This window comes from Chanodichthys erythropterus, chromosome 16, assembly GCF_024489055.1.
Source record: "Chanodichthys erythropterus isolate Z2021 chromosome 16, ASM2448905v1, whole genome shotgun sequence".
Classification (NCBI taxonomy): Eukaryota; Metazoa; Chordata; class Actinopteri; order Cypriniformes; family Xenocyprididae; genus Chanodichthys; species Chanodichthys erythropterus.
In genome coordinates, this window is record NC_090236.1 from 23,855,613 (window position 1) to 23,999,791 (window position 144,179).

The window sequence follows — 144,179 nt, forward strand, 5'->3', positions numbered from 1 at the left end:
CCTTTAAAATCTGTATCTGAATATGGCAAAATTTATATTTTAAAACCTTTATTTGAATATGGCAATATGATACCTCATTCTACAATATTTCTATGATTAAATCGCTGATAGAGACTCCTCCCCCATCAGCCAATCACTGTGTGCATAGTTAGTAAGCATGATGATGACCTCATTCATAGCAACGAGGTCAACCCCGCCCTTTCTCTTAGCTTAAGACTTCTCTCTATTCCTTAGTAAAAGTTGGTCTCAGCAGCTTTTTGAATAGGTTTTAAGAGAAAACTCTTAACTAAGAATGTTTAATGCCATTTAGGAGAACTCTTAGTGATAAGATAAAATGTTATGTTAAATCAGCCCCTGACCTGTGATAATTAATAATTTGAAATCAGAATTGTGAAACTGAAAGTATACCCCTCACCACACACATAAACTTTTGATGAGAAAACACTGCAGGGTGTTACATCATGTACCTTCACTCAAGGAATGTTTGTGTTCAGACTGGCAGTGTTGATTATTTTCTTTAATTAATGATCTTACATTAAATTAAACAATGCATTTTGTGATTCTATAAGATTCAAGATGCTGATTACTCTATATATTTTACAAAAAAAAATAATAGTTATTGAGGGAGAAAACAATTAAGATTGAATTATGTTTGAATTAATTTTTAAAATATAATTAAGCTATCAATATGGAATTATAGGAACTTGTAAAAAAACAATCAACTTCTTGCATTTTAGATAAATAGTCTTTTCGCTAGATTGTAGGCATGCTTTGCCTGTGCACCAGAAAATACTGAACTCATCTGTAGTTCCACTGTCACTCTAATCAGGCTAAAGTGGATTTCTATCCACCTTCTGTCAGCTTTTGTTCTTAACAGAGCTGCTTTAGATGATAAATGAGCAAATAAAAGGATGCTAGTTGGCTCTTTTTTTAGTGTTTTAGTGCAGTTCTTAATGCAAGAAAAGCTCAGTGCACAATAAAAATGTAGAGGTTGTTTTTCCTTAACTAGGAAATGCATTTGAATGTGGCCTGAGGTATATTGCTCTGAGTGTTTTGGATGGTTATATCATGGTCATGGGGTTGAACATGAGTAGTGAATAGTCTATTGACATACTTTTATTTCCTGCTCAGCTCTCAGTGGATCTTCACACAGCAGACAGCTGTTTTCTTGCATCTGGAAAATATGAAAGAGTGTATTCAATCTAAGCCACCAGTGACTTGCAACACAGTGGGGGGCAGAGTTCAGCCAAACATGTTAAAAGCAGAGTAGTAGAGGTGGACATGTTTGTTTTTAATTAACCTTGATAAGAATGAGAGGATTACAGATAAAACTGTTATTTTTACACAGCAAAAGTACCGATTGGCCACTATGTGGCAGTAGACATTTGCCAACCTATGCATGATTACAGAAAACCTACTGTGAGCTTGAACAGAATGTTTAAACCACCTGCATTTCTTCACCAAATTCAAAGTCTGTCTGTATTTCCTCATACATTAACTTTCATCAGAGCAGGACATTTTCTACGCATGCTTGTCTCATCTGATGCTGCTCTCCAGCAGTTTCGGCTTGCAGCCAGAGGGGAAGGGGTTCATGTTGGCTTTGACTGGTCTATAATCCATCAGTGTGATCCTGGGAGTGTTCTTAGCAACCCGGGAGCCACTACAGAGCAGATGTATAGAGCTGGCTGACTGCTGCCCATTGAGAGAGGTGATGCTGAACAGGACTCTGTTCTGTTTTCTGGCTTGGGGAATAAGCCTCATGCTGTTAGTTTGGTTGCATGACTCTATGGACGATTTAGTCCAGTGATGTGGGACACAATGGGGGACTGTGTCAATATTGAGGAATGGAATTAGCTTTTCGTGCAGGACACTGGGATGGAAAGGAAATAGACTGCATTGCTGGAACTCTAAACCATTGATGCTAACATAAAACAATAATTTGTCTCAAAGTATGGAGTTATTTATCTGGTCAGCTGCTTCAAATAATTTGCAATGACGAGTGAAATTTAGTCTCTTTAGATGTTGAAGGTGAACCAGGTTGTCAGTTTGTGAATAAATATAGAATCATTGCATGAGTGAATCTCATGGAAACTGTCACAACATATTTCACCCCAAAATCAGAAGGAAAAAATGAGAAATTATATTTTACATAAAGAAAAATTAAGGACATTTTAAGGAGCATTATTATTATTTGCATTTTGACATTAAAGGATTAGTTCAATTTAAAATGAAAATTACCCCAAGATTTACTCACCCCTCGAGCCATCCTAGGTGTATATGACTTTCTTCTTTCTGATCAGATGCAATCTGAGTTATATTAATTACTAAAAATATCCTGACACGCTTATATCCAAGCTTCTCCTGAATGGAGGCAGCAAGTTTGAAGCTCAAGAAAGTGCATCCATCCATCATAAACATACTCTACACGGCTCCGGGGGGGTTAATAAAGTCCTTCTGAAGTGAAGCGATGTATTTATGTAAGAAAAATGTCCATATTTAACAAGTTATAAAGTAAAATATCTAGCTTCCGCCAGACTGCACAGGACGTAGCGTAAGCTGTGGGAGTTGTTAAACTTTCTTCGTAAGTTGAATACGGAAGGTGGTCTGGTGGAAGCTAGATATTCTAATTTATAACTTGTTAAATATGGACAGTTTTCTTACATAAATGCATCGCTTCACTTCAGAAGTCCTTTATTAACCCCCCGGAGCCATGCGGAGTACGTTTATGATGGATGGATGCACTTTCTTGAGCTTCAAACTTGTTGCCCCTGTTCACTGTGATTATAAAGCTTGGACATGTCAGGATATTTATTAATATAACTCCGATTGTGTTCATCAGAAAGAATAAAGTCATATACACCTATGGCTTGAGGGTGAGTAAATCTTAGGGTAATTTTCATTTTAAAGTGAACTAATCCTTTAACATGACAATTAGAGATGTCCTGCCTAAATTCTCATTCTCATTATTGTAATGTGTAAAACTTAATTTGTCATTCTTTTAATTGTAATGTTTTGTAATTCCGTATTATTTAACTCTAAAATTGAAAAGTACAAATGTAATTATATGGGTACATCAGGGTATTTATTGTACTGAATTTAATTCATGCCAATTTATAAAAAAAATTGTACAGGGTGATTTTATGCACTTTTTTTTGGGTGAGATTCAACCTTACAGCTACTTTCACATTAACATGTTTGTTTTCTAATTTCTCCTGTACAGATTCTGATTTTGTGGATCCTGACTGTCTTAAACCCGTTTCTTCTGTCCAGTACCTCAGCCTTCTGGGCAGCTGACCTCTCTACCAGCTGTCAAAGTCCCTATCTTTCATCCTGAAGAAATCTGACATGTTTGCTCATTTTCCTGTCAACTCAGCAACACTGTCAGCCTGGAACAACAACAGGTCTGTTGATCTGTTTGTTGGAGAAGTAACATTTGTCTGAAACCTGTCGTATCAGTGTTTTTCTCTCTCCATAGTTTTTCTGCAATCACTGCAATTTTTTATTGCAAGTTTATTGCTGGAGTTTTCAAACCCAGAATCAATGACAGTAAATACTAGTGCAATAACTATAGTAACACTTTATTAATGTCCAAGGGACACATTTTAAACTTGTCTTAATAGAGTAAACTTTCACAAGTTCACTTACGGAATTTTAAGTACATTGTGGGAAGATATTCTTAGGTTGTTTTTGCATATCGAAACAGTCTGACAAGCTATCTGAAAAGCTCTATTCTGGAGTTTGGAAGAGAAAAAGACAATTTCTTTAAAGGATTGGGACAGCTGGAGACATAGCAATGGAATCAACTTTGCATTTTCATTTGTCCAATTAGAGTTCAAAACAGAGACGGATAATTGTGTATCAGTGAATAAATGAGGTAAAGTAGCCCTTTGAAAGAACGCCTCTGATCTGGCTGGTGTGACCAGAATTGATGAGTGCCACCAAAAAAGGGTCCATTCATACATATAGTAGGCCTCTTCACAAAGAAGGCAGGTGGCACTTTTACTTGTCGTCTTTGTCCATTTTGGAATGTAATTCTGCCAGTTCAGTCCCTTTTTTTTTTTACTTGGTAAATACTTCAACTCTAAACCTAAACCGCAAAAGTCCAGCTGGGGTTGTTATTGAACAGAATTCCCATAAAAACAACCCCTGGAATGACTATTAATCTATATATGTCTCCACATCTATCTTTGAGCAGACAGTTATCTGCTTAAATATAGATGTCTGCACATCTATACTGGGGTGGGATATCTGTTAACATTGAACTTAACTTTGGGCTATAACTCTCTTGATTGATGGTGATGGATGTAAATATGAATAAACCAAAATTTAAAATACATAGGCGTAATTTGCTGGTAGGACATGTCCCCTCCACTTTTTGCCAAAGTTGCCAGATTTTTTTAATGGTTTAAAAAAAAAAGTTTGAGAACCCCTGCCATAAGTGCACATTTAAAGTGAATTTATGTATTTATTCACTGACGTGAAGAATCTCTGGACTAACAATATATATTGTAATATAGTAGATTTTAAGGAAGAAACTATGACATTAAACATGACTTCTCTGTCGATAAATTAAAGGGATAGTTCACCCTAAATGAAAATTTGATGTTTATCTGCTTACCCCCAGGGCATCCAAGATGTAGGTGACTTTGTTTCTTCAGTAGAACACAAATGATGATTTGAACAACCGTTGCTGTCTGTCAGTTGTATAATGCATGGCAATGGTAACAAAATCTATGAGAGTTAAAAAAAACATGCACAGACAAATCCAAATTAAACCCTGCGGCTCATGACGACACAATGATGTCCTAAGACATGAAATGATCCGTTTGTGCAAGAAACCAAACAGTATTTATATCATTTTCTTACCTCTAATACACCACTATGTCCAACTGAACTATCCCTTTAAACTCAATATACTATGGAAATGGAGCAAATTATTGTACATATCTGATAAATCATTGTATTATAAACCTCCCCCCCGCCACACACTTTTTGAAGCAAAGTTACGCCAAAAGTGCTACCAAAGAAATGGTATGGTCTATATGTGCCTGCAATCCTTGCTCTGAACTAAAGCCAATTTCAAAGAAGCCCTTTCTGCTAAAATCTTAGCAGCTATTAGTAAAGTATTATATTTCAGTGCCTCAACCTGTTTCCCATTAGATCAGCATCAACCATAACAACATCTGGTGCAGGGATGGTGTCAGTAATGAAGGCAATGATAATCCTCAATAAAATCACTTTAGTTGGGCATTAAAAATGTAAGTGTTGAACAGAAGCTTTTCAGATAGCTTACTTGTTTTCATATTATTTGATATACTTAAATTGGGGAAATTTAATTGTTAAATCTGTGTCGCTGTTTAGTATTTCTTGTAAAGATGTAATTATATTACTTCTCAGGATAAGCTGTGTCAAAATCCAAGAATTAGATAACAGATAATAGCATGTAAGACTTGAGCCACTGACAATATCCTAACAATATGAATGAATATATTGCAAAACGAATGTGTCGCATGATTTTGTAGGCTATATAAACTACGTAAAGTGCAGATTTTGTTGGAATGGAGTATTAAGAAAGTTATTTTGTCACCTTTTAGTGCCATTATTTTCTTTTCAAGACAGGGCAGCTGACAATTATCATAGTTCTGTGCAATATTTATATTGATGTGCTTGCCTTTGTCCCGAAGTATTAATAAAAACCTATGTACAGTATGAATCCATGTGCTTTTAAATGGTGTCTTTTTGTATTTGTGGTGTACTAATGGTTGATTTCAAACTCAGATGTTGGCTCTTTTCCAAGCAGATGATCTGAGGTGTCAGCACTGTATGTATTGAGTAGCTCAGACATTGCTTAATAGACAGAACAATAGCAAAGCAAACAACAGTAACTGAACAGAGGCCTGTATCAGGCCTGGCGCCGTCTGTGATTTAAGACAAAATCACATCAACAAATCTGGGATTGAATGTGGGTGTAAGAACGACTCTTTGCAGAGCCATTGATTTAAACTCTTTCTCTAAATGCATTACTATAATGTCATATAATGCAATAAAGAGCTTCCATGTTTTTTATGGCCAGGATTTTCAACCTGTGAGGATACTGCAGGTGGACTGTAACTATGTACAATTAAAAACAAAAACAATTCATGACATCTCTCACTATTTGAAAGAACACTAACTTTGATAATCTAAAACTGATTATATAATGTAATAATATTTAATGTTTTTTTTTTATATAAGTTACATGTCTATCTCTTCTCTGGATGAAGGTCCTTGGGAATGTGAAATCAAAATACTGGTTTTTGGTATTGTGGCAAACTTCTTATTGTGGCGAACCTATTATTGTAAAATCATGCTTAAAATACCAATTGACCTCATATAATTCGCAATGTCTGTATCTGTACTTAAAGGATTAGTTCACTTTCAAATAAAAATTTCCTGATAATTTACTCACCCCCATGTCATCCAAGATGTTCATGTCTTTCTTTCTTCAGTCGAAAAGAAATTAAGGTTTTTGAGGAAAACATTCCAGGATTTTTTCTCCATATAGTGGACTTCAATGGAGCCCAAACGGTTGAAGGTAAAAATTACAGTTTACTGTGATCCCAGACAAGAAATAAGGATCTTATCTAGAGAAACCATCGTTCATTTTCTAAAAAAAATAAATAAAAAGATTTATACATTTTAACCATAAATGCTCATCTTGAACTAGCTCTCTTCTTCTCTATTAGAATTCCGGCAGTGTAGACACTGCTAGGTGTATTACTGCCCTCCACAGGTTAGGGTAGAAGAACTAAATTGTCATATACAATATGCTAGTGCAAGTATATAACAATTCAAACTTTAACCTGTAGACGGCAGTAATACACTGTCTACACTGCCTGAATTCAAATAGAGAATAAGAGAGCTAGTTCAAGATGAGCATTTATGGTTAAAATGTATCATTTAAAAAAAAATAAAGAAAATGAGCGATGGTTTCTCTAGATAAGACCCTTATTCCTCATCTGGGATCGTGTAGAACGTTTTGAAGCTGCAATGAAACTGTAATTTTGACCTTCAACCGTTTGGGCTCCATTGAAGTCCACTATATGAAGAAAAAACCTGTAATGTTTTCATCAAAAACCTTAATTTCTTTTCGACTGAAGAAAGAAAGAAAGACATGAACATCTTGGATGACATGGGGGTGAGTAAATTATCAGGAAATTTTCATTTGAAAGTGAAGTAGTCCTTTAAGTTGTTTACAGTGCGAGTGATAGTTTGATTTAAATGTGTTTTAGCTCGTTGATTCGCGCTGTTTGCGTAAACGAAGTGTTTGATTGGTCCACTGGGCGTTGACGTAAGAATTCCCTCTGCAATTCACGCTCGAATGCTCGCACTGTACACAGATTCGTTCTGGTTTGTCTGGTCGTGTCGCCGGTTTACGGTGTACTGGAGATGGAGGAGGTCTTGGATCTGAAACTCTGCCTCCTCTCCCCCTGACTGTCATCGACAAACAACGTGGGACGCTGGAATTTGTTATACCACACCACAGAGACTTTTGCACTGCTTTTTATACACCGTCGCGTCACAAGTACATCTCGTGTATCGCGGAGCTGGAAAATATGTGTAAACTACTGACAGCGATAAAATAAACATTGCACTATCACCCGCGGTTAAGTACTCACAAATGTCATGCACTGTTCAAGAGCCTTTGCCTTCTATGACATTCAGAGGACTTCATAACAACCAGCATGAAGCAGATAGGTACCGTTAGAACGTTGTGCCTGTTTTAAAGAACTTTTAAACTTGTAAACATGGAAGAGACTGACGCTGGGAACGGTACTGGGACGCAGGGCTGTGAGCCGGAGCGTTCTGGAGACGGGGGACTGGATGAGGTGCAGATGCATCTCGCCTGCCTACCGGAGCGATACATGAGGGCTAAGTTTTCCCTCTCCGCCTACATGTTTTGTTGGACAGTAGTGAAGTTGTGTCAGGTAAGGAAGGCATGTTGCATTTGAAACCACAGTCTGAAGTAATAAACAATATTTATATGCTTTACAGTAAAGTCTGGCCCAAAACAGTAATAATGTTCTGCATAGTCTTAGGGATTGTTTAGGTATAAATCAAAAATATTTTGTTTTCTTTGGGTAGTTGACACATAATACTGATACATCTAAACTGACATGAATTAACACACCAAAAATTATTTTCTTACTCAGTATTTTAGTCATATTTTACAGTAGAAATATCTAAATATTCTTAAATCAAAATACTTGAGAAACAAAATGACAAAATTAAGTGACTGTATGCTTAAAACAAGAAGAAAAGCTTTGAAGTAAGGTTAATTTTCTTACACATTGGCAGATTTTTTTTTCTATTAAGTATACTATAAACTATATACTTAATTTTGATATTTTTTTCATAAAACATGAATATATCAACTAATTTTGATCCTCAGTTAAATATATCATGCTTTTAGATAGCTTTTAGATAGAATGTTTAGATATCTGTACTGAAAAACAAGACAAAAATACTAAGAAGAAAATATCTAGATAATTTTTGCCTTATAGGAGAGAAAGTGTATATCTCAGGTGCTGTATCACCATTTTGTTTTACTTTTTTTTTTTTGGCAGTTCACTTAAATAGCTGTACAGAATGACAAATTAATTTTAAGTAGAAATGTCAAATAATAAGTGGTCATAAAAACTGTAGGTATAATTATTATGTTTTATTATATTTATTTATAATTATTATATATGATTATTATACATTTTTGAATGTACTGTACTTGACAGTATTGTAACAGTATCTAAAGCACTATTAATAACAATAATAGTACCCCCCCCCCCCCCAAGACAATATTCAATGTTTAATTTTGTGCTGCTTTATTTTTGTTTTTCATTTTTATTTTTTTTAGCAATTTGATTGTTAATTTAACTAAATACTCATCTTAGAGTTCCCCTGGTTGAGAACCACTGATGTAGATTATATTGTGGTCTTGTTCTTAACAGATGGTGAAATCTGCCTCACAGTAGATTCACTCCCAGTCAGAAAGTTTAAATTGCTTTGAGTGGAGTCAGACCCTCCACCTGCTTCAACCCAGGGGGTCTGTTAAGCTCATCAGTATTTAACTCTCCAGCCCATCACCTCAATCACACCCCTTTTATACCCCAGTCGTAATATGGTATGAGGCAGTTGAAGGTGTGACATCATCATCTATCAGGCCATTGTATGTCCATTGAAAAGTTGTTGGGGGTCTGTGAAAACTAAGGATAATCTCCCAAAAATTGTTAAGGTTGAATGTAATTGTAATGATTACTATGCCCTTGATTAAATCATAGCTGATCTGATCTCCTTGAGTCTAACAAGTTAATTCAAAACACAATTTCCACTTAATTAACACTTGCTTTTTCAGTTTGATTAGACCTATTATTTTGTATTGGCTCCATATTTGCCTGGAAAAATGCAGCCAAGTCCTTGAACCTGTTCCAACAGTGGAGTGTTTCTCAGGGCACTGAAACGTCTGTAATGGCTGGCTGACTGCTTCCATGCGCTATCCCCTCTACCAGCCTTTGAACTGCTGTCATTTGAACCTTTCCATGAATGTAAAAGCTGTAAACCGCAAGAACTGCTCAAGGTTTATGACCTATTAGGGGTTTATCTGGGGTTTAGCATCTTTTATTCTAAGCAAGGCGTAGCTAAAGAACCTCTGCATGCCCAAACATCAGCAACAAAATGGTTTGCTAGAATTGTTTGAATAAAAGACTGCAATTTGTATTATTAGTATTTTTTAGTTTCAATAAGCCGCAGTGAGCCTATGTATTTGGTTTACAATCTGACAACTTAATCTGGTTTAATGAAAGATTATATAAATACTGTACCTATAGTCTTTACCTTTTTAGCATTCTTGCAACGAAACAGAGCCGGCTGCCTTAGGTCAGAGGTCACAGCACAACCTTGAACTGGTTTTAATTGTTTTGAATGGTGAAAGAATGAACACCAACTTTAAAGTCCAGCAGGATTTTTTTTTTAGTGGTGGAGAACCATATGGAGGGCTGGTAGATCAAACAAAGGCATGTATTTATTAAGACATTTATGACTGAACAGAAGTTGCACAAGAAACAGTAGCTTTTAACAAGCACCATGGGTTATCTTTTTCTGTTTAATGTTTATTTGGTAACATTACTTTTAACTATAGTAGGCTTTAAAACTAATTTCATTGTAAAAGACCTGTTTTACCTCAAAAGAAGTCATAATACTATAGGTATGGGCTGTGCATTCATAAAATCTGGTTTACCTCACCCTAATTAAACAGTAAAATATCTTATGATTGTTCCAGTTATGCCGTACCAGTTCCTTGTGGTTTATGTTCATGTCAACAATTTGCTGTAAGGCTAATGCATGCCTTGCTTATGTTATTTTCAGAATTGTTGGTACTTTAATTCAAAACACACCTTGAAACCGTCTTGTATATGTTTCCTTTTTGTTTGTCTCCAGAGATTAAGCCCGTCTGCAGTTCTTCCCCAGGTAAGTTCAGTCTTACTTTTGAGTCAGAGTTCGATGAACCGTATTTTACTCTTCAAATTTAATGCCTATAGAGAAAAAACACCTAATTCATATGGACTAAATCATCACCATAATTCTTACTCATTTAATTTAGATGACAGATTTTAATGTTGCTGCAGTGAAATAGTTTGAGCTCATTGTCTAATATATGCCCAATACTGTTAGATCTGCCATTTTCCATTTAATATGAGGATTCATTCATTTGAATTTAATCCCAATAAGTGTCATTCAGCCAAAGGGTTTGATGTAATCATCACTGAGGAGCAAACATGCACCATCAGGACATATTGTACTTTTTCTTCATATATGCTGCCAACAGCTTATCTGCCTTTACCCCGTAGAGGCTGTGTCTTAACTTGTCGGATGTTGCTAAGGAGTTTTGCAATGCATTGAGTTGAAGTGTCTGCAGATGGTTGCTGCACTCTTCTTCTGACACAGAAGATTTGCAGTGTGTCATGTTGTTTTGATCAGGTATGAACAGGCCAGAAAATTACGTTGGTTTTATTCATTGCGGTCTCTTAGATAATGGAATTATTAGTCCTGATAATTTACCACTCCTTCCTACACCAGCTGATTCCTGTCACACAATTTGTTCGCTTCCATTCTTGTTTTATTGAAATGTTGCCTAATATTGTTGCATAAAAGTTTTCATTCAATAGGAATTAATAGGTAGTTCATATAGTCATTATGAATGCTTGTTCCCAGGTGCTTGTTATGTCTGTTTCATTCATACTGGAAGCTGGAGGGCTCCTTCATGCAGAAAGTACAAATATGTCAAAAGAAGTAATAAAACTTATGATGTTCCAAGAAATTCCTTTTTCAAGACATATAACAGCTTAAAAAAATCACAAGAGGTAATACTGGTGTATTTTATGTTGTAGAATAAAACTTGAAAGTATCTTGAGCTTGTGTTAACCATAGACCTTATTTCTGTCATTTAACCAAAAACGCATTAAGAAAAACCCCATTGATTCGGGATGATGGAACTGGAAGTTCTAAAATGCTAACTTGTTTCAGAGATTTGGCCTACAAAAATGCGTCATCCGTGCTGCGCTCTATTAAAAGAATAAAGAAACACTTTGACTTGTTAAATATGAAGACAATAAACACACGACTACAACAATTTTATCTGTGTTCTTAAAGCCATCTCTTGTATTTTAATAAGTATATTAATGCAGTGTTCATCGATATAGCATTAATTACATTATAGTATACTACAAAATAATATATTGATTCTGCCTCATTCTGTTATAAGAAGCCAGATACCAATTTTCAGATACCAAATGGAAGTTATTTCAAACACTTAACTGATATTATGAAGTGAGTTTGGAGTAAAAACATGCAATGTTTGGCATGTTTTGCTTTTCAAATGCACATCATAAGTGACTCAAACTCACAGCACTTGCAGAGATTAAAGGTGCCATTGAATGTTTTTTTACAAGATGTAATATAAGTCTAAGGTGTCCCCTGAATGTGTCTGTGAAGTTTCAGCTCAAAATACCCCATAGATTTTTTTAAATTAATTTTTTTAACTGCCTATTTTGGGGCATAATTAGAAATGCGCTGATTCAGGTTGCGGTCCCTTTAAATCACGCGCTCTCCGCCCCCCAGAGTTTGTGCTTGCCTTAAACAGTGCCAAAGACTATAGAATAACAGACAGTGCATAAACAAAGCTAATATAACCCTCAAAATGGATCTTTACAATGTGTCGTCATGCATGCGGCATGCATGCGTCGGATTATGTGAGTATTGTATACTGTTATATTGTTTACATTTGATTTTGAATGAATTTGAGGCTGTGCTCCGTGGCTAACGGCTAATGCTACACTGCTGGAGAGATTTATAAAGAATGAAGATGCGTTTATGCATTATACAGACTGCAAGTGTTTATTAATGAAAATAGCAATGGCTCTTGTCTCCGTGAATACAGTAAGAAACAATGGTTTAGCATGTTGATGTTGATGGCAACATGCTAACGAAACATTTAGAAAGGCAGTTTACAAATATCACTAAAAATATCATGTTATCATGGATCATGTCAGTTATTATCGCTCCATCTGCCATTTTTCGCTATTGTCCTTGCTTGCTTACCTAGTCTGATGATTCAGCTGTGCACATCCAGACGTTAATACTGGCTGCCCTTGTCTAATGCCTCAATCATGGGCTGGCATATGCAAATATTGGGGGCGTACACCCCGACTGTTACGCAACAGTCAGTGTTATGTTGAGATTCGCCTGTTCTTCGGAGGTCTTTTAAACAAATGAGATTTATATAAGAAGGAGGAAACAATGGAGTTTGAGACTCACTGTTTGTCATTTCCATGTACTGAACTCTTGTTATTTGACTATGCCAAGATAAATTAAATTTTTAATTCTAGGGCACCTTTAAGCAGCATTTACTGAAACGATTGAGTTTATTTTATTTAATTAAAAATCACAGCCTTTTTTATTTCATAATCGCACTAAGCCAAATAGTAATTTCAGTTTTATTTAGATTGTTCGTGCAGCCCTAGTAGGAAACCTTGATAAGAGTGGCATTTGTCCTAACATTTGATATTTTGTAGTGACCTCAGCAATGACAATCTTAACCCTGTAAAGCATGACATATGAAATAATAATAGTCTGAAAAATCTTTTATATTTTTTTTTTATTTGAACAGTTTATTGAACCTTTAGACAAAGTCTAAAAATAAGAATAAAAATGTTTTTTTTTTTTTTTTTGAGTATCATATTTGATACATTAGGTTTTTGTGGCTCACATATTATGATATAGGTGAATATGGAGCTCATACTTGAGGGGTAAAATTTTTTAACATGTTGATTTAGAGGCCTTAGAAATTTGTGCATCAAATATGATAAAGCTTTATAGGCTTAAAGTGTTAGTTCACCCAAAAATGAAATTTCTGTCATTAAGTTTCACCTTCATGTCGTTCCAAACCCACAAGACCTTTGTTCATCTTCGAAACACAGATTAAGATATTTTTGATGAAATCCGAGAGGGTTTTTTCTTTTAATCTCCCATAGAAAGCAACAAAATTACCACATTCAATGTCCAGAGAAGTAGTAAAGACATTGTTAAAATAGTCAATGTGACTACAGTGGTTCAACTTTAATGAAGCGATGAGAATACTTTTTGAGTACAAAATGATGTTATTGAACAATTTTTCCTCTTCCCTGTCAGTTTTCTATGCAGTTGACGTAGTGAATGCATTGCAGCGCTTCCAGGTTCTACGTCAGAATGCCGACTCTATATTGGCCAGCTCCTGCGTCAGCATCACACGCAATACTGAGCCAGCATTCGTACGTAAACATGGAAGCTCTGCACTACGAGGAAGAATTGTTGAACAACATCATTATTTTTGTTTTGTTTTTGTGCACAAAAAGTATTCTCGTCGCTTCATAACATTAAGGTTGAACCACTGTAGTCACATCGACTATTTTAACAATTTCTTTACTACTTCTCTGGACCTTGATACTACTTCTTTAGACCTTGAATTTGTTAATTTATTTGCTTTATATGGGGAAAAAAACTCTTAATTTGTGTTCTGAAGATGAACAAAGGGATTGCAGGTTTGGAACAACATGAGGGTGAGTACTTAATGACAGAAATTTCATTTTTGGGAGAACTAAAGTATGTTGAGATAAGCATATAGCATACAGTTGTGAATTTGACCCATTTATCCTGGCATCTTTGTTGTTCTTCTGGTTGGTTGAGTAGTGAAGGATTCGTCACACTTCTTGGTTTCGTGTTTTTGATGTGCAGGCTGTTAGATTTGTGCCTTACACATTGATTTGATTTTTGTGTCATTTGACCATAAAACCTTTCATTGTGAGCTCAGTTGTGGCTCTTTTGAGTGCCATGGCATCAACCGTCCTTCATTGGCTAGTGTTATGCAGAGCTCTTGATATGGTTGACAGCTGCACCTTTACTCCATTCTCCACTACTGAACCTTGTATATTCCACAAAATGATCTTGGCCTCGCTGTGCTTCTGTCACAGATCTTATTCAGGCTGAGAGTTTGAAGCACAATCTTTCAGTCACTGTCTGAATGATTTATGTAGCTTTCTGTTCTTGATAGTTGAGCCAGTTGTGCCTTTTGCAACATTCAGACATGCTTTGGCTGTACCTTATTTTAGCTGTAGCTAATTATCTTTCAATAAAGCAGTTAAGTTAAGAGCTTCTACAAGATCACTGATACACTATTGTTCAAATATTTGAGGTCGATAAGATACAATATTTTTTAAAGAAGTCTTTTACGCCCACCAAGGCTTTGTTTATTGGATCAAATATACAGTAAAAACAGTAATATTGTGAAACATTATTACAATTTATTTTATTAATTGATGAATAGAATGTTTAAAAGACCAGCCTTTACATGAAATAGAAAATCAAAATAATAAAATTTGTAATTCAGTAAAATATGAGAATTAGTCTCTAATCATACAGTTTTATATAATTACATAATTATGTATATGTAAAATGATAGATAAAATAAAATAATGAATCATGTTATCTTAAATAAAACTTTTAAATGAAGGTAAAAACAGTTGCTTTTAATGAAAGGGTTTTTGCAGAAGTTGAAATATTGGCAGAATTTCGTGCTTTTCCAGCTCAGCTCCAATCTCTGTCTTCATGTCTCAGCTTGTACCTATTTTACAGTAATAAACTCAGCTGTGTCACTTAAATCATCTCCTAGGCATTTAGCCTTTGAGTATTATGTGTGTCTTTCACAATACAGGGCGACATTTAATTTAAAATAGGTCTGAGTGTTTAAAATGTAGACAATGTAGAGATTTTGGGATTTAACTTTGTACAAATGCATAGTTGTATATAGATCTAATGGTTCCATCTGCACAGTTTACACTTAGTTTAGACTTATGAAAATCAGGGTTATATATAGTGTATGTTTTACAAAAAGTATTTACATGCTTTAAACGGCATACCATTATATTCAGCAAGCCTGGAGATATATTCTTGGATTTCTGGTCACATGCTCCTCTGAAGTATGCTTTGAAGGGCTGTGCCCTACAGGCAGTGCAAGCTAGAAGCATGAGTTATAATGCCACAAACATGCAAATAATGCTACATCAGTCATAAACTCCCACATTAGCTCTAATAATAGTCCATAATCACCTAAAGTTGCTGTGGACCGGAGGAGTAACCTGTCACATCTCTCCTGACCCAGTGCTGAACCTCAGAGCTGGCTTTAGACCGCTGCATTGGCTGCGGCAAACTCTCATGTGGCAAGCGGATGATAGCCACGGACTGCCAGAGTAAACTTCACCATGGGTAAAGTTTTCTGGATACACGCTCCATAATTACTCTCCTTAGACTTCTTTAGACAATGGGTTAAACACTACTGTACTCACTAAAAATGTCTGGGAACCACAGAGATGTGAAAAGAGGAGCGAAAGAGAGTTGGCAGTAGTTGTATTGTTTCTATGCTTTGGATCGTTCATCTGTGGATTAGCTGGAATGACAGTGTGTTTTGTCCGTGCATTTGAAGTTCAGCATAGTGTCGCATTTTTACGTGGTCCGATAATCAGTCAGGCATCGGAAAGAGCTCCTCATTATCATGTACCACCCCACTTGCATTGTGACCTCTTTCAGCTTCTGACTGACAACTTCCCTCTGTGCTTGCACCCCCTCAACCCGCCCAACACTGAATAACTGATTTTGATCACTCGCAGTAATAAAAGTCACATGCCTGCCTGGAACAATGGCCTTTCATTTGGTGGTTGCATTCATTATGACCATAATATGTTAGTATTTAACACAAGATTCATGCTTCATGCTAGGTGAGACAGACAGAGAGAGAGAGAGAGAGAGAGAGAGAGAGTTATTCAGGGGTATTCGTTATGGCCTAAACAAAGAGATCTGGAAGTGCTTGCTTTTCTTTTCATTCCCCCTTCTTTTAGAATAAAGCGACTTCTCACGCACACTCTTCTTCTTTGGAGGTAGTTGCCGCAGGCGAAGGGCTGCAGGAGGTGTGCCAGATTTGTACTGGCAAGCTGTTGTATTTATTTCCTTTCACCTTTAAGAACTAAAACCTGCAGCATATAGACTTCATTTATGAATGCTGACCTGTGGATAATGATTTTGTTGAGTACCAATCAGATGAATGTAATTGGCCTTTTCAAAGGGAAATGATGCTTTCTTCCTCTCATAATTGGTCAGTGATTTTCAACCAAATGGATTACTTGGAAAGATTTCTAATTTGTTAAACCTAGAAAACAGAAATTACAACAAAATGAATGGATTAAAAATTAAACTATAGTAATAATAATAACAACAAAAAGTAATAACAAAAGACTGCCAGTGTGCATTAGTGGTGGGAATTTTTCAGTGATTGGAGTGAACGTTACACTGTTAATGAATCATTCACTCAACCAGTTCATTAAAAAATGATTAATTCAAGAAACAAATCACGCAAACGTATTTACGCGTGAGTCATTAAATTATTATCTTAAAGGTGGTGTGTATATTTTTTCAGCTACACTGTTTGGAAGTTAGTCGGCCGATACCAACAACAAATGTCTAACCAATCAGCATTAGGGGGTGTGTGACGGTCGAGGAGAGAGAACAAGCAAGAGGGAGATTTGAAAATAATAATAATAAAAAAATGCAGAACGAGAGATGGGACACAATACAAAAGAGCTCAAAAGAATATCACTGGAATGAAGGTTTATGACTGGGCAAGCGCTTTTGGACACGCGTTTAGGTAGGTAGGCGAGAGGTAAGTGGGAAGGCCTGAAAACAGACATGGAGGCTGCTTTGATTCCTTCTCATGTAATTAACACTTGGTTTTGGTTGTCTGGAGCTGCTGTGCTGTTTGCGGCTACTTGTTTGTATTTACTCTTGTGAACAGTACGTTCATTTTTTGTGCTTCCTTGTCGTTCGTTCACCATCTGCACTTTATTTTTCGTGAAGCATTTTGTTGCACGTCAGCTGTGATAAACAGATATCCACACGCTTTGTGTATGTAACAGTGTTTAGCATCATTGGTAGTGGATTCGCCTTGCATGCCAGCAGCGATCAGGCTGGGGAGCAGGGTGGATAGGATGGGAGTGTGAGTTTTGGAGGCGGAGCAATGAAGAGAGGGGTGGGTTTGTTTGGGTTGATTTCAAATATCAACAGTGTTCAACAACAAATTTGAGAAATCGCATACAGGGCCTTTAACCAATTCATTCAAAAACACTGATTCTTTCAGGAAAGTCACTGCTGTGTTCATGCTTCGTGTTGTTAAAAGTACAGACCGCGATACCAAATCGGTACTGAAATTTTAAAAATGTGACACTTTGAGCACTGTTGAGCAGATTTGTAAACACCTCTGATTGGCCATTGTAGCCAATCACAGACATATCTGATGACCGCGTGAACACAAAGGCCAATCAGAGGTGTTTACGAATCCACTCAACGGTGCTCACATTTTTGAAATTTCAGTACCGACTTGGTATCATGGTCGGTACTTTTGGCAGCACTATTCATGCAGACTTTAAAGGGACAAGTGAAGGGAATCTTGACCTGTCTGATGTTTGTTTAAAAGTGAATCATTTTAATAGTGGCTAGTAATATTTAGTAATGTTATTGCCAAAGCTCTGGTGTCACTGAAACATTAATGGGCTATGGAGTTACTTAATAAGACAAAAAACACTGCTTTTTTTGTGAAACACTGCTCTAAATAATTGAGGTGAATCATTCCCTTTCACTTGATAGAAAGCTTTTTATTTTCCTTCCTCTATTGTCCACCTGGCCTTGATGTTTTATCTCTTGAAAACATAGCACTTTTTTGTGTAAACCTCACGAGGATACATTGCCATGCAAACACCCAGTAGTCTAAATAAAAAGAGCACACAGACTTTACCTGTCAGACCGCACAGAGAAATGATTAGCATCCTCCAGGCGAAAAGTAGAAGGGAACCCGCTCCCCTGCGATTGGTCTCTCTCCCTCTCTTTATTCAGAAAACCTGAATTTCTTAGCGCCATCAGGCTGTCCTGACTGGCCCTTTTCTCTTATTCCGTTTTTTCCTCCCTCTTTTGCTCTGTGTTTTGGGATGGGCTTCCTCCTTCCTCCTCCTTTGTTTTCGTGTCACTGTTTGAGCCACAGGCTGTGGAGTGAGTGCACTGGAAGTCTCAGTGCTTGAGGAGCAGTCAGGGCGATGAATGGACTCTGGGAGCCAGTCTGGCTGAACTCGGATCAGCTTTCTGAGAAGAGTGGCTGTTAGGATGCCAAACAGAGGCATGGCACAGGTATGTCTGAGAACTACTTGATGTAAATCTTCTTGTGTTCAGTTTAACAATCCATTTTCTTTCTGGACATGCGGTGACTATTGCAATGTTTCTCTGGTTTCTGTACTTCAAAAGTCTCATTGATGTATACTTTGGAGTGCAGACACCTGTAAAGAGGTCAAACACATTGTTCTTTGTTCAGCCATGTTATTTTACACCATGCTGTAATGTAGCCGCCAATGTGTTTTGTTTTACACTGAGAGGATTTAGCCATTTTCTTTATATTTTATGATTTAATCCATTATTGATAGAACAACTACTGCAGTTGTGCTCTCCGGTTTTCTATAGTTAAGACAATAAATTGTTATTGTATATATAAGTAGGCTATATCACATTTGGATGGATTACTTAATAAAACACCATTGTTTAGATGTGAAGCCTGTAAAAATCTCATGGATTCCATTGATTCGTCACACAGTTCTGGCGTTGTGAACTCTTGTTGTATACAGTATCTGAATTGTGTGCATTTTGGCTTTGAGATCACATTTATATCATATAGCTCTTCTGTGAAACAGTCTAATGTGGTTCTGTATTTACAGGTTGTAGGCTACTGTTCTCAGTTTTTAAAGGTTTACTCTGTTTGATCCCACATTGAGAATTATGTGTTTGTTCCAGTGAACTATTAGAAATGTTAGTTTTGCAAATGGTTCCACAGTACTGCGTAATCAAATAAATGGTTGAATCTCATGAAAACATGCCCATTTTATTCCAAAATCTGAAGAAAAAAAAAAGGAATTAAAAATAGTTTATATACTTTATGTAATTATTTTAATATTAAAAAATATATTATAATAAAGTAAAAAAATGGGACTATTAAGATTTTTTGCATTTTGACATTATTTCCCCCTATGTCTAGACTTTCTTGTGTCTAGAGTTTTTTTTGTCATTGGTGATTCCCATTAGATTTTCAATACTATTTTTTTTAACTTAAATTGGCATGAATTAAATGCATTTCAACAAATACTATCATGATAAATTAATACTTTACATAAAACTTATCATGGAATATTAAAGTTCTCTACATATGATAATTAACAAACTATAAATAACAACAATAGATCAATCAGAACTCAATATTGTAATGAGCTGTGCACAGTCAAGCAAGCTTTTGTCATTTTTCGCTCAGTTCAAAATAGCCAAGAGGCCTGTTCAAAGGTGTCTTTTGAAATTCTTTAAAAAAAGAAAAGAACAGAAAGTATGATATTTATTTTATTAGTGTTTAAGGACATACTACCTTCTGACATAACTTTGGAAAGAATAACGAATATACCTAAAATGTGTTGATTCAGTAACGGTGCATTCACACGGGGCGTCTGCGTTAATGCTTCGCATTTACTTTGAATGGGAACGTCATGCGTCGCCGCATGAATTGTGGGTTAAGCCAAAGTCCCTTTAAGACAAGTCATTTCACTCAGCGGCCATCTTTGAAATGCATCTTAGGCATGCAAGTGCAACTCCTATCTCTTTGAATGGGGAACATCAAATTCTCCAAAGCTGTTTGCCAAGCTTTTGATTGGTGATTTCAAATATGAAATTTAATGAAATTAATCTGATAACAACTGTCTCATAAATTATTTTTCCAAACGCTCGAATCATGACAAAAAACTGTATTTTTTTAGGCTGGATCATGCTTTTGCGCATGTGCAGACTTAAAGGGATAGTTCACCCAAAAATGAAAATTTGATGTATAGCTGCTTACCCCCAGGGCATCCAAGATGTAGGTGACTTTGTTTCTTCAGTAGAACATAAATGATGATTTTTAACTCCAACCGTTGATGTCTGTCAGTCTTATAATTCGAGTCAATGGTCACACAGTCTATAAACATGCACAGACAAATCCAAATTAAACCCTGCGGCACATTGATGTACTAAGACACGAAACGATAAGTTTGTGCGAGAAACCGAACAGAATTTATATAATTTTTTACCTCTAAAACACCACTATGTCTAACTGCGATCAGCAATCGCTTGGTGATGTCTGATAACGGCAGTGATGTCTCGCGCTTATACTTCAATGAGTGCTATACATCACTGTTGCTGTCAGAGCGCGATCAGACATCACCAAGCGATTGCTGAACGCAGTTGGACATAGTGGTGTTTTAGAGGTAAAAAATTATATAAATAGTGTTCGGTTTCTAGCACAAACCGATCGTTTCGTGTCTTAGGACATCAATGTGCCGCAGGGTTTAATTTGTAATCGTCTGTGCATGTTTATTGACTCTTATAAACTGTGTGACCATTGACTCGCATTATAAGACTGACAGGCATTAACGGTTGGAGTTAAAAATCATAATTTATGTTCTACTGAAGAAACAAAGTCACCTACATCTTGGATGCCCTGGGGGTAAGCAGCTAAACATCAAATTTTCATTTTTGGGTGAACTATCCCTTTAAATGCGCGTCTCTTGTGCCTCATTTCAGAGGCTCACATCTGACTGTTTCTATAAAAACCGGTGCTTCTGACGGCCGCTACAGTGACGCAAGGACTTTACCAGTCGGCGATTGGCTCTTATTTAGAAGGCGGGACTTATTCTTTCATATTGCGAGTTGCACTTTCTCCCATTCAAAACGATACGTTACGCGTCTTGTGTTATTCTATAGTCTTTGGTTAAGCGTTGCTCGTGGCAGAAGTTGAAAATTTCTCAACTTTTCTTGTTGGTGTCAGCCGATCAGATCGAGTCATGCAAATGTCCTAGTCAGACGCAGGCTAACTGCATTCATGATGCAACAGCGGAAAGTAATGTGATTGGCTGTTGTCACTATGACGGTCGCGTCAGCACCAAGCTTCAGACACGCCCATCAAGCATTGACGCAGACACCCTCGTGAATGCGGCATAAGGGATTGTTGTCAAAGTTAAATTGAATTATTGTAAGTGAATGCAAACACAGAGGAGATAATTCACACATGCATATGTTAGCTAAATTTATGTTTATTTATGTATTTATTTAAGCAAAAGCTATGAGCTATGTTCCTATGCCACTGTTTAAATCTGCACAGAAACCATTCAAGCCATGGCTAACAAAGAATGCAATACCTCTACATAAGCACACAAGCTGCTGGAGTTCTGATTCTTCTTCTTCTATCCAGTAATTTATAATAAATGCGTGCTGTATGTGTGACTGTGAGGGACTGAGAGACGATTCTGAGGGGGGTGTGTTCCATTCAGAAATGATCACCTATTCTTTTCATCTTTACTCTGTACCGTCCACTGTAAGAGCGGTAAGAGTCTGGTGTTCAGTCATACAATACTACAGTCATATAAATTATTTCGTGAATAATTCTTATGTAGATTTTTAATCCTATAAATAAAAATGTTTTTTAAATTAAATTTTGAAATCATTGAGTAAGGTTGTCTGCAGGACCCATCCCAACCACCCCATTCCCCTTTAATTTTTTTTTATTTATTTATTTTTTTTTTTTTACAATTCGACATCTGGTCATAATGCTAAATAGGTAATTAAGTAAACTTCTGAAACAGGCTATTTTATCTTAAAATATATATTATAGGCTACTTTATTTTAATGTTTTTTTTTTATATATATATATATATATATATTCTATTAGTATTAGTATATATATATATATTAGTATATATTAGTATATAGTCTATTAGTATATATTCTCTTAGTTTTAGAATAATCTGTTGTGCCCGTCACAGTCTATTTTAAACTCCTGCTGAGTTCAGAGTTAAAGGGCAGTCAAACAAAGCAGCAGAGGTCACCATCCATCCATAAACTAACAGTCTTTTATATAGCACTGATTTAGTATCACAGCAGGTACAACTACAAGTGTTGAATGACATTAGTTTGATAGTAAAACTGAATACTAATGGCTGGCACTTTGTTAGAATTATAAACAAAGAAAGACAGGAGAGAGCTGAACAGCTTTTAGCCATACATTTGTATAATGTCTTGTACAGAACTAGTTTCAACATTCATGTTTTCTCGTATCCTTTGGGATGTAGCTGGATAGTGAGATATGAACAGCTCTGGAAAATATCTGTTGTGCTCATGCCGATGGAATTGTTGCTGTGTCAGGTACAGTAGCATTCTGCAGCTGCTGGTGTCCCTCATGAAACAGCTGTTGTTTTTATCATTGATATCATTTTTCCCCGTTTTGCACATAGCCAATAATAAAAGTGCGTTAAGATTGTGGTTCAGAAAAACAAACAAGGCGTGGTGTTGTTTCACTGTTGTGTGGGGCTCATGAATGTGTTTCATCTGTCCCAGAGGAAAAGAAATGTGGAACGTTCCGGTCTCGCCCTGTATAGCCTGCCAGCCCTCCGTCCCCCGGCTAGTCCTGACTCCTTCAGAGCCAGAGAAACGTCCCAGAGTGGGCCTGATTTACAGTAACAGTCAGGTTTTGCATAAGTTTGCTCACAAAAGCCTCTGTCCTTTTAGTTGCCAACTGTCAACGTTCTTTTCCCAGGAGAAAACAGCTTCTGTGGACACTGGTGCTGAATACTAAATAGTGTCCACAATGCTGCCTGAATATTCTCCCTTTCTCAAAATTGCAGGGTGGATGCTTTCCCGTCCAGGATCTGAGGCTGAAGTATTTTCGCTTCTCTGGTACACGCTGGTTCATTTTCATTTTTTTTTTTTTTTTTACATACTGTATACACATAGATTTATTAGAGTAACTGGAATATGACATTGTCAGAAGCTAGTAGCTCATTTGTGGGTGCAGAAAGCCGAACAGGATGATTGGTTGCCTCAAGCTCCTTTCAGATCTGGACCACAAGCCTGGGGCAGCAGCCAAGCTTTCTTTTGAGCCTTCACCCTGGTGTTGGTGTCCTGGTCGGACAGTTGTAATGATGTTTGACCTCTTTCTCAGGGCAAAGTTAGTCTTTCATTGCTCAGCCTTTCATTAGCCTTTCAGTGTTCAAAATAATTGGATATTAGTTTGCATTTGTACATTTGTATATTTGTACAACATCTGTCACTTGGTAGACAGCTAGACAAATTAGACATGTACTCATCATGAAAAACATGAACAAAACTACGCTTAAAGAAATTGTGTAGGATTCTCTTTTTTGAAAAATTTTCACTCATGAATTGCTAGTAAATTTCACAAATAATTACAAAGAAAGGCAAGTAACACGTTAAATGAAAAAAAATTAACACAGTTAATTTTTTTTACAGTGTATATATTGTAACCAAAAAGCAAACAAACAGTACAGTCCAGTTAAATAATGTATTAGTTTTTATTAGATTATTATGGTTATGACTGCAATAATGTATTCGTAATGTGTAAAATTTTTGACTAGCATGTACAGTACGCTAGGTCATATTCCCTTGTACAATCTTCATTGTGTTTGCAAATTATAATATTATATTTATGTTGTGTATATGAGCAATATCACATGAGTAGCTGTGCGATTTTGCTCTATATCAGCACTGCTGTGATTCAGCCAGTCAGTCTCAGCCGTGCTGATATTGAGCGATATTGCACGGCTACGAGTGTGATATTGCGTTCAAGCAACAGTTTGACAGCATAAGTGTGTAAATAAATAAGAAACGACAACGGAGTGTCTTTAAAAACCCTAATTTGTGTGGAACTACTTCCTTCCACCGCAGATTCAAATCTCAAGTTGACAGTTTAACAGTTGAGCCCAAACCTCCGTTACTACTTCTAAAACGCCACTTTAGAACTAGTAATGAAGGAATGCTGTGTTGCTTCATTGAAGCTTATTGTATTATGTAGAGTATTATGAGAGAGAGAGATCGACTAACCGAGTGCATTACCTGCATCTAGCTGATTTTCTTCAGGTCAATCTTGTATTCATAATCACAAAATCAGTTTGAATGTTCACTAAGGAAAGTGATTTCTTTGTATTTGTCCTTTTAACAGTTAAGGGGATTGCTCATGACAGAGCTAGTCAATGCATTTGTAAGTTGCATCTTATAAGGTGTTGTTTAAAGTAAAAACAAGGTCCTTGTTTACAACTTTTTTTCAGTCCGTTTCAATATAAAAGTCTTTGCTACTGACTCACTCATAAAGACATTCTTTGCTGCCATCTAATGGTGCAATAATGTAACTTTCACTGAAGTCGAAATCACAATCAATGATGGACCCTTTCTCAATACCAGATATGTTATTTATATAAAATATTATTTATTGATAAAATAATATTTAAATAAACAATATTAACCATTATAAAAGTATAAGAAGTTTGTAAGTTTGCTAGGAAATAAACACAAGCAAACAGTCAAAAGTACAAAAGCAGCGCTAGTTATAGTACAAAAATTCAGTTAAGTGCACTATATGAAGTTGTGAAACTTCTGCCCTTAGCCAAAACAATTAGCTCTTGAACAAGTAATAGATTAAGAAGACCAAAGATTTGATATACCCAAAATGAATTAAATCTCACGTTTAAACACTGTCTAAGAGCCAGTGGCAAATTCCCAAAGGGCTGGCTGAGATAAGTGTGATAAGCCTGTGGCAGGTACATGAGCGCTGAACGACTGCTGACTGTCTAGACCACACATCTCCGAAAATGTCTAAACAAATTGTCAAATAGGCACTATGTTTATATATAAGTTGGATATTTGAGGCCTATATAACTACATTCTTGCCTAAAAAAACTCATTTTTCAACTTCCTCAGGTGAGACTGATAGAATATTGCATGGCTAGAAGAGGCCCTCAGCCAATCAGATTCGAGAACCAGAACAAACTGATAAATAAATAAACAAATAAATAAATGTATTTTAATTAGGCAGTTTTTCAGTTTCCGGTATTTTTGTCAACAGTGTTTTAATTAGAATTTTAATTTTCTTCATTTTTTTTTTTTTTTTATTGACTGCTGAGATCATTAAATTGTCAAAATGTCCTATTCAGCCTTTGTGATGTTAATAATTGTGCATATTGTTAGGCCTATAAATACATTTCAATATTTGATTTCAAAGACATTTTTGTTGCTTTTGTATGATGAACAGTTCTGAAATTGAGTTGAGTTCATACTTGATGTGCAATGAAAGTCCTGAAGCAAAACCGGCTGAGAACCACTGCACTACACCCTAATGGCCTTAGAAAGTAAATAGTGGTGCTAGTGTGGTTTAATGTCAAGAATTCAAGTAATTTCCTGGGTTTTCCTTCTGTAGTATATCGGCCCCCTGTCTGGTGTTATGCAAGCTTTTCATAGGTCCCCTGACCCTGTGTTCTTATTGGCAGTCCTGCAACTCTATGTAAGTGTGAGAGCAGCACTTTTTCTTGTGTTTCAGACCTCATGTCTTTTGTCCAATAGTCCAGTGGTTTGAGATCTTGCCTTCACTCTTTCTTTCTCCTCTTATTCTCTCCCTGTGGTCTGACCATAGACTTGCACAGTAGTACACTCTGTACCTAACTGACAGATATCATAGTCCAAACACAAAATGTGTCCAGCTCCTTGGAGAAATTTCAGCCAAAAATGAAGCAGGGAATTGGTTGTCAGACATTGCTGGAAGCTACTTTTGAGGGTTTCCAGAAATCCCATTTCTTATTCTTGTCTTGTTTCTTTGTCATATCCTGTAACTGTTAAGCCTGAAATGTTCTCTGCGCAAATATGTTAAAGGTATATTTCACCTGCAAAAAGCATATTTCCAAATTTTCATATAATATAGTAATTTTTTTAGGGAGGACTCGTAAGATCATGGTATGCTTTGTATTCTGCCTTCCTCTCCAAGGCCTTGTCCCAAATGGCACCTTAAAGGTGCTCTAAGCGATCCTGGGTGGAGTAACTTCCTGTTGACGTTCAAAGTGTTGTCAAACAAAACAGAGGCTAGCTAGACCTTCCCTCCTCCTCCTCCTCCCCCCCCCTTCGTGCTTCCTGAAACAGTCATGAACACGCATTTAAAATCATTCTTGTCGGTTATTGGCTGGAGCATGTTTATTGTTTATTGGTCCAGACTGCACCAGTTTGTTTTGGTTGCCGTTTTTGGAGCTTGTGGCGACTACAGAGACTGCGTTTTTTTACAGTGTGTTCAGGGGACAGGCAGCTAGCGGATAGTGAGGAGATGTTTGCTGTATGTGACAAAAAAGGTTTTGGCCTAAAAACGCATGACATCCCTTGGAGCACCTTTAAACACTCAAGGTTTTCCCATGAGTCTGCTCTTTTGTGACTTAATTTGGCTTTGGCTGTTGGGTAGAAGCCCGCTTCAGTGTGGTCTCAGCAAAAGTTTGCATTGTGAACACCCCTTTAAAACCTAAAATGACAAATGGGACAAATGGGCGTTGTCTCAAGAAATATCTGCATGCACGAAACCACTGAAACCGACTCAAAACGATGTAGTATACATGCTAGACCAGTATGTGAGATACCCTAAAAATGGAGATGAAGACTTGGAGCATGCGCATAAACCTTGTGCGCTGTTGTTACGTCTGCGATTGTATTTTGGTTGTTGTTTTTTGGTTGGTGTCCTTTCTCTTTTCTCTACTATCATAACTCTTAGGTTCGCAATTGGTTGACGGGTATGTCAATCATCATCACATCCTTCAATGAGTCGACACCTTTCTCCTAAACAACCAATCTGAACTCTCCTGTCTGGTATAAAGTTCCGGAAGTGACGAGAGGAGAGGCGCGCGTGACTTCTCTCGTTGTGACTTGCTGTCTGTTATTAACGATTCCGATTTATCAGTTTGTTTGTTTTTCCTTTTGTATGCAATCTTGGAAAACTTATGGCGTTCACTTTGGTAATGAGTTGATTTCATTCCAAAGATTTTTCCCGGACTCGGAGAGGAGAGGTAGCTAGCATGTCACGTGACTTACACAATGCAACACGTTAGCTTGAGTTTGTTTATACACACCAGGTAGGAGCGGACGTTACCCTTTGTACTTATGTTTGCTAGTTAGTGTAGTTTAGTTGACGATTGGTATTATTTTGATGCTTTATTTTCTTTCTTAGATTAGTATGTTAAATGGGGTAAGTTAGCATACGTTTGGTTTTGTTTATTTCTTTGATTTTTAGCGCCGCTCTTTTCCCCTCCCTCCTGTGTTCCGTGTTTGGTTTATTATTTGTGTATATATATATATATATATATTTTCCTTTTGTAAATATTTGTTTCTGAGTTCACTGTATTGTATATACCATCGGGTGTTTTTCTCAATGAGATACTAAAGAAAAAGTTCTATTTCTAATCCGTCCCTGTCTGATTCATCTCACCACACAAGTTTTTCAGTAGCGTAACTGAACCCGTTTATTTATTTATTTATTTTTTCTCATTATTTAATTTCAACATTAACATGTTACACTTTTTATATACTTGTACTTGGTACAAATAGAGGGTCGTAACAGCTGTATGCAAACTTTAGTAAAGCTTAGTAATAAAGCTTTACTTTAGTAAAGCTCAGTAGCTTCTCCAGCACAAACACAAGCATGTAGTCTGCCATTGTTGTTGTTGTTGCTGTTATGTGACATAGCGGTGTCTGACTAGGGTCGAGATGTGGGGTGATGACATCATCTTTCACAAAATATATGGATTGGCTGTACACACGAAAATGCAAGGGTGTCTTTCTGGATTTATCCACTTTGGGACCCGTTTCAGGCTCCCAAAACGCGCAGATCCATCTGGACAAAACGCCAATACGATACAAAATTTTTAGGTATATGGCTAAGCCGTACATATTCGTACATATACACTTAGAGCCCGACCTCTGTGTGGACGGGCTCTAAGTGTACTAGAAGCTCAATGACCAATTATTTTTACACCTTATAATTACACACTATACACACTACACTTTTAATCACTACATATTTATGTAATGATTATTTGCACAACGTCATTATTTGTTTGGTTTTACAGTAACTGACGCGCAAGTTTTTCTAGAAAGCCTGAAGGCCATTTTCTGAAAACAATGTGTCTGTCAGACTCGTTTATTCCAAAAGAATAACATCTTTCTAACACATCATCTTTCCAAAGCTGTTTCTAACACTCCAACAATGGTGACGCCAGAAACGCGCCAAGATTCCAAGAAGTCACGCCCTTCTACCAACTCACCGCACCTTTACCTTCCTGTGACGCAACAGACTACCTCACATGCTGACTGACAATAAAGATGTAAAAACATGCACAAACAAGTTTTTATCAACTTTAAATTCCCTCTCCAGCTCACCAGAAACTTCATTTGTCTAGAGGAAGTGCACTTGTTATTCAGAGCTGTTGGTGCAGGTGTTGTTGGCTTGTGGGTTCGTGAAACAGATACCCCATTTTCTCCCTTCTCTTTGTTTCTTTCACAGCAAAGCAGATTTATTTAAACGGAGCAGTGGGATAATGCCAGCAATGCAAACTGATCTTGAGTCAGAGCTTCTCCTCTGCATGGGAACACACTGATAAAGGATCTGGTTTCACTCTCTCCTCCTTTGTTCTGTTTGAGGTCGCTCAGTTCTAGTTGAACTCGGAGTGTGTGTTTTGGATTGTTTTTGTTTTGTCACGTACTGGATAGTATTGGATGTTTTTCTTTAATGCATATAGCTGTTGTCTAGAGTTGTCAAGTTGTAGTTTTAGATTCAGCTTTTCTAAATCTATTTAACACGTTAAAAGGATACAGTAGTTCACTCAAAAATGAAACCCATATGACTTTCTTTTCCAAAGAACACAAAATTGGATAAACGCAATGTCCAAGCTGCTTTTTTGATGCAATTAAAGTGAATTGTGATGGCTGTCAAGCTAGATTTTCAGTGAATGCTGACTTAAATTTCAGTTTGTTTCTCACACAAGGCTGATATATGACTTCATATGACTTGGAGTATATTGCCATATCCATATGATTAGTATGGACTACTTTTATGATGCTTTTATGGAGCTTTTATTTTCTTATTTTGGTCCCCATCCACTCATTATATGGAAAAGAACAGCGTGAACATTCTTCAAAACTTCTCAATTTGTGTTGCAATGAAGAACAAACATCATATGGATTTAGGTGAGCAAAGGATGGCAGAATTTTTCCAGGCAAATAGAGCAGTGAAAGATCAAACTCAGATGTCTGGCCTCTGCCTAGAAGTGAACATATATGGGAGTTTCACAGGACTCAGCAGTTCTCCAGAGAGGCTAGATTCCACTTCCTGCACCTGCTAGTTGGTTCATCTGTGTGATCGTGTCCTTTCAACACCATTCTGCTATTGTGGTTCAATGTGGTTATGACTAGTAGGATTCATATGATCGACAGGTGTGTTTTGGATGAGCCATCTGCATCCTTTTAAGGGTGTAAATATTTGCCCTGACAATGAATTAAGTTGCAACAAGCGCCTAAAAAATACATTTTCCATTATACATTAATATTAGCATAAAACCTTAAAGTTGAGTACAGCCATAAAGTTGATGTCCATGTTATTTTTCTCAGGTGTTTGGCTGAAAAGAAAGTTTTCAGAACTGAATGTGGTCGAAGTCCCTGTCAAGGAAAGTCAGTTCACTCTGCAGCCATATTTGTAACTCCTCCGGTGGTATTTCGGCCATTCAACACCAACTCTGATCTACTTGAACAGAAAATAGTAGGGAAAAACTTTGTGAAATTTGAGTAGCATATTTCAAATTAGCAATAAGGTCTGACATGGATAGACCCATAAATGTGGTTTATTATCCCTAAATAGAGTAAAAAGCCTGTATTTTAGCTTGGTAAAGCCAATGCACATGTGCAGTCAGAAGCACTAGTCTCAGGACAATGAGTGTTTCTGTGGAAACTGCATTATCTGACGGCAGCTGCAGTGATGCAAGAAGTATGTTTGAGTTCAGCTGTGACTGGATTTAACTATTCTGTGAGGTTTTCCACTTGCAGTTGGGGAGAGTTTGAAAATGAAGACGTGAGGACTGGCTCCTGCTTTCTGTAGTGATGCTTGCATGGTGTTTGTGCACTTTATCGCAGATAAAGCGAATTAGGGTATGTTTACATGACAACGATGATATAAACATGGAAAAGATTTTCCTTTGAGGCGACAATGCTGTCAAAACGATCCCTGTTCACAAGGATTTGCGTAAACGACTAAAATGCTGTATTATGCTGCCAGGCCATTAGTTGGTGATATCACGTTGTAAAGAAAATACACACCTATAGATTGACCATGTAATGACATTAGGTGGTGTCAGTTTTTACAAATTTGCATTTTTGTAGTTTACATGGAGACGATAACGGTATTGTATTCAAAAACATGCACTTTGAAACCTGTTTTTAATAGTTTGCATTGTTGTGTAAACGAATACCCACTATGAATAAAAAGTTTTCAGTTTTTTGTTGACAATGGTGTCAAGTAAAATCCCCCTTACATGCAATATTTGTCAAATATGTACACAGGCATCAGATGTTTTCATGTAGCAACAGTAACACATTTCTTTGAGTATTTTATGTACTATTTAAAGGGATAGTTCACCCAAAAATGAAAATTGTCATTAAATACTCACCCTCATGTTGTTCTAAACCTCTTAGACTTTCGTTCATCTTCAGAACACAAATGATGATCTTTTTGATGAAATCTGAGAGCCTTCTGTTCCTCCATTGACAACTACGCAACTACCACTTTGATGCGTAAAAAAAGTTCATAAAAAGATCGTAAAACTAATCCATATGAATTGAGTGGTTTAATCCAAAATTTTTAAAGAGACTTGATCGCTTTATGTGACGAACAGATTGAATTTAGGCTTTTATTCATAATCATTGATCAGCGAACATAAACAGAAGCTCAACCGAACTTGCTTGACGCGCGGGAACAAACCTCTTACTGAAGCTCAAACGTGCTGCGTAACACACGAGAATGAACCTCATTGGTTCTTGCACGTCAAGCTTGAGCTTCCGTTTACCACAACTGATGTGTGCGTTGATGAATGTTTATATGTGATTAAAAGGCTAAATTCACATAAAGTGATCAAGTCTTTTCAGAAAAATTTGGACTAAACCATTCGATTCATATGGATTTGCTTTACAATGTCTTTATGAACTTTTTGAAGCAGTCAAAGCTTTATGTCAGATGACGATCAGTCTGCTACATGAAGTCGAACACACCTAATGACTTTTATTTATTTAGATGGCATTAATTATTCAGACATATTGCGCATTGCAATTTCTTCCATTCATAGGAATATGAGTGAACCATCTTGGGATACAGTCTTTCGTGTGGCGTGTTTGGATAATTATAATCAATTGTTAAATTATGTAATGGGTGCAATGGATATTTATTGTAACATTGATGCATTGTACATCCCTAAGCATATAGTGATGAGGTATTGTATGTAGCGTGCAGTCCATGTTTATGGTGCTCAGTTCTCTTAGGAGGAGGGGATTGAAAACACTTGTGCCTCTAAATCACTGCTTGTTTGCTATGTTTCCACACTCTCAGAGCCATGTGTCATTATGGTCTTACAAACTGTCACGTCATTATGCAACTGGTGGAATACAACAAAATACAAGAATAACGTACAGTGTGGAAGACTCAAGTAAAAATGTTGGGCTATGTTTAGGCTCTGTGCAAACGACCAGCACTGCGTTGTATAAACATGGATAAACACAGACCAGTCTTATGCTCAGGTCTTGTTGCATACAGGTTGTTACATGAGTGTACATCTTGCTGTAAAGTGTTTCATGGTGCATTATAAAAATGAAAATTCTGTCCTTAATTACTCACCCTCATGTCATTCCAACCCCATAAGTCTTTCATTCATCTTTGGAACACAAATAAAGATCTTTTTGATAAAATCTAAGAGCTTTCTGTTTCTCCATGGACAGCAACTAAAACAATGATGCTCTAACGTGCTGCGTAACACACAAGAATGAACCTCATGGTTCTCGCATGCATCACGCAAACATGCTTGAGCTTCCGTTTACCACAACTGATGTGTGAGCTGATGAATGTTTATATGGGAAAGAAGCCTAAATTCAATCTGTTCACCATGTAAAGGGATCATGATTCTTCAAAAAATTTGGACTAAACCGCTCAATACGGATTCGTTTTAAGATCTCTTTATGAACTTTTTGAAGCGTCAAAGTTTCAAAGAGGCATAGGAAGATCTCAGATTTCATCAAAATGATCTTCATTTGTGTTGTGGGTTTGGATTGCTGACTGTTGTTTTGGGAAAGCTCTAGGATGATCTGTGTCCTTTTTGAGTCTTTGTTTCATTTGATTCTTTTCATGGTTTTGCTTTTTTTTCTTTCAAAGTGGCTTATAAATATTTTTACTATTATATGACACTTACTTCAAGTTAATTTAAAGATAAAGACATGATAAATGAACTTGCACATTTAATTAGCTAATATCAAATTATATATTTATATATTGACCAATATGTTTAAAAATAAATCAGTAATATCAACCAACAACCAATTTGGTACTGATATATTGTGCATCTCCGTATAACTTGTTAGATATATCTTGTATATCAGGATCTCAAATCCTTTGCTCAACTCAACATTTTCTCTTTTTAATCCAGAAATGTGTGGATCACTAGCTAAGAAGTAAGTGTAATGCTGTTTTCAGGCCAGACAGATCTGCTTGTGTAATATATCCCTGACTCTGATGATTGCGTATTCAGTGTTGATCTTCCAAGGTGTCCTGCATTTTATGGTGAATGATAAATCTTCAGAATCCATGCCATTTTCCTCACTGTTTAAAAAATGCAGTGATTTCACAAGCTCTCTGATTGACAGGTCCTGGAGACCGCTGGCCTTCTCTTGTCCAAACAGTTGGTAGTAATAAGCAAAAGCAGTTAAATCTCTTGAGTTTGCACTCTAAAGGTGGGAATTGAAGTTCTTCTGAGAAGAACACTCCATACAAGGCCTTTGATTTGACCCTCACAGTCTCAATGAGCTGCTGTTGCCAGGAGAGCACTGTGTAATATGCACCAACAACTTAATTGTGTGTGTGCTTAAGTTGCCATGGGCAGCGTGTTGCATTGTTCCTGCTCCGTTCTCACGCTCCATGTCCTGGGAGGTTCTGTTGTCATGGGTTGGGTTATAGTCTGGCCTCTGGGAATAACTTCCCTCACCTCAGGAACATGGACTCTGCAAATTTAGACATCAAGAACTATTCCTAAGATCTTCCCTCACCTAGATGGTTTCCTTGGATTAATCACATCTGAGGTCACCCCACATGTGTCATTACATATTACACAGCTCCCTGGGATATTTTTTTTCTGATTGGCTGATTTATGACTGTATTATTGACCTAATTCCTAGATGTACTAGTTTCATATCTCTCATCTCTGCATCTGCTGAACTCTTCTCATTGTGTAACTGTTCCATTCCATGCTGATCCGGGCCAGCTGGTATGGTTACAGTTTTCACTGTGCGGCTGATAACGGACGCTCTTTTGAACGTAATACAAAAGCGTCAGTTGTTGCCTTGGTAATGCAACAGATATATGTTATAAGATGTAAATAACGGCCGCGTTATGGAGGATGATCAGATATTTCTTTGAATTTTATTATCAATTTATGTTTATGTTACTTAAATAGAGTGCTTAGCCAGCTACAGAGAAAATGGTAGCCAGGCAACTGACAAGTGACCAATCCTGAGTGGCAACGTCACTTCACGGATTCTACCAGCACGATTCAGCACAGTTAGACAACCGTGCCGAGAATTCCGGGCCATAACAGTTTGTGATCGTGCCGTGCTGTACCAGGCTCAAGTAGAAACACAACTGAAACCATTCCTTATCATTCTAAGAACTGTTCGGCCTGACATTGGAAAAGCAGCTTTAGGTTCCCTAATTGAACTAAGGCCTAATCCTGGCTTAGTTTAAGCCCTGTCTGTGAAACCGGGCCTTCATTTCTTAAACAACCATGTAGGAAGACATATCATGGCCATATTCCAGGATGAAAATGTCAAGATTCATCATGCTCAAATTGTGAAAGAATGGCTCAGAGAGCATGAAGAATAATTTTCACACATGAAATTCATTGAAAGTCTTTGGGATGTGCTGGAGAAGACTTTAAAGAGTGCTCACCTATTACATTGTCAATACAAGATCTTGACCTAAAATTGATGCACCTCTTAATGGGAAAACATCTAAACCATCAAGAGGTGCATCATTTTTTTTGGTCAAGATCTTGTCAAGATCTTTCCTATGTTGGGTTGGTCAGGATGCTCAAAAATCAGCCTGCAGATGTCTTACTGAAAGTCGTCTCTCTGTACATGGAGCTGAGATAGGAGAAAGTATTTTATCAAAAAAATGATACAATTCTACTTGAAAACATTGGCTGCTGATAAAAGAAATGACATCACAGCACAGACAAAACTTTTTGTTTTGCTTGAAGTCAACTGATTAAATAACTGAATGTCCCTTCAGACAGGTACTCCTGAACAGATTGTTTTGATTTTTTTAAGGAACCACCTTTCTTACAACAAACAAAAAAACAAACAATTGAGAACACGTGATCCTAGCAGACGAGTTGTCACTCCGTGTGATTGACCCACCCAAGGTTTGAAGGTCATGTTAAACAAGCGTCAAGTCAAGGTTTTGTGACCCATGCTACATGGTCTTTTAAAATGTGATGTGTTTCCTTCTTATATGACTACTGTGATGTACTGTGAAACTAAGACTATAAAAAATTGCAGAACTTACTGGTTCTAAAACATGAACCTCTAAGGATAAGCTATTATGGCACTTTCTACAGCAGGCTACAACATCGAGCCTGAAACTCTCTCTTTTTATTTTCAGTAAATGATTAGTAAAAGGAGGTGCTCAAATATTACAGATAGAATGTTTAAATATAAGTTTAAAACCCCGACCCTGTGATATTGTTATTTTATAGTAATAAACAATAAATAAACACAAATTAAATAAACAGTTGGACTGTGTGAGTGCTGCTTTATTATTATTTATCCCCAAATTTGGGATAGCAATAAACATTGAATCAACAAACATTTTTCTATATTTATTTTATTTACAATAATAGTTTATTGAATATATCTAATAGTATTTAAGTAGAAAACATTTGTGCCTCTGGTGCTTTAAAAAAGGTTAATGGGGCATGAGGAAATTGTGGGGGCCGAAAAATGCTTTGCAAGAATTCAGTATTAACCTACTAATTTCCTGCAGGAACTAAATGCAGTGCCTGAATTGCTTATAAAAGTTGACTTTTCACATACAGCTTCCGTTTGGGAACACGCGCACGGGCCGTTGTGTACATTTCAGTGCGGGTGTGTTTTCTTGAGTGCTTTTGTATGTATAGCTGTGCTGAGTTGTCAGAATCGTGGTGGGAGGCTGCTGTGAGCGATCTGGTGGGTAGCTGAGTGCTCTCCGACTGCTTTTGTAATTATAATGCGTTTTGTGTCGATTCCCGGCATACTGTCTTCCCACCTCTTTGTCTCTGTGAAAGCCTCTTGACAGAGTTCATGTCCATTATGAGAATATCATAAGCCTCTCCTCAGCCCTCACAAAGCATTGTGACAGAGTCCTGTCATCTTGCTCATACTGTGGAAATCTTTATCTGCTAAAGTGCAAGAAATCGAAAAACGGACACTCTCCTTTGTGACTGTCATTCAGTCAGTTTGTTCACAATGGCCTCATTCAAGAAAAGCCTTCGACTAAACAGTGTCAAACTAAATTAGAGAGAGAGAAGTGTGAGGGAGAGAGATAGAGGGGTACCGGTCACTAGAGCTACTGGTCCGTCGCCAACTGCCCCGACCGTCTACCTCCCAGAGAGAGTTGACACACTGAATAGCCCCGAGGGAGGCTGCCATCACCCAGGAAACAGTGGAGACTACAGGCAGAGACACAGAGGACGGGCTTGAGGAGTTCGGCTGAATTGTCTGCTGTTGTGGGCAGCAGGCGGTGATTTGTGGTCACAGCAGACTGTGAATGAAGCCAAAAAGGTGTAGACAAAACAGAGAATAGAAGACGTTCTTTGTTAGGCTACAATATAAAATAATAGGACAAAAAACATTTGATCAACAGACAATAATTTGGATTTTGGAAGTCTGGTTATAATTCTAATAGTTGCCAGTCTTTTTTAGGTCAGTCTTTGTATCTGCCACTCTTTAAAAACAAAAAATGGTGTAGAAACAATACTGAACAATTGCTAGTGAATTTCACAAATAATTACAAAGAAACAGCAAGTAACACATTTAATTAAACATGACATTTTGAAGTAGAAAGACTGAAATGGTATTTTCTTGTAAAATATTTTAAAATAATTTTGAAAAATCACACTTTACATTAAGGTCTCATTTGTTAACATTAGTTAATGTATTACTTATCAACTAACATTGAACAATTATATATTTAAGTACTGAGTAATAATAGTTAACTACATATTACTTATTATAGGGTTTGGGTGAGGGTTTGGTTTAGGGTTAATTGCATTAGTTAATAAAAATATAACTTCATTTTTTGTTCATGTTAGTTAATGGTGCATTAACTATTGTTAACAAATACAACTTTTGATTTTAATAATGTGTTAGTAATTGTTAATTGTAACATTAACTAAGATTAATAAATGCTGTAGAAGTTTTTAGTTCATGTTAGCTAATTTAGTTAACTAATGTTAGTAAATGAAACCTTATTGTAAAGTGTTACCAAATCATTTGTTACAGTGCAGGTGTATCGACTGACATGCTCATATTTTCCAAGATTTCAGATAATAACAAATTTCCCCATTAGATTCTGATAGTTGAATCTGATAAATCCTCATCATATTAGTATTAAATCCCATTCCCAAGTATCTAACATAGCATCTAGGGATGGGCCTTTACTGCCCCCTGGTTGCATTTCCACATGTATACAGCAGAGGGCACTCTGTGTCAAGAACTCCTACACTTTTTCAAAGCTTAAGTGAAATATGAATCTTGATACTGAAATGGCACCATTATACTATTGTCTTTCCAACATACTTTTACACTGACATGATTTTACATGCCATTTTGGATGCATTACTATAGCAGAAATATGCTACCTTGGAATCACTGTCCTTTACTGTATTACCCAAAATGTGTCTTTCCTCATCCTCTTGATTTACTTCGGTTTTTAGTTTTATTTTGGCCGATCACTATTCTGGACTTGCACTGCATTGCAATCATTTCCCAAAATTGAATTTGTGTGGAAATATTACAAAGTGGTAAACAGGATGTTAACACAGGCCAGAGACGGAACACTCTGAAGACGGACGTGAAGAATAGAAAACGCAGAAGCACCAGCAATGCAAAAACTATACCAGGCACAACAATGTTTGTGATACTCGAAATATAGGAAGAAAAATATAAACTTTGAACTGGGGTTTATATGAGTGTGTCTCTGAAGGGAAATGACTTTCTGCAGAAAAGTTTTGAGAGTGTTGGAAGTATCGTAATCAGCCAGTTTGCTTGTAAACAAATCAAAATCGGCCAAATCAGTGCATCACTAATTTCATTGTAATTGTAACTGTAACTGTATTAGTGATCAAGTAAATGAAATTCTTTGTGAGCATAAAAGACTTACTGAGCCCAAACTTTTGAATGGTGTATGTTTTATCTTGGTGAAAAGTTCAGATCAGGTTCAATGCAATGAAAGCTGTTTTTTTTTTTTTTTCCAGTTGCAGTTGTATTCAGTATTCAGAAAAAATGAAAACTGTTTTTGGTGCAAGAAGACAACATTAAAGGAATAGTTAACCCAAAAATGAAAATTATCCCATAATTTACTCACCCTCAAGCCATCCTATTTGTATGTGACGATATCTTCATTCAGACGAACACAATCGGAGATATATTTACAAAGATCCTGGCTCTACCAAGCTTTATAATGGTAGTGAACAGGGGGCCTGTTTTGACCCCTCCCCACGAAGAAAAATTGCATTCCATCCACCATAAATATAATCTTTGCGGCTCCAGGGGGTTAATAAAGGCTTTCTGAAGCAAAGCGATGATTTTTGTAAGAAAATATACATATTTAAATTTTATAAACTAAAATAACTAGCTTCTGCCAGAAGACCGCAAGTGAACTTGCACCAAATTAGTAACCCCTCGAAGCGATGTATTTTAAGCTTAGACACCTCTCATGTTTATACAAATAGGGCTGTGCAACAAACTCAAGCTCCTCTTCTCTTATATCGAAATCCTCCGACATTTCTCTTTAAAATTTCTCATTTTAGACTTCTAATTTGTGACCGGTGTTTTGTTTTGCTCTGTCCTCTGAGCTTCCTGAAGCTAGTTATTATAGTTAATAAAGTTTTAAATATAGATATTTACAATATAAATATAGATATTTACTTACAAAAACCCATAGCTTCGCTTCAGAAGGCCTTTATTAACCCCCTGGAGCCACATGGATTATATTTATGATGGATGGATGCATTTTTTTGGGACTTTAAACAGGCCCCTTTCACTACCATTCCAGTACCACAAGCTTGGTAGAGCCAGGATCTTTTTAAATATATCTCCGATTGTGTTCGTCTGAAAGAAGATAGTCATATACACCTAGGATAGCTTGAGGGTGAGTAAATCATGGGATAATTTTCATTTTTGGGTGAACTATCCCTTTAAGTGGCCTTTCAGGGAAAACAATCAAAGGCTACAAAGTTTATTATATACCCATCAAAAGTGTTTTTTTTTTTTTTTTTCCTATTCCAGCTTAATATGCAACTATAAGTAAGCTATTCGTAGGTTGATTTGTTTGATCTTTCACAAACTAGTTCAAAAAAAAAAAAAAAGTCCTGCCCCAAATGATCCTATCTGCTTGGTCAACTGATGGAAGACAGGTTAGTGTTTACAAAACAACCATTATTTTTGCAGTTCATTTTGGTGACACTAGCGGCACAGAAATTACACACTTCAGCTTTAAGTATACCTCTGCTATTGGACAAATAAACACCGCTGCCCTTTTTCCTCATCTCATAGATCTGTTGCTCAGCTGTGACACTTTCCACTGCAGACCCTGCCCTCTGGGTTAAACCGTCCCCCAGTATGTTTTCCACCACTATCATAAACACATGATAACACCAGGCCTTTGGAGAGCGTGTGCCCACTTGACCTCACTGCAGCAACGGCCAAGTGATGTTTAGTTCCACCTCACACTCATAGTGTTTATATAAATCAAGACACCACAGGTAGCGTTGCTGGGCGGGAGGTGTAAGATTAAAACATTAGCACAGACACTGGGTGTTTCACAGACATTCACCCAACAATATAAAAAATAAAATAAAATGACCTCATTCTTTTCCACCCAAAACACCCTTTTTAATCCACCCGCAGCCCAACTTGCACGCTGTTATTGTTACTGTCACACACTCAGACCGGCAACAGACAGTGTAATTAAATCTTTTAAGTAGGAGCAGAAGTGAAATGGTTAAATGATTCTCTGGCTAACATGGTTGTTTTTACATAGCTGAGTTGAACGGAGGAGTGCTCATTGTTAGGAAACTTAAACCACTGGCATAGTATGACAGGTTCATTCTGTCTCTCTTAGTGTGTCTCTTGCTCTCTCTCTCTCTCTCTCTCTCTCTCCCTCTGGCTGTGCCATGAGTCTTAGAGCGCTCCTAAATAGCAACAAGTAAGCATGCGGGCGCAACGGGCTGGAGAAACTCAACAGGACATGAGGATTGAGAGAGAGAGAGGGTTAGAGGGGGAGTGAAAGACGATTGAAGCCGTCCCCTCCTCAACACACTCACAATGTTGAGTGTTATATACTTCCTACGAAGTTTTTTTAAGGTAAGGGTGCTTCAGCTTGTTTTCATAGCATTTTGTTGGTTACGGATTGTTAGAACAGATTAGGATCACACTGTCATCATGGTTAGTTATGGCTTTTCAGTTCATTTTCGTATGAAGCTGCTCTTAATAAGTTATCTTGTAACTGCGCTTCTTGGAAAGAGGACAGTGTTGAGTTCAATGGAACATTTTTGAAATATTTGCTCTGGTGAAAGAAATGTTGATGTTTTAGGAGAACATGTTGTCGCAGAAAATATTAGCATGTCAGGATCTGATACATTGGCTTTTTTCAGTCTAATGAGATTAAGTTTGATCACTTTTGATTGGAGATTCATTTTAGTTTTATAGTGTTTTTTGTGTTAAATGTCTGACAGACTTCCTATAATAGGAGTTTGGTTGTATCCTTGGGTTTGTTCCTTGAGATCGCATATGTTTTTGATTAATTGAAGGACGCCTAGATCACCGCCTGGACTTTCTCCCATTGAGTCATTGAAGCTTCACCAACGACTGTATTAGTGTGCGTGAGTGGACTCGCGCAGTTGGGAAGCAGTATTGGCAGCGTCTTCAGCGTTGTCATGGATTTGGGGAGGTGCTGTTTAAAAATGGTTTTCAGTGGCACAAGGCAAGTAGTTTTTCAGCTTGATCGTAGCCTAACTTTAACAGAGGGCCTATTTACACCTGGTCACTTCATGCTTTTACTGATTGGATAGCTGTCCGATTTGTTAAAACTGTACCATTTACACTTGGCCGCATAAATGTGTCTCCGCAAAATGAATATAAATTAGATTTTTAATGCCTGCGATATATGCAAATTCATCATGCTATAATCAAACTTTCGGCTTACCCAATTGCTGCGGGCCATATCTGTGGTGATGTGTGTTGCCATCATATTTGTCTACTGGGAGCTAGTATAACACACTCTCACACGTTTATGTTTTTACCATTTTAAGAGTAGTAAAATTTACATGCAGTATGTAGTTGCAACAACCATGCATTTACACTGGTCCAGTTTCTTTTGGAATTTGTCTCAACCCACCTCCTGAAGTGGTTTGAGTGGTTGGATTTAAAAAAAAAGAAAAAAAAAAAGAAAGCATTTCGGGGGACATTTACACCTGGTCTTTTTTACGATTGGATAGGGCTGAGTATCGCCAAGAATCTGGCGATATGAAACGTATCACAATACAGAGGTTACGATACGATATATTGCAATATATTGCGACACTGTAAGAAAGGCAATATATTGCGATATGTCTAATCACCGTATGTATAAGATCTGAGCAAAAACTTGGATTATTGTATTTTGTGCTGGGTTTGCTAATGCTAACGCTAGCGATATACCCTTGCGCTTCTCCGCGTCACAGTTTACGTTCCGAGATAACACTGCCATCTAGCAGTTAGCTTTAAGCCGAACACAAAGCCGCTGTCATGAATCTACAAACAAATAAATATCAATACAGTGTTTTTGAGAATCAATACAGTATTTCCAAACATAATATCGTGATAGTCATGTGTATCAATATCAACAATATTTTCTTACACCCCTACGATTGGATAGCTATCCGAACAGAGAAAATGCATGAAGTGACCAGGTGTAAATAGGCCCAGAAAGAGAGAGACAAGTTCCCAGCCAGCTGAATTTACAGTTACTGTCACTGCAGAGGTGGAAACCCTTTGACATGGTGCCATTGGCCGCCAATGAGTCAGTGTGGGACATTTTTGTCACTGTCAGTATTCCTGTTTCTAAATGCACAGTAATGCATACAAAACTCTTAAAAAATGTACCAAGACTGCAAAAAATGTAATTAGCATTTTTCCATACAGTGGCCCCAAAAAGTATTTTTAAACTTACACTAAAATTGCAGTACATGTACAGTATGAATATCATTGCATTATTTTACAGATTTTAAAGCACACTTTTCAAGCAAAATGTTTCACCAATGTTTGTTAGGGTTTAAAGGATAAAACATTGACATTTAGAAAATAAACTCTCTTAAAAGCATTTTACATTCCCACCAGATTAATTAATTTCATTCTTTTCTCTCTGGATGAAACTGACAATATTGGAATAAAATAGCAGTCTCCTTACTTTCATATTTGATGTATCCCAAATGCACATAACTACAAAATATTGTCACAATTTTGGGATAAATTGACCAAAATACAGTGTGATTTAAAATGACTATATTGGCAATATACTGTTTACAAAGAATCTTTACCTGTTTCTTCAAACATCACATCTCATATTTTAGCTCAAGCACTTCAGTGACACTGTTTACTCCATGGTAAGCAAGTAAATCAACTTAAGAAAAAAAGTTGTAGAAATTATTCAATAACTGTGGAACAGTCAAAAAATATTAAAACAATTTTGAAATAAATGGTTTATTATTATTTGCTTATTATTTACATTGTTATTATTATTATTTATTATTTTTGTGATTTAAAGGGATAGTTCACACAAAAATGAAAATTCTTTCATCATTTACTCACCCTTATGTGGTTTAAAACCTGTATGACTTTCTTACAGTCTTAGTTATATTTGAAAAATGTCTGTTTTTTTCCACTCATACAATGGAAGTCAGTGGTTTGTGTTTCGCAGCAGAAAGCCATACAGTCATACAGGTTTGGAACAACATGAATGTGAGTAAATGATGACAGATGTTTAATTTTTAGGCAAACTAGCTCTTTAAGTGCCCAAATATGTCCCCTACTTCTTTAATTGGTATAAAAGCAAACTAAGCTGTTTTTATGGAATGCTGAAATGTGCTTTTTAAATCTAGCCACCTGACAGGACACTACAGTTGTGTTGTAATGAAGCAGCTCTGCAGTAGCAGCTCAGTTTAAGCGCAGTGCCGTCTTACTCAGCTCTTTCAGCAGCTTCATCTGTGAAGTAAGAACCTCTCATTGTGGGCCATTGTTGAATTGCAATATGTTATGCACAGCATGTGTCAGATTATGATTGTGAATAAATGCATCCTCACAGCCCGAGTCTCTCTGAAAGAGATTCTTTTGAATTCATATTTTGGCTTTCTGGCGTGGGAAATGTAGGCAGGTTAGGCATGAGCTTGGTCAGCATAACTGCGTACTGATCGTTTCAGCCATAATTTTGTTGACATAAGCAGTCAACAACTTAATCAATCAGCTGTCAAACTTCATGCTATGAACGAACAGCACTGACTGTTAGCCTTTTATATCTCTACACCTCCAGCTGAAATTAGAGCCATGAAACAGCACTTTCCCAAACAATACCGTTCTCAAGCAAAGTCATTGTGACAGAGGATCCGTCACAATCTGCTCTCCCGCCAGGAATATTAGAGCTCGGATTGCACATGAATGGGAGTTGTTTTTCCCATCTGTGTTTTCCTGAGGCAGTTCGATTATCCGGTTTCTCTTTAGATGACAGTGTTTTGGCATGTCAGAGCTAGACGTTGTGAGTAAAAGTATGGGTGTGGATACATGCGTTAGCATGCATTTTGTCGTTTGGGACTGATAGGTGTGTGTGTGTGTGTGTGTGTGTGTGTGTGTGTGTGTGTGTGTGTGTGTGTGTGTGTGTTGATGCTCGAGGCCCCCAATCCCTCTGACATACAGGTTTTAGAATGACGATTACATACCACACTCAGTTACTCAATACATCGGCTTGTGTTACACTTGGCCTGACAGGGAAATAGACAGGAAAATTAGTTGAAGAAGAAAACAAGTGAGCAGTGAGAGATTTATGCGCTTCATTAAGCAAAACATTTAGTGAAATTTGAGTCTTGTGGCATGTGACACATGAGGAAACTACGAAGAAGTTTGTGCGAAATGTCTGCAAATCCAAACAAACAACATACCAAATGCTATTAAGTGTTTTTCATTAGCTCTCTCAGCCTTTATGTAGCATTTCCAAACAATTTAATTTAAAGTAGCAGAAATACAGCACGGAAGTGTATAGTGAACATGCAAGTGAGGGTCTAAAGCCGGGGACACACCTAACGATTAGCTGAAACATTCTAAGACTGAACTGAACACACATACCGATTGTTTTCTTCGACGGGAGCCGATTTATATACTCACACATGGAATTTGAACACCGACTGTAATCGCAGACAATGCAACTCATCAGTCATAAGTATCAGTTTACATTCATTAACTCACTAAGTGTGCGTGGCTTAAGCTAAACATTATATTCATAGAATGTTATGTAAAGTTCTTTTGCTCTTAAAAGGTCTTGCAATGAAGCATTTGCAGTGCCTTCCTGTAGTCTTACTCAGGGGAAAAAAGAGTATAATAGATGTCGGCAGATTTTCTATTTCCCCAGACAAGGCCAGACCATTCAGACACAGAGAATGAGAGAGATAACAGGACAGGAATGTAAACTACAACTCAAAGAGTTACACAAACTACCTAGTGTAAAGTAGAGGGTGTTGTAAGCCCCTCCATTCGGACCCCAGCCTATGTTTTTCTTCATAGATGGTCCTCATAGATTATGACTTTTGGCCATAAGATATATTTAAACATTACCTCTGTGGATCTTTGGGTTGACAACATTAGTAATTGAATGCGAGTTTAAACAAGTGCTGTGTGCAGTTCAGTGGGTCTTAAGATGATCTGATATTCACAACCTATTAGTTCACAAACCACATTAGGTTTTGTTTTGTGTTTTTTTTTTTTGTTTTTTTTTTTGTTTTGCATATAGCATCTACAAGTGAGGTTTTTTTGTTTTGTTTTGTTTTGTTTTGCATATAGCATCTACAAGTGAGTTGATGATCTGAAGTGGGTTTTTTGTTTTGTTTTGCATATAGCATCTACAAGTGAGTTTTTTTGTTTTGTTTTGTTTTGTTTTGTTTTGTTTTGCATATAGCATCTACAAGTGAGTTGATGATCTGAAGTGGGTTTTTTGTTTTGTTTTGCATATAGCATCTACAAGTGAGTTTTTTTGTTTTGTTTTGTTTTGCATATAGCACCTACAAGCGGGTTTTTTTTGTTTTGTTTTGTTTATAATGTCTACAAGTGAGTTTTTTTTGTTTTGTTTTGCATATAACATCTGCAAGTGAGTTTTTTGTTTTGTTTTGTTTTGTATATAGCATCTACAAGTGAGTTTTTTTTTGTTTTTGTTTTGTATATAACATCAACAAGTGAGTTTTTTTGTTTTGTTTTGTTTTGTTTTGCATATAGCATCTACAAGTGAGTTGATGATCTGAAGTGGGTTTTTTGTTTTGTTTTGCATATAGCATCTACAAGTGAGTTTTTTTTTGTTTTGTTTTGTTTTGTTTTGCATATAGCATCTACAAGTGAGTTGATGATCTGAAGTGGGTTTTTTGTTTTGTTTTGCATATAGCATCTACAAGTGAGTTTTTTTTTTGTTTTGTTTTGTTTTGCATATAGCACCTACAAGCGGGTTTTTTTTGTTTTGTTTTGTTTATAATGTTTACAAGTGAGTTTTTTTGTTTTGTTTTGCATATAACATCTGCAAGTGAGTTTTTTGTTTTGTTTTGTTTTGTATATAGCATCTACAAGTGAGTTTTTTTGTTTTTGTTTTGTATATAACATCTACAAGTGAGTTTTTTTTTTGTTTTGTTTTGCATATAGTATCTACAAGTGAGTTTTTTTTTAGTTTTTTTGTTTTTCATCTACAAGTGGTTCAATAAGTAAGTGTTGTGTGCATAATTTCCCCTGCCCTGTAAACCTATTCTGGGGAAAACAGCTCCCTTGTGTTTTGGCGATTGTGTCTGTTTAGGTTATGCAACCACTGATAAAGAATATATCATTCTGTTTGGTAAACAAGCTGCTGTATTATAATGGACAAGAAGGATCAGGAAGCTGTGGCATGAGTTTATAGGGTAAAGGTCTTTTCCCAGTGCATTTTGGGATTTTTCTTCTGTGTCTCTTTGAGAGTTATCAGAGCACAGCTTTAAGTTCTGTCTTTCTCAGCAGGGGTGCGTTGCATAAGCTGCTCATCACCTCCTCATTAGGGACAAGAAACCACTTGTTATTTGGTCCACTGATTCAACACGCCATGCCCTTTATCTGAGATCCCGAATTTGCATGAATGGGGGTGAATTCAACCTCTTGTGCCTCAGTGCATCTTGAGGTATTTTAGATTATATGATAATCAGATTTGGAAAGCAATAAAAAGACTGTGAGATTATGCTCCACTATCAGATTCCTTTGAGAAAAGTCTGACTTAAGCTGAATCAGGGGTTAGAAAAGCACATGTTAAAGATCACATGATTCAGTTCATGAATTTGATTGCCATAAAAAAATATAGTAATCAAAATGCATTCTTACAAGTCAAGTAATTCTACCATATTTTATAGTGTGAAAATGAAAGCAGTGCTGAAAATGCCTGATCCCATCTAGGAAAGGGAATGAGTGCAGAACATTCCTTATGTCTCTGTTTCTTTGTTGTCACTGGAATCTCTGAATTAGATTTATCTTAACAGAAGCATTGACCTTCCCTGTCTGTTAAACAGCATGCACATCTTCTGAAAATTTACAAGAGAACCATGTTTAGTATGCAAGTGTGATATGAGACATGACACTGATCTGATTTATGTAGCCAGTGTGTTGCATGCTGCCTTTGGAGATCTTCATATAATAGATCATGCACTTCACACTTAACAATGATTGCACTAAAATGCTAGTGTAGTTGAAAATCCTTGAATGAATATCTGATCGAGACTTCTAGTACAAAAAACAAAAAACAAAACCTAAAATGCCGGTCATGTTTATTATACTTTGCCAATAAAAGGAGCATCATACCTGCAGATCTAGTTTAATTGTTCTTTACCTAAAATGTTACACTACTAATTCATACATTTAACTTAAAATGCTCATGTAACCTCGATGTAAACATTTTAAACTTAGCTAGATATAACAAGCTAATTCAGAAAATGCTAACTTGCTAATTTGCTAATTTGCCCTTCCTGAATGAGTACAGCAATATAAAGCATTTAACATACTTGCTCTCAAACCAAGCCGCATGCACCACTTGTCACCATTATGGTAACTCTCCAAAAACCAACATTAACAGAAACTCTTCTGAATTAGCATGATAAAACATTAATCACTACTAAATATCCCACTTAAAGGAACACACCACTATTTTTGAAAATAGGCTCATTTTCCAACTCCCCTAGAAGTTAAACAGTTGAGTTTTACCTTTTTGAATCCATTCAGCCATTCTCTGGGTCTGGCGGTAGCATTGTTATAGCTGCAGCTTAGCATAGATCGTTGAATCTGATTAGACCGTTAGCATCTCGCTCAAAAAAGACTAAAGATTTTAGATATTTTTCCTATTTAAAACTTGACTCTTCTGTAGTTAAGACCGACGGAAAATGAAAAGTTGTGATTTTCTTGGCCGATATGACTAGGAACTATACTCTCATTCCATACTCTCCTCAAGGAACTTTGCTGCCATACCATGGGTGCAGCAGGCGCAATGATATTACTGATGATGATATTACATTTATCTTGCCCAAAAAAACTTGCCTTAAAAAGATAAAGTGCTAAATACTCATAAAAGTTAATTTGACAGAACTAGTTTGTTTACATTTTAAGTTTGTCCTACTCAAACCAATTAATTATTTTGAGCGTTGGGGTTTGCAGTGCAAGATAAAAGGACCTTTGATGTAGATATAATAGCTCAATCAAGAGTATTCCTTGTAAAGTGAGCACATGCCCTCAAACTTATCAGAAATATAATCTTCAGATGGAGCCGATAGAAATGATGAGTGTTGGAACAAGTCAAAATAAGGGATGTCAGTTTAATGCACTCATTTAGTGTGGTAAATAAATAAATAAATATAATTTATTAAAAAAAAAAAAAATCATGTCCTCAGATGTGTTTATGCATTCCATAATAATTGATTTTCCTACTATCAGGGAAATGTAGGAAAATACATTTATAGTAAATACATATAGTTGATACATATAGTTAAATGCACTTAATATGATTATTTAATTGCAGGTCTAAGATTTTAACCAATGCAAATACAGTCTCAAAGCTGTTGTTTACAGTAGTTATTTTACCTTATGAAGGATATTATATAAAATAACACAACCGTGGTGATTTTGGAGAGAGAGGTGTTAAAGCTGTTTGTCTGATCTGATTGTCTTGTCTGAAGTCAGCTGATTTAGTTGGCACAGAAGGGGTCTCAGTTGTGTGTGCACCTGCTCTAAATCACCACGACCACTTACCATGCACAGCAGTGCACATGAATGCTTCACTATACTCAGGATGCTAAAGCTCTTTAGTACATCCACTGGGTTTTAATTGGGTGCAACAAATTTTACTCTTTTACAATTACCTCAAATACACAGATGCTTCACTCAGCAGAGGTCAAATTCCTTTTGATGAGAGAGCTGGGTAGAAGGTGTGGTCTTAGATGACCTCGTCATTTGCATATAAATTCCCGTTAATAAAATCTAATTTCTGTGCTTCTCCAATCCTCTATTTAGAAATAAGTGATATAGCAATGTTTCACTGTGCAAGAACCTTTCTCAGTCTTACAGAAGAGTCCCCTGTGAGTGTGTGTATCTCCTGTAAGTGGCTCCCTTGCATGTGTGCAGAGGTGTTTGTGTGTGTGATTCCCTCTCTGTGGTTGGCCTCTCCGATGGGATGAGCTCATGCTCATGTGGGGAGAGCAGCAGGATCCTATGATTGCAGCACTGCAGTTGCCTGAGCGATCTGATGCACCCCTGTACCTCCTCCTGAACCTCAAACACCTCCTCCTGAATCCTCATAAATCGAAACAAAAGACGTCTATAATACCTGCTGGAGAAAGATGGTCTTGCTATTTCAATGACTTGGCTGTTGGTTTTGTATTCTAATGTACGATGCATACATAAATAGATGCATTAAAAACAATGATGTAATAAAGATTCAGTAAAAATCTGTAATTTGGTTGTGATGTGAAAGGTAAGTTAATTTAACTTTTTTAAGAGCCCTTCAAAAAAAAAAAAAAAAAGAAAGAAAAGAAAAATCATAACTTTGGGGTTTTTTGGGGGGGGGGGGATGTATCCTTTTATTAATTAATAAATACTGCAACTTCTATAAATTAAAGAATAAGAAAATATCAAACCACAAACATAAAAAAAAAAATAAAATAATGATAATAATAAGAAATGTTTCTTGAGCAGCAAATCTGTATATTAGAATGATTTCTGAAGGATCATGTGACACTGAAGACTGGAGTAATGATCCTGAAAATTCACCTTTGCCATCACAGGAATAAACTACATTTTAAAATATATAAAATAGAAATTGGTTATTTTAAACTGTAATAATATTTCACAATATTACTGTATATTACTGGTATTTTGGATAAAATAAGTGCAGCCTTGGTAAGCAGACTCCAGCCTTACAGACCCCAAACTTTAGAATGGTAGTTGTTTCCAAAAATTGCTTTGTTGAAATGCACCTCAGATTTTCTCCCCCTGAATCTAAAGTTTTCATTGCAATAAAATGAAATAGTACAATAGTATATGTAGTGTGCTACATTGTAACATTGTCAAATGACCTCCTCAAAACCCTCATGTGCAGAAGCATGCCGTTTGTTGATGTTACATTTGTATTTCTTAAGGGTTAGAGGAAGCAGACGCTCAGTCTGGACTGTGCAGCGATTCTGCACCCTTGAGGAATGATGTAAGCAAGAGCACGCTGAGCTCACATTAGTGTGCATTCTCTCTTTTATGATGCAGTCCCAGTGTAAATGACTTTATGACACTCCATTGTGGGATTTAAGATCAGAACAACCTGATCTGCTACACAAGTAATGATATAGATATTATTATCTGGAAAAGTAGACTTCATTATTAGGTCAGCAGCAAAATGATAAGATTGTGATTGCATTTTAAAATTACTTTTACTTTCTATTTATTATTAAATTATAAACTCTTTTTATAGCACTGTTTACACTATTGTTTGCTGAAGAAGATAATCTGTACTTATAATAGAAATGACAGCAGATGGTGGTATGGTTTTGCATGCCAGTCTTTTTGGTCTGATTGGTGGAATAAATTTAGACCTGGCTTACCCAACAGATCCTGAAATTCTCTAGAATGTCCACTTAAAGATGCACTCAAGGTGCTCACTTAAATAGTGAAATCTTTTATATAACCTACACTTTTTCAGTCTGCACACACTTGTTGCTCTATTATTATGTTTGTTAATACATACAGAAAATATTTTTTCAGACATTGTCACATTTCTACATATGTCAATAATAAACGTTCAAACTTTCATTTGTAACATATTTTGAGGCCATGCTGTACACTACTTTAAAGAAATTAATATTTTATTTGATCAACAATGACAGTAAAGACTTTTACATAGTTACAAAATATTTCAAGTAAATCTTGTTCTTTTGAACCTTCTATTTAAAAAAGAATCCTGAAAAAAATCATCATGGTTTCCACATAAATGTTAATCGGCACAACTGTTTTCAGCATTGATAATAATAATAAATGTTTCTTGCGCACCAAATCAGTATATTAGAATGATTTCTGAAGGACCATGTGACACTAAAGACTGGTGCAATGATGCTGAAAATTCAGCTTTCCATCACAATAACATGTTATATTTTAGAATATATTCAAATAGAAAACTGTAAAATTGTAATAATATTTCAGATTTTTTTTTTTTTTTTTTTAACAAATAAATGCAGCCTTGGTGAGAATAAGAGAATTTTCTTATTCAATTCTTAAAAAATTCACCAACCTTTAAAGTATTAGTTCAACCAAAAATTAAATTTCTGTCATTAAATACTCACCCTCATGTCGTTCCACACCTGTAAGACCTTCTTGTTCGGAACACAAATTAAAATATTTTTGATGAAATCTGAGAGGTATTTTTTTTTTCTACTTTTACGCAAAATAGGATGATGTGAGCATTATGGAGCGCTAATGAGTTCCAGGAAATTCCTATTATGGACAAAGACATCCAGCAATCGCTGTAGCTGAATAAAATGCAGATGGAGACATTTTGACTGATTAAACATGAAGAGAATTAATACACCATTGGGACAATATTATGTTTTTTCTATGTTCTTCAAGCCATCTCAAGTATTTTCATAAGGATAATGTATATTTACAATGCAGTGCCAATTGACAGAGCCTTTATCACTGTATATAATACTATAAAATAATATAATAATAATAAAAGTGCAACAAACATCTTTAGGAAAAAGTAAAACTAAAATATGAACCAAGCTGACGGACTATGAATATTTCTATGTTGTTGGTCAAGTGGCTTTAAGGGTCAGTAGCAGTCCTGTGTGCAGGATCACATGTGCTTTTTCTGGCTCTGTCTTTCTATTTTTACATCATACACACACTGTATATACTGTATATTCACACTTGAACGCAAAACCAATCCCCCCGATTCTCCTGCCCAGCCCATGGTGTTAAGATGTTAAGCCATTTAGGGAACTCAACTGTAATCAATTTAGCAAAACAAAACAAGGTCTGGTTACTGAATGGGTCAGGTGACATTGTGTTGTTGGCTGAGGTCATTCCACCTGCCAATAGGGACAGGTTTTTACTCCTGAATTATGCTGTACCACTATGTGCTCTGTCTTTTTTTTTTTTTTTTTTTGCTAGGAAACAAGTGTCATGTTTCAAATGTACTCATATGACACATATGTTTAGTTAATAGGATATTGAACGTCAGGGAGTTATGTTTACAACCCTACAACAGGTTATGAAAAAAATCATGCATGAAGGAAGGAAAGAAAAAAGAAACATTTACATTTATTTGCATAAATATATTTTCATTATTTATTTTCTTTTTCATTATTTTCATTGTATTTTCATTTTCATTATTTGCATATGTATAAGTTAAACAGTGCATGGGTTTTTATATATTCCTGTACTTTTGAGTATTTCCAAAAATAGTATTCAAGATTTGTTCACCTTGAAAAAGGCTGTGCAGAGGTATTTGGCACTCTCCTCTTTGATACCTGCTGTTCTTAAAGCCATTCTTCTTAGTGTCCTCCCTCATTTAACATGAAGGGTTTGGAGTAGCTTGACCTGTTTGGATTAGCTGGAGGTGTGCTTTACCTGATGACCTCTCGATTCTTAAGTACAAGCAGCGTATGATAGGGCCTTTCATCTCTTCTCCCTCCCTCTCAGAACCTGATGTTTGTAGGTTATTTACAACATCAGAACCATTAGCTGGCCTAAAACAGCCTGGTGTCTTCTTCTGCAATCTTTTGAGCTCACTAGATTGGAGTCATGGTTAATGAAAGACAAATGAGTGGGTTATGAGGCCGATAAGAAGGGATTGTTGTGTGCTGCAAACAGCTGGTTGGCCGGTGGTCCTCTTAGGGGATTGTTTGTATGGTTGCTCTAAGCTGGATAACGGCACAAACGTCTGCCCTGGTGGAAGGCCCCGCCCCTTTCCACAACCTACTGACTATGAGTAGAGCTCAAGGGGTCAGTTTTTTTCCTGGTAAGAATGGTCCAGTTAGCCCCTAGTGATAAATATTTGTAACTACGCCATCTGGTTACAAATGAATCTTTCTGCATTGGCTGATATATGGTTTGAATTATAGTATATGCAGTCTGTTGTTTTACTGTCATCTACTTTTGATTAGCTGCTTTTTTTTTTAGCCAGTTGTCACATTTTTGTTTGCTGTTGTTTGTGCTAATATGATGTTAATGACTCATACAATCTGTTATGCTCTTGTGTGATGATATATCTGCGTCTGTTCATCATCATGCACAATTTTATTTATAGGAAATGATTCCTTGAACAAATGAGCTAATGGATCAGATGCTTCATATAAGCAGATGCTCTCTAAAGGGCTTTGATTTAGCTACATGAAGCAGGGCATGGTTGAGTGACACATTAGTTCCAGGTGTGAGGGGAAAGAATTTAATATGTAATTGATTGAGTATCATACCTGTGGTTAACTTTACAAACATATGCTCCTCTTTAAAATTAAATTGATTGCAGATCTGTAAAAAAAAATGACTCAACAAATTGTTTAAATCTTATTTTGAATTGCCTTGCTGATGTAACTTATAAACTGTTTACTTCAATTAAGTGAGACAAAGTCCCCTTTGTTAAGAATAGCAAATTAATGCACATATTCTCTTTTTCCTCCTAGGCCCCAGCTTTAGAAGACTCTGGGAGTGAAGCAGGCTGTCTGGAAGATGGGGAGTCTCAGCAGGATGACCGTGGAGAGCAACATGACCATCAGGAATGGTGTGAGCCAGTTCCTGAAGCAAAAGAGGAATATTTTGACACTCACTCATGGCACAGTGACACTTTCTCTGACCCTAATCATGAAACTAAAGACTGCTGCAGGACGTCACTCAGCTATGAGACTGGCTCTTGCTCTGTGGGTCATCTGGACTCACACTCTGCATTTGTCAAACCCTCACCTTCAGTTAGCGAGAAAAATCCCTCTTTAGCAAAAAGGCATCCTGCTGTCTTTGACAGTCTCAGTAGGACAGTGGATAGAGAGCAATTGCAAACACATACTAGAAATACGGAGATGATGCACATGGAAGTTGATGGCACTGGGATGTCTGATGCTAAGGATGGTCCGGAATGTGGGGAGGTTATCAGCATTTTTCCAGCAGGACCTGGACTTGATGATTCTTCAAGGAATGGCCTATCCTATCCTACACCCCTACTGGAATTAGAGGACACTTTAGGATCACAAACACTCACTGAGCCAAGAAGTAAAGACTCATTGTTCACCCTAAAAAACAGTAAAAGAGCCAAGTCTCAGTTTGGTGACACCTTTGATGGAAAATCAAAATTGGAACAAATCAATAAAAATATCATAGACACTCAATTAGGAGACAATGAGCCACACATACAGTTCACAAGCGAGAAAGAGTTGAAGCAAAATGAAATTGACACTAGTAACACTGAAATACAGATAATTGCATCCATTGTAAAAAGTGCAGACGCTGAACATAATAAATCAAACACTCAACATGATGAGCTGAAAGTTGATGACAATAAGATCAGTTTATCTGTCTCACCGCATCTTTCTATATATGAGCCTGTATCAGTTGAGAAGCTTATTGAACAGAAAGTTGAGGAGTCAGCAGAACACATCCAATCACATAATTCAGTAGAACACAGCAAATCACAGGACTCAACAGAAAACATCCAATCACAAGCTTCTATAAAATACAGCCAATCACAGAATTCAGTAGAACACTGTCAATCACTGGATTCTATGGAATGCAACAAATCACAGAATTCAGTAAAACACAGGGAATCACTGGACTCAATAGAACAAAGTCCATCACAGGATTCTGTAGAATGCAGCCAATCCCAGGTCTCAGTAGAACACAGCCAAACACAGACTTCCACAAAATGCAACCTGTCACAAAAATTAGTAGAACACAGCCAATCACAGGATTCTGTGGAATGCAACCAAACACACAATTCAGTAGAACACAGGCAATCACTGGACTCAATAGAACACAGTCATTCACAGGATTCTGTAGAATGCAGCCAATCACAGGTCTCAGTAGAACACAGCCAATCACAAGATTCTGTGGAATGCAACCAATCACAGAATTCAGTAGAGCACAGGCAATCACTGGACTCAATAGAACACAGTCATTCGCAGGATTCTGTAGAATGCAGCCAATCACAGGTCTCAGTAGAACACAGCCAATCACAGAATTCAGTAGAACACAGGGAATCACTGGACTCAATAGAACAAAGTCATTCACAGGATTCTCTAGATTGCAGTCCATCACAGGATTCTGTAGAATGCAGCCAATCCCAGATCTCAGTAGAACACGGCCAATCACAGACTTCCCTAAAATGCAACCTATCACAAAAATTAGTAGAACACAGCCAATCACAGGATTCTGTGGAATGCAACCAATCACAGAATTCAGCAGAACACAGTAATTCACAGAATTCTCTAGAATACAGTCCATCCCAGGATTCTGTAGAATGCAGCCAATCACAGGTCTCAGTAGAACACAGCCAATCACAGCCTTCCATAAAATGCAACCAATCACAGCAATCAATAGAACACAGCCAATCACAGGATTCTGTGGAATGCAACCAATCACTGAATTCAGTAGAACACAGGCATTCACTGGACTCAATAGAACACAGTCATTCACAGAATTCTCTAGAATGCAGTCCATCACAAGATTCAGTAGAATGCAGCCAATCCCAGGTCTCAGTAGAACACAGCCAATCACAGTCTTCCAAAAAATGCAACCTACCACAGAAATCATTAGAACACAGCCAATCACAGGCCTCAGTAGAAGACATGCCATCACAAGATTTTGTCAAACACAGCCAATCCAAGGCCCCAGTGGAACACAGCCAATCACAGGCCCCAGTAGAACACAGCCAATCACATGCCTCAGTAGAACACAGCCAATCACAGGCTTCAGTAGAAGACATGCCATCACAAGTTTTTGTCAAACACAGCCAATCCAAGGCCACAGTAGAACACAGCCAATCACATGCCTCAGTAGAACACAGCCAATCACAGACTTCCATGAAATGCAATCTACCACAGAATTCAGTACAACACAGCCAATCACAGGACCCAGTAGATCATAGTCAGTCACAGATCTTAGTAGAACACACCCATTCACAGGATTCCATAGAATGCAGCCAATCACAGAATTCAGCAGAACATAGCCAATCACTGGATTCTCTAGAATGCAAACAATCACAGGAATTGTTAGAACACAGCAAATCACAGGACTTATTACAAAGCTTCCAGTCACAGGATTCAATAGAACACAGCCAATCACAGGACTCAGTGGAACACAGTCAGTCACACACTTCATCAGAACACAGCCAATCAAATAATTCAGTAGAACACAGTCAGTCAATTACTTTATCAAAATACAGGCAATCACAGAATTCAGTAGAATACAATCAGTCACACACTTCATCAAAACACAAGCAATCACAGGACTATGTAGAACACAGCCAACCACAGGATTCAGTAGATCACAGTCAGTCACACACTTCATCAGAACACAGGCAATCACAGAATTCGGTAGAATGCAGCCAACCACAGGATTCCGTACAATCACAGAACTCCTTAGTGCATAGCCAATCAAATACTCCACTGGAACACAGCCAATCACAGTCTTCAGTGGAAGACAGACTATCACAGGTTGATTTCATTGAGGCAAATTCCATGAACACCAAGTGGACTGTGACTGAGTCGGACTCTGGTTTTATTTCAGACACAGTGGCTTATGAAAAGGGACAATTAAAACAGGACTGCATGGACATTTGCACGGATTATGAAGTCAATCAGTCCTTGAAAACAACTGGAAAGCATTCATCAAAGGACACTGACAAAGAACTTGATTTGAACTTTGAAAAGAATGACGGTCTAAATTTCAAAAAGCAGTACTTCAGTGACACACCTGTTGTTTCTGTATATGAGTGTTTTGCAGCCGAGAGAGCTTTCTCAAATGTGCCTAATGCAACTTCTGCTGGAGTGTCAGATTCACTGCATCAGCGTCTGATCAATGACCGGACATCAGAACAGTCAGATATGCAGGGCAGAACTCATTATGGTCACCAAAATTGGCCAGTATTACAAATGCACAGTGAAAAAGAGGATTACTCACTTAGTAGATATCACATGGACAGTTTTTGTTTGCAGGACAGTGGGCAAACATATTTGGAGGAACTTAAGCCTGAGGCAGATGTTTACAAAACCCATCAGTGCCCTAATAGTAGAATTAATTTTAACAAACTGGGTGAATTCCCTGAATCACAAGTTTGTGTTAACTCTAAAAGTTTTGATAATAAAGATGGTGACGTTTTAGAAGGAACACAGAAGGCTAGCAACATGCATCACACTATTAAAGGGTTCCGGAAAGAATGTACAGTAGTTCCCTCGATAGAACAGTCAGTAATTTACTCTGACCATTTGGGATGCGTAGAATATACTAGGCCCAAGTCATTGAGTGTTGCGTGTCCTGACGTGAAGACAGCTAAAGCCGATGGTTGTCAGGTAGATAGTCCTGTCGAATCTTTGGCTAGTCTTTTTGAGATTTCCTATGACAAATCTTCAGCCAGCCCTACAGATGTTTGCTTTGATCTCAGTGATGACCTTCAAATGAACTGTAAACAATTAGCACATTGTGTTATAGAATATAAAGAGACCTCCAAACAATTTCACCAACCTAACACCTTGTCTGACAAGCAAACAAGGCAAAACGAGTCTGTTAAGACAACTGAGTCGGATGTTGATATTTTGTCTAGTGCATGTTCTGATCCTTTCACAAATGCACAGTCTCCTTTTGATTATTCCCAGCTGAACAGCAGAAACCATGAATACAGCTCAGACACAAATAATAACATTAAAGCCATTACTTTAGAACATTGCGCCTCAGGTGTACAAATGTCTTTGCCTAGTGCTTTGCAAAAATACAGTAGGTTTACTAACAATGCTGGATGTTTAGTCTCAAAGGGGGGTGAAAGCAAAGATAGTGAATCTTTTAGTGCCCCTGCTGGTCAGGCTACCTCCTTCAAAGCACCTGACATGAAGATTGCAATGGATCGCAAAGATAATGTTCAGAAACCTTCAGACATGGATGCATGTAGCAGCCACAAAGAGGTTACTCAAAAGCAGCTCTGTGATTGCCATAATGGGAAGAAGTGCCAGCTTCACTCATCTTCAGTGGAGGGAGAGCATACTGCGGGAGGATTTGAGTTCAAGGACACAGACGGCATCTGCCAGAGCAGTACTGCAGTGTTGCAAACCTTGAGTCCTGAAAACACAGATGACCATTACAGCATACATGGAGAGATTAATTCAGACTCTATAAATTGTGAATTTCCCCATATTGTCCATTTGCTTGCACACAAACACCCAGAGCTCTCTCAAGAGGAAAGCATATTACCACTGAGTGGCTCTCTCAAGGTCGATGATACTTATGCATTAGAAAACAGGGAGAGAAGACTTGAAACATTCACAACAATCTCTCCTAAAATCAATGATTCCTTATGTGAAACTTCTGATCTTCTTTGTAAGCAATCTTTGCAACTGCACAACTCAGAGATCAAGGGTGCATTTGTTACATGTTGTCGAATTTTACCCATCACTAATTTAGAAGCTATTTTGGAGTCAGACCGTTCACTGGAGAGCTCATTTGTGATGGAGAATGGACTGGAGGAGCAACAGAGAGGAAGTCCATTATCAGAAGGTTTATTCAATGAGAAATGGAGCTCTTGTGATGATGCTACAAAACACCCACATGACAACATTTCTGCCATGTGTACAAAAGCCAATGTAGCCTTTGTCAAGAATGAACCAGATGCTGGAGAAACAATGAGCTCTTTATCGAATGAGTTCGATAGCAGTGATGGCCATAGTGTTTCCAGTTTTGTGTCACAAGACCTTGACTCTAGTACTAACAGTGAGGAGACGGAGGACAGCACTCAATCACTATCTAACCTTCGTGGTTCTGCTAGAAATAAGAGAACCCAATCAGGGAAGGGCTCTATGTTTTCTGTTTTTTCTCGAATACCCTCATTCCGCAAGACCAAACGAGAACACAAAGGCAATAACAAGGTTGATCCGGAAGTTAAGGACTTTATTGTGGATGGAGATGAACGGGACGAGGTGAAGTACAGTAGGTCACCCACACGTAACAAATGCCACCCTTCGCTGTACAAGACCAGTATTTCTCAAAGTACAGATCATCTCATGGACATTACAAAGTTTGCTGACCACTCCAATGATGACATTTTTGAAAAGGCTTTCGCTTTAATGAAATCCCAAAATGTGTATCAGCCGCAGCAGCACAAAGATGGAGATGCACAGAATTTTAGAGCGTCCCCAACAACAGAGGGATTGCAACAAAAAAGAAGCAAGAGTACCGATAACTTAAACTTACGAATGAAGCTCGCAATGGCTCACAAGTCTCTGTCTAGCCTGTTTGAGTCCAGATATCCAGAGAGGGACAACCAGGAGCAGACCTTGCAGTCAGAGAATGAGGAGGTGAAAACCAAGCAGTCCTGGAGGAAGATGAAACATTATAAGGAAACAGAACTTTACAAAAGAACTCTATCGGTTCCTGGGACGGTCTGTGACAAGTCCACACATCAGAGCCATATTGATTGTGCCTTCTGTTCTCCTCAAAGCAGGTCCAGACTTAACAGCTCACCGGCTTCCCAAAAGAGTTTTAGGAACACATGCCATTTTGACCCACAGAGTTTGAAATCTGCATCTCAGGAACAGTCTGAAGACAGTAAATGTTTGGAAGGGGGTGAGCTGCCTTATGCCGCTTCCTCAGATTCTGACCAGGCCTCAGTAGATGGCTTTGAGTCCAATGTAGAGGATAGGTCACAGTCACCTGTACACCCTACTGTTCTTGCACTCGCAACCCAGATGTCACCTACCTGGACCAGGTCTCTCAGCTGTTTTGAGACCACTGATACTCCCACACGGCCCATGAGCCCCAAACCTCTTAGTCCTGGTCTGGGCTGGACACACCGGAGGAGCTTCCGTTACCCCTCGAGATCCGTTGCATCCTCTCTCTGCTCTCTTGGTCAGGGAATGAGCACTGACGTTCTCTCTGATCCACCTCAGAGGCCGACGTCTCTGAAACCAAGGACAGCACAACTCACTACAGCCCAGTCTTTTGATTCTGAATACTTACTAGAGGACAGCAGTTCAGACAGTCATTCTCAGAATAGCCTGAATTCAGCATCCCTGATAAACAAACCAGAGGTAAGTCAAAGTAAATTATGAAGTTTATGATGTTGGAACAACTTATATGTCCTTTGAACATTTTAGGCAGGAGTGCTATATGATTTTCTTTCTATATTTTGCTATTTGTATATAGTAATTCTACTCAAGTTTTCCCAAAACGCTTCATACATGAAAGCAAAAGTGGATTGTTATGGTGCATTTTTCAACATACATTTCTGCTTTCTGTTAGTGAGCTGGCCAGTCAGGAAATTACAAGGGTTGTTATGTTTGTCACAATACTAAAGAGCTTTCAGTGAAATTTGTACACTTCTCAAAGACACTGCCATCTAGTGGCCCACAAGGAATCAAGGATGATTACATTGCCCATATGTTGTGTCTATGGCACAATAATGTAGTGCACCCTTTCAATAAGTGTGGCCTACACTGCAACAATTCTAAATCTAGTATAACTATGTGTAATGTATTGTCAGATTTTTTTCCACTTGCACAACCATTTCCAAGTTTGGGGTACGATTTTTGAATGGTTTTGAAAGTAGTAATATTGTGAAATATTAATACAATTTAAAATACCTGTTTTCTATTTGAATATATTGTAAAATGTTATTTACTCCTGTGATGGCCAGTATGAATTTTCAGCATCATTACTCCAGTCTTCAGTGTCATATGATCCTTCAGAAAATATTCTATTACGCTGATTTGATGCTCAAGAAACATGTGTTATGCTGCTTAATGTTTTTGTGGAAGCTGTGATCCATTTTATCAGGATTATTTGGAGAAGAACAGCATTTATATAGAAATCTCTTTTAACATTGTATGTCTTCACTGTAAAAAGTAATACGCTCTATCTACTCAATAAAATTGTGGCAACAGATTAAAAGCAATATTATTAATTAAATTAATCATATAAGAATTGAGTTAGAATTAATCAGATTAATTCCTTAAAAGTCAACAATTTAAAATGTGTAAAATTAGCAAACACCATTACAAAAACCACAAAGCAAAGAGTCAAACTGAACAACTAAATGAAATGCTGATCATCGTAATGGTGACCAGATATTTTCAATAAAATCAACATCAACATCTAAACCTCTGTTAGTTCATGTGTTTCTCTTTCCTTCAGTGATTCTTAATTCATCTTTGACGTCTCTCTGTTATTCAGATATTTTTGTTTAAATTTTACTTAAACTTTACTTGTTTTAAATGGTTGATATTTAAGGAATTAATTTGATTAATTCTAACTCAATTCTATTTGTTGAATTTAATTAATAATATTGCTTGTAATCTACTGACAACATTTTATGGAGTAGATATAGCGTATTACTTTTTACAGTCTATCATTTTGATCATTTTTTGTGTATCCTTGCCTCTAAGTACTAATTTCTTTACAAAAAAATCTTGATCCCAAACTTTTGAACAGTTGTTAACGAATCTGCCATTGCAGACAAAATACACAAGTATTAGAGATACATTCTTTACAGTTTAATGTCTTAACTCGAAAAGTATAAAATACTTGTTAAGAATAGTAACAATTTTATAGTTTAAATATCATGCTAATGTATACTTTTAATTTCTTAACATTACCAAAAACCAACTTTTGACAAACTTCATCTCTCAGTGGACATCCATCAAAAGACATGTACAATAACCACCTAAATTTGCACTCAAAGCATGTACAGCGCAGTACTGAGCCAGCCATCCAGTCACCAGAGAGAAGACAACAAGGAAATTCATGTGTGCTTCGGGTGAAGTCCAGAGAGCAGGGTCCAGCTGCACCAAGACCCATCTCAGACCTTTACAGTTGGACCATGTCTCTTCAGGGAATCAGAGAGGTGGCGATTGACCTGGAAAGGAAGAACAATTCGACTGAAGCACATCTACGCTCATGCTCCTATGAAACGTTGACTGACGTGGAGAACATCTGTAAAAAGAAGCTTAGCATGCAGCAAAGTTTGCGCCAGCTTAGCACACCAACATCTGAGAAGCACGAGAAAGTAAGGAAATCGTCAAAATTGGAGAACCACCTGGCCATTAGCATCTCCCGCTGCATCTTTTCTTCTCCTGTTCTGCTTTCTTCTTGTATTGTACTCCTGGAATCATTCCCTTGTAGTTTCTGTAGGATTTCCGACTTCTCTTCCGTTTCTTGTGTTTTGTCTGAATATACAAAAATCGATGTTTGTCAGAAATCTCAAATGAGCTCAGACTAATTTGAGTCAAAAAAAAAAAAAGACAAAGACAAAGCAGGACTTTTTTTTTTTTCATGGGCATGTGCTATTATTATTGTTACATTGTTTTTCTCAGTACTTTTAATGTAATTATATATATATATATATATATATATATATTGTATTTATTTATATATATTGTATTTATTTATTAATTAATAATAAGTGTTTTTTTTTTGTTGTTTTTTTAATAATGGGTATGTTTCTATCTCACCCATAGTTGCGCGCTAGACTTTCTCTCACTTCTCCGGAGCAATTCCCCTCTGTTCCTCTCAAAGACCACTTCTTCTCCCAGAGCACACCCGTTGGACTGGACTTTTTGGGCTGGCCTAATCGTTCGTTGGTTTCAGGTAGGAATTATTGACATTTAAACCTTCTGTACATTGCACCACAACCTTTTATTATGAGACAAAGTATATTGACTTCTTAAATCTTTCCTTTAAAGGGTTAGTTCACCCAAAAATGTAATATTTTTGTCATTAATTACTCTGCCTTATGTCATTCCAAACCCACAAGACCTTTGTTCGTCTTTGGAACACAAATTAAGATATTTTTGATTAAATCCGAGAGTTTTTCTTTTTAATCTCCCATAGAAAGCAATGAAATTAGCACATTCAAGGTCCAGAGAAGTAGTGAAGACATCGTTAAAATAGTCAGTGTGACTATAGTGGTTCAACCTAAAAGTATTCTCGTCGCTTCATAAAATTAAGGTTGAACCACTGTAGTCAAGTTGACTATTTAACGATGTATTCACTACTTCTCTGGACCATGAATGTGGTAATTTCGTTGCTTTCTATGGTGGATAAAAAAAACCTCTCGGATTTCATCAAAAATATGTTAATTTGTTTTGAAGATGAATGAAGGTCTTATAGGTTAGGAACGACATGAGGGTTAGTACTTAATGACAGAAATGTCATTTTTGGCTGAACTAACCCTTTAAGTCTGAGTGTACTTTAGTGCCCTCCAGGGGGCAATGGTTTCCTTCATTCTGCAACCTTTGATAACCCTCTGTGAGTTATTTATAGTTCTGTTTGTGACAATCGGAGCCCAGAGACTCACAGATGTCTTTGATGTAAATTTATTGTCTTTCATCATCAAACATTTCCCAGCTGGATTGAGATACCTGGACATAAACCTGAGACGTTTTTTTTGCACAGCTGCAGCCACAAACAAACAGTACATCTATGAATTCCACCTACAACATGCAATTTCTTAAGAAGAAGCTTTATTCAGTCGTGTGTGCACGTAGCAGGAGCACAGAGGCTATCTTTGTGTGGTAATGCATGGAGTGTGGAGCTCAGAGGCCCCCAGTGCTGATCCTCTCCCTTTCTGCCAAACAATCCTGCTGATTATTTCTCACCCACTCACTGGCGTCAGGCCTTCTCTCACTCACTCTCTCTCGCTCTCTGAGCATAGAGGTAGACCTGGCATGGCTTATAACCCCCACCCTTACAGACACTCACGTATGCACACTTTTAAAAGGAGACTTTGATTTAGGAAATCGAGTTGAAGTGTAGCCTTTGATTGTAAGCTACTATTAAACAGACTTTGGCTGACCTTGAGTTGGCTGTTTTGTTTGCTTGCTGTTGCAAGCATTATGTTTCTATGATCAACATAAAACTCTGACTAAATTTGATCCAGCTATACATTTAAGTGTGCGTTTCTCTCTGAATCGCTGTCTGAACTGAGACTTCTTGATCTTTTTTACTCTTGTTCTGTTTTATTTATGTAAAATATTCCTCCCACTATTGATTTCTTATTGCCATGACATGCTCTGTGTGTTTTGCAAGGCCACTGTAAATGCCTTGCCTTATGCAGTATGGATTCCTATGAGGAGAAACACACAATAACCTCATTTTGCCCCTTGCTGACATCATGCCCACTCTACGACCTTTCCGTACACTGCATGAAAAGCCAATGCAGCATTCCTATTGCGGTTATGCAAATATAGAACTTGAGTCTTAGTTTGTATTTTGAGTTCAGGAGCACTTCATGAGAGAAACTAACACCGATACATGCTGCTCTCCACAGAATCGAATCTCAGCACACCAGCCCAAGAGGCACATGGACAGGTCACTCCTCTAGGTGAGTTTACTCCTTCTGAAACACAATATGAGCCTGTAATCATTAAAGGGACATTCAAACCTGTTTGTTTGACCTGTTTGCATTTATGACTGTTGGTTTTAAAGTTTCCCTGTGGTGAAAATCAAGTTTTTGTTGTTTATATGTCTATGTGGAGTTTTAATATACTTTAAGACAAACCATGTGCAAATGCAACACCATTGCACGGTATTTTCTCTTTAAATCTGCTGTGACCTAAAGACAGTTTCAAAAATGCGGTTTGAAATCGCTGGTGTTTCTTATGTCACAAACTACCTTGTAACCAATCACGTCAACTTGCTGGCGGGCTTAGCATATCATTAACTATTACCGCTCTGAAGCAGTGTCAAGAGAAGCCAGGTTATCCCGGTGTATTCTTGTTGATATGAAAAATCGGGTAGATTTAGCAATATAGCGGGTGTATGATGTATATTTCAAGTTGTTCAAATCGTTTGTAAGGATGCTGATTTTTATAAGGCAGCTGTCTATCTCTGAGATGGCGAATGGGAACATGGTTTGTGTAACATCAGCAACACATTATTAGCTGTTTGATAACATAGTCAAGCAAAAAGCTAATCATATCAATTATGTCATTTTGGTGATCAAAGGTGAGTTGTAGGGATTCATTTATTGACTACGGAGGACTTTAACATATTGTCTTGTGCATTTTTATCAATACTAATATGACTATTCACAGTTTGTTGGCTAATAGTCCAATTTAATTTTTAAGTTTGTGTGATGTAAACCAGGGGTTTTGATGACAAATTTATTATTATTATTATTATTATTATATATTTTTACACATTTTTCTCATTCACACTTTCTCACATATAAAAGTACATATATATATATATATATACAGTACAGTCCAAAAGTTTGGAACCACTAAGATTTTTAATGTTTTTAAAAGAAGTTTCGTCTGCTCACCAAGGCTACATTTATTTAATTAAAAATACAGTAAAAACAGTAATATTGTGAAATATTATTACAATTTAAAATAACTGTTTTCTATTTGAATATATTTCACAAAGTAATTTATTCCTGTGATGGCAAAGCTGAATTTTCAGCATCGTTACTCCAGTGTTCAGTGTCACATGATCCTTCAGAAATCATTATAATATGCTGATCTGCTGCTCAAGAAACATTTAATGTGTACAATTGTACAAAATATTTGTGTACAAATTTTTTTTTCAGGATTATTTGATGAATAGAAAGTTCAAAAGAACAGTGTTTATCTGAAATCTAATCTTTTGTGACATAAATGTCTTTACTGCCACTTTTGATTGATTTATTATTTGTATTTGTATTAATTTCTTTAATTTCTTTTAAAAAAAAATACAAATAAAAATTCTTACTGACCCCATTAAAAATCTTAGTGGTTCCAAACTTTTGGACTGTACTGTATATATAATATATATATATATATATAATATATATTATACAGTCAAACCAAAATTTATTCAGACATTTCATTCATTAATACAGTTTACTCACTATAGTTAGAATAGTTACTCACTATAGATTAAAAGAATGGTAATAAAATATGACAAGATCTCAGAGATAAACTGTGTCAGAAAAAAATGAATCTTAATTATGTCAGATAACACTTAAACAAAACATGGTCAGGTCAAAGTGTCTGAATAATTTTTGTTTCCAAATTTTTTATTAATTTTACTGGTAGTCCACTGTATGAAGAATTTTGGGGTATAAAATGTCAGTTTACTTTATTTTGCTATCCTCACTTACATAAATGAATTATAGTGTCCTGCACCCACTAGTAAAAATATATCAAAAATATCAGAAATGTCTGAATAATTTTTGGTTTGACTGCATATATACAGTGTATATATATATATATAATATATATATATATATATATATATATATAATATTACACAAACACACAATGTATGTCTCAGTACTTTTTATTTATAATGTTTATTTCATATATAATATTTATTTACTTTAATGCTACTATTACTACTGATAATAATCACCATCGTCATCATCATATTATTATTATTATTATTAATTCTTTTTTTATATTTTAGTTTTTTATTTTTTACACTGTTTTTCTGAACTTTTGTACTTTTCCATGGACCCCCTTGTTCCATGGACCCCCTTGTGGCCCCTTGGGTGTCCCCAGACACTAGTGTGAAAACCCCTGATCTAAACCAGTGGCAGGTCAGATCTGTCATCTACAGGAATGTGAGGAATGTTCCCCTGAGTTTTATCTTAGTTCTGCATCCAGCTCCCATGTTATGTAAAGTGTTAGCGCAGCTGCAAAGGTTCACCCATGTCAAGATTCTTAGGTTTGAGTCTGATGAGAATGGCCTCACAAACCACATTCCTTTCTATTCACAGTTTCCAGAGATTCAGAGCATTTCCGTGGAAATCATGTCTCTTTGTATCAGATCAGCGTTCTGCGCAAGCACTCTTTGTTTGTGATAAATTGCGTACATTTTTGGGCTTGTCATTAGTGTGATGTCAGCTAATTATGGGTTAAATTCTTAGAAGGTGTTTGCAACTCTCGACATCGCTAGTGCTCTCTCCAGGCGCTGTCTTTTGGTTTACTAACAGCTTGGCTTTAACAGTGGAGGAGGGGGGCTCAAGGGGGGGACTGCAGGGGAGGAGGAAGGCGGTTTGTTTCAGTGCCAAACCAGGCGTTTCGCATTGAGTCATGTGAGTCGTATGAGTCCTCCTCCCCTTAGAGGATCCCCGGTGATGCCAGCCTGTGACTGTATGCGTGTGCGCGAGAGAGAGAGAAGACTGATTGTGTGTCTGGGCGTCTGTGTTGAGCTGTGAGCTCTTTGAGACTGTGCATCCAAGAGTGAAAGTAAAAGAGCAGGAGAGCGAGTGAGGAATGACAGCAGAGGGCTGAAGCTACGCCGTATACTCGAGGCTCTGAGACGCGCTTTGGACCCGATACCTGCCGAAGCGACGCCACCCTTCTTCCTCTCGTTGTGCGTCCACATGCGCACCCAGCACAGTGCCGGTGAGGTGGGCGTCCCGCTGGCAGGAGGTGGCTGCAGTGGTGGCAGCTCAGAGCAGTCACCTGGCTCTGACTCAGGCTTTAGCCCCGCTCTGGGACTGGCCGGAGGGGTTAGAGCAGTGCGAGGGGTCATGTCCCATTACTGGAGTCTGGAGAGCCTTCACTCCACCAACGGTAAGACTCTCTCACCTTTGGACCTCCGATGTCATAAGTAGTGTGTGTTTTGCTGGACGTTTCGAGCTTGACGTCAGTTGACGCTCATGCAGCGGGTGACATTCTGCCTCTGTGAGGTTTTTGTGACGGCTCTTGTTCATTGTATTGCAGTCTTTCGGTCAATATAATGGCATTGTCTTAAGCCCTTGATGGGCAAAAGGAGGTAGCTGAAAGAGCCACTGTGTCTATGCAAATGTAAACACATGGCGTAGCTGCTGCTCCTGCATTTAGCGAGTCAAAGCAACAGGAGTTGCTTACTGACTAATCTGCTTGCATGCTATATGTATAGAAGAATCATGAGTTAGTGGCGATGTGGAAATCGAGATTAAAGATGATGCCTTACTGTTGAATGAAGATGCCACTCTCTTTTCGTCTGCATCCTGCTTAGGTTATTGCATTACTGTCACGGATGTCATCTATTGATCTATGTTCCTGCTGGCTCGTAATTGGTTAAGTGGTAATATTGTGGAAGGCTTTGTCAAGTGAGCCAATGTATATTCTAGATATAGATGGATTGCTTAAGACTGAAGTGACAGCGTTACCTGCATTCAGCAGTTGCACATATTCCCTTGCAGGATATTAATGTGCAAAATTAGCATGCTTTGAGCTTTTCCACACCTCAGTTGTGGCAGTATCACGTCACATCAGAATTTGTGTAAAAATGCTTGAATATGTAGCCTAATATTCAGCACAACATGAAGAAGCAAACGAACGCACAGGCTGTGTTAAAAATATTTGAGGGGAAACCAACACTGCCCCTTTTGCCTCAGTGAACAGAGCTGATATATCGATTAACGCAAATTCTTCAGGTTTCCTTTCTAAGAATAGAGCAACTCTCTTTCTGTGCTGGCATTATCTTATACTTCCGTGCGCCAGTGGCCGTATAGTAAGATGAGTGATGTGAAATGAGATGAGATGGCAGTTTGAGCAGTATTTTGGTCTCATTTTGTTCTCTCAGGGTTGGCATGGTGACAGACAAGCCAATGACCGTCAGCCAAGGTAGCACCGATGTCTCAAACGGCCACCACTACCCACATCAGCTGCAATTTGGATGTTTTTCTCATTTTCTGCTTTGTTCTAAGAGAGATGGGATGTGACTTTTCCTGTGATGGAGGGAAATAAATGGTGCACTGTGAGCCGGGGGCAATAGCTACAGACATTTCAAACAGCGCTGTCACCTCGTCACGGTCCGCTGACCTCATTATAGCACTCATACGCTGTCCGAAGCTGATCGCAGAACAGTTGGAGGAACAAAAAAAACTGGAGCGACACGTGAGAAATGCTCTGAACTGAAACGTTCACAAGTTTGAACATTAGAAAGGTTGATGAGAGTTTGTTTACACACAAATCCCAAGGCTTTGCATCCCTAGACGCACAAAAATGATTTGGGTTTGAGCCAGACTGGACCCACAGAACTCAAAAGTTGTAACCATCCATTCACTAAACTGAGAGACTGCCCACCCTAGTGTTGGGCATCAAGAACTGGTTTTTAGTGTAATTACTGACTGTGAGGTCTGTAGTGTGTACAGTACTTTATTACCTGGAGAAAGCTACCCATTGCCATTTCCATTCATCTCAATGGCACCTGCTTAGCTGTTAGTGTGACGTCCATTTCGCACTTTTAAGAGCTCTCCAAAAACTTCTACCAGTAAACGTCTACAATAATTTGAAATATTTGCAATTTAAGTGCTTGTGAAAACAAATATTTCAGCAGAATTACACTTTTGAATGCCTGTCAATAGTAGAGTGACCAGATTTCTCATTGTGGAATACGGGACGGGATGGACAGGCATGTATTTGACCATTCAGGCGCAAAGAGAAATTAATTCAGGATCGCACGCTGTTCTCCAAATATGTAGTATGATGAGATTGGCTACCTTTGATAGGTCATTCTCGCTTGACAGAAGACTGCTACTTGCTTTTACAGTATATGATCGCCTATTTAGGAAAGAAGAAATATGGGACAAAAAAGGATTTTTATAATCATAATAAGTCAGGACACTAAGAATAGAGCTGAAATATGGAAATGTCCCAAGAAAAAAAGGACGTCTAGTCAATAGAGAATGCGACTCTTCGCTGGTGGTGCAGTTACCAGCAGGGCATAACATAGCTATGTTAACCAATCTTGAGCCCTTGGTTTGTTCATATTACAATGTGTAGTTAAAAAAGGTGTTATTAAATTGTTACCAAAATTGTATTCATATTGATATTATTATTATTATTATTACTTTGTATATTTTTGTTATAATATAATGACCTCAAAAGGTATTTAGTAATTTTTAAAAATAAATGAATGTCAATGCATTATGGAATAAAATCCAAATCCAAAAGGGACAACACAAACACTATTTTCAATTAAAACTTTTGAGGGGAAAAAAAACTATGTTTGTTTGTTAAATAGTTTGTATCTAATGCAAAGACATTCATTCATTTGTAAGTTTAAAGGGTTAGTTCACCCAAAAATGAAAATTCTGTAATTTATAACTTACCCTCATGCCATTCCACACCCGTAAGACCTTCGTTAATCTTCGGAACACAAATTAAGATATTTTAGTTGAAATCCGATGGCTCCGTGAGGCCTTCATAGGGAGCAATGACACTTCCTCTCTCAAGATCCATAAAGTTACTAAAAACATATTTAAATTGGTTCATGTGAGTACAGTGGTTCAATATTAATATTATAAAGCGACGAGAATATTTTTGGTGCACCAAAAAAAACTAAATAACGACTTATTTAGTGATGACTGATTTCAAAACAATGCTTAAGGAAGCATCGGATCATAAATGAATCAGTGTATCGAATCTTCTGTTCGGAGCACCAAAGTCACATGATTTCAGCCGTTGGCAATTTGACACGCGATCTGAATCATGATTCGATACACTGATTCATTTATGCTCCGATGCTTCATGAAGCAGTGTTTTGAAATCAGCCATCACTAAATAAGTCGTTATTTTTTTTTTTTTTTTGGCACACCAAAAATATTATTGTCGCTTTATAATATTAATATTGAACGACTGTGCTCACATGAACTGATTTAAATATGTTTTTAGTACCTTTATGGATTTTGACAGAGGAAGTGTCATTGCTCCCTATGAACGCCTCACAGAGCCATCGGAAAGGCATGGGGGTAAGTAATTTTCATTTTTGGGTGAACTAACCCTTTAAGTTTCTTATCATCAAAGCATCCTAAAAAAGTATCGCAGATTCCACTAAAATATTAAGCTGCACAACTGTTTTCAACATTGATAAAAATAAGAAATATTTCTTGAGCAGCAAATCCGTATATTAGAATAATTTCTGAAGAACACTGAAGACTGGAGTAATGAAATGAAAATTCAGCTTTGACATCACAGTACTCTTTTAACTTTTGATCAAATAAACAGCCTTGTGGTGAGCATGAGAGATTTCTCATTTGACGTGCGGTCTTTCCATGACCGTCACATAATGATACACTGAGGACTGGAGAAAATATGCTGAAAATTCAGCTTTGATATCACAGTACACTGAAAAAATAGCTCTTTGGCTGAACATGATTCAATCATGGACAGTGGTTCCCTGTGACTGAAACAAGTAAAACCAAATAGAATCAACCATGTACAACTAACTAGAATCAATGATGTTCATTTAACTTGAATGAATGGTTTTAGTTTAACTTTCATTTAAATTGACATTCAAATAATGCTTCCTGTTTTGTCCTGTGATTTACATAAACTAAATATAACTTTTCTTTATACATACAATGTTTGGTGTTGGCAGTCCAAAAGTGATACTGGTTTCACCAAGAACACTACCATAGTGGTGACTTTATTATTAAAGCAATTTAATTTTTGTTAGCAGGTCCTCAACCCAATCACAAGCTCCACGTTTTACCACAATGGTAACCCCCAAAACACTAACATAACAGGAACTTTTAAATACCAACATAATAGAGCATTAAACATTAACAAGTCTCTCCATCTTGCTAAAAAATGCATAAAATAACACTTTATTTCAACATTTACTCTCCCAATTCAGCCCCTTTGCAAAGCATGATGGGAAGTGAAAGTCCTGTTTGATTGGGTTACTTGATTGAAACATCAAAAGTAACTGTGTAACTAGTCAATTTAACATGAAGCAATCACATTTGAATCAGAAACCTGGTACAATAGTGTTAAATCAAAATAAATAGTGGGGGTGATTGATTTTGATTTCACTTTTTTAACTTTAGTTAGTGTGTAATGTTGCTGTTTGAGCATAAACAACATCTGCAAAGTTACGACGCTCAAAGTTCAGTGCAAAGGGAGATATTTTCTTTTAAAAAAATTCTCTGTTTGAGGACTACAACAAATGGCTGGTAGGGACTACAACGAGCTTCTTCCTGGTTGGTGACATCACTAACCCTAAAATTTACATAAACCCTGCCCCAGAGTACACACAACAAAGGATTGAGGCCATGTTATTGCAATATAGTGCGTAACACAAATTCTCCGGCTCTGTAGGATCTTACAACAGTTCCCACACGAGCGATTTATAGATTATCATGACAGAATATACTAATCAATGACTTTAAGATATTCCACATCAGCTACATAAATTAAGCAACTAACCATTCAGAAGTGTCCTGTTGCATTCTACATGTTGTCACTTCTTCTTGAGTCTCTCCACCATTGTCCGACTTTAGTTTGAACATAAAAGGCTGAACAGTTTCTGACATTTTTAGTCTTCGTGAGGTAATCGGCGCTGCTAACCCCGCCCTCTGCTTAAGAGTTGCAGCTCATTTGCATTTAAAGGGACACACACAAAAACTGAGGGTTTTTGCTCACCCTTAAAGAGTAGGGTATTTTGAGCTAAAACTTAACATATTTTACATCTTGTAAAAATGACATTATATCACCCCTTTAAATAAAGTGAACACCATCAAAAAAAAAAATTTTTTTTTTTTGTGTATTTTTGATCAAATAAACACAGCCTTGTGGTGAGCATGAGAGACTTCTTATACTGACCACAAACCTTTGAACGGAAATGTCTGTATCATAAATGACCATGTGTGTCACAGCTTTCTTGTTTCCCTTCTATCATGCCAATGCATGCATCCTGACACCTTTTCATCCATCTTCTTGTGTTTACATGTGTAAAGGATGCCTGATAGTGCAGATGTGGTATATAGAAAAGGCAGAACACAGTGGAAACAGTCTCACAGGATGTGTCACCACCACCACCCATCAACTAGCATGCTTCTGCAAAGCCTCTTCTCTTCTGCTTTCATTTGTGCGAAATGCACTACCACTTCTCACTTGTCTCAGAGACAGAAATAGAAAGTCTCAGTTCTTCTCATAAACACTTTCATTAAAGTCTTGAGTTTCCATGCTGGAAGAGGAGCAGATGTGTGTCCGTATTTTCCCTGGGGGTTATTTTGTCTCGATTGCGGAGTCTTGTGACCGCCCAGTGTGAATCGGGTCAAGTGATAGAGAACGAGTTTGAAGTTTCTAAATGAACACTCGTTGCTTAATCTTCATAAATGATTATTCCTCAACAAGAAATGCCATTTAATGGTTAATTCAGCCAAATGAATTACACTAAGCTACGCCTTTGCTTTTCATAATCCAACAATTGCTCTGCTAATCCGGTTAACATGTAGACGGAACGGGGGGGTTTGCAGCCCCTCAGGCATTATCACAACTGACGGCAATAAAACAGATGGTGTTTCATTCACACCTTTTTACATAAACCACAACTGTACAGCCCTGCTTTCCCCATGTACCTCAGTGTCTTATTCTGGTTTCTGCTATGCAGAAAAGATGTGAAGAAATAGTTTGACAAGACCTGTTGTGAGTGTTAAGTCTCTAAATAGATATTCAAATGAGAACCATGTCTCTACAAGTTTTTACCATTTACATTTACTTAAGGTTCTTTGCAGCATTTCAGGTTCAGTATCAAAAAGAATCATTTTACAGTTCTTCAGTTGGCTGTATGGTTTTTCATTGTTTTTTTAATGGATGACTTTAATGGTTTTCTAAAAACCAAAATGGTTTTCTAAAAATAAAATATGGAAAACCATATTTTTGGGGATCTTTGTGGAATAGAAAAGAGTTTTTCTATGGCATCAGGCTGTACCTGCTGTATATCAGCTTTGTGTCATCACTGTTACTATATGCAGTGTTTGTTTGCAGTATCCACTGTGACTGAGTTGCTGCTCTGTTTGAGGTATTTTGCTCAGTCTGTGGGTGAAATGGCACTGCAGTGTAATCGTACATCCACAGCAACAATAAACTGAGGTCCACACGGCCCCAGTGCACTGCAGCACCGACCAGAGGAATTCCCACCATTGTGTGAACGCCTCAGCTTGCTTCTCAAACAGATCACACTTTGTTGAACCTGACAGCTCAAATGCAACTTTTTATGGCTATATTCTATATTATTATAATGATATCGATTGTGAAAACTCAGCTGTTTTGGAGCAGCAGATTCACCCTCAATTTCAGTGCGGTCAGGATGTCATGTTCCCACCCTAATTCCATCCTTCATAGCCACTGCATAGAGGGAGACATTATCACTGCTGTGAAATCATTGTGGCATTTTTCCATTTTCTGAGTTCATGGAGAGATTGCAAACACTCCTCCCTCTGTTTGGGTCATTTAATAAACTTTGATCCTGTTTTCAGGGTTAGTAATAATCTGCAGTCTATACAGATTACTGTTCCAGACTTGTGTGGCATTAACATCAGTCTGCCAGCAATCACACAAAGTCAAAAGAGGGCTAGTGTTTTGCAAAAGGGCAAGAACAAGAATGAAGCCTTAACATTGTGAAGGCCCTACGGTTCCACTAAATATATGGTTTCATGAAGGACGAGTTTAAAAGTTTGCATATTATGTTGGCTAATTTGATAATAGTTTTAGTAACCAATAAAGTTTAACAGTCAATATGTGTTCACTTTGAGGTCATCTATGTGCTTGTGTAAACATTGACAAAGTTTGCTTTGGTTAAACTGATATTTCCTATTTACCAATAAAATTTTATCTAAACCAATCTTACATATTTTTAAACTAATTAAATCTTGCTTATTGTATATGTAGCCATATATAAACCATGTTCTTACTTTTAAAATTATTAAAAGCACAATATCCAATAACCACTAGAACAATGTTATATATTTTGTTGACTTGTGTACTTACATTATCCTAGATATTTCCAATAATGTTTAAATTTAGAGAAATAAGCAATTTTAACCAGGACATGTTCATTCAACGTCTATCAATGACATCATACCTGCGTTACCCTCGATTTCCGATTTTTATTTTGTAGAAACACCAAAGATGCTTTAATATATTACATGTTTTATTAGACAAGGGAACAACTGTTTAGTTACATTTATAGACAGAAAACTAATTATTGTTATATAGCTCAACATGTTTAGTCTTATTGTTTGAATCTCGTTTTCTTGATTTTCCACGACTGCATGTTTTTACCATGCCTCAGAGAAAAACACTATTTTGTCAAGTAGCTAACATAGCATAATCAGATGCAGAATCAGATTTATTTTTAGTAACAGTAAAACGTCTCCGGTTACTATGGTAACCTCGGTTCCCTGAGAGACGGGAACGAGACATGGCGTCAGAAGCTGACGCTTTGGGGACTCCCTTTTCTCCTAATTCTCCTGAAATCCTATTGCACAACGCCAGTGAAGTTGCAACTCTCACTGGCCAATGCCAGCCAAGACGGCGAAAGGGGCGGTACCCGCCTCTATATAATGCGCCGACCTGGCGGCATAAGCTCAGAATCTTCCGACTGAACGAGAGTACAGCAGACCTGAGCGGTGAACACGGCAGTCTACGCCATGTCTCGTTCCCGTCTCTCAGGGGCCGAGGTTACCATAGTAACCGGAGACGTTCCCTTTCGAGAACGGTCTCTCGACATGGCGTCAGAAGCTGACGCTTTGGGGACTGTATAGAACAACGCCGTGGGAACAGCGAAGAAGGAAAGCTCAGCCACTGCGGAGCTACTATGAACAGTAATAAAACATAATCCCCAATGAGTACACGCCTACGAAATGCTTATAACGTGGTTACTCATCTAACACTGTATGCATTCAAGAATAATATACAGGCTACATACGGGGTATTGAAGCATGTGGGCGGCCAGGCCGGGCACAGCAAAAAGAACATACACTTAACGAGCAGCTGTTGCTGGCGTAGGTGTAACATGAGAGAATTCATAGTGAGCCCTTGCTCATTGCGAGGACATAGACGAACTACTGGAACTGTGTCCCATATTCCAGGTCGCTTATGGTGGCATAACGTACGCGACAACAACGCGCCTCATACAGCTCGCTCTGCCAACATGAAGGGGAGAGCGCCACAGACTGGGTGTGGCGCTGGCTCCGCCCCCAGATTCACTTATACGACCTAGTTGAAACCACCAGCCTCAGCTAATGGGCGGGAACTGCAGGTAGAATATGAGTTGTATTCAACGCCAGGACTTGTGAGGCTAGAGAACACACGTCCAAATTGTAAAACCTGGCGAAGGTGTTCTGCGACGACCAGCCCGCCGCCATACAAATGTCTTTGATGGTGACGCCTTTAGTCCATGCCCACGAGGATGCAATCGCCCTCGTTGAATGCGCTCTGACGCCGATAGGGCATTCCATTCCTTGGTTAGAATAGGCCAAAGTGATCGCATCAACCACCCAATGCGATAGCCGCTGCTTAGAGACGGAACGTCCTTTGGTACTGCCGCTGAAACACACAAACAGCTGCTCAGAGAGCCTGAACTGAGCCGTGCGGTCAATGTAAATTCGCAAAGCTCGCACTGGGCATAACTCCTGATGAGGCGCGTTATCCACTGACTCCTGGGTGAAAGCCGAAAAGAGTTATCACTTGAGCTCTGAACGGCGTTGACAGTGATTTAGGCACGTAACCCAGCCTCGGCCTGAGTGTGACGTTACAATCATCTGGCCCAAACTGCAAGCAATCAGCGTTAATAGAAAGCGCTTGCAAATCCCCCACGCGTTTCACTGAAGCGAGGGCGAGTAGCAGCGCGGTTTTAAGTGAGAGCTCCTTTAAGACGACTGACATGAGCGGCTCAAAAGGCGGCCGAGTCAACGCTTCGAGCACAAGAGCTAAATCCCATGACGGCACCGTGGTGGGGCGAGAGGGTCTTAGTCGCCTTGCACCCCTCAAAAATTTTACCACTAGGTCGTGTCTGCCCACCGAGCGCCCATCGATAAGGACATGAAAAACTGAAATAGCTGCCACATAGACTTTAAGAGTGGAAGGCATACTGCCGCCGTCCAATCGCTGCTGCAAGAAATCTAGAATGCCTGAGACGGGGCAGCTTCCCGGTTCGAGACCATTCAGTTCGCACCATTTCACAAATACTGCCCATTTAGAAGCGTACAGGCGCCTTGTAGAAGGGGCTCGCGCCTCCGTAATCGTGTCCATAACACGGCAAGACAGAACGCTCGGATCTACCGGCTCCCTTGCACTACCCACACATGAAGTTTCCACCATTCGGGGTTGGGGTGCCAAATCGACCCGCCTGCTTGGGACAGAAGGTCTCGTCTCAGTGGAATCATCCACGGGGAGCCGTTAACAGTTCCAGCAGATCGGGAAACCACGGCCTGTTCGGCCAGTACGGGGCGATTAGAAGCACCGACGCTCTCTCCTCCCTGATCTTGTGCAGCACTTGTGACAATATCTTCAGCGGAGGAAATGCATAAAGGCGAACATTCGGCCATGGCATCGTCAGTGCGTCCCCTCCCAGGGGAGAGCGCGACAGAGAAAAGAACAGAGGACAATGCGTGTTCTCCTCCGTCGCGAATAGGTCCACTTCCGCCTTCCCGAACTGTTCCCAGATCATTCTCACTGTCCCGGGGTTCAATCTCCATTCTCCTTGAGGGATCCCGTCCCTCGACAGCATGTCCGCGCCGCTGTTCAGGTGGCCCGGAACATGCGCCGCTCGGATGGAGAGCAGATGGTGGTCGGCCCACAGTAGAAGCTGCGCAGCCTGCTCGTAAAGGGCTCGCGAGTGCACTCCGCCCTGGCGATTTATGTACGATACCACCGAAACATTGTCCGTACGAACCAATACATGATGGCCCCGGACTTGTGTGAGGAAGCTTCGAAGAGCCAGAAAGACCGCCCTCAATTCGAGGCGATTTATATGCCACGTCTTCTCCGATTCCGTCCAGTAGCCCGACGCTGGAACGCCATCGCAATGAGCTCCCCAGCCCGTCGTCGACGCGTCCGTCGTGACCACTTTCCGCCGCGTAACCACACCCAGCTGGGCGCCGCGTCGGTACAGGTCGGGATTCCGCCACGGCGCGGCGTGCTCAGGCACCTGCGAGTGACCACAACGCGGGCATAGCCCATTCTCCAAGCCCTCCTTGGTACCTGAGTTTTCAGCCATAACTGGAGGGGGCGCATATAAAGCAACCCGTGGTGGCATACCGCCGCGGCCGCCGCCATCCGTCCCAAGAGCCTCTGATATTCCTTCAGCGCTACAGGACGGCCCAGACTGAAAGCACTCAGGGCGGACATCAAATCGCGAACGCGCTCCTGACCTAGACGCGCTCTCATCGCGACCGAGTCCAACTCCACCCCCAGATACGAGATTGACTGGCTGGGGCATAACATACTCTTTTGTGTATTCACGCATAGACCCAGGTTCTCCAAATGAAGCAATAGAGTGCGTTTGTGGCCGTTGAGCACATCCTTCGAATGGGCTAAAACTAGCCAATCGTCCAAATAATTGAGTATGCGTATTCCGTTCGCTCTCAGGGGGGAAAGCGCTGCATCCACACATTTTGAAAACGTGCGAGGAGCCAGGGCTAATCCGAACGGCAGAACTGTGAACTGATATGCTGTGCCGTCGAACGCAAATCTCAGAAAGCGCCTGTGACGAGGGCGATCCGAATATGAAAATATGCGTCTTTCAGGTCTACTGAAATAAACCAATCTTCGGGCCGAATTTGCGCGAGGATCTGTTTCAATGTCGTCATTTTGAAAGGGCGCTTGAATAAAGCCCGGTTGATGGGTCTCAGGTCTAATATCGGACGGAGGCCACCGCCTTTCTTTGGAACGACAAAATAGCGGCTGTAGAACCCGCTCTCCCTCTCGCTTGGCGGGACCACTTCTATCGCGCGCTTTGCGGAAGTAGATTGAGAACTTCTTGCCTCAGCACCGACTCGTTGTGAGCCGGCACTGTCGACATAACCACGCCATTGAAACGGGGCGGTCTGCGCCGAAACTGCAAAGTGTAGCCGTTCTCTATTACGTTCCGCACCCAATCCGAAATACCCGGAACAGCCCGCCAAGCGCTCGCAAATTGGCACAGAGGACGGGGCACCCCGCCTTCTGTATTCAGGACAACGTCGCTGTATACTGGGGTAGCGCGCTGACAGCTCTCTTGACGAACGGGCGCGTTGAGAGGCGGCGAGTCGTGTATGTAAGAACTGACACGGGTGTTCCGCTGCGGCGGAGGACCTACATTCGGAGCGCGAGCGCCGCCGATTACACGGGAGAGCTGCGAGCCCGATTGTATCTGCAGCAATTCGCCTGCGTATAGAGTGCGAGAAGCTGCCGCTGCTAGAGGAGGAGAAAAAAGCTCTTTTTGTGAGGTTGTAACATTCTTTATTACATTTACAACAGAAACATTCTCGTAGTCGCCTGCAACCGCCAAGGGGACCTCGAGAACACCTCGGACGCTTCGCAGCGGGTCCTTCGCTCAGCGTCCTCCTCCTCTGCACTCTCCCGTCAGGAACGAGGCTTCTGTTCCGAAGAACTAGGAGCAGTGCCGGGCGGCCGCCTTTCTTAAAGCCGTGACGCGACTTCGGCGGTCTCTGCCAGGGTGCTCTGAGTACGTGCAGAAGGCTCCGGGTCTGGCGCCGAAGGGGCGGGAGCAGAGGGAGCTCGCTTCGGCGGCCTGTTTGAAGCCGAAGAAGATCTACTGCGCGCTGGAGGCGGCGCGGGCGCCCGGCGCGGAAGGAAATGACTCATCGCCCTGGAACGCTTCTGTGCTTCAGAGAAGCGCTCTGCAATCGCTTCCACGGCATCCCCAAAAAGGCCGGAGGGAGATAAAGGAGCGTTGAGCAGCGCCTTCCTATCTGCATCTTTTAACTCTGTAAGAGTCAGCCACAAATGACGGTGGAGCACAACCATAAAGCCCATGCTTCGTCCGATCGCCTGGGCCGTTTTCTTCGTTGCCTTCAGGGCAAAATCAGTCGCAGCGCGCAGATCTTTAAAGGCCTCGGGGTCCGCCTCCCCCTCGTCCAGGGATTTCAGGAGCTGAGCCTGGAAAACCTGAAGTACCGCCATCGTGTGAAGTGCTGAAACTGCTTCACCTGAGGCGGCGTATGCCTTATCAGCGATACGCGCGGTCACACGGCAGGGTCTTGACGGCAACATAGCGCCTGCCTTCAGGGAAGCTGACGAGGGGCAGAGGTGCGCCGCGATAGATTCCTCGACTGGCGGAATGCGCGTATAACCACGGGCTTCAGCGCCATCAACTTTTGTGAATATTTCCGAGCCGCTGGCGTGGGCGCGAGCCGAGTGGGGCGCGGCCCAGGTGCTAGCGACCTCCTCGTGCAGGTCTGGAAAGAAAGGGGCTCGCTTCCTTGGAGCGGCGGCTCGGCGGCCCAAGTGAAGGAACCACGAATCCAGTTTGCTCTTCGCTGGCTCGTCGGGGAGAATCCCATTCAAGACCGAGATCATTCACGGCCCTAGTAAGAACCCTAACAAGCTCGTCTTGAAACGCCACCTGCCCCTCCGGCTCAGAGCGCTCCTCCAAGAGGTTGTCCGCCCAGTCCTTCTCGGACGCCGTTAGGGACATGGCCTCTTCGGGTTCGTCATCCCTCGCCGCGCCGAACGAAACCATCTCCGACGCGCCGGGGGCGGGTCGAAGACCCTCCTCGGTGAAGTAAACAGGAGGGCGGGGTGGTGAGTCACACCTCATTCCCGCATCATCGCCCCTATGCGGCTGTCCCACCAGCGGCTCGTCAGCGGCAGTGGGACGTTGCCTAGGACAGTCACCAAGGGCGATGCTCCTCCGAGCCCTCAGCACCCGCACTGGGAGATCCTCGCAGTGCGGGCAGCCCGACCCGGTGAGTGCTGCTTCTGCATGGGCGAGTCCCAGGCACAGAATGCAGTACTCGTGGGTGTCCGGAGCCTCGATAGGCCCCGAACACAGCGTGCAGAAGGTAGACATGCTGGAACGCCGAGAGGGTAATCCGTCTACTTCGCGTCTTCTCCACAGCTGTCTCGTAGTAATGTCGAAGTTATTAATTGTTGAAGTGAAAAGGAAGATTCTGAGCTTATGCCGCCAGGTCGGCGCATTATATAGAGGCGGGTACCGCCCCTTTCGCCGTCTTGGCTGGCATTGGCCAGTGAGAGTTGCAACTTCACTGGCGTTGTGCAATAGGATTTCAGGAGAATTAGGAGAAAAGGGAGTCCCCAAAGCGTCAGCTTCTGACGCCATGTCGAGAGACCGTTCTCGAAAGGGAACAGCATTTTCTCCATCATACAATATGTTTTTATTTTAATTGCATGCCATTTCTCAACACAAGCCATTCAGCATTTATTAATATGATATTCTAATATTGATCTAGCTTACTGCAGTGTGCAACAAGTGTCTCATAGCAGCCGCAGAGTGAACTCAGAGTAACGTTATAAGAATTTTCAACGCACTTAAATGTATCTAATATGATAAACAGTGCTGCTTTACCCGATATACGCTTGACTGGAAGAAGCGGAAGCGGTGACCGTGGCATAATAAAAGTTTCACTGCTCTAGAGGCGCGTGTCGCTCTCGTCTCTCATTAACAATTGCTCCAGCGGCCTCGTTCAGCTCCAACATCACTCGGCCCCTCTTTGCTTCATACTACAGTAATGTTAATAATCTCATTCACGAACATGATTTCTGCCCGAGTCACATCTCGATTCTTTTCCACCGTCTGTGAGGTGAAGAATACAACTCCCAAGATTCCGCGCTCAATCTCAGCATCATCAAGCTATGCCTTTGTTTTGAATTTACATAGTGTGCCTTTAAATTTAATTGTTTTCACAATGAACAGATTTTACTTTAGTTGACATTTTCTGTTGAAGAAAGGATTTAAATCGAACACATCAAAGTGCTTGGCTTTTAATTCCATTGAATTCTGCAGATTTCCCCTCATAATAAGGGCACAGAATAGTAGAGAATATCATACAAACTAGCAGTTGATCAATTAGTCAGCCTTGAACTTGTTTCTTTGTATACTAAACAGTGAGAAGAAGGAAACCAGATGAAGGCTTTTGCCCTCCATGTTCACCTCAGCCCTCTGTTTACTGCCTGAGCAACACTTTACCCAGAATTCCTCACCCATCGTCACTCTGTCTGGAGTCCATCATCTGTCCTGGCAGCTTAAGTGGACGTCAGTAATCTTGCCACAGACTTTTTCAGTTTAAAGTGAGGAATATCATGCAGCTTTAATTTGTCAGGAAACGACGTGCGCCTAGTGAGTACAGTTTATCAGTTCTTCAAGTCTGCTCTCAGACAGGCACCAGCGGGACCGCCTGGCTGAGCTGTGCAAGGCACAGGCTGCTCCTTTCTATAGCATGGGACCTGACAGCGGCTTCCTCTCAGGAAATTTGTTCTAAGCTGCTCCGAGCTTAATTTCTAGCTACCTCGTACTGTTTTTTATTTTATACAAACCAAATTAAGTGTAAGTATGTGTATTGTGTCTGATGCAGGATAAGAGAAACATTCATTGGAACATTGTTTACACTGTTTTACACACAATACACTAAAACGGTTGTGATTGGAAAGATTTTGTCATGTCACTTTTGATCAATTTAATGTTCCTTACAAAATCTTTACCTAAATCCTTACTAAATTTCTTTAAAAAAAATCTAACTTTTGAACTGTAGTGTATATAACATGTAATTTCATATGTAATTCAATTGATGTGTGCTCACAGGTGTGTATGTATATAATCTAGGGCTGGGCGATATATCGCATGCGATTGTCACGCGCATTTCGTCAGTAAAGCCGGTTCCCTGATTGGCGCTAAATCGCCATCACCTGCTTTCAAATGGAGCGGCATTTAATAGACAGAGCCATAGTTCACTGACAAGCTACGCAATATCACGTTCATTATCGAAGACGATTCATCTGCGATATGAACGCGATATTGCGTGGCTTGTCAGTGATCCACAGCTCTGTCTATTAAATGCCGCTCCATTTGAAAGCAGGTGATGGCGATTTACCGGCTTTACTGACGAAATGCGCATGACAGTCGCATGTGATATATCGCCCAGCCCTAATATAATCCATTTTATATATGGCTTCATAAGTGCCTTGTCCAATTAATTATATTTCCAAAATCAACTAATAAGATAAACTAAACAGTGATGGTACCAGGCTCTTATTTTGAATGTCAGGTCCACTGCAGACACATATTTGTCTTCAGTGTGGAGTGAATGTAATTCTCTTTGACTGGACGTGACGTGGAGATTCCTCACATGGCCGGCTGTCTCTTCTCTGATACACAGGGAATGTCAGACTCTACTGGGCTAAATGTTTCCCAGTGAGGATCTTATCTGTGACTCACACGCTATCTTTCTTTAAGTCAGAAACTCTTAGCACATCTCTTCATTATGAGTGCTTATCTACAGCTAGCTGATTAGCTACCTTTATTTTTTTCCCATTTATATATAACCTTTTAGTACAAACATTAGTTTAAGCAGTTCTTTCATTCATTCATTTATCATCATAACCTGTACACTACCTTTCAAAGGTTTGGGGTCGGTAAGATTTTTAAAAGATTTTGAAAGAAGTCTGTTATGCTCACCAAGGCTACATGCTTATTTGAATATATTTTAAAATGTAATTTATTTCTGTGATGGCAAAGCTGAATTTTCAGCATCATTACTCCAGTCTTCAGTGTCACATGATCCTTCAGAAATCATTCTAATATGCTGATTTAAAGGTTTAGTTCACCCAAAAATGAAAATTCTATCATTAACAACTCGCCCTCATGTCATTCCACACCCGTAAGACCTTCGTTCATCTTTGGAACATAAATTAAGATATGTTGAACCACTGTAGTCACATGAACTGTCTTTAGTAGCTTTCTGGGCATTGAAAGCAGGTCAAAGGGCATTGAAATTGTCTTGCTGGCAATGCAGGACTCACTGAGCCATTAGATTTTATGAAAAATATCTTAATTTGTGTTCTGAAGTTGAACGAAGGTCTTACAGGTGTGGAACGACATGAGGGTGAGTAATTAATGACAGAATTTTCATTTTTGGGTGAACTAAACCTTTAAGAAACATTTCTTAAATGTTTCTTAAACAGTTGTGCTGCTTAATATTTTTGTGGAAACTATGATACATTTTTTTTTAGGATTCTTTGTTGAATAGAAAGTTCAAAAGGACAGCATTTATTTGAAACAGAAAATCTTTTCTTTTAATTTTCTTCAGAAAATACTTTTACTGTCACTTTTGTTGAATTTTGATAATGCATTCTTGCCGAACAAATGTATTAATTTCTTACTGACCCCAAACATTTGAATGGCATTATACATTATTATTTGATGAAATAAATGCAGCCTTGGTGAGGATAAGAGACTTCTTACTGACCCCAAACTTTTGAATGGTAGTATATATTGTTTTCCATTTTAAAAGGAACCAAAGTCTTTTAAGACAAGTCATTTCACTCAGCAGCCATCTTTGAATGAGGAAACATCAGATTCTCCAAAGCTGTTTGCCAAGCTTTCGATTAAATTGTATATTTGAAATCACCAATGAAATTTGACAACAACGGTCTCATAAATTTTGTTTCTAAACGCTCGAATCATGACAAAAAAAAAAACAGATCAAGCTAATGTGCATGTGCAGTCCTAAGTGTGCATCTCGTGTCACATTTCGGAGGCACGCGTCTGACTGTTTCTATAGGAACCGGAGCTTCTAACGGCCGCTGCACTGATTTACCACAATGATTTACAAATTGGCGATTGGCTCTTATTTCAAAGGCGGGAATTATTCCTCCATATCGCGCATTGCACTTTCTCCCATTCAAAACAATACGAGTGGCACATCTTGTGTTATACTATAGTCTTTGAAGGAACTGCATAAAATCATAAGAACGATCAGGAGATTATAATACGTTGTTCTAATCTATTATATTTTCTATTTTATAGATTTAACGATAAAAAATAAAAATATTTGCACCTGCTGAAGTATAGCTGGAATCAAATTCATATACCATGATATTTACACGTTTTGTATGTGATGAATGCAGGTTTGTTGGCTCTGGTCTCACAGCACATCTGCTAATGCTTGTCTCATATTGTGTTATGTGCAAATATCAGCAAATATATTTGAAAATTAGGCATATTCAGTGCTTGCTAGCTACTTTTTTTTTTCTTCATCCTTGTTGGTGCAGCTGACCTGTGTTTTATTTTGATTTAAGGATTATCCATGAGCCGCTAGTGTTCAGAGAAACGCTCATTAAAGCCATCTCATGAAAGTAGGCTACATGTGCTAATGGACTCTATGATTTGCCTCGGGTCCTGCAGCTCTGATTCCAACAATATGTGGGTAGTAAGATCAGTGGTTTGTGAGTTTTTCTCATTGTAATGCAGTGGTAATGTGTTTGGTTTACTTAAACACAGCATCATTACTCCAGGCAGGCTTTGACAGCTCTGGGACGTTTTGCTGCTCAGAGCTCTGATCTGAATTTGAATCAGACATATGTTGCTGTTATACAGGTGGAGCTTTGTGCATTTGTTTTACCTATGCGTATGGTTTATCAAAGCTGATGTACCTTAACAGTTGTTTTAAATATTCTGCTGTCGTAAAACCCGCTGATTTTCTTTTCAATGGCTAAAAAACAAAGACAGTTTGTAATGACAAGGAAATCGAGCACTTATCTTATTGATTTCATGTTGTCTGTTGTTCAAAGTAAATGTAGGACACTGTTGGAGTGTTAAAACAGAGTCAGTCATGTGAACATGAGCTGATGAGTTTTTTCTGGAAGGGCCCTTTGGGCTTATATCTGCATTGATCCCTGTGCCACTCAAAGCCAGCTTCTAAACCATCTCTTTAAAGTATATTACACTCAGTTCACCTGCTTTGTGAACTTTGTCGCACTCGCATGAAAAAAAAATAAAAAAAAAATGGTGGTGCATTGATAGATCTCTTTTAGGAAGAGTGTGTGATGAATACGGACTAAACTAGGTTTGTAGGGCCTATACGGTTTCAAACCTCACAAAAACTGATATTTTGTTGATAAAAATGTCTTGTTTTGTCCATACAGTGGAAGTAAATGGGATCCAACATTGTTTGAGATGTTGTTATAGTATTTATCAATATTTATTTTAAATAGCTTTTATTTTTAACAATGTTTGTTTTTATTTTAATTTAAGTTTAAGCTTTAGTAATTTTATTTAGTGATTGTCATTTTTATTATTATTTTTTTAATATTTCTATTTAGCTTGAATTTATTTTTATTCCATTTTAATTTTAGTACTTTTAATACTTAAACATTTTATTATATTTTATTTTATTTCAGTTAGTTGCCATGGCAACATTTCTTATGTTTTTCATCTAATGTTTATATTTTATTTCATTTCAGCTTTATTTAATTTAATGAAATATGAGTCATACAGGTTTGGGACGACATGAGCGTGAGTAAATGATGACATAATTATATATTTTGGGTGAAATTTTAAATCACTTTAAGTACATTATACATTGGCCCTGTGCCAAATCATACACTCAGCCCTTCGTTGTCCTCCTCTGAATCCACATTTTGATGATGTAATGCCAAAGAAACTGTCCGTTGTGAAGTCCCGATGTGGACTTCGCACTCTGGCCACAAAGGGGGCACTCCTGAGCATCCATTTAACCCATAAAATCATTAATGGGACACCCTGTGGTATTGCTGGAATTCACGAATGGGCACAAGCGAAGGCCATTAGACCACAACTCCTCATCTACTCCCTTTAAGCCTTGTTCAGACTTTCAGTCCAGATCTGGATTGGATTTAGCAAGAGTGAAAAGCAAACAATCACATGAAATGAGATTTTTACAAATCAGTTTCAAGCTCCATTCATATGTGGTTTGAAATCCTGTTCAAATGGCATTTATTGAAATCCATTTCAGTTTGACCAATTTGATCAGATTTTGCGTGGTTTATGACTTTCTCATGCCATGTAAAACATCAGATGTTGGTTTAGGTATACATGCTGAAAATCGCTGGAGAAACAAGGTTGTGTTGTTGCAAAGTGCTGGACAAGCAGAAAATGACAAGCATGGAATAAATCCATGCATTCCAGCCTCCTACGTTTCAGCCGCTGCCTCATTGATACATTGTCATGTTGTAAATAAGACAAAATCTGTATTGCAATGCAAACCCCTCCATGTTGCAGTTGTTGTTGCTGTTGTTTTTTGGCATATATCTTACCGACGCAGTGTCATTGCCATAGAAACAAATGCAAATATTCCAGAAAACAAAAGAGCAGCATGGAACAAACAAATCTGATCTGAACAGCTGTGATACACAATGTGGACAGTCAATAATTTTAGATCAGATTCCAATTGGATACACAAATACTCAGATTTGGCCTCTCAGTGTGAATGTAGCATTATTGCAAGAGCAAAACCTCAGTTACAGATAGAAAAACTTGAAAGATCCCTCACTTGTCCACTTATATTGGATAATTAATAAACTTTTATAAAAGTATGTGTGACTGAAGGAAATACGATAATTAAAAAAAAAAAAAAAAAAAAAAGAATTACCATTAAAAAGTTTAGGGTTGGTAAGTATTGGTTTTATGTTTTTGAAAGAAATCTCTTATGCTAGCCAAGGCTGCATTTATTTGATATATATATATTAGTAAAATATTATGAAATATTACAATTTAAAATAACTGTTTTTATTATATTTTAAAGTGTAATTTAGTACTGTGATTACAAAGCTGAATTTTCAGCAGCCATTACTCCAGTCTTCAGTGTCACATGATCCTTCAGAAATCATTATAATATTTCAGAAGTCTTTGATGAATAGAACAGCATTTTGAAATAGAAATCTTACCAAATAGGGAAAACACTGGGGGACCAAACCTGAAACTACTCGAAGAAGGTGGACTGAGTTTGGTTGCACTGTGGCTCAATTCGTGTGAATGTGAAAGCAACTCAAACTCGGGTCCAACTTATTCAGGAAGTTAAATAACATGCGTATGCACATAAACTTGCTCCCTTTCAAAATTTGACTGAAAGGAAAACCAGGGAAGAATGAAATTGTTAATTCAAATTCCATTTTAAAAAATGATGACGTGACCTCTTTCTAAGGTGAAGGAACTATGTTCTTATCTTCTATCAGTCGTTTGTCTTTGTTCTTGTTCTGTGCTTACTAATGTAAGTTTGTAGTTTTTGATGAGTGTTATAATGGAAGTAAGTGTCATTTTAGAACTAGGTCTTAATCTTTAAAGTGCACGTGGATTAGGCTGAATGGAAGACTTCGCCTGCATGGCTCAGAGGTGAATTTGTGCGGTCGGGTGACTTTATCTGAGGATGTGGACTTATAAGGAAGCAGGTCAATGCGCATTCACAGTCCTGCCTGTTTGATCAACTCCCTAAATTACCCTCAGCAGATCATGAATCATATATAAATAAATAAATAAATAAATAAATATATATATACAGTATATCAGGGCCATAACCACCAGACATTGAGGGGACAAGTCCTCCCAATAATTAGAAATAGCCAAACTGTCCACCCCAATATTTGCTATTCTTGATGCTGCTCTGCTACACTTTATTACACACCGCTCAGTTTCTCATTAGTATGACAAAAAGTAAAAGTTACATTTCTAGGCTGCTCTGCCTCAGCGGTCTAATCTAATCGATTAGAGCAGGGGTTCCCAAACACATTCCTGGAGCCTCAACCAACACTGCACATTTTGTATGTCACTTTTGTCTGAAGCACCCACTTCAGGTCTTGGAGTCTCGACTAATGAGCTGATGATCTGAATCAAGTGTGTTTGATTTATTAGACATGAAAAACATGCAGTGTTGGAGAGGCCCCAGGAATGTGTTTGGGAACCCCTGGATTAGAGAGAGAAAATATCAGGTCTTTGATTGGACGAACATTTTATGGTCCTACGCCTTCCACAGATCATATTAATACATATAAATATATTTAGAGCACTTAAAGGGATAGTTCACCCAAAAATGAAAATTCTGTCATCAATAACTAACCCTGAAGTTGTACCAAATCTGTGTAAATTTGCTGAACACAGAGGAAGATATTTGGAAGAATGTTTGTAACCAAGCAGATCTCACCCCCATTGACTACCATGGGGGGCGAGTCTGCTTGGTTGCAAACATTCTTCCAAATATCTTCCTTTGTGTACAGCAGAACAAAGACATTTATACAGGTTTGGAACAACTTGAGGGTTAGTAATTGATGACAGAATTTTCATTTTTGTGTGAACTATCCTTTTAAATTAGTGATTGCTATCGGGATGTGAAGAGACCAGCATAACAAAAAATGTTTTTGAAGCAAATCACCTACCCTGCCTTTAATGCAGTACATCAGACTCAGTCTGAGTCTCCTTACTGATTTTCCATCCAATACCTCATTCAGATCTGTGCCACAAAAAAGCTCAAAAACAACCCCCAAACCCTGTCCTCCTTTAAATCAGGCAACATTACAAAGAAGACAGCCCAGCTGCACATGAACTCAGTTACGGGGGCTGTCCTAGACAGGATTGTTTGGGTTACCCCACTGTGACTGTCTGACTCTAGGCTCTGAGTGAACTATATTTGATATCATCAGCCCATGTGGCCCTGGAAATGCTGAACTCTGCTGACATGTGCTGTCTCGTATGCTTTGAGCCACACTTAACGGACGATAAACAAATCAGGACGATTTCATTCACTTGTCCATCTCCCTAATCAATCCACTGACTCAACAATTAACCTACAACGAAGAGCATGACAGGATTACCAGGTGAATTTTCACACATACACATTTTCTTGTAAATGACAACAAATCTTATGTGTTTTAGGGCCATTTCCCCCCCAAGGATCCATTTCAGCAGTTGAATTGAAGGCACTCTCACCAGAGCTTCAATGCAGATTACATTCTCAATTACATCTTAACGATTTAAAACAGTATTCTCATTTACCTCAATTTCACGGACAGTCCCCCATGCATCGCCAGAACAATGGATCTTTCAGGAGGTGTAAATTTAAGTCTAACTCCATTCTCTCCCATCCATTCATTATGAATGAGACAGGAAGAGAGATTCTTGTAGTAGCCAGGTCTGCTCTTCCTCACTGGTTTACTGCACACTAATAAATAATAGCAGTCCTGTCTTTGGAGAAGCCAGCCAGCTCTGGCAGCAGAGTGTTTCCAGTGCTTTAAAAACACCAAATGCATGAAAGGGCACATTAATGCACCATTGTGGATTCAATAAACATCTCAACAGTTTCACTGGAGCATTTTGGTCAGACTGTTGGCTCAAAAGTGAAAGTTAGCTGCAAGCTTGTTGTTATGGTTCCCTTAAGTGTCTGCTAACAATCTGAAAACCATTGATTTGTTAAAAAAGCTTTGTTTTGATGCTACATGTTTTCAGTTATAATGACAAGTGCTTTGGTCATTTTCTAAAGTAATTTTTAGCATCAAAACGCTGTAAGTGAATCAGCAGCTGCAACAAAACAGTTCTTTTTTTATTATTAATAATTCACATCATGCATGAGACTTTTCTGTTGCTCTTCATTATTGTTTTTCTTTTGACATTGATTGAACAGCATGTTTTTGAATGTACTGTGATTGGGATGGTACAGGTTTAGCTTAAAGCTATGGTATGCTATAAAAGAAACACAAATCTAGCTTGACCATAAAGCATTTATAAAGGGACAAATGATTTCTAGGTCAGATGTTTGTGTGTTTATTTATGAACAGCTTAGGGGCCATTCACTCAGAATGCGTTTCTGTGTTAAAAAATGTGAAATGCTTGGTAGTGGAATGACAAAGAAAGAAAGGTCTAGAGATACTTTTCATATAGTAGTTGAACATGTAACTTGAGCATTGTGCATTTATAACAACCATATCATGCTCAAAACACTGCAAAATACATGACATGCGGAATGGTCAAAAACTTCCATCTATTGCATGCTTGCATAGAAAAACAATGGAAAACGGCGCAGTACAATGCAAAAATGCGTTCTGTGTGAATGGCCCCCTAGTGTGCAGTGCATGCCACAGGTTTGGACGTTTAATGTAATAGGGCAAGGGTCTTCAACTGGGGGTCCGCGACCCTGCTCTCTGAATCCTCTCATTAACAAACAAAGACACACACAATGTAAGTAAGATATTCATTATGCATTATGTAAACAGCTTTATTGATTTTAAGGTAACGTTGTGAGATCGCAAACTGAGATGAGTGACAGCTTTCTAGTAACTGTAAAGCCCCGGGTATACTTCACTTTCCACCTCTCGCGCGCAGTCGCGTCTCCGCATCTATCAAAGTATACTAAGGGGGAGCGGTCTTTGGCGCTTTCTGTGCTATATAGCTATAGTCCATACATAAAATGAATAGAAGTATTGTTTTTCATGCAACTTGAAGAGGACAGATGGCCAGTTAGACACTACAAAGTTTCAGAAGTGACATACATATAAATGCGTGATTCACTATCAAAATTGCACAGGCCTAGTTAAAGGTGCCCTAGAATCGAAAATTGAATTTACCTTGGCATAGTTGAATAACAAGAGTGTAGTACATGGAAATGACATACAGTGAGTCTCAAACACCATTGTTTCCTCCCTTTTTTTGTGTAAATCTCATTTGTTTAAAAGACCTCCAAATAACAGGTGAATCTCAACATAAAACCGACTGTTACGTAACAGTCGGGATCATTAATATGTACGCCCCCAATATTTGCATATGCCAGCCCATGTTCAAGCATTAGACAAGGAAAGGCAGTATTAACGTCTGGATCTGTGCACAGCTGAATCATCTGACAATAGGACAATAGCGAAAAATGGCAGATGGAGCAATAATAACTGACATGATCCATGATTATATGATATTTTTAGTGATATTTGTGAACTGTCTTTCTAAATGTTTCATTAGCATGTTGCTAATGTACTGTTAAATGTGGTTAAAGTTACCATTGTTTCTTACTGTATTCACGGAGAAAAGAGCCGTCGCTATTTTCATTATTAAACACTTGCAGTCTGTATAATTCATAAACACAACTTCATTCTTTATAAATCTCTCCAACAGTGTAGCATTAGCCGTTAGCCACGGAGCACTATCAAACTCATTCAGATCAATCAAATGTAAACATCCAAATAAATACTATACTGACATAATCCGACGCATGCATGCAGTATGCATGACGAACATCTTGTAAAGATCCATTTGAGGGTTATATTAGCTGTGTGAACTTTGTAAATGCACTGTATTATAGTCGAGAGCTCCGGGGGCGGGGAGCGCGCGATTTAAAGGGGCCGCAGCCTGAATCGGTGCATAGTTAATGATGCCCCAAAATAGGCAGTTAAAAAAATTAATAAAAAAAAAATATATATGTGGTATTTTGAGCTGAAACTTCACAGACACATTCAGGGGACACCTTAGACTTATATTACATCTTGTAAAAACTGGTTCTAGGGCACCTTTATAACTAGCACAGGACAAATGTCAAAATTGATGTACGCAATTTAAATGCAGACTATTACTTTAAAAAAAACTGTATCAATATAATTTTTAAATTCCATTCCAGTTATTTGGGAAAGTAATGACTTGTAAATAATCTTAAATGTCCCACTGTACATTATTCTGTCGCTGCTTACACATTACATCTGCACTTTACTAGAGAATCTGCACTAGTTTCAGATACTCAGTGATCTGATTTTTAATTGTCCATCTCACAGAAAAATTAAAAAGATAAATTAAAAATTGTCCATCTGATTGTAAGATTAAAATGTATGACTCTGCAAATCCATTAAAATAATTTACAATTACAAACTGCTAATGAATTGGGATTTTTATTGCAACATTTGTTGCATTTTTATCGCAAAGTGTTAATTTGATGCATAGGCTAAATGTCAATTCATGAAAGCAATATAGTGATGCCTGTGCAACAACAATAATGTGTATAGTTCTGATCTAACTTATTCTAATCATTATATGGTTAGTTTCTACTAATATCAGTGCTTAATATGTAGCTCTGTTTTACACATTTTATTTCGGGGGTTCAAAGGCCTTAATAATAATAAAAAAACAGAGATATTACATCCAAAGTATGTAAGGTAGTACAACTAGATCTCTTTTATTGAATCCAAAAGGTTTTAATTATATTTTGCTACATATAAAGGTATTTTAGCTATTTTGAAGTGTCAAAAGGTTATTCGGTTTAACCATCCAAAGGCAAATATAGCCATTTCATTTGTAATTAATATATCTTAAAATGTAATAAATGTATATATATTTTTATTCTGACATGATTTTACAACATTATATATCAACATAGTGCAAAATGGTATTAAAATTATGTGTAGAAGTCATTGTTTTGTTATGAGAAAAATGTCTGGGAAAAAAAATTATTTCATTGATGTCATTCGGTGTAACCAATATAAAGGGACCATTTTGGATCAAGACATGAGGTCAATATCATGTGACAGGATGTGACATCATTCAGACACCTGCAATGAACCACATAGGCATGAAGCAAAGTAACTAACTCTCTTTTAACTATTTGAAAAATGTATGTTTTCACTTGCTCATACACATGTCCCGAAACATCAGGTCATTCGGTACAACCGCTATAAAACATGGAAAATGTTGTAATATTTCCTAACTTGCACTAAGTATAAGATTGTCCTTTTGCTAGCTATCTAGCAACCTAACTAGTTAGCTAGCTAGATATCAGCCTAAAATATCTTCATTCGGTAAAACCGAAATTTTGGTTAAACCGAATGACTTTTTTGTCTTGTTAAAAATGACAAAAGCATTGTTAATTGATTATAAAAACCACATAATCTCATTGTTAACACTTATAATTAATTTTGAAGTTTTATGTTTTTTTTAGTTTAAAAAATCTTATTCATCAATGAACCAATATTATGTTTCAAGCTTGATCAATGTGGTGTGTGAGCCACATTCTCTCAGTATGTATAAACCAACTGTTAATGAGATGCAGCTAATCAAATATTCCAACTGCTAATTAGTGGATTAATCCTCTTATCAAGTGTGACCATACAAGAAAAGGTCATTAAATTTCCTGGCTGGGGAGTCAGTTGCGTAATCTCAGGCTCCCTGTGGTAAACATTTAAATCTTGTCATCTCTTGACTGTGAGATCAGTTACATGCTAAATCTAAAATATACATCTGCATTCTAATAAAAAAAAAAAAAAAAGTTTTGCTCTTGAAGTAATTGAGCAGAACATCTGACAAATGTTTAAAATGATATACACTCACATGAATGTCATATCAGGGTCCTAGAACAGGGCATTTTATTGTTCTTGATTCCAAAGACCCTCAAATACGATGAAAGCCTTACAAGGGACCTATAATTGCCTATATTGTCATGGTGCAAAAGCAAAATATTTCCCAAAAATATCTGCCAAATATTTACCCTGTGTTAAGCTGACCGTGTTATCCTTTTTAATTAATTAATTAATTTATTTATTTTCATGGACCCCCTTAGCACCCCCTTGTGGCTTCCTTCAGGTCTCCTGAAACCAGTTTGAAAACCCCCTGGCCTAGCCATTTTATTCCACATAGAGTGGGCCACATACTCAGAGAAGACACCATTTTGAGATCACCGATCAAATTCTTATGCATTAAAATACTGTTTTAAGATTTTTGTTTTTTCAATCATGGGTCATTATGTTCAAAGACCACTGTCATATTGCCCATCAAAACATAAACAAAAATTATTTATTGAACTTAAATTCTGTAAATATATCATACACTACTTAAGTGTTTAAATGTTTTAATGCAAAATGACACAATTTTATTTATTGTGATCAGAACTGAGTATATCTAAGCCTTTTTGTATCTTTTAAAAGTCATTGTTATATTATCCCAAGAGTATGTTAAATCGCTAGACCCCAAATGTTGCACAATTGAAACTTTTTGTGCTTTGTTTTCCAGCGTTGGTGATAACTGATGGACCGCAGGATAAGTCTGGTCTTGCGGATGAGGTGGGGAGTGAAGATGACTTGTACAATGAGTTTCGAAGCTCCTCCAACCGATTTGGACACCCAGGAGGAGGAGGAGAGCAGCTGGCCATAAATGAGGTACAACATACAGACTGTGTGTGTTACTGTTTGTTTGTTTTCGTGGTTCTGTCTCTTTGTCAATGGCAGGACATTCACTTTCCCAAATTTTACACATAAAGCATGTTCATTCCAATCCTTAAAGGGTTGGCAAGTTGTGTTTGAAACCCAACGACTTACAGAGCCAAAACTGAATGTGTTTTTGTGTGAAGATAACTGGTTTCAGACAAGCTTTTAAGGCACCAAGGCAAGCTTTTCAGGCGAGTTTTTAGACAAGCTTTCAAGGCACATCATCGGTTGAAACACCCACACGATCTTATTTCTAAATGACAATGATTCAGCTATATCTATTAAACCTTTATCAAGTACAATAACAGTGAACATTCAAATCTGCATTGGTGCTGTTGCTGACCCAGAGAGAGCAGTTATGAAACAGCTTCACAAACAGTCTTTTCAACCACACAGTATCACTTTTTTGTGTTACAAACATTCAAATTATCGCAAAAGTACTGGAATAAAAGTTTATAGATCGGATGTAAACACTGATGTCTATGGTAGTGATCAAAATTGAGTAAATCACCTTTTGAATGTAACTTGACGCTTCAAATAAAGATTTTATCAATGACGTTGTTACACCAGTAGGTGCCGACAAGTCACTGTTAAAAATGTATTTGTAATTGAATTATGTTTATACATATTGAAATTCAGTAGCTGTAATTTAATAGTCTACTACCAATCTGTCTCTCTCCTGAAGCCTGAGACCAGCAGAATGACCTGCTGACACTCTTTTTCTCCCATCATCTTCAACAGAACTGAGGATGAATTTTGTGTAGGAAGATGCTGTTATCTACAAAGAATTTCAGAAAATATGCAGAGTGTCAGAGTTTGATGTATGACTGTTTAGTATCATTGTAGAAAGCCGCTCAGTAACTCCATTCAGCATTTTAGTTAGAAGCAGCAGAAAAATCTAATCAACGGCCAGGCCTCTGGGAGCTTGATGTGCACTGAGCTGCATAGAAGCTCTGTGCTGATGCTGTTGTTATTGTTTTTAGCCTTCTGTCCTGGTATAATATCCAGTAAATAAAAAAGAGGCAAAATTAAAGTGTCATTGTTTTACCAAGGCAGCCATCACTGTTACTATTGCTCAAATATTTGAGCCTAGTATTAAACTTTAGTGTGTAATTTATCCTGCACTGCAGAATTTTGTGTGAAAAGTTGTGTCCCAATGGTTAGAGAGTCGGAATTGTAACCCAAAGGTCACGAGTTTGATTCTTGGTTACCCATAACTGAGGTGCCCTTTGTATGTGTGTTCAATACTCATTGCTGTGTGTGTGCACTTGGATGGCTGAAATGCAGAGCACAAATTCCGAGTATGGGACACCATACTTGGCGTCACATCACTTTCACTTTTAACGGATGTAGTAACAGAACTTTTCTTCCATATTGTGACATACAGTATTGGTAACTTGAGTTATGTAATCAGATTACTTTTTCAAGTAACTAGTAAAGTAACATGTTACTTTTCCAATTTACAACAAAATATCTAAGTTACTTTTTCAATTAAGTAATGCATGTTACTTTTTCACGTTTATTGGCTGACAGTTCTCCTGCCTCCATTTTGCACCTTTTGTGGGGGCTGCGCCCTCTACTGTACAGTAGGGCTGCACGATTAATCGCATGAGATTGTCATGCGTCTCTCGTCAGTAAAGCCGGTTCTGTGATTAGCGGTAAATGTCCATCACCTGCTTTCAAATGGAGCGGCACTTAATATACAGAGCCGTAGTTTGCAGACAAACTACGCAATATTGCGTTCATAATCGCAGATGAATCGCCTTCGATAATGAACGCGATATTGCTTAGCTTGTCCGCGAACTACAGCTCTGTATATTAAGTGCCGCTCCATTTGAAAACAGGTGATGGACATTTACCGCTAATCACAGAACCGGGTTTACTGACGAGAGACGCATGACAATCTCATGCGATTAATTGTGCAGCCCTACTGTACAGGCATAAATATGCATTTCCTTCAGCCTGAGGCTTATTCATTTCACTTTAGGTGTGAAAGGTGTGTTGTTTATGTTATTAAAAAACAAACAAGCAAACCCAACCCAGGTGAGAAAAAGTAATTCAAAATAAAAGTACCTAAGTAATGAAATTAGTTACTTTTTTAGGGAGTAACGCAATATTGAAATGCATTACTTTTAAAAGTAACTTTCCCCAAAGCTGGTGATACACATTAAAATGTAACAGATTATTGAAGAAGAAAAAATGTATCCATTGGTTGTTGATTGGATCAGGGCAGATCTGAATGTGAGCTTGCAGTCGATTGTAAGAAAGGGGCAGGATTTACATGGACTAAATGATTAGAGAATTCCTACATATGCCACCAGAGGGGAAATTTCAGAGGAAGATCCGGTTCTGACATTTTGATTATTTATTAGGTAACACTTTATTTAAGGGTCTTTTAACTAGGTGCTTGCTTATTATCAGAATATTGTCTATTTATTAGTACTTATTAAGTACATATTAATGCCTTATTCTGCATGACTTTATTCTACATTCTTAATCCTACCCAAAACCTAAACTTAACAACTACCTTACTAAGTATTAATAAGCAGTAAATTAGGAGTTTATTGAGGGAAAAGTCATAGTTAATAGTTTATATGTGTTCCCTATACTAAAATGTTAATTTTTTTTTTTTTTTTTTTTTTTTTGTTAAAGAAATTTTTTTGTTTAAGAATACAATGCATGCATAGATGAAATGTTCTCAATAAGATTATTAAGATGCATTTAGAAAATATATAGTGTGAATTTCCATTTAATATAAGAAAAAAACAATTGGAAATAAGAAAAATAAACTTAATTTTTTGTCTTATTTTGTACTTCTAATGCAGTTTTTATTGTTTCAATGATATTTGAGAATAGTTTTACTAGAAAACAAGACAAAAATACTCATTATTAGCTGTTTGCAGTGCAACCACCCAGAACACCGTAGCATCTGTATAGCAATACATTAAAACACATTTACATCACCTTAGCTACTGCATAGCAGCAACCTGCCAACCAACAGTGACCTAGCAACAAAAATTTAAATAGGCAAACACAACTCATTTTTTTTCTTCTGAAAATGTAAAAATGTAGTTTTAGCGTTCATTTCCAGTGTGTTGGGGAGAACATTTTGTTACAGTGTTGGAGAGAGTGAGTGATTGTTTTGCCTGTGTGTGTGTGTCAGAAAGACACAGCTGCTGATTTAAAAGGAAGTATCGTGCTGTGTGACACTGTGACAGTGGGGATGGGGCTCTGTGGCCGAGAGAGAGAGAACAGAAGGTTGGTAGAATCAGAGTCCTTCACTAATCCCATTAGCTGTGCACAAATTGATGCACGGGAATGAGACGAGTGGGGATGACTGCGTTAATCCTACCTCGCCGACACCGGCCCGGGTCAGGAAATGAAAGCTCAAGAGGTGTTTGGCACCTCATGCAGCCTTTAATTAACATCTCCAGCAGCATTACCATCACCGTAGCACTGCTATGTGAAGACGAGCAGGACGTGCTCGCTTTTACACGGGAAGTGCGCCTGACAGGCGGTCGGCTCGGCCAATAGAGATGCGGCAGGATAGAAAGGATGTATTGTGCTGCATTCTCTCGCATCCCTCCCCCCACCGTCGCCTCCCTCCTGCTGCCGCTAAATCCGGCCTCCGCTACTCTGGTATCCTGGATACGCTTCACAGCACCGCCAGCCGATTGGCTGAGAAGGATAAGAGGAAAAAAATCCGGAGCAAAAACAGAAGTCAATTCAGGGAGATGGATGGATGGTTTTTGCTAGTGCCGCTAAGCACAGATGCAGCAACCATTTCCACCCCTCAGGTTTGCGTTTTGCAAAAGAGACGGTGAAATGAGAAGGGACTTCAAGTGCTTTAATCAGGTCCAAGGGAATTGACACAGCCGTGTGTTTAAGCAGAGCAGGAGGACGAGAACGAGGGGGAGGCAGCGAAAGGAGGACAGAAGGAGAAAAACAGACAGAAAAAAGCATAGACGGAGAAGAATACATGGAGGCGGAGAGACTCATCCACCCCTGCTCCTGACATCAGCAGCACACGGGGAAAGAATCAAGGGGAGCGACGGACGAGGAGGAGGAAGATAGCGCACGCGAGAGAAAGAGAGAAAGAGCGAGAAGAGAACGGAAAGGAAGTGAGCAGGTAACTGTGGACGTGGAGGCTCTTCCCCCTCCCCCTCACGCCTCACAGAGAACACAGAGCGGATCCGGCCGACAAGCCGTGTGCCGTCGAGCGTTCGCACGCAGACCTCTAGGTGAGGGGGCTTCCGGCGCCATGGCTCGCGGAGGCCAGCGAACGGCATCTCGGCAGGGCCTGGCTCACTTCCTGTTGCGCTGCAACCTCAGCCCGGAGGCCCAGAAGGTGGTGGTGTTCGTCATCATGATGTTGCTGGTCATCATCAACGTAGTGCTGATGTTCCTGCTGGCCTTCCAGTAGGGCGCAGCCGCAGTGAGGAGAAAGAGAGAGGGGAGGGGTGGAGAGGAAGACGACGGCGAGGGGGAGGAGGAGGGAAAGTTGGTCCCTCTCGCTCACTCGTGGATGGGTTTTCAGGATGCAGACATCACAGTGAAGGTAACCGGAATGGGTGTGACTGTGTGTGTGAGGTTGTGGCGTTCAGCCAGAAGTAATGTGCTGGGACGGCACTGTGTTAATTATTTACCAGCCCGTACCTACTCTTGTAGGGGTCAGGCTTTCATTTCAAGTCATCTGAGGGCATCTTTTAGGCTTTTGTGAGTATGTTTGGGTGTTTATGTGTGGGAAACTTTGAATGACGGTGCTTGTTTTGTTGTGTAACTATCAGCTTGTGGCTCTATGTGCCTTGAGCACAGTAAACGTTGTGATGGCTCCTTTGTGTTTATGGCCCATGTGAGGCTTTCTTTTATGTGTCCCAGAGGGATCTGCACAGTCCATTTGCTGGTGAGCTGGACTCTGCGGAGAAAGAGGTCACACTGGTGAGCTTGACACGGTTATGCTGGGGTTATATCTCAGTAGAGCAGCATGGCATCTCAGTGAGGAATAAATATCAAGAAGGAAACAAATTGGAATATCAGCCAGTGCACTTGGCATAGTTTGGGTCAGTGAAAATGTTCTGTATTCACTCTGTTAGTGGAAACATTTCAATATTATAACAGCCATGCTAGTTTTACAAACCTTCTTCATTCACGATCAGCATGTTTTCATTGCTTTTTGTTATATGTTTGCACAATATGCTCCAGGGCTTTTACTGATAGGGTCTTCGAACAAACCAAGAAGCTGTAACTCACAGGCTGTGAAGAGGAGGCACATGGGAAAGTATGTGGGTGTGTCGCTAGGCAACAGGGTACATAGGCACAGCTCTTGTGATGAGAATGCAGGGCTCTGAATTCAGGGGGTGTATGTTCAGCCTTCGAGTCCATCGATGTTGTGAGCACAAAGTGTGGACAGAGAACGAAGTCAGTGTGATTATTACATCAGCACCGACAGATCACGTTTACCCACACAGTAGAGATGGTTTGATGGAGGCTGTTAAGCTTGCCAGGATTTCACTTAATTTTCACTCTAGCCAAGCTGCACAGTGTGCCGATATATCACCCCATTTTTTGTTTTCTTTGCCAAACCAATCCTTGCAAGCAAAAAGCGGAAACGTAAAATGACCACTCAGGGAAAAAGCAGACAGCAGACAGAAAAGGCTTAATTTGGCAAGGCTTCCTCAAATGATACATTGCAGTTTGGTTTTGGTTAAGTGCACAGAATGAAGGGTTGTATATCATTGCATGATAACACACTATGACACTGAGATGCTGGAACACAGTGAAATTGATTTTCATTTTTTTCTCTCTCTTCTTTTTCATAGTAAGGCAAAACAATTCACCTTTTTCTAAATATCAAAATGTTGGATGTATTGTATGTATACAGGGAGTGTCAATCAGTAAAATAATCAATCTCGATTAATCACACCATCTTTATATTGTGTAATGGTAAATATATCTTCACATTTAATCTCCAGATTAATGTGCAATTGTATTTCTGGGGATTTAATGAGTAATTATTGTCATTAAACATTATAGTATATTTAAAAACCATGCTTAAACTGCAAATTATCAGATTGTTTACATATAGATCATATATTAAGAACATTAAAATGTTATAACAACTTTTAATTTAAGTGCAATTAAAACAAGAAATTGAAGAGAATCAATAAACACTACATCAATACAAGGAAGAACAATTAATTTCATTTATTTGCACAAATATATTAAAGTAATGGTCACAATTTAGACACACTTGGTCCGATTCTCACAATTAACAAACAATTAACTATGACTTTTGCCTCAATAAACTCCTAATTACTGCTTATTAATAGTTAGTAAGGTATTTATTTATTAAGTTTAGGTATTGGGTAGTATTAAGGGATGTAGAATATGGTCATGCAGAATAAGGCATTAATGTGTGCTTTATAAGTACTAATAAATAGCCTGTATGCTAGTAATATGCATGCTAATAAGCAACTAGTTAATAGTGAGAATTGGACCCTAAACTAAAGTGTTACCAAAAAATAAATAGTAATATGCATTTTAATACATGACAGATGTCATCCAAAAAACTTAGTATGAAGTTGAGTTTTGAAATGATGCATGACTGAACTAACATACATTAATGCCATTTTTGCTAGAATTTAAATTAGAGACTATTAAAAATGTCATTAAAAAGGTAAAATAAAAATTGCATTAAAATTCTCAGCATAATTTTATAACACCAGCAAATTCACGTCATATATATATTTTGTGAATATTCAATATATCGCCCAGTCCTTTCAAATGAAACCTTGAGTAGAGGCTGTTGACATTTTCATCCACACACATGTTGAAGATCTTTGTAGTATCAGTTATATTTCATCATTCAGTTTTGCCTTCATCTTGTGTTTCTCAATAGCTGATCAGTGATGGCAGCGTGTGCGCGGAGGCTCTATGGGACCATGTTACCATGGACGACCAGGAGTTGGGCTTCAAAGCTGGAGACGTCATTGAAGTAGTGGACGCCACAAACAAGGAGTGGTGGTGGGGCCGGGTGTTGGACAGCGAGGGCTGGTTCCCCGCCAGCTTTGTTCGGGTAAAAGAAAGCAGACTTCCCGCTCATAAAAAAATTTGATTACTGTCACATTATGTCATCACTATTACATTAGGCTACATTGGGGGCTCGTCAATGCACCGTTGTTCTTTTTGCCAAGAGCATTGATAAAAGAAAATCCCAGACATTGTGTCATAATTCAACATCGTGCACTAACCATAACCATTGTTACTGGTAGTTACGGGTGAACCAAGATGAGCCCATGGAGGAATACTTAGCCCATCTGGACGGGGCCTCGGAGGGGTGTGGTGCCAGCATGGGGGGCCCCTTAGGGCCCGGCCTGCCCTGCAAGGAGCAGATGAGAGCCAACGTCATCAATGAGATCATGAGCACAGAGAGGGATTACATCAAACACCTGAAGGACATCTGTGAGGTCAGTTTACCACATGGCTCTGATCGATCGCTTCTTAACTCAGTATGTAGATCTTGTTACAAAGCATTACAGTGTCTACAGAGTCACCCAGCACTCTGTTTACATGCTGACAGAATGACCTGATTCACATCAGAGTAATGAGTAAAGCTGTTCCATAATCCAGCTATAGCATTAAACTTTTGACATATTTACTTCCAGGGCTATATAAAACAGTGTCGGAAGAGGACAGACATGTTTACCGAGGAGCAACTGCGCACTATCTTTGGCAACATCGATGAACTCTACCGCTTCCAGAAGAAGTTCCTCAAAGCTTTGGAGAAGAAATTTAACAAAGATCATCCTCACCTCAGCGAGATTGGCTCCTGCTTCTTAGAACACGTAAGCTGACTTCCATGTAGGCGTTGATGTAGGATACAGTTTTTACGTTTGGATTTTTATTCTGTTTTTTGGCTTCTGTTTCCTTCCAGCAAACAAACTTCCAGATCTACTCTGAGTATTGCAACAACCACCCCAATGCCTGCGTTCAACTCTCCAAACTGATGAAGATCAAAAAGTACGTGTTCTTCTTTGAGGCCTGTCGCCTGCTCCAGAAGATGATTGACATTTCGTTGGATGGATTCCTGCTTACTCCTGTTCAGAAGATTTGCAAGTACCCTTTGCAGCTGGCTGAACTGCTGAAGTACACCAACCCACAGCACAGGTATTTTTTTCAGCATTTTGAAAATATTCAGTAATTGATTTTTGGCTTAGACAATCAGGCGCATAGAATGCATATAGTAGGGGTGTAACGGTACATGTAATAATCTGGAACCGTGCGGGACGGTTGTCACGGTTCGGTTCATGCAGTTAGACAACAAATACTGTCAGTCACGGGTGATCCACACTCCAATTCAGAAGGGGGCGCACAAGGTAAAGCAACACTGTTTGCTTACCGCCACAACAGGAAAAAAAGCAGAAGAAAAACAGCGCATGTGCGAATGACCGCTTGAAAACAAAGTCCACTAGGTAGTGCGTATGCGTCAAATGCATCTTTCTGTGCTCACGGACAAAGGAATATGGAAAATTAGGTATAGGAGGGTTGGGCTTAAAGGGTTAGTTTACCCAAAAATGAAAATTATCCCATGATTTACTCACCGTCAAGCCATCCTAGATGTATATGACTATCTTCTTTCAGACGAACATAAACGAAGATATATTTAAAAATACCCTTGCTCCTCAAAGCTTTATAAAGGTTGTGAATGGGGGGGCCACATTTTGAAGGATATAAAAAAATCCATCCATAATAATCCATAGTAAGTAATCCATAAGTAATCCAAACAGCTCTAGTGGGTTAAATAAAGGCCTTCTGAAGTGAAGCGATGGGTTTTTGTAAGAAAAATATCCATATTTACAACTTTATGAACTACAATAACTAGCTTTCGGCAGATGGCCATATGCATCGATTTGTGGCGGAAGTGCAACCTCTGACCCGACGCATGATGCAATGATGAATGCGGAAGTGCAGAGGATAGAGCACGGTCACGAATTAGAAGTCTAATACAAAATAGAAATTTTAAATAGAAATGTCGGAGGATATTGATATAAGAGAAGAGGAGCTTGAGTTTGTTGCCCAGCCCTATTTGTTTGAACAGCAAGTGGCGTCAATACTCCTACATCCTGCGTCATACATCGCGTCAGAGGATTACTCATTTGGCGCAAGTCGACTTGCGCAGTATGCGTACGGTCGTCTGCCGGAAGCTAGTTATTTGAATTAAGTTTTAAATATGGATATTTGTCTTACAAAAAATGCATAGCTTCGCTTCAAAAGGCCTTTATTAACCCACTGGAGTCATGTGGATTACTTTATTATGGATGGATGCATTTTTTTGTGGCCCCCCATTCACTACCATTATAAACCTTGGAGGAGCAAGGACATTTTTAAATATATCTCCGATTGTGTTCATCTAAAAGAAGATAGTCTTATACACCTAGGATGGCTTGAGGGTGAGTAAATCATGGGATGATTCTCATTTTTGGGTGAATATCCCTTTAAGCTTTGAGTGTTTAATATAGTTTAAGAGGAGCAAATTGTAACACTCCTAATTCACAAGAGTTATTTTTCATTATTCTGTTTATTTTGTACTTTTATAACATAAGATGCTTTTTTATATGTCTTAAAAAGATAAGACATATGCAAGGGTGCATTCTGTTTACTGCTTAGTGCTTAATACACTAAAGGAGGCTGTACTGTACCAACTAACTCAGTAGTGCAAATTACAGTTGAGACTAAATGTCGCTAGGTGGAACAAACTGTTATTTGCACTAATGTATGTTTAAAATAAAAAAAACAAAAACAAACCTAGCATTGTGGATTTGTTGCTTTTTCCGGTAACACTTTAGTTTAGGGTCCAATTCTCACTATTAACTTATTAGCATGCATATTACTAAGATATTGGCTGTTTATTAGTACTTATAAAGCTCATATGAATGCCTTATTCCGCATGACTTTATTCATCACTTAAAGGGATAGTTCACCCAAAAATGAAAATTTGATGTTTATCTGCTTACCCCCAGTGCATCCAAGATGTAGGTGACTTTTTTTCTTCAGTCGAACGCAAATTATGATTTTTAACTGCAACCGCTGCAGTCTGTCAGTCAAATAATAGCAGTAGATGGGAACTTCAACTATAACAGTAAATAAAACTTGCTTAGACAAATCAAAATTAAAACCTGCGGCTCGTGACGACACATTGATGTCCTAAGACACGAAACGATTGGTTTGTGCGAGAAACCGAACATTTTTTATATAATTTTTACCTCTAATACACCACTATGTCCAACTTCGTTCAGCTTCCTGTTAGTGAGGTCAAAAAACGCGTTGTGATGACGGAAGTGATGTCTCGCCCATATACTTCAATGAGCGCGAGACATCACTTCCGTTGTCAGAGCGCGATCAGACCTCACTAGCCGGAAGCTGAACGAAGTTGGACATAGTGGTGTATTAGAGGTAAAAAATTATATAAATACTGTTCGGTTTCTCGCACAAACCGATCGTTTCGTGTCTTAGGACATTCAATGTGCTGTCACGAGCCGCAGGGTTTAATTTGGATTTGTTTATGGAAGTTTTTTCGACTCTTATTGTTCAAGTTCCCAATCACTGCTATTATTTGACTGACAGACGGCAGCGGTTGCAGTTAAAAATCATAATTTGCGTTCGACTGAAGAAAAAAAGTCCTCTACATCTTGGATGCACTGGGGGTAAGCAGATAAACATCAAATTTTCATTTTTGGGTGAACTATCCCTTTAATCCTACCCAGTACCTAAACTTAACAACCTTACTAAATAATGAGTAGTAATTAGAGATTATTGACGTAGAAGTTAATAGTTAGTTAATAGTGAGAATTGGACCCTAAAACTCAAGTGTGAGAGTTTTTCAAAATACATACTAATGTTCATGATCACTAATGGATGAAGTCAAATTGCTGAATCAGTGTTTTGAATGATTTGATCAAATTACAAAATCTCATATTGTGCTTTTCAGAGATTATAAGGATGTAGAAGATGCCTTAAACGCAATGAAGAATGTGGCCAGGCTGATCAATGAGAGGAAGAGGCGTCTGGAGAATATTGACAAAATTGCTCAGTGGCAGAGCTCCATAGAGGACTGGGAGGTAAATTACAGGAGCATTATGGGTGTAGAGTTCACACACTTATTCACTCCAGATATGTGTGTGGTCTCACTGGCTTTTTCTCCCCTTCATTAGGGTGAAGACATCTTGAGCAGGAGCTCTGATCTGATTTTCTCAGGAGACCTGACCAAGATCTCCCAGCCACAGGCCAAAGGCCAGCAGCGAATGTTCTTCCTCTTTGACCACCAATTGGTTTTCTGTAAGAAGGTCAGTCACTTTCCAGGCCAGTGAGAGCAGAATCACTATTATTTATGGCATAGATGTTTTTTATGTGAGTGGAACCAAGCAGTATTAAAGTAGTTACTGTCTTCTTTGGCACCCCAGGATCTGCTTCGGAGGGACATCCTGTACTACAAGGGGCGGTTAGACATGGATCAGATGCAAGTGGTGGATGTAGAGGATGGGAAGGATAAGGACTTTAACGTGAGTGTGAAGAATGCCTTGAAATTGTGTTCTCCTGGAGGAGAGGAGGTCCATCTCCTGTGTGCCAAGAAACCCGAGCAGAAGCAGCGCTGGCTGCGAGCCTTTGCAGATGAGCGGGAACAGGTCCAGCATGACCTCGAAACAGGTGAACAGCACTTCTTCTTTCGGTCTCGCTCTTGGAAGTATAAAGAAAAGCACTGATTTTATTGTCCGTGGATTATTTTCACATTTTATTGCAGCTCATAATGCATCACTTGTTCTACATAAACAAAAATAGAGAGAATCTGGCCAGTTAGCAATGCGATTTGATCATATATTTTAGATATGTATTCATATTTGCTGATCTATTCAGTGTTATATAATGTTTGTTAATGACAAACGTGTCAGTCAGTTCTCCATAGTTGATTAAAAAAAGTTTTTGATTGTCCTCCAACAGGTTTTACGATCACCGAGGTCCAGAAGAAGCAGGCCATGTTGAATGCATCTAAAAGTCATCCAACAGGGAAGCCCAAAGGTGAATTTCAGCTGTTTGTCATTTTGACACGTGTCTAATCTGTTATGATTATATGTGGTTTTCAGAGAGAAATCATTCCAGTTTAGCATGTAGTGAATGAGTTGTGCCATGTGTGGTCACTGTTCATCTGTTCACAAGCACGTGTTTGATTATGTTTGTGTGTTGTTTCATCATTACTGCACTGCCCTGGAACAGCACTAGCTTTACAGCACCTTTTGGCACTCAGATCTCCATCACTTCTTCACCAAAAAACTACCAAGTGCCTACGTTTGTCCGAACCTTCAGGACCTCTGGCTCCCAGGGCCACCTTAACTTCACCTCTCCTCCCTGAAGGCCCTCAGCGTAGGCAGGGGCGGGGGGTTAGGGTGCCTCCTGGGGTCCTGCGCAGGGCAATATCCTGGGTGTCCTCTCAAAGTAGAGAGCCGATCGAGTAGTCCAGGGTAATTCCAGTGTGTTAGTGTGACTTATTCGCTTGTTTAACTGAGGCTGGGTAAAAATATTGATTTTCCGATTAATCATGATCTTCATTTGAGTGATATCGATATTGATTCTTAAATTCTCAAGATAAATCTTTTACTCTGTTTCACTGAATCCATGCTACCACAGCTGAATCTACGAAAAATTTAATTTGACCAGAGTTTGCTGTGCGAATTGAATATAATAAAATAAAAAGACTGTTTGATGAAATGAGAACATAAAAACACATACTTTATTGAGTTGTCCTCAAGGGGTGCATGCGATAACATGCAGCAACTGGTGTAGTCTGATTAATGAACAAATTACACTTTTGGATCTTTTTAGTGAATCAAAAACATACAGAGTAACTAATGTAGCCTGATTCACTCACTAAAAAGAACCAATTTAATAGAGCCATTTGTTAGTGAATCGGACTACATCGGTTGCTCTGTATGTTACTGATTCACTAAAAAGAACTGGTTTTAAAAGAGTCATTTATTAGTGAATCAGCTACATTGGTTGCTCTGTATGTTACTGATTCACTAAAAAGAACTGGTTTTAAAAGAGTCATTTGTTAGTGAATCGGACTACATTGGTTGCTCTGTATGTTACTGATTCACTAAAAAGAACTGGTTTTAAAAGAGTCATTTGTTAGTGAATCGGACTACATTGGTTGCTCTGTATGTTACTGATTCACTAAAAAGAACTGGTTTTAAAAGAGTCATTTATTAGTGAATCAGCTACATTGGTTGCTCTGTATGTTACTGATTCACTAAAAAGAACTGGTTTTAAAAGAGTCATTTATTAGTGAATCAGCTACATTGGTTGCTCTGTATGTTATTGATTCACTAAAAAGAACTGGCTTTAAAAGAGTCATTTATTAGTGAACCAGACTACATTGGTTGCTCTGTATGTTATTGATTCATTAAAAAGAACTGGTTTTAAAAGAGTCATTTATTAGTGAATCAGACTACATTGGTTGCTCTGTATGTTAGTGATTCACTAAAAAGAACTTTGTGGACTACACTGGTTGTGCTCTATGCTTTTGATTCACTAAAAATAATTTAATAGAGTCATTTAATCAAAAACATAGCACAACCAGTGTAGTCCAATTCACAAACAAATGACTCTTTTAAACCAGTTCTTTTTAGTGAATCAATAACATACAGAGTAATCAGCGTAGTCTGATTCACAAAAAAAAAAAAGACTCTGAACCCAGTTCTTTTCAGTGAATCAATAACAAACAGCACAGGTGTAGTATAATTCACTAACAAATTATTCTTTTAAATAGGTTATTTTTAGTAAATCAAAAACATGCTGAGCAAACATTTTGTCTGTTTCACAAACAAACGACTCTCTTAAATCAGTTATTTTTAGTGACTCAAAAACAAACAGCGCAACCATTGTCCAATCCACAAATGGTTCTCTTAAACCAATTCATTTTAATGGATCAAAAACGCACAGCACAACCACAAATGACTCTTACGAGCAATTTTTATTTTTATTATTTTACTTTGTTATAATCATAATAAATGCATTTTTCAGTTGTTTTTTTTTTCAGTTCATATATTCATAATTGACAATTGAACTGCAGTTTAGGCCATGTTGATATTACATGAATTATTATTTTTGTATTGTAAAAATTTACAGCATTAACTGAGAGAGAATTGCTTTCACATGAAAGATCAACTCGAATCGGGAAATCTGTATGGATACCCAGCCCTTTAATTACAGTAACTGTTCTTACATAATTCACAGGCATCCCATCCTTCCCTAATAAGAACACACTAAAACCATTACATGTAACATTCAATAATATCAGCAGTAATACAAGTACCAACCGACAGAAAACATGCTCGTCTACTAAACCAACATGTGTGTCCTGTTCTCTAACGACTGACTGAACTCTCCGCGTTTTCTGACCCCGTGTTTATGTCCTCCTCCCCGCAGCTGTGACCAGGCCCTACTATGACTTCCTGCTGCGTCAGAAGCACCCCACGCTCCCCACCTCCCTGCCCCAGCAGCAGGTCATCATGTTGGCCGAACCCAAACGCAAGACCTCCAATTTCTGGCACAACATTGGACGCTTGACACCGTTCAAAAAATGAGGGACTCGGTACATTCGCGGTTGTGCCTGAACTTGTGTTTTTATCCCAGTGTAACATGTTTATTTTTATTGTCCAATTGCGAAAGCACTTTATGGGTTTGTTACAATCACAGCATCACTCCCAGACGTTGTCGGACATCACGGGAGGGCATTCCTGCTATGTTAATAACGTCGAAAAAAGACGGCTACTACTGCTCAACCGCTCCACTTCCCGACTAATACGACTACTGCTGCAAGTCATCATCGTACGGACACGCTTCATCAAAAGAGCCCCGCTTGAAGAGAGGACTTCTTTATATGTCGGTTAATTTATTTCCAAGTTTTCAATGTATGCCAGCTATCCACAGTGCCCAACTACTAGCTTTTGTATGTAATTTGATACTTTTGTGTAACCCATGATAATGTTTCAAGTTTCAAAGGGTTCCGCACAAGACGAAAGTAGACAGTGTTGAGATTTATTACTGTATAACTTCCAAGGCTGTCACACGAAGTCCGTCGATATCATGTCAGTCTGTGTATGCAACTATCAACTTCTCCGAACTTTCTCCTCATGAAGCCTCTAAAATGATGCTTAGACGACGTCCCATCAGTACTCACCGTTTCAGATGAGTGTTTCATGTATGTGCTCATTTGATTCTGCTGCCTAATGACTCCTCTGTAACGAACTTCTCTTTGAAGTGCCATTCCAAACGTAACCCAGATGTTGTGATGGGGGGTTGCATGAATTTGCTGTGAAACTCGACATTTTCAACCCAAATAAAATTCTCAATATTCTGTCATTCTGATAGATAATGGTACTATTAAATTAAAGAGTATCTTTGACAGTTGTCAAATATGTACAGTATATGATTATCTTCAACCACAAAACAAAGTATGTTAATAAAAAGCATTTGTAAGTGTTGGTTAATGTCAAACTGATTTATCATTGTTGATGTTGAAATGCTTTCTATTCCAGCTTCACGTTTGCATGATGATTTTCCAGGAGAGCAGTGTTGTTTTAGTATTATTTTAAATTAGCTTTTATTATTTTCATATTTTAATTGTAGTATTTTTCGTTGTTTGTGCTTTTGAAATTTTTCCACACGCTCTCACTATTTTTGCAGTTCTGTTTGTTGCCACTACAGTGAAACGGCACTCTTCACCATTACTAAGATCTATGTTAGTAGTCACTAGCTGCAGTGTTTACCTTTTCATCTTTACAAAATGAAAATACTGCCACCCAGTGGTCAAGGTTCATGCCAGCATATCAGTTCAATGTTTCTATGGTTACACTAGCATCCAGTGTGTGCTTTGTCTGTGACCTTGAAACAAGACAATCATAATATTAAGCAATAAGACATAAAAAGTTACTTGTTATTTGGTAACACTATTTTCTGCTACATATGTTACATGCTGTTACTATAGTAATAACTATAAATTATGCATAATTACATACAACTAAACCAAACCCTCATCCTAACCCTATAATAAATACATGTAGTTACTTATTACTCAGTACTTACATGTATAATTACAGTGTAACAAAGACACCTTAAAATAAAGTGTAACCCTTTATTTGAAGGTGTCCCTGTTACAGTGCAATTATACATTTATGTACTAAAGCCCCAAGAAGCCGTGAAGGGGCGTTGTTAGGCATGACCATAGACTGTACGACGTGTAGAGGAGTGCCTAAAACCCCCTTAGCTGTTGTAAATTCACTGTAAGCCATGGCTTCACGGGGCTTATTGCTTTTATAAAACGGTTACCACACAATACAAAAATTAAAGGTGCCCTAGATTCAAAAATTGAATTTACCTCGGCATAGTTAAATAACAAGAGTTCAGTACATGGAAATGACATACAGTGAGTGTCAAACTCCATTGTTTCCTCCTTCTTATATAAATCTCATTTGTTTAAAAGACCTCCGAAGAACAGGCCAATCTCAACATAACACCAACTGTTACGTAACAGTCGGGGTGTACGCCCCCAATATTTGCATATGCCAGCTCATGTTCAAGGCATTACACAGGGGCAGGACGTCTGGATCTGTGCACAGCTGAATCATCAGACTAGGTAAGCAAGCAAGCACGTGGAGCACGAGAATTAAAGGGACCGCACACCAAGAATCGGCGCATTTATAATGATGCCCCAAAATAGGCAGTTAAAAAAAATTATTAAAAAAAAATCTATGGGGTATTGTGAGCTGAAACTTCACAGACACATTCAGGAGACACCTTAGAGTTATATTACATCTTTTAAAAACATGTTCTTCGACACCTTTAAAGGCAAAAAATATGTATCTGCAACTTTCATGGAGCAAAATCATTAAAAGACTTCCTTCCGCTGGAAAAAATAGTCCCTGATCGTGAACAGCAGCAGAAGTTACATTATAACGCCATTAGATGGCGGCAAAGATTGTGTTTATGAGCAAGTCACTCAGTCGCAAAGCCTTTTATATTGAAACTTGTTGTGAACACGGAACAAGACGCAAATGACAAATGCTTTGACTAGTGCCAAAGAATATACATTAACAAGAAGCGACACTCAATAAAACGTTCCATTGGAACACCGGCGCCCAGCAGCAGCCCTGCGTTTCCGCCATTTTGGGGTGAAAGAGAGTCGGAAGTCCACTAGTTTCTATGTTTTTGTTAAAAACAAAATGAACATTAAAGCTGAAATCCAACCTGAATGATGACAATACAGAATAAAATACTATCACTAGTGATCATCAGATCTTTTTTACAGTTTATTTTTAGGTTTAAGTCTTCCACTTTTTTCACAAAACCTTTGCTCTCTAGAAACCCAGTCAGTTTGGGTAAAGATTTTTTTGAAGTTCAAGTATTAGCATTATAAACACTGAATTAATACCAACATATGAAATTAAATAAAGGACATGCATCAGAAAAATTGGGAATGTTGGACAATATATATAAAGCTTGACATTTTTGTCTTCTAGAGCGAGTCCTATAGACTATTCCAACTGCACCACTTATTCACTAATTCTTTAATGTAAACGTTGAACAGCTGTGGACTTCTCTGAAGAATTGCCGATTCTTATTGCACAATTGTTGTTCAAATACACTGATTTTAAATTGTAATCATAAACTTTTCCTCCATATTACTTTGTAAAAGTTTGTAATATAATCCATCGTGCCAAATAGAATCAAATTCTTTTTTGAAAAGCGACAAAGCATGCAAATATTTTTCCATTTTTTTAATCCATTTTACGTGTTTATTGATTAGGGTCTGTAGGGTGTAAATGTGATCAGTAGTTCTGTGATTTGGAAGGAAGCCAATCTGACTCGGGCTCAGTAAGTTTACAATTGTATCTAAATAACTTCCCCAGGTTACTGCTCACACAAATACCACTGAAATTATTAGGGTCCAGTTTATTTACTCGCATATCAATTGGGGTTATTAGTCATTGGCTCCAGATGTCACTGTAGCTCTGATCACTGAGTGTCCAGATGAAAACTAAAGTACAAAGTTGAATAATTTGAGCACAGCTATCTGCAGCTCAGGTGTGCTGTTTCAACATTTCACCAATGCTGTCTGGACCGCAACATGTTTTGAGTTTTTTGTCAAATCTGTTTTTGTCAATTTGTTTTTTTGTGGGATTCCTTTAGGTCTATACATTTTTAAAATGCTTTGAGGATTTTAACACACGAGGGGTATTCTGAAGTCTCAGATGTTCTGGGGGGCCTGGTTTGTTGTGCTGCATCACTTTGCAGTGACTTTTTGATGTGGAAAGAGTTTTTGTGGGTCCAAAAACTTTCCATTTGAGTCCACAGAGGAAAACATTGGATCAGGTTCTGGAGGGTGGGCAGGTGAGGTCTGTGTTTCTGCAGGTGTCTGTGTTCTATCCATCCATATTTCAGTCTTTCCCTTCATCCATCCATCCATCCTCAGAAATCTTCTCATGCCTCTCAGATATCCATATCCTTTGCAAGTATTTTTTTCCAATATTTTGCAGTAAAATATCCAAAAGCCACTAGGCCAGTGTTATATATTTTGTTCACTTGAGTACTTACAATATCCCAAATGTTTCCAACTATTTGTAAATCATGAGAAAATTGCAATTTTAAGCAAGGATCCGGGAGGTGTGAGGAGTCGCCTGTCAATTGCGTCATACCCCCGCCCGTTACCCCTCAGTCTGCCTCGGTTTCCGGAACAACTGTTTTGATATATTTATAGACAGAAAACGAATTGTTGTTATATAGCTCAACACGTTTAGTCTTATTGTTTAAATCAATTTTCTTGATTTTTTTGCGAGTACCATGCTTTAAAAAACACTATTTTATCACATAGCTAACATATCATAATCAGATGCAGCTTTATTTTTATTAAGAGTAATACATACTTTTCTCTATCATACAATACATTTTAAAATTAATTACATGCCATTTATCAACACAAGACACCCAGCATTTAATATGATATTCTAAAATCAATCTATCTTACTGTAGTGTGTCTCAAATAAGTGTCTTACAGCAGCCACCGAGCGAATGCAAAGAGTAACGCTATAACATCATTTTCAACACACTCAAATGTATCTAATATAATAAACAGAGCTGCGTTACCTCATACCAAAGAGTATATTCTTTGGTAATACTCATGCCCAGAAAAGCGGAAGCGGCACCGGCAACCATGTCATAATAAAAGTTCCGCTGCTCATGAGGAGTGTATTGCGTTATTGCTCCAGCGGCCTCGTTCAGCTCCCACAACACTCGGTCCTGCTCTGCTTCATACTACAGTAACATTAATAATCACATCCATGAACATGATTTCTTCCCGAGTCCTATCCCTATTCTTTTGCACCGTCCGTTGAGATGGAGACCACATGTCCCAAGATTCCGCTCTCAAACTTGCCGTCATCAAGCTATGCCTTTGTTTTGAATAGGCTTCTAGCGACCTCTAGCGGCCAAAAATTATTACATATTGTACCTTTAACATTATTTTATTTATCTGCTATATTGATAAGAATGTTTTGAAGGATACTGGTTTACGTATGGCCTTTTTGTGCCCTTGAGCTTGAAAGTTTTAAAAGTCTTAAAAGAGACTTGACATTTTTTAGATGTTTAAGAGGCTGTTGTGTCGACCTTGATTTATTGCAATATTGTTCAATTTATTTTGATTTTAGAAAATAAACATGATTTCTCATCTTACAAATCAATTGTTTTTTTGTTTTTTTTTCACTGGGATGTCTCTTAAGGTGTCGAGGACTAGTGCATCTTTGAGCCTACATTCAGTATGAGTAAAATACTTCAGTATTGTTAAAATCAGATACTCAAGTTGTGTTAGAATCGGTTACTTATAACTTGTAATGGAGTAATTTTCTCTGTAAGGTATCTGTACTTTTACTCAACTATGGCTATCAGGTACTCTTTACACCTCTTTACACCTTTCATGCAGTTATCCATAGTGCATGCCTTCAACAGATCTATGAAGAAAAACATTAGAATGAATAACTTAGTGGGCATCATTTCCTACATCAAAAGCAACAAGACACGGCTATAAAATCTTCACATTTTTAACAAAATCATTGTAGGAATGACACAATCTATACCTGGTTCACCCGTGCCAGTCTTGTAGGTCCTTTCAACCATGGCTATGTACTTTTTAGACAGGAATTCCTCCAGAGGTTTAGTATTTTCTTGAAGGCATTTAGTGGAATCAGAGAAAAGGAGGTTTCTTTCACCCTTGGACACGAACAGACCTTTTATAGACATCTGAAACATGCGGGAGAGAATTCAACGATTAGACAAATTACTTTGAAGACAAAATTTAGAAACAGATTGAGGTCTAGTAACACAAAAGATGCTGTAAATAGTAAATAAAACACAAACAGGACCTGAGAGTTACTGAAATCTCCCACCTGTGCTAGTATCAACGTCACAAAAGAATTTGACAGAAGAAAAATGAAAGTCACAGGAAAATCTACACAGAACTGCAATGAACTCACTTGAGCCTGCTTCAGAATGGACACCACATCACTGCGTACATCTTCCCGAGTGACCACAGCATGAGCCGGCACTTTGGCAAGATTACACTCTTTAAAATCAGAGTATTTGAATGTTCTGTCTGGTGATTCTGGACAGATCAGCTCAAAGTCTTCTGACTTTAGATCCTTAGCCCAGTCTGGTCCGTAACGTAAGTAGATATAGAGAAGGAACCAGACCAGAAAAAAAATCATATTTAAAAATGTGACACTATGAAAAGTGTGAAGCTTTAATAATCGATGTAAACCACACTAACCATCTGTGTAAGCCCCAACAATACTGTGCTTGATAAAAGCAACATCACCAGCTTTTTCTGCAAGACACCTACAAGAGGAGTGAGATTATGGTGTATTTAGATTATGGATTGGAGTCAGCGTACAAATCTAAAAAACACATTTCCCTTTCCATTCCAGTCTGGGATATGGTCGAGTACCTGAAAGCCCCATCATAGCCATAGTACATCTCGCCAGAAGAGGCTTTGCACTTGCTCTAATCTCCCACTGCTTTCCCACTTCCTTTACACAGTTCACACATGTTTGATGCAGGATCAGCACCAGGAGCACAGCCTTTACTGAAGAAATTGTCTGAGAAATGAAGACAAAATGTGTTATTTTAGGCAATTACAGAAAAAAAATCGGATAGAATCAATAGAAAACATATGAGAACACACTCAGTGATGCTCACATAGGGTACAGCCAGGTGTTTTGCCACATATGACTGCATCTGGGACTATCCAACCAGCGCTGCGGTCCAGGCCAGTGTGGCAGGACTTTTTCCCTCGCAGTTTATTCCAGGTAATACCCGAGCCCTTACGCACAACCGCCACTACATAGAAACTGGAGTCCTCTGTGCACATGATAGACATTAAGTTTAAGACAGCAGATCAATTTGCATAGAAAACTGTTGTCAGAAAACTCATAAAAAAAAAATGCAGTCTAGTGTTTCACAAAAGTGGAAGTACGTAATACTTGCCTCCACCAGCATCACAGCCTTCTGCAAGGATGGAGAGAATAACATTTTATGTTTTTATGAAACACGTAAATTCTGACTAATAGGGCTTATGAACTCATTCATGAAATACGAGATAGTATTCATTCTTACGTTGATCATACTGCTCAACCATGGCTGGAACTAGACCGCATTTTCCAGCAATATATATGAGGCCACTATCAGCTGTAAAGGCATCTGCTTCTCTGCGCTTTAGTGCAAATCAAACAGAATATTAACATACAGGTGGACAACACATAAAGATGATTGACATCAACCTCACCGCTCATCCATGTGACCCAACAATACCATGACTTTCTTGATGCACTCATCCACAGATGATGCCCTTCTGCACTCAATACGAGGAATCTGTAAACCGTCACACTTCTGTTGCTCTGCATGGCCAACAGTACACCATTGAATGCTATAGTCCTTAGCCAGTGGTGGAGGGGTTCCATCTGATGAGAGATTATACATACAAAATACAATCATGTTTTTCAAGTAAATGTCAAGAACTATACTTGAGGCCCCAAACATGTCCGGACACCTAAGTCAGACTGAAAATGGGGCATCTGCAAACACATGATGCTAGAGCATTTCTCAGAACTCACATTTTTGTGGATGTATGCAGTTACATAAATTCACACAAACAAACCATTTGCCATAACTAAACCAATGAGGTTCATTCTCGTTTGAGCACATTGGAGCTTCAGCAAGAACCAATGAGGTTTGTTCTCGCATGTCAAGCAGGTATGGTTGAGCTTGTTTATGTTCACTGATCAATGTTTATATGTGAATAAAAGACTGAATTAAATCTGTTCATCATATAAAGCAATTGAGTCTCTTCAAAAAAATACGGAGGGTCAAAATGGTAGTTGCATAGACTGTGAATAGAGGAACATTTCATTAAAATATCTTCATTTGTGTTTCAAAGATGAATGAAATTCTTACGGGTTTGGAACACCATGAGGGTGAGTAACTGATGACCACTTTTTTTTTATTTTTGGGTGAACTAACCCTTTAATGACTGCTAAATAATTCAAATAAATGTTGTTTAATAATAGTTGTATAACACATATTGAATAATAATTGTATAATTGTGTGTCACCTTTAAGGGCTTGCATGGCCATATAATAATCTTCTTTCAGGTAGAAGAAGGAGTCTGTGATCTTTGGGAGCTTAATCAGGTCAAATGCAGAGTCTGAGAATATCAGGTCTTTTCCCCCAAAAGCAGCAGAAGAGAAAAGATCTGAATCCTGTTGAGCACAACAGTTGAATATTCAACAAGAGACTTTCATTTTCCCTGAATTTTTTGTATTGCGGGGTGAAATATCAAGCTTTAGAGCAACATTACTCCCTATCTTAAAACAATAACAGGGTCTTTCTCCAGTAATAATGTAGAATGGTGAAATTAAGTTACTGATGCAGCATCTATTGCAATGACATACCAGAATCTGTTTAAGGACATTATAAATCTTCTGTGAATCAGCATCCATTCGGCCGATGACAGCACGGGCCGGCTCTTTGCCGAGGTGGCAATCCTTGTACTCCTCAACACTTTTCCTAGTGCCATCCCTGCACAACAGCTGGTAGTTCTGTCTCTCACTCACTTAAGAATTCAGATTAGACAAGAACATCAGCAACCTTGAAATCATAACCTCCTGCCACAACTCTAATCACTAAACAACAGTTTTGTGACAGTCAATAATATTTTATTATTTAGATATCATTCACCTGGGATTGCATCGTGGCAAACAAAGGCAACTGGTCCTTTACCATTTTTCAAGCACCTGGAGAGGATGCATGAGTTATATTGTTGTTCGTATGTAGAGAAGACATTGGAAATATAAGAGTGTATTAGTGTGGATCGTACTGGAAGGCTCCTTTATCACCGGAGTACATTTCACTCTGTGAGCAGCTGCAGTCACCCTGGCAAGACTGGCACAGGTTTGGGTATTGGGCTTTTGATATTCCAGGAATGCAACTGCCTGAGAAGAACTCTGACACAGCTGGAGAACACAAAAACAAAACAAAAACAAATAAAACCGGATATTGTATCACACGGCTATTCATCAAAAAATAATTGTGGATAAAAAAAAAAATATTGATTTGAGTTTAATGAAATTATTTTAAATTTCACCTAATATATAATCTTAAAGTTTTTCTTTTATTTTAAATTATACTCAGAACTCTGTAAAATTACAAACAATGTATGTAAATTAACAACTCGGCATTATTATGACATTAATGAAAAATTACAGTGATTCACATATTTTTTTTTACAGAAAATTTACTGTATTTTTATACAGTATTTTTTTCTGGTTTCTTAAATTACATACAAATGTATGTAAAATTACAATAATAATCAGTAATTAAACAGTAACTACACAGTTAAATGATAAAACGGTCAAATTAATGGCAGCCAAAAAACCCTGTAGAATTAAAGTAAAATATTCTAATTTAAATACCCCCCCCCCCCCCCCACACACACACTATTTTACATGTATTTCCTGAATAATTACAATCAAATACCTTCACTGTAAAAAAAAAAATCCTAAAAAAGAAATGGTCAACAAACAAAAACTGTAAAATTAAAGTAAAATATCCTAATTTAAATAAACCAAAAAACATTGTTATTTTTTATTTTACAGGTATTTTCTAAATTATTACAATCAAATACCTTCACTTTAAAAAAATCCTTAAAAAAACAGTCAATAACTGGCAGCAGCGGCTGCCAAACAAAAAACATAAAATTAAAGTAAAATATTCTATTTTAAATAAAGTGCAAAATATTTGACAAAAAAATTCTTTAAGGGCCCTATTTTAACGATCTAAATGCAAAGTGTAAAGCGCACGGCTCAGGTGCACTCAGGGCGTGTCCAAATCCACTTTTGCTATTTTAACGACGGAAAAACGGTCCGTGCGCCGGGGCGCATTTTTGAAATGGGTTGTCCCTATTCTCTTAATGAGTAATGGGCGTAATGTTCAATAAACCAATCAGAGTGTCATCTCCCCTTCATCTCCCCTTCCCCTTCAGTCGCGCCATGGCGGATTGCTATTTACATGCCGGAATTGTTGGCGGAAAAGCTGAACGCTTTTCAAGCGAAGAAACTGATCTGCTCGTGCGCGAAGTTAAAGCGTGCGAGCAGATCATCTACGGGACAAGCAGGATATAACATTATATATATTATATAATTATATATTATATAACATATAACATTATAAAATACACTGACTTATTAAACACACCGATTCAACTGAGGAGTTCAACGAGTGATGTTTTGCTGAAATTACCTGTTAAGTGGCCAGTCAATCTTTCAGTCGTCTGCGTTGGATGCAGGCTTTCAAATAGCTCCGCGCGATGAGTCAGTTGTGTGTATTGGCAAGATTGTTCAATTAATTAGCCAGTTTCATTCATCATTATAAGTAGTAATAGGCTGAATTGAAAATAGGTATCCTAATTCTAATACACACAATGACTATTTATCATTACATTTTTATATTTATGTAGCCTACACAATAATATTCTTTTACACTGTAATCCTTTTGTTTTTAATATTTGGCATATTTGTGTGATGCGTATCCCTGTGTGTAATAAGCAAAGTCAACGCGCACTGTGGACGCGCCCAGAGGCGCAGTTTCTACCAACGCGCTCTAACAAAAAATATTGCGCCATTGACTTTAGACTTTAGACCAGGTTTGAGTTGGTCTATGGCGCAGTCTATTTTCAGCTCCTTAAAATAGCAATGCGCCTGAACACACCTCTTTTTTAGACCAGCACGCCCATGGGCGCACTAACTGGTGCAAATGCATTTACTAATTTAAGGACGTGGCGCTGAACGGGAAAACGCGAACGGCGCCGGACGCAAACTAGCAAACACTTTTCAAGCGAAGAAACCAATCTGCTCGCGCGCTTTAACTTCGCGCACGAGCAGATTGGTTTCTTCGCTTGAAAAGCGTTCAGCTTTTCCACCAACAAATTCCGCCATCTACGGGACAAGCAGGAATCCACCAAAGCTTCCCGAGGTGAAGAAGGCGTGGGATGAATTAGCAGTGATTGTGTCCTCGTCTTCTGGCCTAATTCTAATACACACAATGACTATTCATCATTACATTTTTATATTTATGTAGCCTACACAATAATATTCTTTTACACTGTAATTATTTTGTTTTTAACATTTGGCATGTTTGTGTGATGCGCATCCCTGTGTGTAATAAGCAAAGTCAACGCGCACTGTGGACGCGCCCAGAGGCGCAGTTTCTACCAACGCGCTCTAACAAAAAAATATCGCGCCACTGACTTTAGACTTTAGACCAGGTTTGAGTTGGTCTATGGCGCAGTCTATTTTCAGCTCCTTAAAATAGCAATGCGGCTGAACACACCTCTTTTTTAGACCAGCACGCCCATGGGCGCACTAACTGGCGCAAATGCATTTACTAATTTAAAGGGTCATGAAACCCTAAACCAAAATTTCTGAGATTTTAACAGAGGTATGTGTGTTGAACACCATTGAAGACAATGTTAGCATCTGTTAGATTTAATAGTGGGGGGGAAATGGTTAAATTTTAGTTTTTATACGCTATTTTCGTCTTCCGGGTTTAAAATCTTCATCCTGTCCACGTCACAGGCTGTGACGTGGCAGAGCACGATAGTGCTTTGATGACTCATCGGTGTTTCATAATTATTAACGAGACTGAGTTTTTTATCCAATGAGAAGACACTCTCTTAATTATTCATGACACCACGTGGATCTTTCCAATGACGAGGACGGTTAACGGCACTAAACAGTGAGAGAGACTGACTGACTGACGGTGCGTGTCCGTTGGCGCGGAGCGAGCGGGTAATCGCGAGTGTTTTCGGTTCATTCCTATGGAAGTTGAGCCGCGCGTAAGTTAAATGTGACTGGTCGCTTGCTCTGCTCCAGTCGACACGCAGCCTGACTGACTGAGCGTGTTGCAGGTTCGGCACGTAGATCTATGCTATGTACGCAAGGTTTTTTTTTAAGCGTTATTTTTTTTTTCAAATATATGCATGTATAGTGTGTATATAAACAACTATATATTTTATAATGACTGTAATTACACATGTACATTAATATGTTTTAAATAGAATTACGATTACTGTAGGATATATGTAGCAGGGCATTCAGTAACTCTTGAAAAGACAAAAATAAAGTGTCAGTGTATTTCATTAGATTTTAACTTTTCTTTTTTTTATGTAGTATTTCCTCATGTTTTACCACTGATTTTTAGTGACAGTCGATATGCATGGGCTACTGGCGATGAGAGTTTCCCCCCTCTCCTCTCCTCTCCCCTCCCCTCTTCTCACAGCCACCACGCCCATTTAAGTTGCATTTTTCAAAAAGATTGTGAGCTAAACTTGAGCTGAAAGAGGGGGGTTTAATGACCCTTTAAGGACGTGGCACTGAACAGGAAAACGCGAACGGCGCCGGACGCAAACTAGCAAACACACTTGCGCTGCACCTTGCGTCGCATTGCGCCGGGTGTATTATAGGGCCCGGATTAACAGAGACGTCAATAATCAACATGAATCTCAACAATGCTGACAATCAACAAAGCTTTTTTGTGACTTTAGTAGCTTGTTTTGTGATGTTCAGAGTTGATCTGATTTTTAAAAAAAAATTATGTCACCATTGTTGAGATTCATACACTGATTCTTGATGTCTGTGTGAGTCTGCATGACCTTGACAAAACATTTAATACAATATACAATAGTTTATAGTATTACAGCACTGCAGTAGTGTTGGGATATTAATTATTTAAATTATATTTAAATTAATCATTTGATACAATGCACTTATTGTGTACATACATGTTTTTACATTGTACTTACATTTTAAAAACACCTGCATGTAATTACATCTGTTTTTACTGTAATTACATTTATAATTACACTGTTGACCCATCCCTTACACCTTACCTCTACCCCTTAAACCTGCCCATACCACCAAAGCTTTCCCTAACCTTATCCGTATCCCACCTCAATAGCAGCAAAAGTGTTTTGCAATTCAATATGAACCCAAGTACATTGTACTTATTTTTTTGTTGTAAGTACATAGTTAAGGCCACTTAATATAAAGTGGGACCAAACAATTTAGTCAGAGACCATGATGACTATACCATCACTTAAAAACTGACCAACATAATCTGATCTGAGATTTTCTTGCTTTTTTTGCTATAAACATGTATCAGAAACACAGTTAAAGCAGCCAGAGAAATACTAATGTTAAAGAGTCGGGGGTCAAGAGCCCAACTAAAGCAAGCATTGACCACCAGACTTTATTATTTTATTCAAAAAAACATCAACATCTAAACCTCTGTTAATTCTCAATAAGAACTTTAGTATGAAATAAAGTCTGGATTGTAATAAGTGAATATGTTGAGATCTTGAGAGATCTATTATAGTGTTTCATGTTCTTTTGGGATTTAAAGGGTTTCTGTATGGTCTGTTTTGTGGGTCACCATTGTGCTGGAGAGTAGAGCCTGTGCTTCAGTCCAGGATGAGCCAGAAAACTTTGGTGTTATGCTGCACGTTGCTTTATTTCAGAGGCAGTAACATATAGTTACATTAATTCATTCATATGTGCTCTTTTTGGTTAAATGCAAGAGATTCACATTTTACAGTGAATGTGTTTTGTTAGTAACAATTCATATACCTGTAAAAAAAATTTTGTTTTTTTTTTCTGTAAAAGGTTTTTGGTTTTTGTTTGGCAGCCGTAGCTGAGAGTCAATGAGTGTTTTTTTACGATTTATTTTTTTATAGTGTAGCTAAGAAATAGTCTATGTACAAAACAATCGGCCTAGCAGGTTGCAACAAAACAAACCCTGTAACATTATTATGAAAAGACAGTGTGATGTGAGACATGAATTAGTGCTTTCAGTTACACGAATGAGCGGACTGATATCTTCCTTATTTTTCAATGGGGAAGTAAGGTATTTTCCTATGAATAAATATCTAGAAGGATGACAATGTTCATTAAAAGGTAAAAATATTTGTACTACTGATGTCCTCATGATTACTATAATAAATTAAAATATTATGACAAATACCAGTTTATAACCAACTGTTTTTGTACAGCTAAAATAACTGGATGCGGCTGACACTGGAAGCCTTGCACATTCAGGTTAAAAATGGTCCGTTCTTATCTTAAAAATGAAGTGGATGCAAAGTTTCAATTGACAACGGTCAATATTGGGAAATATCAAACCACTGAATACAAATATTCCAGAGAGCCGTTTAATAATAATTTACAGAATAATAATCTAGCCACACTAACCCTTCTCAAGAGTTTTATCACTAGGAATCCAGGAAATCTTATTGTCTGCAACCAGTGTTCCAATGGGTATATTCCAGCCTCCTGAACTTTGATAACAACTGTGGCAGGAAGTCTTTCCATGGAGTTCATTGATGTTGAAGCTAGTGTCACTCTTTACCACAGCCACAGCATGACAGCATTCTTGACAAGTGGAGCAGAGAGGAAGTGAACAGAATCAAAAACACGTCTGTCAGAACAAATGACTGCTAAATTGAGATGATTTTACCATGTGCAGCTGATGATGCATCTTCCAATATATTATTAAGAGAAATTAAAAGGAAACATTTGCTAATTGAATTGAAAATCATAAAAAGGGGCCATCAGTACTGGGAATGTCAAATACATGTGACATCATTATTTATTTATTTTTATATTTGAAAAAAAGGGTAATTGATCTGAAATATAATCAAGTATTTCATTTAAATGAGTGTATTTTGACAATTTATTTGAATAACTGAATGAATGACAAAACAAATCGCAGGTAAAGAGATCATCTGAATTGCACTATAATTCTATGAATTAAATACAGACATATATTTCTAATTTAATTGTCATTATAGCAATAAACTATTTAGATTGAATGATTCATTGGTCTATAGATTATGATGAATAATTAAAATGTTTGAAATGTGCATCTTATTCATTGAACTATTATTGTAAATAACTCTATTTATTCTAATAATCATTTCATTAAAGAATAAAAACATCAGCAACAATATGCTACTGGGGGCTTCTGATAAAATATATATATTCTCTTCAACACCACAATAAAATATTTACCTTTTTTATATTTCTCTGAAATGATAGGATGGAATTCGTAAGGAAGGAGTCCACCTATGTAAACATCTTTTCCATCTGCAGTTACAGCATCTGCCTCACCATCCTGTGAATTAAAGACAATTTGATGAAAATACTATAGTTTCTACTGCACAAAAAAACCCAAGGGTGAGTGAGGTAAAATAATATGCATGTTTTATTACCTTGATGCTCCTAATGCAATCAGTTAGAGAAGACCGGAGATGACAGTATAGATCTGGTGATATGCTGGCAAGGTGTTCACATTTTTTCAGCTCATTCTGTGTTTTCACACACCATTTGACTTTTTGAGCACTGGCTGAGGGTGCCACAACTGCAAAGAAAACAATCAGTGTTAAACACAATGATTAAATAGGAACAGAAAAAGTAAATTTCAAAAATATCAAAGATGAGAATTACCAAGGCAGCCCAGCAATGAGAGGAGCAGGACGTTCATATCAGGCTTTCACCAGGGATTTCTGGCAGGACGAGACAGGAGAGATGATGCTTTTTATAGGAGGTCCAGAAGCACTAGTGGGATGGGTCAGGCAAACACAAGACATCATCATTATCGATTGCTCATGATTTCTCAATATCTGTTTGTGCAGGCATTTCACGTTTGGAAAGTGGCCATTTGTAGTTTTGAGTGCAAAACAACATTTATGAAACTTGACTTTTAACTAAAAATCTTATAGTTAAGGAAAAGTCCCAGTGACAACTAGCCCCGGTCTCCCCTACTGCTGTATGCATCAGCATAAGTGTGTGTTAATTTACTGCAAGCCAAACACAGAATTTTAGAATAATATAAAATCAAACGTCACATTTGCAATCATGTGAGTGTAACCCAGTTCAGGTTATTAAGCACATTAACTCTTTTTCTTATGTAATGTGGTATTTATAAGGTTTTATGATCCAGATAGTATCATAACAGTTTCTGTGTGCTCAGTTGATACATTTATGAACTGCCCCTTTAAATGTTACGGTGAACTATAAAGTTTGTTTGTGATGCACTTGCTGAAAACGTGTTTTTGCCCAGCATGTTTGTTCCTCCTTTGGTGATTTGTTAATTTTTGACTTATTCCCGCCCTGATAGAAAAGTCTGATTGGACGGGGGGGGTGCAGAGCGAAAATGGCAGATGAGAGTAAGAGTGTTTGATGGGTCTTGTGAGTTATTAAGCCTAAATATAGAGAATTAACTGCTGAATAAGTGTGTTAACGACATATTTTAGATTAAGTAAGTTTTGGGGAAACCTGTCTTTATTTTTATTGTGCTTTTACACTCAGTAGAAGAGTTAATCGTGAATCTATTTTTTCGGATTTTTTTCTAAGAGCACCATAACATTTCATTCCTCACTGTGTGTGAAGGCGAGCGAGAAATCAGACAGCTGACTGGTTATTGACTGCAAGAGACATTAAAGTCTAGTTTATTTGTGGAGGAGACTGATTTCGGAGAACAGAAACTTCTGAGCGAGGCCGCACACTATATCCTCGCTGTTTACGTGAGAGACTTGCGGCGCCCTTCTGCCGACTGCCGGGGGGAGTTGTATCTCTGGGCGAGGCCGCACGCGATATCCCTTCCTCGTTGTTCATCCGGGAGAGATTCACGCCGCCCTTCTGACGACTGCCGGGGACACGACTGGATGATTGGCCGCTTCCAAGGAGGAAATTGCGGAGTTCAGCTGCCTAAAAAAAAGGCGTTCAGGTGATCTGTTGTTTGTTTGGCTCATTGAGTGAAGAGGCCATTTGTTGTTTTCTAGGCCCTGACGCTCCCCAGCAACGTTACAGGCCTGCAACGGGTGGGTTGTGTGTGTGTGTGTGTGTGTGGGCCCACATAACTGTTAAACTAATCTTTTACGTTCTACTTTGGTATTTCACACTGTTGGTTGGGGTTATTGTTACTAACTAAGTGTATTATGAGGTTTTGATTTTCCCTCATCTAATTCTTACAGTGTCCTGTGTTGTTAATATTTGTAATTGAGTACCATCTTTATGAAATTCATTAATTTGGATTATATAAGATTTTCTTATGTTGAGAATTGCTGTACCGGTATTTTAAAAGGTATGTAGCAAAAGTACTATACACAACAGTCCTTTATTAATTTTTTTTGAATCTTTATTGACACATAATATCCACTCATTTCTATATTTCCCTATTGTTATAAATAAATTTTAGTGTTAATATTTTCATAATTACCCTTTGTGTTGATTGAAGTTATTCTTGTTTGTCGGAGGGTTCTTGCTGTATATAAATATTATTAAATGAGTATAAGCCTAAATACTTTGAGTTACAATAGTCATATAGGGTAATAGGGGGAATATTAATTCATAGTCGGGAGACATCTGTCAGAACCCGGTGCTCCGCCCTATTAAAGGTTAAGGGTAGGGGGCGCTACACAATTTGGGGGCTCGTCCGGGATACTACTTCCTGTTACCCTGATGAAGACACAATATACAGTGAAAACCAGAGCTATGTTATATATTAATCTTCAATAGGTCAATTAATTATTATCTGCCTGAAGTTTCAGCATGGCCGTTGGAAGTAGCCCTCTTCTGCACGCTGAACTCTCCAAGTGGTGTAAGGAGGCAGAGATTGAGGAGATTCATGCCATACTGTTGATTGGCGTACCTGCAACTACTGAAGTGGCAATTATTGAAGATACTGTTCAGACTGTAAAAGTCTTGGGAAGAGATTCGAAATTGGGGCCAAGTCCTGGTACCCTCTTGGTGCTATGTGAGTGTCGTGAGGTCATCGACCCTGCCCGTATCCCAGCTGAACTGCAGCGGCCAGATGGAGAAGAGTCATGGAAAGTTGTCGTGGTACCTGTTGATGTTTCAGCCTCTGAGTTTTCCAAGAAATTGTCAAAGTTCTTAACGGATGAAGGAAAGTCTATGACTGACGTACAGGCCTTATTTTCTCCACACAGTTCCAGTTCCCCTGAGTCCATTATACGTGCGGTGGGCGAACTTCTGGAGAAGACAACAAAATCATCAGGTGAAACTAATGCTTATCGACGACTACGTATCTTTTCTGGCACCATTCCAATGCCATCTGGAGAGGAAAGTCTAGAAAACTGGATAGAACAAGCCCGATTAATGACTGAGGAATGTGAGTGCTCTGAAAAGGAAAAACGACGAAGAATAATGGAGAGTGTGAAAGCGCCTGCTCTTGACATTATCAAAGCTGTTCGACTTTCAAGTCCAGAGGCAAGTGCTTCTCAATACCTTGAAGCTTTAGAAAACACATTCGGAACCTCTGAGTCAGGGGAGGATCTATACTTTGCCTTTCGTCTTTTACGTCAATTCCCTGGGGAAGCTTTGTCAGACTTTCTGCGTAGGATGGAGAAATCCTTGACTAAAGTGGTACAAAGAGGAGGATTAAGTCTCCAGATGATGGACAGAACAAGGGTTGAACAGCTGATTAGAGGTGCAGTTGAGTCAGATCTGATGCTTCTGCAGTTAAGACGGAGGGAGAGAAGAGAACAGCCACCCACTTTCTTAGAACTGCTAAATGAAATCAAAGAAGCGGAAGAGAACGAAGCTGCTCGCCATAAAATCAATACATCTGTGAAGCCCATACAGCTGAAGCAGGATGATGATGTAATCCGACAACTCCAAGCAGAAATTCAGGAGCTAAAATCCAGATTTGGGGAAGATCCAAACCCCGTTTCTGTTTCCTCCATGAGGGTTGATCAGAAAGACAAGCCGGAGAAGAAAAGAGTCGACACACATGGAGAGTCTGAAGTACAAGTATTAAAGAGGCAAGTTCAACAACTGCAACAACAGCTAGCAGTCATGAGTATTAGTTCCACTGCTCAGTCACATCCCAGGCCTGTTCCAGTTTCAAGTAGAGAAAGGCAAGTAAAGCACAACAATGATTTCTTCTGTTATCGGTGTGGAGAGGATGGACACATCGCTACCAAGTGTCAGTCGCCTGAAAATAACTCACAAGTAATACAGAAGTTGTTACATGCTCTCCGAAAAGCTAAGACTGAAAGGAAACAAATGACTGGAAACAGTGCCACTTCTAGCAGTCTAGACTGCTTTTCTAAAAAGAGTCAAACTGAGGTCTGTGGGGTGAGTCAACTTCCCAGAGGATTAGTGGGCCCTGCCTCAACCATTTCCGTGGAGCTGAATGGATGTCCCTGTCAAGCTTTACTGGACAGTGGGTCCCAGGTCACCATTGTATTCGACCAGTGGTATTCCAAATACTTATCGCAGATACCCATCCATCCACTCACTGGATTGTCCATTTGGGGACTGAGCTCTTCTAGTTATCCATACAAGGGATATATCATAGTGGATGTTTTGCTTCCTGTTTCCCTCACAGGGGTGAAAGAGTCAGTCTCCATTCTTGCTTTGGTCTGCCCAGAACCTCAAGGTCCCCAGCAAGTTCCCGTAATAATTGGCACCAACGCAAGCTTCTTTCAACGTCTGACCATGCTCAGTCAGGACTCTGGTGTATCAAACCAAGCACACTCACTGAGGATTCAGTCGTCACTCCTCAAACCCTGTTTACACCAGGTTCAGGGAAAAGTGGAAGTCACCGAGCCAGTGGAGGGACAGGTCAAGTGGAAAGGACCAGGGGCCCTAACTATCCCTTCAAGGAGTGAAGTGTATGCTATGTGTAAAGTGGAGTGTGAGAAGCCATTGAGAAAAGACATATTTCTCGTGGAAACGCCAATGGATAGTCAGCTTCCAGCTGGACTGTTTATCCCTCCAACTGTTCTGCCTTATTCCGCCATTGATGAGAACAAATTCAGAGTGCTGGTTTGCAATGAGACCTTCAAAGACATCAGCATCCCCACTGACACAGTCATTGCTAAAGTTTTTCCCACGGACAGAGTCACAGTTACCTCAAATGTTCCAACTGATCTGAAGAGGATAGATCCCAAAGTGTTCAAGTTTGGTGACTCTCCTATTCCTGCTGATTGGGAGAAAAGGCTTAGAGAGAAGTTAGCTGAGCACAGAAATGTGTTTTCCCTTGAGGAGTGGGATGTGGGACGAGCCAAAGGTGTGAAACATAACATCAGACTGAGTGACAGCAGACCATTTAGGGAACGATCCAGACGTGTTGCACCTGCAGACATTGATGACGTGAGGCGACACATAAAAGATCTGTTGGCTGCAGGTATCATAACAGAATCCAGGAGCCCTTATGCCTCGCCAATAGTTATTGCTCGAAAGAAAAATGGAACAATCCGCATGTGCATAGACTACCGGACTTTGAATTCCAGAATAATTCCTGACCAATACACCACTCCCAGGATAGATGATGCTTTGGACTGTCTGTCCGGAAGTAAATGGTTCTCTGTTTTAGACTTGCGTAGTGGCTATTACCAGATTGAGATGGCTGACGAGGACAAAGAGAAAACGGCGTTCATCTGTCCTCTGGGTTTCTACCAGTTTGAACGCATGCCACAGGGGATTACGGGGGCTCCAGCCACATTTCAGCGGCTGATGGAGAGAGCTGTTGGCGATATGCATCTTCTCCAGGTCATCGTATATCTGGATGACCTCATTGTCTTTGGGCGTACCCTGGAAGAGCATGAGGAACGGCTGTTGAAAGTGTTGGGTCGCCTGGAAGAATATGGGCTCAAAGTGTCTATAGATAAGTGCCAGTTTTGTCAGCCACAAGTCAAATATGTCGGACATATTGTATCGGCTGCCGGCATAGCTCCTGATCCTGAGAAGGTGAAAGTTGTGTCTCACTGGAAGATGCCACATGATCTGAAATCACTGAGGTCCTTTCTTGGCTTTTGTGGGTTCTACCGTCGCTTTATCAAAAACTACTCTGCCATCGTGAGACCCCTGACTGACTTGACCAAAGGTTATCCTCCTGTCAAAAATCACAATAAAGTTGTCCAGAAAGGGAAGTATTATAGTGAGTCAGAGCCGTTTGGTGAGCGTTGGGACCAAAAGTGCACAGAGGCCTTTCATAACATCATTCATTGCCTTACGCATGCTCCAGTACTGGCCTATGCAGATCCAGCTAAGCCCTATGTTCTACATGTTGATGCAAGCCTGAGTGGTTTAGGTGCCGTGTTGAATCAGGAACATCTAGACGGACTGAGACCTGTCGCCTATGCAAGCCGTAAACTGAGTGCTGCTGAGCGCCACTATCCCATTCATCAGTTGGAATTCCTGGCACTCAAGTGGGCTGTTGTGGATAAATTCCACGATTACCTGTACGGAGCAAAGTTCACAGTTAGAACGGATAACAATCCCCTCACCTACGTTCTGACAAGTGCAAAGCTTAGTGCTACTGGGCATCGATGGCTGGCTGCCTTAGCCACTTATGACTTTAGCCTTCAGTACAAACCAGGTCGTCATAACATTGATGCGGATGTATTGTCGCGCTATCCCCCTCCCACTGACCTGCCGCAAGAATGGGTGGACCTACCAAGCTCTGGAGTAAGGGCCATCTGTCAGCTTGCCGATACTCACCACTCCGATGAATCCTGCAGTAGACTGGTGGATCAGTTGGGTGCTACTTCAGAAGTCATTCCTTCTGCATATGTTTGTCCAGTACAGCTGGAAATGGGACACAAGGAGCAGTTGTCAAACTCTGACTTGAGACTAGCACAAGAGCAAGACCCCATCATTGGACAGGTGAAGCAGGAAGTGGAGAAAGGGCATATACTTACCACTACGAAGAGTTCTAACCCCATTGAGACTCTCTTACGGCAACAGGGTGCAAAGTTAAGCAGTCGCCAACACCTCTTGTACCGAATTACAAAAAGCACCTGCGGGAGAGAGAGACAACAACTAGTTTTACCAGAAAAGTACCGAACCCAGGTGCTACATTCACTACATGATGAATCTGGTCACCTGGGAATCGAGAGAACCACAGAACTTTGCAAGGATCGTTTCTACTGGCCACGCATGAACAAAGACGTGGAGCAGTATGTGAAGGAATGTGGTCGATGTATCGCTAGGAAGACTCTACCTCAAAGATCTGCTTACTTGAATCACATCACGAGCAGTGGCCCACTCGATCTGGTCTGCATCGATTTTCTGTCCATCGAACCTGACTCAAAGGGAATTTCCAACGTTCTGGTTGTCACAGATCATTTCACCCGCTATGCGCAGGCATATCCCGCCAAAGACCAGAAAGCGTTAACTGTGGCCAGGATCCTTGTTGAGAAGTTCTTCATACACTATGGTTTGCCAGCGCGCATTCACTCTGACCAGGGGCGTGACTTTGAAAGTAGGCTCATCAAAGAACTCCTTGGAATCCTGGGAATTCGCAAATCACGGACTTCTCCTTACCACCCTCAAGGAGACCCGCAGCCAGAGCGTTTTAATCGGACTCTTCTTTCCATGCTGGGAACCCTGGATCCTGCCAGGAAGAACAGGTGGAGCCAAAGCATCAGTCAGTTGGTGCATGCGTACAACTGTACCAAAAACGAAGCAACTGGTTACTCACCTTATTATCTGTTGTTTGGGAGAGAGGCGCGTCTTCCAGTAGACGTATGCTTCGGGACTTCAGTGGCTGGGGAGAGTGGGATGAAACACCAGCAGTACGTCGAAAGAATGAAAAAAGAACTGCAACATGCATATCAGTTTGCCTCTGAGAGTTCCCTGAAGACACAGCAAAGGAACAAGAGACTGTATGACTGTAAAGTGAAACATCAGACTTTGGAGAAAGGAGACCGGGTGCTTATAAAGAACCTAGCCATCACAGGAAAGCACAAGTTACAGGATCGCTGGAACTCCTTACCCTACCTCGTCATGGAGAAGCTGCCTAACTTACCTGTGTATAGGGTAAAACCAGAGGCTGGCACAGGGAGTGTCAGGACATTGCACCGAGACCATTTGTTACCTATTGGGGATAGAGTGAGGATGTACTTACCTGATGAGAGGATTGATGTCCAGCGTCCAGTGGTAACCAGGGCAAGACCTGTGGAGAGAACACAAAGAGAGCAATCAGCACAAGATCATTGTGGTTCAATAGATCACTCTGATAGTGATGACAGTAGTGTGAGTGGGTACTTCCCAGTTCCACAAGGGAGACTAGTCAGGCAGATGCACACCCCCACCTTAAACACTGAGAACGTACAGATCCATAAAAGCCATGAAAGAGTTCCTTATCAACTGGAAGCAATAGGAGATCTATCTGAGGGTGAGGCAGTTCACTCATTTCTATATTTCCCTATTGTTATAAATAAATTTTAGTGTTAATATTTTCATACTTACCCTTTGTGTTGATTGAAGTTATTCTTGTTTGTCGGAGGGTTCTTGCTGTATATAAATATTATTAAATGAGTATAAGCCTAAATACTTTGAGTTACAATAGTCATATAGGGTAATAGGTGGAATATTAATTCATAGTCGGGAGACATCTGTCAGAACCTGGTGCTCCGCCCTATTAAAGGTTAAGGGTAGGGGGCGCTACATGGATATTTGGATTTGCATTCTTGCTCATATATCAACATTAAAAAGAACTCACAAAAGGTATGTTTTGTATCAAGTGTTTGAATAAATTGATCTCTAAGCACCGTTTGTGCCATGCTATTTGTTCAAGTGCTAATCTACAGGTACATTGTCAAGAATGGCAGTAACGTAGCATGATTTGCTCAGGCAGCAGACTGCACGCAACTTATATGCACCCATATGCATGCTGCTTGTGTGGAAATGGCCGCTGTCAGATTTGACTGCAAAAGATGTGGTATTTTGATTGGATGTATTTACGGCATTGTCCCTGTTAGAAAATATATGGTCGGTTTTAATGTTATTTAAGGTGGAGAAGAATTAAATGAACTGCAACATTTGGCTTTTTATTCAGTTTGGTAATCACGGCTTTATATAATCAAATGATCGCCTGGCACATAGTCTTCAAAACGCTTACGTTGTATGTCCTATGCCTTCTCTATTCAACTTACGGAACAAACGCGGACCCAGTTTCGTTTTTTTTTTTCCCCCATAAGTTAAATAGGGAAGGCATAGGACATACAGCATAAGCTTTTTGAAGAATATGGAAAGCGGAAGCACGTGCACGGCGATCATTTGTGTTTATAAAGCATATAACGTTACAGTTGTATTTTTTTTTTTTTTCAAAAATGACAGATCGTTTTGCTCTAAGACCCTTATTCCTTGTCTGGTATCGTTAAAAACCCTTTTAAGCTGCACTGAAACTGTAATTTTGACCTTCAACGATCTGGAGGCCATTGAAGTCCACTATAAGGAGAATAATCCTGGAATGTTTTCATCAAAAACCTTAATTTCTTTTCGACGGAAGAAAGACATGAACATTTTGGATGACATGGGGGTGAGTAAATTATCAGGAAATTTGCATTTCCCTGTGGACTAAAGTGGACTAATTCTTTAAACATGATTAACTATTTTGTGGTGGATGGCTTCATTTGTAAAGACATTTGCCCAGAGTAAACATTAAGGCAATTGATGTTGAAAAGACATTGTAAGGAAGAATGTGTTTTGCTTAATTTCTCCTTGATATACTGTTTTTAAGTTCACCTTTCCTGTTTTTAATATGTTGTAGTTGTCACGATCACAGTCTGTTCCTGTTCACCCCGGACTCCATTTCCCATAATCCTCTCTGCCAATCACCTGCACTCACTCCATCAATCACTATCACTAATCACCACACCCAGCTGCAGTACATTAACAGGACTATAAAGGACTCACACTCTCACCACCAGTTTGCGAAGTCTTGATTCCTTGTGACAATTCTGAGCGTTTCCTTGTATCCTGTCTGCCTGTGATTGATCTTGCCTGTTCCCATTTATTGACCCGTTGCTGCCTGTCCTGACCCTTGCCTGTTATACTGTTCTGTGTATGATATCCGCCTGCCTCGACCATTGCCTGCACCCTGATTACGATCCTGCCTGTCCCTTGCTGTTCTCGTCTGCTCCTGATTGACCCTGCCTGTACGACATTCTTAATAAAGCTTGCATTTGGATCTTACCATGACTCCCGCTTTGTTACAGTAGTCATGAGCACCTTTGCTTAAAGGAAACTTTAAGACACATTTTTTGTCACATACATCTCCTCACTATCCGCTGCCTGTCCCCTGAACACACTGTAAAAAAAAAACGCCGTCTCTTTAGTCGCCACAAGCTCCGAAAACGGCAATAAAAACAAACTGGTGCAGCCTGGACCACGAATCATAATAAACATGCTCGAGCCAATAACCAACAAGAATAAAGAGCCATACTGAATGAGTTTGAGGATATGCTGCATGGCTAAAGCTAACATTGCACACTGTGTTTAAAAATGAAAATAGCGACAGCTCTTGTCTCTGTGAAAACAGTAATAAACTGTAAATGGTAAATTTAACCACATTTAACAGTACATTAGCAACATGCTAACGAAACATTTAGAAAGACAATTCACAAATATCACTAAAAATATCATGTTATCATGGATCATGTCAGTTATTATCGCTCCATCTGCCATTTTTCGCTCTTGTTCTTGCTTGCTTACCTAGTCTGATGATTCAGCTGTGCACAGATCCAGACGTTCTGCCCTTGTGTAATGGCTTGAACATGAGCTGGCATATGCAAATATTGGGGTCATACATATTAATGATCCCGACTGTTAGGTAACAGTCGTTGTTATGTTGAGATTCGCCTGTTCTTCTAAGGTCTTTTAAACAAATGAGATTTACATAAGAAGGAGGAAACAATGGAATTTGAAACTCAGTGTATGTCTTTTCCATGTACTGAACTCTTGTTATTCAACTATGCCAATATAAATTCAATATTTAATTCTCGGGCAGATTTAACACCCTAAACTTGCTATATATAAGTTATGCACGTATGCACAAACGAATTGAATGAGATCCACAAATATATGTTAGGAGTTTCACAAAAAATAATTAAATTCACAAATAAATAAAATGAGATTTGCTAATAAAAACCATATTCACAAATATGTTTTTATGTCACAACCACAACTCTGCCTGCATTTATTTGTGAATCACCACCTGTACATTTGTGAATTGCTTTCTGTGCTTTTGTGGATCACTGCATGCATTTGTGGATTCTGACACAATTCTAGCGTCAAGACCTCAGACAAATCCACAAATAGGTCGACTCCACCCACCGACAACTCAAGCCAATCAGATAACGGCCATGTGGCGCTGACCAATCACAGCACACGCTACAACCAATCATGTTTTGCTTTACAATTGGGGTGGGAACAGACTCTGAAAGGAGCTCTGTGCTATTCCACCATGCGCTCATACGCTGATTCATTTATGCTCCGATGCTTCCTGAAGCATTGTTTTGAAATCGGCCATCACTAAATAAGTCATTATTTTGTTTTTTTTGGCGCACCAAAAATATTCTTGTCGCTTTATAATATTAATATTGAGCCACTGTACTCACATGAACTGATTTAAATATATTTTTAGTACATTTATGGATCTTGAGAGAGGAAATGTCATTGCTCCCTATGAAGGCCTATATATATATATATATATATATATATATATATATATATATATATATATATATATATATATATATATATATATATATATATATATATATATACATATATGAAGAGTTTGGTTCCAAAACGCAATAAGTCCATTTTGATTAATTTGAGTAAAAAGGTGTTTTCTTTACCAAGAAAGTGGCAAGATGAAAACCACTATTTTCTGTTTCAAACTTTCACATAGCATCTTTTGGTTATAAAAACATTAAAAATTCAAATCTACATTTTTATTTTAAAAAGTTTATTATAAAAACGTATTATTTTTTTCCCAAAATGCAATAAATCCATGACATTTTTTTTTCCAAAATGCAATTAATCCATCAATATAAAAGTTATTTTTCAAATTGAAAATACACAACAAAGCAAGTTAATTCACATATATGACAGAGTCTAAACTTTGCCAATATTTATTTTATATACAGGCATTTTACTAAAAATACATTCAGCCGTTGCTCCCAAAATGAATTCAACGGATCATCTTGTTAATGTTATAAATTATTTGTCATCACCGATTAACGAGTATCTGGCGCCACCGCACGGTTAAATAAACACATTTGCAGAGTACATTGGTATTAAAACGGCTTTTTAAAAAAGCCTTCAATGTTTACAGTGGGTGGAATGGTGCGCTGTGATTGGTTGAGCGGATATATCACGTTCTGCAGAAAAAGGAGACTGGCGTTTGTCGCGTTTTGGAAAGAAAGGGAGAAAACATGACAGAATAACATGACGGATATCACATTTTGCGCAAAAATGATAAATGACTTTTCAATACAGACCAGATACTATACTGATTTTGGCGGAAACTCAATTTTTTTGAAAATGGCGTTTATCGCGTTTTGGAACCAAACTCTTCATATATATATATATATATATATAAGGAGCCATCGGATTTCAACTAAAATATCTTAAGTTGTGTTCCGAAAACTAACAAAGGTCTTACGGGTGTGGAACGGCATGAGGGTGAGTAATAAATGACAGAATTTTCATTTTTGGGTGAACTAACCCTTTAAGTCTGATTCATCTGAAACATTTTCGTGATCAGTTGTTTGACTGCTGGACATTTTACTCATAAATTAAATGCATAATCTATAGGCTATGTAATTCAATAACCTGTCACAGTTAAAAAGTCTATATCTTCTCTACAAACAATGGTAACGTTCAAACGTTTAATTAATGTTTAAAATATTATTTAAGGGCCTGTTAATGTTTAATAGTTGGATACGTTGGAAACTGGAAAATGCTGTTGTTATGTGGTGACAGTTTCATCTTTGCAAACTTGCATGTTTATTACAAGGTTATGCAGTTAGATAAGTTAATAGAGCTATTCATTTAATTATAATTAAGTTATTAAAAATTTAATTATTGAGGCTTTCTGTTCAATCTTGAATAACATGACGCTTCCATAACGCATCTGTATCCAATATACCTTTGTTGTTCTCATAACAGAGAGCACTGTTTCTCTGGCATTTTTAAATGGTGCATAAAATAATAGTTTGGCTTTATTGTCTTGACACAGTCTAATGGTCTAACAAAATATACATTTTAAACCTCTTTTTACTGTACCATTATTTAAGAATCTTCTACTTCCTTTCTAAGCCAATGCAGGATGAGAATGCCCCAATTGTAAAGCAAAACGTGATTGGTTGTAGCGAAAGTGTGCTGTGATTGGTCAGCGCCATGTGGCTGTTATCTGATTGGCTTGAGTAGTCGGTGGGTGGAGTCGACCTATTTGTGGATTTGTCTGAGGTTGAGACGCTAGAATTGTTTCAGAATCCACAAATGCGTGCAGGCATAAAAACATATTTGTGAATATGTTTTTTTATTAGCAAATCTCATTTTATTCAATTATTTTTTGTGAAACTCCTAACATATATTTGTGGATCTCATTCTGTTCATTTGTGGATATGATTATTTTTTTGTGAATATCTTTACATTTATTTGTGGATCATAATCTATTTATTTGGAATTTTGCTACAATCCTACCCCCATACTGCTCTCACACATAAACATTCTCACATGCTTCCTTTGCTGAAACTTGAGATTGAACCATGGACCTTTAGATCTTTAGTCTCTCCCAACTGAGCTATTTTGGATTTTGGCCATATGAAACCCTGACATGTCATGTAAATTTTATAATAATTAACTGCCAATTGTAGTTGTAACCCTGCAAATATATGTCATGGCACCATAATGTGGTATTACAATTATATTGTAATTACAGCAAATGTATTGTAATTTTACAGTATTGTAGTATCACTATAAAAAATAAGGATAATATACAATGCTTTATGTTTGGTTGAGGCAAAAGGTTGAGTTTTTTTTTTTTTTTTTTAAATGTAAAAATGAATTACAGTTCAGTGTAGTAAATCAGCAAATCAGTATTTTGGTAAATGTAATAATCACTCCAATGCTTCCATTTCAGCATGGGTAATGTAAATAAAATCAGAAACCAGTGTGAAATATTAGTTTTTCTGTTTAACTAGTGAAGTTAAAGTCCACCCAAAGCAATTTGTTACAGTTGAGCACATGTACACATCCAGCGGCTACACACGGTTAAAAAGTAGAGATGACAAATGCACTAAAAAAATGAATTGTTGGATTAACTTAAAAAAGAAGTGGTTCCACGCAACTATATTGAGTAATTTGTACAAATAACAATTCAGTTGTATGAACAAAAGAAATTCAAGTAATTAAGCTGACAAAATTTCTTTGAGAAAATACAATTAATTAGAATCACGTGCAGTTTACTTAACAATGTTATGTTTATTTCTTAAGGTGAACGCATTTATTGACTTAATTTAACTTATTAAATGAACTATTTTCTCTACAAAATGCATTCAAAAAATAGTTTACTGAATAAACTCAACTGAACTGAGAGCAGGAATTCCATCCTAAACATGCTTATATGAGGCTCACAGCCTAAAAAAAGGTGACACGCTTCTGTATTATGGTAACCAGGGCTTGACATTAACTTTTTTGCTCACCTGCCACTGTGGCTAGTGGTTTTCCAAAGTTACTAGCCACTCAGCATTTTCACTGGCCACAATTTTGATGTTGGTAAATTACATTTTATATGATTAAAGTTGACTTTGTAATGCTTAAATTACTTTATTTTGAGTCATTTTACTTAGAAGATTTAAAACCCTTTCAAACTTTTAAATGCAGATTGACCACCCAAATCAAGACTACATAGTATATCAGCTGGTATGTAGGCTACAGGTGGGCAAGAGGTGGACAAGAGCACGGGCTAATATGAAAAATTTTATACGTTATTTGTAGGCTATATAAAAGAACAAAGAAGCAAATTACAAAAACAATAGTAAATTAAAAATAATATTCTTTTCAGATACAGTAGGTTTATTTAACATATAGCCTACATTTATTTAACATCTTTTGTTGTTTGATTAACATTAATGACAGACAGGGAGGCCTATTTAATTGGGCTGCTGAATGCATGGACGTAACTGACGCATATTCAGTTATTACCCACCTTTTTACGTCCAATTAAGCCATAACCGACTGTATTCACGCGAGATACTCCACACGATGGACATTTAGACTTCTGTGTGCACGAGTATTTGACTATTCAGACGCGAGGAGAACTGATCGCGTGCGCGACAGAGAGACCTATAGAGCTTGGCAAACTACGTCACTGCGCGTTGCATTCTGGGTAGTCGCCGCCATGTTTTAGGTCACGCTCAGGAGCGTACAATGACAATAAATACAACTCACCAGATGAAAAAACGACTGTAATTACGTTAATTTTTTTAAAGAGCTGCTTGTACTTGCTGAGAATAAAGGACTAATATTTGAATCCCTTGTGTTCATTCGATCACTCAGTCGTGTGGCCAGGACACGATACACACACACATAGAAATCATACTGACGCCTTCTATCGGACCACACACAGGACCAAAGTAATTTCTCTATTGCAGTTTTTAATAACTAAGTGGCACCGATATATCTGCCAGATAAAATAATAAACACAATATAGATTGATCTCAGCCAGCATATCATCATATCGCCCTGATTTCTTCATGTTAAAGCATTAAGGGATAACAAAACAGCATGACCATCTGTAATGCAGCTCTGAAATGAATTATATTGTGGAGTCGCTACACCAAGTAAGTTTTACTGGACCTAAATGGAATAAATACATGATTCTTACCGAGACAAGCTGAACAATGAATCAAAGATGTGCCGCTTTTTCAACACGGAGAGTGATCGCAATGAGCTATTTCACAAATAACATTTCTTAAACGTGTTTTCGTACATTATTAATGGCGTGAGCACGTACATATTCAAACAGATCAGAAGTTATGAATCTGTAATAAATACAAATGACAGCCACATTTTGGTCAAGTTTATTTTCATTGAGTTCCACTTTCACCATTGTGTCGTTTCTAAGCTGGAAGGCAGAAGATGAGGGACATTATAGCATGCTTAACGTGGCTTAATTTACCAAGACAAACAAAACTTAGTATGCTTTATTAGTTTGGTGTTTACTACAGAAAAGCAGATGAGCCCAGAATATGAACGCAGCACATTTAACACAAGCATTTTCCTCTCATAAAGAAAACACTTAATGGACAGTGACTTAACGTGTAATAAGACGGGTTCTGTTCATATTCTGGGCTCATCTGCTTAGTTTCTAGGGGAGGAGAACGTTTAACGTGAAATTAAACGCGTTGCGTTCAAATTCTGGGCTATTAGTATGATGTTTACTTACATTACGCCACGTTAAGCTTTTTATAATGTCCAGAAAATGGGACAAAATGGCGCTTCATTTCACATCCGTTTTCCACGCTGGTCAGTATATGCATATAGTTCATACCACAGCCAGCGTTCACCATTCTAATATGTTTTTAACTGTATAATATAAATTTTAACATCTTCCTCCACTATTTCCCAGTCTCTACTGTACTGTCCGTGACCTAAAGTCCCAGAATGCAATGCGTTGCTGACGTCACGTTCCCAGACTCTATACTTGAGAGAGCGCTTCTGTTGTGTGTCATTCAGCGCAGTTCCGCCTATCCCTTCTTCACTAACTGCACGTAAATAACGAATTGTGTGATTGGATTGTAATTTTGTGCTACGACGATCTTCGACGATCATTTGGCTGTAAACTGAAATTATATTCAACCAGCCAAAGTGGCTAGTGGGAGTGGCTCTTACCCGACACAACTGAAATCTACCCGCATTTGGCGGGTTGGCGGGTGTTAATGTCAAGCCCTGATGGTAACCACAAAATTCAAAAACATTAAAGAAACTACTCTAAATTTCCAACATAACTGAACATTAAACACTAACATAAACTAATAATATCATTCCCTTTACTGAAAAACACATAAAATAACACTTTAATTCCTAAATTTACTCTCTTAATGCAGTCCCTTGCAAAGCATGCTGGGAACTACGGATCCCACTGCCTCGCATAGGTTTTTCTATTTACAAAGTCTATTTGCAGCGTTGAGAAATGTAGCCAATCACAGACATATCTGATGATTTCTTGTCCAGTGCTGAGATCTGCACACTCAATTCCTCTTGTTATAATTTAACTTTAAACAAAAAAGTATAGTTATTATGTAGGCCAAATAAGATATTCATTGTACAGTCAGCTAAATCAATTAGCAGAACTTTGTGAGATTGCAATGAATTAAAGGTGCCCTAGAATCAGAATTTGAATTTTCCTCGGCATAGTTGAATAACGAGAGTTCAGTACATGGAAAAGACATACATTGAGTTTCAAACCCCATTGTTTCCTCCTTCTTATATAAATCTCATTTGTTTAAAAGACTTCCGGAAAACACTCGGATCTCAACATAACACCGACTTTTACGTAACAGTCGGGATCATTAATATGTATGACCCCAATATTTGCATAATGCCAGCCCATTCAACGCATTAGACAAGGAAAGGCAGTATTAATGTCTGGATCCGTGCACAGACAAGGTAAGCAAGCAAGAACAACAGCGAAAAATGGCAGATGGAGCAATAATAACTGACATGATCCATTATATCATGATATTTTTAGTTATATTTGTAAATTGTCTTTCTAAATGTTTTGTTAGCATGTTGCTAATATACTGTTAAATGAGGTTAAAGTTACCATCGTTTCTTACTGTATTCACGGAGACGAGAGCCGTCGCTATTTTCATTTTTAAACATGTGCAGTCTGTATAATTCATAAACACAACTTCATTCTTTATAAATCTCTCCAACAGTGTGTAATGTTAGCTTTAGCCCATTAGCCACAGAGCATAGCCTCAAACTAACACAGAATCAAACGTAACCATCTAAATAAATACTTTACTCACATAATTCGAAGCATGCATATAGCATGCATGACGAACATCTTGTAAAGATCCATTCGAGGGTTATATTAGCTGTGTGAACTGTGTTTATGCGATGTATTTATAGTTGAGAGCTCATGTGGCAGAGGAAGCGCATCTCTTAAAGGGGCCGTGCTGAAAAAAACAGTGCATAGTTAATGATGCCCCAAAATAGGCAGTTAAAAAAATTAATTAAAAAAAATCTATGGGGTATTTTGAGCTGAAACTTCACAGACACATTCAGGGGACATCTAGGACTTATATTACATCTTGTAAAAAAACTATCTAGGGTACCTTTAAGAGTGACAGCTTAGTGATTATAAAAGAAACGGTCTTATGCACGCTTTCTAGGCCTAATTTATTCAGAATTTGAGGATAATGTATTGTTATTGAGTTTATGCTGGGATGGTTGCTGATAGGCGATTTTCATGTTTCATTCATTTTTATGGAGGAATCGCATCTAGCCTTACCCTAGAGTTGGTTCACCCTCCGCCTATGGTGCCTCCTCATTTCAGAACACCACTGCACGCCACTGAAACTAACAACAGTGATCCAGTCTTGTCTAATATTTGACATCAAATTGATATCGAAGTGCCCGCTGGGTTGTCTCTGTTCAGAGACCTTTGTATGTGTGTGCTTGGAAATCAGTTGACTGGTTTGTTTTTGACTTTTGTACATTGCAAATATTACTCAATGCAAGAAAGAGTGTAAAGTACAAACTGATGGAGATTCGGCATAGGAACCAAAAAGCCTCTTTGGGGTATGCTTTGAAGGGGTGGATTCTGGAATCCAATGCCACTTCAATATATATCTTAAGTTATTAATTAACATTTATCTTTCTAAATATTAAATTATTTAATTATTTTATAAATATAAAATTATTAAATCAACGTAAATAGATTTAATAATTTTACGAAACAGGATAGGGTTGGTTGGTCAAGGATGCATCTAGAACGATTCCGAGAAAAGTAACATTTTGTGACCCTAATTGGATAGGACCAGTATGTAACTGTGATTCTGGAGTATACTTTGCAGTTTCATCATGCAGAAGCCAAAGCTGTGTTTTTCAAAGATTGCCACCTCCATCTATTTCAGGTGAGTATTAACTTTGGCTGGCTGACAAATTGAGTAACTTGATCAGTTACTTGATCAGTCCTGATACAGATGATGAGATGGAAGAGAGCAACTAATTAAACTAATTGTTATATACTATTGAACTAGCATATTGCATATAAAAATGCGTTCAAACTTTGGCATGTGGAGGGCAGTAATACACTTAGCAGTGTCTACACTGCTGGAATTCAAATAGAGAAGAAGAAGAAGAGAGCTAGTTCAAGATGAGCATTTCTGGTTAAAACTTAAATAATTTTCATTTTTTCTCAGAAAATGAGCACTGGTTTCACTAGATAAGACACTTATTTCTCATCTGGGATCGTTTTGAACAATTTGAAGCTGCAGTGAAACTAATTTTGACCTTCAACCTTTTGGTGCCCATTGAAGTCTACTATAAGGAGAATAATCCTGGAATGTTTTCATCAAAAACTTTAATTTCTTTTCGACTGAAGAAAGAAAGACATGGACATCTTGGATGATATGGGGGTGAGTAAATTATCAGGAAAAGTTTATTTAAAAGTGAACTAATCCTTTAACCCTGATGGAAAAATCACAGAATTAACTGAGGGATGGTTCAATTTGATTACCCAATGTGATAAAGATGACAAGGAGTTTTTTAATTGTGGTCA

At 38.4% G+C, this 144,179-nt stretch overlaps 2 protein-coding genes across 7 annotated transcripts; one reads left to right on the top strand and one right to left on the bottom strand.

Annotated features, from left to right (window-relative positions):
• The first annotated feature begins 7,602 nt into the window (after positions 1–7,602).
• arhgef4 (Rho guanine nucleotide exchange factor (GEF) 4) lies at positions 7,603–110,443 on the top strand. Of its 6 annotated transcripts, none has more exons than XM_067362132.1 (16): positions 7,603–7,967; positions 10,471–10,500; positions 53,490–60,086; positions 61,736–62,059; positions 62,511–62,640; positions 64,322–64,375; positions 94,720–94,865; positions 101,812–101,988; positions 102,185–102,379; positions 102,578–102,757; positions 102,847–103,079; positions 105,901–106,030; positions 106,124–106,255; positions 106,373–106,616; positions 106,908–106,985; positions 109,392–110,443. In XM_067362132.1, exons 1-16 carry the CDS (start codon positions 7,788–7,790, stop codon positions 109,547–109,549), a joined length of 8,988 nt encoding a protein of 2,995 aa, XP_067218233.1. In that variant the 5' UTR covers positions 7,603–7,787; the 3' UTR covers positions 109,550–110,443. The 6 variants fall into 6 exon arrangements, with proteins under 6 accessions (XP_067218233.1, XP_067218235.1, XP_067218237.1 ...); XM_067362134.1 differs by having other exon boundaries at positions 61,886–62,059; XM_067362136.1 differs by lacking the exon at positions 61,736–62,059.
• A 3,416-nt stretch (positions 110,444–113,859) lies between these two features.
• On the bottom strand, positions 113,860–125,297 carry LOC137002671 (serotransferrin-1-like). The gene is given in 17 exon segments (XM_067362478.1): positions 113,860–114,967; positions 115,094–115,256; positions 115,490–115,665; positions 115,783–115,850; positions 115,960–116,110; positions 116,211–116,372; positions 116,499–116,519; positions 116,628–116,724; positions 116,823–116,971; positions 117,622–117,769; positions 117,962–118,122; positions 118,248–118,303; positions 118,387–118,522; positions 123,812–123,991; positions 124,631–124,733; positions 124,831–124,979; positions 125,066–125,297. Coding segments are annotated over 17 exon segments (2,040 nt in total). The 5' UTR covers positions 125,103–125,297; the 3' UTR covers positions 113,860–114,884.
• Between the last annotated feature and the right edge of the window lie 18,882 nt (positions 125,298–144,179).

Excerpts from the sequence above, each read along its gene's own strand:
- arhgef4 (XM_067362132.1), top strand. The coding sequence starts at position 7,788 with ATGGAAGAGACTGACGCTGGGAACGGTACTGGGACGCAGGGCTGTGAG. Across the intron at positions 94,866-101,811 it reads AGCAGCTGGCCATAAATGAG|CTGATCAGTGATGGCAGCGT; the intron begins GTACAACATACA and ends GTTTCTCAATAG. Across the intron at positions 106,256-106,372 it reads AATTGGTTTTCTGTAAGAAG|GATCTGCTTCGGAGGGACAT; the intron begins GTCAGTCACTTT and ends TTGGCACCCCAG.